This window comes from Saccoglossus kowalevskii, chromosome 16, assembly GCF_978046115.1.
Source record: "Saccoglossus kowalevskii chromosome 16, keSacKowa6.1, whole genome shotgun sequence".
In the NCBI taxonomy this organism is placed as follows: domain Eukaryota; kingdom Metazoa; phylum Hemichordata; class Enteropneusta; family Harrimaniidae; genus Saccoglossus; species Saccoglossus kowalevskii.
This window is the reverse complement of record NC_140656.1, coordinates 33,492,132-33,636,310: the sequence shown is the minus strand read 5'-3', so window position 1 is coordinate 33,636,310 and position 144,179 is coordinate 33,492,132. Positions and strand designations below refer to the sequence as shown.

The following is a 144,179-nucleotide window of genomic DNA, read 5'->3' as shown; positions in this document are numbered from 1 at the left end:
GTATGACACATCACCAGGTGTGTGATCCCTGATTTTGAACCCAGCGTGTATGACACATCGCCAGGTGTGTGATTTCTGATTTCGAATCCAGTGTGTATGCCACATCGCCAGTTGTGTGATCTCTGATGTCAAACACAGCGTGTATGACACATCGCTCGTTGTGTGATCCCTGATTTCGAATCCAGCGTGTTTGTCACATCGCCCGTTATGTGATCCCTGATTTTGAATCCAGCGTGCATGTTACATCGCCCGTTGTGTGATCCCTGATTTCGAACCCAGAGGGTATGTCACATCGCTCTTTGTGTGATCCCTGATTTCGAATCCAGCGTGTATGTCACATCGCCAGTTGTGTAATCCCTGATTTTGAATCCAGCATGTATGTCACATCGCCCGTTGTGTGATCCCTGTTTTCGAACACAGCGTGTATGACACATCGTCAGTTGTGTGATCTCTGATTTAGAACCTAGCGTGCATGTCACGTCGCCAGTTGTATGATCTCTGATTTCGAAACCAGCGTGTATGTCACATCGCCCGTTGTGAGATCTCTGATTTCGAACCTAGCGTGTATATCACATCGCCCATTGTGTGATCTCTGATTTCGAAATCCAGCGTGTATGTCACATCGCTCGATGTGTGATCTCTGATTTCAAACCCAGTGTGTATGTCACATCGCCCGTTGTGTGATCTCTGATTTCGAACCCAGCGTGTATGACACATCACCAGGTGTGTGATCCCTGATTTTGAACCCAGCGTGTATGACACATCGCCAGGTGTGTGATTTCTGATTTCGAATCCAGTGTGTATGCCACATCGCCAGTTATGTGATCTCTGATGTCAAACACAGCGTGTATGACACATCGCACGTTGTGTGATCCCTGATTTTGAATCCTGCATGCATGTTACATCGCCTGTTGTGTGATCCCTGATTTCGAACCTAGCGTGTATGTCACATCGCCCGTTGTGTGATCCCTGATTTTGAATCCAGCATGCATGTTACATCGCCTGTTGTGTGATCCCTGATTTCGAACCTAGCGTGTATGTCACATCGCCCGTTGTGTGTTCTCTGATTTTGAACCCAGCGTGTATGTCACATCGCCTGTTGTGAGATCTCAGATTTCTAACCCAACGTGTCCCGTTGTGTGATCTCTGATTTCGAACCCAGTGTGTATGTCACATCGCCGGTTGTGTGATGTCTGATTTTGAACCCAGCGTGTATGACACATCGCCAGGTGTGTGATCCCTGATTTCCAACCCAGCGTGTATGTCACATCACCAGTTGTGCGACCACTGATTTCGAATCCAGCGTGTATATCACATCGCCCGTTGTGTGATTTCTGATTTCGAATATAGTATGTATGCCACATCGCCTGTTGTGTGATCGCTGATTTGAAACACAGCGTGTATGACACATCGCATGTTGTGTGATCCCTGTTTTCGAACACAGCGTGTATGACACATCGTCAGTTGTGTGATCTCTGATTTAGAATCTAGCGTGCATGTCACGTCGCCAGTTGTGTGATCTCTGATTTCGAAACCAGCGTGTATGTCACATCGCCCGTTGTGAGATCTCTGATTTCGAACCTAGCGTGTATATCACATCGCCCATTGTGTGATCTCTGATTTCGAAATCCAGCGTGTATGTCACATCGCTCGATGTGTGATCTCTGATTTCAAACCCAGTGTGTATGTCACATCGCCCGTTGTGTGATCTCTGATTTCGAATCCAGCGTGTATGACACATCACCAGGTGTGTGATCCCTGATTTTGAACCCAGCGTGTATGACACATCGCCAGGTGTGTGATTTCTGATTTCGAATCCAGTGTGTATGCCACATCGCCAGTTGTGTGATCTCTGATGTCAAACACAGCGTGTATGAAACATCGCACGTTGTGTGATCCCTGATTTCGAATCCAGCGTGTTTGTCACATCGCCCGTTATGTGATCCCTGATTTTGAATCCAGCGTGCATGTTACATCGCCTGTTGTGTGATCTCTGATTTCGAACCCAGTGTGTATGTCACATCGCCGGTTGTGTGATGTCTGATTTTGAACCCAGCGTGTATGACACATCGCCAGGTGTGTGATCCCTGATTTCCAACCCAGCGTGTATGTCACATCACCAGTTGTGCGACCACTGATTTCGAATCCAGCGTGTATGTCACATCGCCCGTTGTGTGATTTCTGATTTCGAATATAGTATGTATGCCACATCGCCTGTTGTGTGATCGCTGATTTGAAACACAGCGTGTATGACACATCGCACGTTGTTTGATCCCTGATTTCGAATCCTGCGTGTATGACACATCGCCCGTTGTGTGATCCCTGATTTCGGACCCAGCGTGTATGTCACATCGCCCGTTGTGTGATTTCTGATTTCGAATATAGTATGTATGCCACATCGCCTGTTGTGTGATCGCTGATTTGAAACACAGCGTGTATGACACATCGCATGTTGTTTGATCCCTGATTTTGAACCCAGTGTGTATGTCTGATCGCCCGTTGTGTTATCCCTGATATCGAATCCAGCATGTATGTCACATCGCCAGTTGTGTGATCCCTGATATCGAATCCAGCATGTGTGTCACATCGCCCGTTGTGTGATCCCTGATTTCGAACCCAGAGGGTATGTCACATCGCTCTTTGTGTGATCCCTGATTTCGAATCCAGCGTGTATGTCACATCGCCAGTTGTGTAATCCCTGATTTTGAATCCAGCATGTATGTCACATCGCCCGTTGTGTGATCCCTGTTTTCGAACACAGCGTGTATGACACATCGTCAGTTGTGTGATCTCTGATTTAGAACCTAGCGTGCATGTCACGTCGCCAGTTGTATGATCTCTGATTTCGAAACCAGCGTGTATGTCACATCGCCCGTTGTGAGATCTCTGATTTCGAACCTAGCGTGTATATCACATCGCCCATTGTGTGATCTCTGATTACGAAATCCAGCGTGTATGTCACATCGCTCGATGTGTGATCTCTGATTTCAAACCCAGTGTGTATGTCACATCGCCCATTGTGTGATCTCTGATTTCGAACCCAGCGTGTATGACACATCACCAGGTGTGTGATCCCTGATTTTGAACCCAGCGTTTATGAGACATCGCCAGGTGTGTGATTTCTGATTTCGAATCCAGAATGTATGCCACATCGCCAGTTGTGTGATCTCTGATGTCAAACACAGCGTGTATGACACATCGCACGTTGTGTGATCCCTGATTTCGAATCCAGCGTGTTTGTCACATCGCCCGTTATGTGATCCCTGATATTGAATCCAGCGTGCATGTCACATCGCCTGTTGTGTGATCCCTGATTTTGAACCCAGTGTGTATGTCACATCGCCCGTTGTGTTATCCCTGATATCGAATCCAGCATGTATGTCACATCGCCAGTTGTGTGATCCCTGATATCGAATCCAGCATGTGTGTCACATCGCCCGTTGTGTGATCCCTGATTTCGAACCCAGAGGGTATGTCACATCGCTCGTTGTGTGATCCCTGATTTCGAATCCAGCGTGTATGTCACATCGCCAGTTGTGTAATCCCTGATTTTGAATCCAGCATGTATGTCACATCGCCCGTTGTGTGATCCCTGTTTTCGAACACAGCGTGTATGACACATCGTCAGTTGTGTGATCTCTGATTTAGAACCTAGCGTGCATGTCACGTCGCCAGTTGTGTGATCTCTGATTTCGAAACCAGCGTGTATGTCACATCGCCCGTTGTGAGATCTCTGATTTCGAACCTAGCGTGTATATCACATCGCCCATTGTGTGATCTCTGATTTCGAAATCCAGCGTGTATGTCACATCGCTCGATGTGTGATCTCTGATTTCAAACCCAGTGTGTATGTCACATCGCCCATTGTGTGATCTCTGATTTCGAACCCAGCGTGTATGACACATCACCAGGTGTGTGATCCCTGATTTTGAACCCAGCGTGTATGACACATCGCCAGGTGTGTGATTTCTGATTTCGAATCCAGTGTGTATGCCACATCGCCAGTTGTGTGATCTCTGATGTCAAACACAGCGTGTATGACACATCGCTCGTTGTGTGATCCCTGATTTCGAATCCAGCGTGTTTGTCACATCGCCCGTTATGTGATCCCTGATTTTGAATCCAGCGTGCATGTTACATCGCCTGTTGTGTGATCTCTGATTTCGAACCCAGTGTGTATGTCACATCGCCGGTTGTGTGATGTCTGATTTTGAACCCAGCGTGTATGACACATCGCCAGGTGTGTGATCCCTGATTTCCAACCCAGCGTGTATGTCACATCACCAGTTGTGCGACCACTGATTTCGAATCCAGCGTGTATGTCACATCGCCCGTTGTGTGATTTCTGATTTCGAATATAGTATGTATGCCACATCGCCTGTTGTGTGATCGCTGATTTGAAACACAGCGTGTATGACACATCGCACGTTGTTTGATCCCTGATTTCGAATCCTGCGTGTATGACACATCGCCCGTTGTGTGATCCCTGATTTCGAACCCAGCGTGTATGTCACATCGCCAGTTGTGTGATTCCTGATTTCGAACCCAGCGTGTATGTCACATCGCCCGTTGTGTGATTTCTGATTTCGAATATAGTATGTATGCCACATCGCCTGTTGTGTGATCGCTGATTTGAAACACAGTGTGTATGACACATCGCATGTTGTGTGATCCCTGATTTTGAACCCAGTGTGTATGTCACATCGCCCGTTGTGTTATCCCTGATATCGAATCCAGCATGTATGTCACATCGCCAGTTGTGTGATCCCTGATATCGAATCCAGCATGTGTGTCACATCGCCCGTTGTGTGATCCCTGATTTCGAACCCAGAGGGTATGTCACATCGCTCTTTGTGTGATCCCTGATTTCGAATCCAGCGTGTATGTCACATCGCCAGTTGTGTAATCCCTGATTTTGAATCCAGCATGTATGTCACATCGCCCGTTGTGTGATCCCTGTTTTCGAACACAGCGTGTATGACACATCGTCAGTTGTGTGATCTCTGATTTAGAACCTAGCGTGCATGTCACGTCGCCAGTTGTATGATCTCTGATTTCGAAACCAGCGTGTATGTCACATCGCCCGTTGTGAGATCTCTGATTTCGAACCTAGCGTGTATATCACATCGCCCATTGTGTGATCTCTGATTTCGAAATCCAGCGTGTATGTCACATCGCTCGATGTGTGATCTCTGATTTCAAACCCAGTGTGTATGTCACATCGCCCGTTGTGTGATCTCTGATTTCGAACCCAGCGTGTATGACACATCACCAGGTGTGTGATCCCTGATTTTGAACCCAGCGTGTATGACACATCGCCAGGTGTGTGATTTCTGATTTCGAATCCAGTGTGTATGCCACATCGCCAGTTGTGTGATCTCTGATGTCAAACACAGCGTGTATGACACATCGCACGTTGTGTGATCCCTGATTTTGAATCCTGCATGCATGTTACATCGCCTGTTGTGTGATCCCTGATTTCGAACCTAGCGTGTATGTCACATCGCCCGTTGTGTGATCCCTGATTTTGAATCCAGCATGCATGTTACATCGCCTGTTGTGTGATCCCTGATTTCGAACCTAGCGTGTATGTCACATCGCCCGTTGTGTGTTCTCTGATTTTGAACCCAGCGTGTATGTCACATCGCCTGTTGTGAGATCTCAGATTTCTAACCCAACGTGTCCCGTTGTGTGATCTCTGATTTCGAACCCAGTGTGTATGTCACATCGCCGGTTGTGTGATGTCTGATTTTGAACCCAGCGTGTATGACACATCGCCAGGTGTGTGATCCCTGATTTCCAACCCAGCGTGTATGTCACATCACCAGTTGTGCGACCACTGATTTCGAATCCAGCGTGTATATCACATCGCCCGTTGTGTGATTTCTGATTTCGAATATAGTATGTATGCCACATCGCCTGTTGTGTGATCGCTGATTTGAAACACAGCGTGTATGACACATCGCATGTTGTGTGATCCCTGTTTTCGAACACAGCGTGTATGACACATCGTCAGTTGTGTGATCTCTGATTTAGAATCTAGCGTGCATGTCACGTCGCCAGTTGTGTGATCTCTGATTTCGAAACCAGCGTGTATGTCACATCGCCCGTTGTGAGATCTCTGATTTCGAACCTAGCGTGTATATCACATCGCCCATTGTGTGATCTCTGATTTCGAAATCCAGCGTGTATGTCACATCGCTCGATGTGTGATCTCTGATTTCAAACCCAGTGTGTATGTCACATCGCCCGTTGTGTGATCTCTGATTTCGAATCCAGCGTGTATGACACATCACCAGGTGTGTGATCCCTGATTTTGAACCCAGCGTGTATGACACATCGCCAGGTGTGTGATTTCTGATTTCGAATCCAGTGTGTATGCCACATCGCCAGTTGTGTGATCTCTGATGTCAAACACAGCGTGTATGACACATCGCACGTTGTGTGATCCCTGATTTCGAATCCAGTGTGTTTGTCACATTGCCCGTTATGTGATCCCTGATTTTGAATCCAGCGTGCATGTTACATCGCCTGTTGTGTGATCCCTGATTTCGAACCTAGCGTGTATGTCACATCGCCCGTTGTGTGTTCTCTGATTTTGAACCCAGTGTGTATGTCACATCGCCTGTTGTGAGATCTCAGATTTCTAACCCAACGTGTCCCGTTGTGTGATCTCTGATTTCGAACCCAGTGTGTATGTCACATCGCCGGTTGTGTGATGTCTGATTTTGAACCCAGCGTGTATGGCACATCGCCAGGTGTGTGATCCCTGATTTCCAACCCAGCGTGTATGTCACATCACCAGTTGTGCGACCACTGATTTCGAATCCAGCGTGTATATCACATCGCCCGTTGTGTGATTTCTGATTTCGAATAAAGTATGTATGCCACATCGCCTGTTGTGTGATCGCTGATTTGAAACACAGCGTGTATGACACATCGCACGTTGTTTGATCCCTGATTTCGAATCCTGCGTGTATGACACATCGCCCATTGTGTGATCCCTGATTTCGAACCCAGCGTGTATGTCACATCGCCAGTTGTGTGATTCCTGATTTCGAACCCAGCGTGTATGTCACATCGCCCGTTGTGTGATTTCTGATTTCGAATATAGTATGTATGCCACATCGCCTGTTGTGTGATCGCTGATTTGAAACACAGCGTGTATGACACATCGCATGTTGTTTGATCCCTGATTTCGAATCCAGCGTGTTTGTCACATCGCCCGTTGTGTGATCCCTGATTTCAAACCCAGCGTGTATGTCACATCGCCAGTTGTGTGATTCCTGATTTCGAACCCAGCGTGTATGTCACATCGCCCGTTGTGTGATCGCTGATTTTGAACCCAGTGTGTATGTCACATCGCACGTTGTGTGATCCCTGATTTCGAACCCAGCGTGTATGTCACATCGCTCATTGTGTGATCCCTGATTTCGAATCCAGCGTGTATGTCACATTGCCTGTTGTGTGATCCCTGATTTCGAATCTAGCGTGTGTGTAACATCGCCAGTTGTGTGATCCCTGATTTTGAACTCAGCGTGTTGTCACATCGCCAATTGTGTGATCCCTGATTTAAAACCCAGCGTGTATGTCACATCGCCCGTTGTGTTATCTCTGATTTCGAACCCTGCGTGTATGTCACATCATAGTAACGCACAAATACAACAATAATAAAATAAAAATTAAAAAAAAAATGTTTATCAATTAGCATAAATTTCTAAGATTTTAAGGTTGTGTGATCCCTGATTTCGAACCCAGAGGGTATGTCACATCGCTCTTTGTGTGATCCCTGATTTCGAATCCAGCGTGTATGTCACATCGCCAGTTGTGTAATCCCTGATTTTGAATCCAGCATGTATGTCACATCGCCCGTTGTGTGATCCCTGTTTTCGAACACAGCGTGTATGACACATCGTCAGTTGTGTGATCTCTGATTTAGAACCTAGCGTGCATGTCACGTCGCCAGTTGTATGATCTCTGATTTCGAAACCAGCGTGTATGTCACATCGCCCGTTGTGAGATCTCTGATTTCGAACCTAGCGTGTATATCACATCGCCCATTGTGTGATCTCTGATTTCGAAATCCAGCGTGTATGTCACATCGCTCGATGTGTGATCTCTGATTTCAAACCCAGTGTGTATGTCACATCGCCCGTTGTGTGATCTCTGATTTCGAACCCAGCGTGTATGACACATCACCAGGTGTGTGATCCCTGATTTTGAACCCAGCGTGTATGACACATCGCCAGGTGTGTGATTTCTGATTTCGAATCCAGTGTGTATGCCACATCGCCAGTTGTGTGATCTCTGATGTCAAACACAGCGTGTATGACACATCGCACGTTGTGTGATCCCTGATTTTGAATCCTGCATGCATGTTACATCGCCTGTTGTGTGATCCCTGATTTCGAACCTAGCGTGTATGTCACATCGCCCGTTGTGTGATCCCTGATTTTGAATCCAGCATGCATGTTACATCGCCTGTTGTGTGATCCCTGATTTCGAACCTAGCGTGTATGTCACATCGCCCGTTGTGTGTTCTCTGATTTTGAACCCAGCGTGTATGTCACATCGCCTGTTGTGAGATCTCAGATTTCTAACCCAACGTGTCCCGTTGTGTGATCTCTGATTTCGAACCCAGTGTGTATGTCACATCGCCGGTTGTGTGATGTCTGATTTTGAACCCAGCGTGTATGACACATCGCCAGGTGTGTGATCCCTGATTTCCAACCCAGCGTGTATGTCACATCACCAGTTGTGCGACCACTGATTTTGAATCCAGCGTGTATATCACATCGCCCGTTGTGTGATTTCTGATTTCGAATATAGTATGTATGCCACATCGCCTGTTGTGTGATCGCTGATTTGAAACACAGCGTGTATGACACATCGCATGTTGTGTGATCCCTGTTTTCGAACACAGCGTGTATGACACATCGTCAGTTGTGTGATCTCTGATTTAGAATCTAGCGTGCATGTCACGTCGCCAGTTGTGTGATCTCTGATTTCGAAACCAGCGTGTATGTCACATCGCCCGTTGTGAGATCTCTGATTTCGAACCTAGCGTGTATATCACATCGCCCATTGTGTGATCTCTGATTTCGAAATCCAGCGTGTATGTCACATCGCTCGATGTGTGATCTCTGATTTCAAACCCAGTGTGTATGTCACATCGCCCGTTGTGTGATCTCTGATTTCGAATCCAGCGTGTATGACACATCACCAGGTGTGTGATCCCTGATTTTGAACCCAGCGTGTATGACACATCGCCAGGTGTGTGATTTCTGATTTCGAATCCAGTGTGTATGCCACATCGCCAGTTGTGTGATCTCTGATGTCAAACACAGCGTGTATGACACATCGCACGTTGTGTGATCCCTGATTTCGAATCCAGTGTGTTTGTCACATTGCCCGTTATGTGATCCCTGATTTTGAATCCAGCGTGCATGTTACATCGCCTGTTGTGTGATCCCTGATTTCGAACCTAGCGTGTATGTCACATCGCCCGTTGTGTGTTCTCTGATTTTGAACCCAGTGTGTATGTCACATCGCCTGTTGTGAGATCTCAGATTTCTAACCCAACGTGTCCCGTTGTGTGATCTCTGATTTCGAACCCAGTGTGTATGTCACATCGCCGGTTGTGTGATGTCTGATTTTGAACCCAGCGTGTATGGCACATCGCCAGGTGTGTGATCCCTGATTTCCAACCCAGCGTGTATGTCACATCACCAGTTGTGCGACCACTGATTTCGAATCCAGCGTGTATATCACATCGCCCGTTGTGTGATTTCTGATTTCGAATATAGTATGTATGCCACATCGCCTGTTGTGTGATCGCTGATTTGAAACACAGCGTGTATGACACATCGCACGTTGTTTGATCCCTGATTTTGAATCCTGCGTGTATGACACATCGCCCATTGTGTGATCCCTGATTTCGAACCCAGCGTGTATGTCACATCGCCAGTTGTGTGATTCCTGATTTCGAACCCAGCGTGTATGTCACATCGCCCGTTGTGTGATTTCTGATTTCGAATATAGTATGTATGCCACATCGCCTGTTGTGTGATCGCTGATTTGAAACACAGCGTGTATGACACATCGCATGTTGTTTGATCCCTGATTTCGAATCCAGCGTGTTTGTCACATCGCCCGTTGTGTGATCCCTGATTTCAAACCCAGCGTGTATGTCACATCGCCAGTTGTGTGATTCCTGATTTCGAACCCAGCGTGTATGTCACATCGCCCGTTGTGTGATCGCTGATTTTGAACCCAGTGTGTATGTCACATCGCACGTTGTGTGATCCCTGATTTCGAACCCAGCGTGTATGTCACATCGCTCATTGTGTGATCCCTGATTTCGAATCCAGCGTGTATGTCACATTGCCTGTTGTGTGATCCCTGATTTCGAATCTAGCGTGTGTGTAACATCGCCAGTTGTGTGATCCCTGATTTTGAACTCAGCGTGTTGTCACATCGCCAATTGTGTGATCCCTGATTTAAAACCCAGCGTGTATGTCACATCGCCCGTTGTGTTATCTCTGATTTCGAACCCTGCGTGTATGTCACATCATAGTAACGCACAAATACAACAATAATAAAATAAAAATTAAAAAAAAAATGTTTATCAATTAGCATAAATTTCTAAGATTTTATGTAAATAGACTCCTAGACTGCTGGCAATGAAACTATCTTTTAAACTCATCAGTTTCTTAAACATGATCTACTTAGGCAAACTTTGAAATTCTTTGTGCATTGAGAATTGTTCTCATAAATTTGCACCTAGCAGATTCAATCTCTGGGTTCCTGCAATCTAAGAAAGCATGCATCTCATTGCCAACAGCTAGATCATCACATAGCATGCATAACCTTTCCTCTGTTGGTACTTGTAAATACCTTAATTTCTCTATTGGTAGTTTATGTGCAGAAATTCTGAATTTAGTGATGGCAACTCTGTGTTTGACATTATTTACATATTTCAAATATGGTTCCAAAGAGTATTAAGATTTGAAATTGTTATATGTACGTAGCTTGTTATTTTCTTTTTTATGTAAGGTTGGAGACCACAAATCTTTTATAAATTTGTGCTTTAATTTATTTTCAAAACTGTCAACATCATGGCCAATCTCATTGGTTTTAGTATTTTCTTGTAGTTTAGTACACAATTTGTCCATGTGTTGCCTGTACTTTTGCTTTCATTGTTGTAGGCAGAATGCACTAACACATGCTGTCACGTGATCTAAAGTTTTCGGATAATCTATGAGAAAATAGAGGTAAATAACAACTGTAGGACATTTTTTCAGAGCGCCTGAGATGAGATGATGAGATGAATTGCATTGGAAATTCAATAACCACACTACACAAGGGTTTCATTCTGAAAATGAATATGATTTTTATATATATTGAGAAGAAGCAATGTGGTATAAATTGGAAAAAAGGTCACTACGTTCTTTTGTCCTAAAATTGTTTCAATTGTTTTATTATCTTTCTTACAGAGAATAGATGTCGTTATGTTGCTGGCTGGTTGCTGCATTCTTCCCCGAGGGTCGATAGCTCGGCAAGGTGTGGGATTTTCATTTTTAATATAAATTGTTATTACCTTACACGCAGGCATGCTCTGCTCGTATGAGGTCTCTACATAACTTTGTAACTTCTCACGATATGACGATATATTGTATCGACACAACCACACACTTGCAATGTATACTATTCTTATTGCAGACCCTCTCGAAGTCAGGATTAAAAGTGGTGTAGTTCGTGGCAAGACTGTGAGTTTGCCTGATGACCGAGGCGATACGCTTGCTTTCCTAGGAATACCTTTTGCCGAGCCCCCAGTCGGAGACCTCCGTTTTCGTGAGCCTGTTCCCATATCAAAGTGGGATGGTGTTTATGATGCTACTAATTTTGGAAATTCCTGCATGCAGCAACTGGAAAAGTTGTATCCTGATTTTCCAGGCGCACAGATGTGGGATCCTAATACACCAGTTAGTGAAGACTGCTTGTACTTGAATGTGTGGACTCCATCACCAAAACCAAATAATGCGGCGGTCATGGTAGGTGTTATTCTTCAAAGCAGGGGACATCCACTACCGGTACATTAAACATACAGTAAAAACATTGGACCGAGTTTTATCAACAAATAATGCCAGTGTTTACCTGCACTGTTTTAGTGATTAGTTTTGAGCTGATTTAGATTAGAGTAGACATGCCTACACAATTATTTATTACGTAACTATTACTAATTAAGATAATGAAACCCGATATTATATCTTGACTTCGACGAGAATTCACTTCCACACCAATTGTTTTTCAACGAATTGGCGCTGAATAGTTGTGTTCACGTTACACGAAGTACGGGCTAAGATTTAAGCTGATTTAGGCTTATCGAGCATATTTGCATTTCGGCTAGACCAAATTGAGTCCACGCACAGGGAGAGCCAGTCGTTAGCACAGGCTAAGGGGCGCCATCAGTCGGTGAACTTTGACAAGCCGCTATTTGCGAACGAAAAATGTATGACACGCGCGAAGTTCTATTTCTGCTGCTGAAATGTTTCGTTTTGAAGCGACGTGCACAGGAACGCGAGAGAAGACGGACCCAACTTATTTGGATGCACAGAAACAGTATACAACGGCGTAACAGAATACAGAGTTTTATTAATGCATGTCGTAGACAGCGAACCAAATTTATTTTGTCTACGATTGGAGCTGCTGTACGCTCTACTACAGCGACCCGATCAGTGCGGAAGCGTGTACACTGAGCTCGGTTGCCATTTTGGGAATGAGAAAGTTAGATATATTTGATCACGTGCATAATGTTCACACCCAAAGGTCGCTGCAGAGGGTGCTTAGCCCTGGGCTAAGCGTTCGCGCACACTTCGTTAGCCCGTGCTAAGGGTCAAGACCGCGTCTTAAATTCGGATCAGATTTAACCCGTACTTAGCATTCCTTAGCCCGTGCTAAGCGTTCACGCACGTTTGCTTAGCACGGGCTATTTGACCTCTTAGCCCGTGCTAAGGAGCTGTGCGTGAACGCAACTAATATCGGACATATTAACTTTATTTGCATGATTACATTTTCACGATTCCCGTTCTCATCATCGGAATCGGTATATTGCATTTATATCTCTGTCTTTTCCAATGTTCATAGTCATGCTTACCATTCCTTGTATGTGCTGATCCGAGGGTTTTTTAGTCCGGGGACTTATAATTCGGTCTCCGTCCGTCCGTGCGTCTGTGCATCCGCGCGTCTGTGCGTCCGTGCGTCTGTCCAGAGTCATATCTCAGAATCCCTTGGACCGATCCCGTTCATTCTTTGCATGTGCTTAGTACTTTATGTGGGACATATGCACATGCATTGGTTTAGCCATTCGATTCAAAATGGCCGACTGGCAGCCATCTTGTTTTTTGAAAATGTTATATTTTGGACATGCTTTGTCAGTTTTCATTCAAACTTGGTACATAGATTATACATGTTAGGATACATGTCCGTGACGATTTATTTCACAATTGGATCAAAGATGGTCGACTGGCAGCCATCTTGTTTTTTGAAAATGTCGTATTTTGGACATGCTTTGTCAGTTTTCATTCAAATTTAGTACATAGATCATACATGTTAGGATACATGTTCCCGACCGTCCGTGAGTTCCCGCGTCTGTCTGTCCGTGTGTCCGTCCGTCCGTGCGTCAGTCTGTCCAGAGTTGTATTTCAGAATCCTGTGGACCGATTCCGTTCATCTTTGCATGTGCCTAGTACCTTTTGTGGGACATATGCACATGCAGTGGTTTAGCGATTCGATTTAAAATGGCAGACTGGCAGCCATCTTGTTTTTTATGCGGTATCTTGGACGTGCTCTGTCAGTTTTCATTCAAATTTGGCACATACATGTACTTTATACATGTTAGGATGCATGTTCATGACAATTTGTTTCAAAATCTGGTCAAGGATGGCCGATTGACAGTCATCTGACTTTTTGGCCTTACTACTATATTTCCACAACTTATGTACCATTTTCATTCGTATTTGGCACATACATCATACATATCAGTGTTCTTCATAATCAGATCAAAGATGGCCGAATAACAGCTGTTTTTATTTTTGGCCATATTACTACTACATGGAACACGTGTTTTGATGTAAATAATGTTTATGTTGATATTATACTATGAGGTTATTACAAGGATGCAAAGTATGCACGAAAACAGTACAACAGGAGTATCGATCGTCGCGCAGCTGAGGTGGATGCGATCACGTACTGTCTGAGTGCATACTTTGCAGTATCCTTGTAATAACTTTATTATTATACATCTTTTCCTCCTAGGAGCACATCACGGGAATGCCGAAATCCAAAACGTTTAGAACAGATTTAGCAAACTTCTTTGTGTGGGGTCCGGTCAAACCTTGGGGGCAGCCATGTTTGTTTTTATTACGCGTGTAATCATTCAACGTTTGGAATTCGCGTTTCCTAATATGGTAGGAAGAACATTACTAGTGCAATACCGCAATATTATGGCACGCTGTAGCTTATGGCATTACGGTGACAGATGTATAATAATGTAGAGTACTTCGATTTATTGGATTGTAGATTCTAAACATTGATGAGATACAGTAGTTTACATTAGAAACTTACGTTATAGCCATTGACTGATTTGTGAATTACCCACATTAAATCTCTATTCATTTCCCAGTGCTGACACCATAATGAACACATATAACCTTCAAAAAGTACACTATCATAGGATGTATGTTTTTATACAACCTACACTACTTGAGAACAGTATGTCATGAACTGAATTTACCATTCAGGTTTGGATATATGGTGGTGCATTTATTGGTGGCACAGCTTCTCTTGATGTCTACGATGGGAAATACCTTGCAGGAACTCAGAATATTATCATGGTATCAATGAACTATCGTGTTGGTTCATTTGGTTTCTTAGCAACTGGAGACCAAAGAGCTACAGGTAAGGATGGTTCACGACTTTCTCCAATACGGATCTCATCACGCCAAATAATCATTTACATCACTTTTACAATAGCATTTAAGGTATATGTGAATCTAAAAACAATCATAATCAGTCATTGGACCGGGATGAACAGATGAAGTTCTATGGTCGTCATTCACTTTAACATCATTGCAGAGAGTCATCTGCACATAACTGTCTAGGATTAATAATGATGCATCTGAGGCATGTAAGGCAACTTCATTCACTCACTGTATTCGAGTGTCTTAACAAACCCGCAGTTTTATTTGGGAGCCAATCATCATTAATTGGCAGTCACCCTCACACAGTCAGTGCACCATCTAAGCATCTAGGAACCTGTCACCATTAATTGCCATTCACCCTCACAGAGTCAGTCCACCATCTAAGCATCTAGGACCCTGTCACCATTAATTTACATTCACCCTCACAGAGTCAGTCCACCATCTAAGCATCTAGGAACCTGTCATCATTAATTGACAGTCACCCTCACAGAGTCAGTCCACCATCTAAGCATCTAGGAACCTGTCACCATTAATTGACAGTCACCCTCACAGAGTCAGTCCACCATCTAAGCATCTAGGAACCTGTCACCATTAATTGACAGTCATCCTCACAGAGTCAGTCCACCATCTAAGCATCTAGGAGCCTGTCACCATTAATTGACATTCACCCTCACAGAGTCAGTCCACTATCTAAGCATCTAGGAACCTGTCACCATTAATTGACAGTCACCCTCACAGAGTCAGTCCACCATCTAAGCATCTACGAACCTGTCACCATTAATTGACAGTCATCCTCACAGAGTCAGTCCACCATCTAAGCATCTAGGAACCTGTCACCATTAATTGACAGTCACCCTCACAGAGTCAGTCCACCATCTAAGTATCTAGGAACCTGTCACCATTAATTGACAGTCACCCTCACAGAGTCTGTCCACCATCTAAGCATCTAGGAGCCTGTCACCATTAATTGACAGTCACCCTCACAGAGTCAGTCCACCATCTAAGCATCTAGGAACCTGTCACCATTAATTGACAGTCACCCTCACAGAGTCAGTCCACCATCTAAGCATCTAGGAACCTGTCACCATTAATTGACAGTCACCCTCACAGAGTCAGTCCACCATCTAAGCATCTAGGAACCTGTCACCATTAATTGACAGTCACCCTCACAGAGTCAGTCCACCATCTAAGCATCTAGGAACCTGTCACCATTAATTGACAGTCACCCTCACAGAAACAGTCCACCATTCAAGCATCTAGGAACCTGTCACCATTAATTGCCATTCACCCTCACAGAGTCAGTCCACCATATAAGCATCTAGGAACCTGTCACCATTAATTGCCATTCACCCTCACAGAGTCAGTCCACCATTCAAGCATCTAGGAACCTGTCACCATTAATTGCCATTCACCCTCACAGAGTCAGTCCACCATATAAGCATCTAGGAACCAGTGACTAGTAATTGCAAATAAACCTTACACAGTCAGTCCATATTATACTGCAGAGTACTTCGATTTATTGGATTGTAGATTCTAAACATTTCTATTGGAGAGATACAGTAGTTTACATAAGAAACTTACATTCTAGCCATTGACTGGTTTATGAATTACCCACATTAAGTCTGTATTCATTTCCCAGTGCTCACACACCAATGAACATGTGTATCCTTCAAAATCATACGATACATATTTCTATACAACCTACTCTGTTTCTGTCCAATATTTTAATAGGAAACTATGGAATGTATGACCAAGTTCTTGCCTTGAAATGGGTGAAATCTAACATTGGTGCTTTTGGAGGAAATCCTAATAGGATTACTATTTTTGGAGAAAGCGCTGGAGCAGCAAGTGTAGGCCTACATTTACTGTCACCATTGAGTGAGCCATTATTCAATCGCGCCATATTGCAGAGTGGTACACCTGATGCCGAGTGGGCTGTGATGACCCATGATGAGGCCGAGACGAGATCCCAAATTCTTGGTTCATTTCATGGGTGCAATTTCGCTCAAAGTGACTTTGTGGATTGCCTTCGCAATGTTAATGCTAGTGACCTGAGTGCACTCGAATGGGTAACTTCACAGTTTTCAAAAATGCCATGGACCCCCATTGTTGATGGAAAGTTTTTACTGAACGATCCTAAAAGTTTGGTTAGCAATGGTCAATTTAAAAATGCGGACGTACTATTAGGATCTGTCAAGGATGAAGGAACATATTTTATTTTGTATGGATTTGTACCAGGATATGAAAAAGACTCCACTAACTTACAGACATATGAAAACTATTTAGCCAATGTAGATTATACCAACTCTGATTTGAATACTTGTTCCAGGGCAGCTATTAAAGACCACTACACACACTGGGAATCGCCCCATGATGGTGTTGCTAACCGTGATAACTTAGATGATGTGATTGGCGACCGACAACTCATATGTCCAACAGTCAATTTTGCTCATAAATATGTACAAACAAATATGAACGTGTATTCGTACCAGTATAATATCAGAGACAGTCAGAATCCATGGCCAGAATGGATGGGAGTCATTCATGGTGATGAAATTCAGGTAAGACTAGCTCATACTTTTTGCAAAATGTTGTAATAATTTAGATTTATTGATTTATGAAACATAATCTTGTCCATTAAACAAGCTACTAGAGACAGTTAATGCAGATTAGAACAATTCTGGGTAATGATTAGGTGACGCTAAATAGCTTGTTTATCTAACTTTAATCAATGAACTAATTAATGACACCCTCTTCTCATGACAGAATTTGCAAGACACATTCTCTGTTATATTATTGGTCACAAAATTGATCACCTAATTTGCTTATTCATGTTGTTCAACCCTTTCATTTGATCCATCACTTAATGAATTTAACAATTTATACTTGAATATCAAACAAATGCAATTAATGCGAATTACGTCATTTATTTGCAAAATATGCAAATTAGGTAATTGTGACCTAATTTCAATTCACCAAAAAAGTCGTGGAAGGAGGTCTTCTATTACTGGTTCAAAGGTTAATTGTTCAGTGTTACCTTTTTAGTTTGTGTTTGGTATGCCCTTAAATCCCGCAAATGGTTATACTGAGGAAGAGGTTGGGTATTCAGAAAAAATAATGGCTTATTGGACGAACTTCGCTAAATCAGGGTAAGAGTTACGTGATCACAATTGTACAGCTTTGATACAAAAATGGCAGCCCATGTAGGATGAAAGCCAATATTTGTTTTGTTCCAGAGTACATTTTTCTAATTGTATTAAGATTTATTGAAATATATTTATAAATAGACATATATTTACGGCTTGCTGTTAATAGAAACCCAAACAATGGACAGTCATTACCATATTGGCCAAAGCAGACAGCCCAAGGGGGTGAATATTTAAAGTTTCCGAGCTTTGAGTCAGATTCAGGAATGCGGAATGAACATTGTCAACTATGGAGTGTATTAATACCAATATTGGAGGGTGACGAGATGTGGTAAGTATTGTCATTGACAAGATGTTCGTTTTGTTGTTGTTACAATAAATATTCGAGAAAAACATGTTTTTTATTGACAATTTGAAGACAATTTTCATAATTGAAGTCACGTGAACTACGATACTAATTGATATATATTATGCTTGTTTGCAGCAATTAATGACTAATGACTTATCTCGCCTGTATACCTGATTACCCAATCATAGTTTATATTTTAAATTTATACTCATAATTCACATAAATCACAATTATGCTAATTATATTCATAAATATCTAGTAAACATTGTATGTATAGTTCATTAATAGTCGCATTTATAATAATATTATATTATGCAAAATATCGATGACAGTATAGGTATCGTGAATATTCTTTGTCGTCACTCTTTTTAATCCGCTCTAAGAAAACTACTATAATGAATGCGTATAGTGCAATAGTTTATTTCACTCTTAACAATAACGGTGTACTTTTTTAGTCATGTGACAATTCTGTCATTATATGTATTTGTCTTTTTAATGTAGTGTATATGTAATTTAAGACTAAATAAAGAACTATTTTACCCCTTAAGCACGGTATTCATGTTTCGCAAAGCAATATGAATATATACTCATTGTTTTACTTCGGACATAATACTCTTGATTGTATGCGTCGCGGTCGATGTAATCTTTACCTGATTCCGCCTTGGGTTCATAAACAAAACAATCTGTTATGCTTTAGTAATATAAATCCTAGCGTACTGCTGTTTTCATTAGTGAAGAGACGGAACGCCTCGTTTATGTTAAAATAGATGTTAATATTTTTGACAAATCCTTGGTTGAACATATGGTCCAACTCCAGCCTTGTATGGAGTTTGGGCGTCTGGGCGTCTGGGCGTCTGGGCTAGTCATCATTGTCTTCTTTGATAGCTATTTTAGTCATGAATATTTTGCGATTATCAAGAAATTCATTTTTGCCATTTAGGTATGTGTTTGTAAGTAAAATTATTATTACCAGTAAGCCTAGTAAGTTCTTCATAACCAATTAGACACTCTTGATAATATGATTCACAAACAGACACTTTATTATTAGAATCGTTGTCTACGGACACAACATACAGATTAGACAATTCATTGAGTGTTCAGCTATATGTTTTACTACACGTAGTCAGTAATCTAAACACCCTTAACTAACTCTGACAATGTATCCCCATCTACCACCTTTAGTTTGGCCCATTGTCTGGCAACCCGATTGACAGAGTTAAGACAGTAAAATAGAATGGGAACACATTTGTTATTAAAATAAGAAAGAATATTTAGACGTTATCTTCTTATTATGAAGTATATTGCTGATATTGGTAGCAAAATACAGATACATTGAGTAACGATGTTCACTTGTCAAAGATTATCATCAAAATACCTTACCGTTCTCTGTATAACGTTGTTAAGAAGTGTCTAATCGCATTAACAGACTTGACAGTTATTTTGTCATTGCACAAACGTAAGGCATAGCATTACAAAATTGTCGAATCCAGTAATTTTCTTTCATTCTATGGAAAGGTGAACTGAGTATGAAACTGTTCGTGGGATAATTGATCTTGTCTAGAATGTGGTTAAAAGGGTTATAATTTTTTTTAAATCATAGGAATTATTAATTCCATGTTGACGTCCATTCATTCTAGATCGAAGACTTATTGCGAGTCTCACATAAATAAGTCCACACAAAAAACACTCAATCATGTTTGATATGATTTACCTGTCAAGTTGCTACTAAAATCTTGTGATGTCATTTGTACAACAATAGGATATTTAAGCCACAGAGTCACTGGCTGGGGTATATTATTTCAAAAGCGGTGTGTTAACTTTAGGGGCGAGATTTTACAATGCATTCAGCTTGAAACAATTTGTTTCGATCAACAGCGCCAACACGAGGAATACCAAGTAATTGCACCAGAGGACACTTGGACAAAACCATTATTAACAGAGATAATGCTAGGTTCACACCTATGATGATAAAGAGAAGATATTACATAGGAACAATTGCAAGATGAAGTTAAAGGAGAAATTCAAACTTCTAAAGACGTTGCTATAATGGGGTGATATAGTCCTCAAACCATACAAAAGCAGCTGGTGATATTAGGCGAGCCAATTGTCATGACTGACCAATGACGTTGGTAAAGTACTTGAAATCTAAAAAAACATGCCATTTTTCTTGAAATGTAGTACTGCAATACACATCATGACTGGCAGCATTGAAACAACAATAGATTGATTAGAAATGTAACCGTCGGGTAATTGCGTCAGATGGTAATAATATTTTCAGGTCAGGTCAGGTCACCAAATGACTGACAATGACAACACAAACACCGATTGGTAATTTTATTGATTCATTCGATAAAATGAATGTACAATCCCCACTTTCAACAAATTTACACCAAAACCACCCCCTCTATATACTAGACTGTCACTACCGATTCTGGTGACGCCGACAGTGACCGGGATATGAAGACGGGCAATGTGGTGACATATAGATCGAGTCCATTCCCTCGAAACAGAAATCTCGAATTTTATAAAATACTCATCAAGCTACTGAACCACTTCAAATGTCACAACTTAAAAACATAAACAACAATGTACCGCACATCCTTTTTGTTATATTTTCTTACGCCTCTCTTCTCTACTTCATTGAATATCAATTAAGGTCGTCATTCATTTGGACGTCACGATATTTATAACTTCAATTTACACTCTCCAAATACAACTCACTCAACTGTTATTAATAAAACCAGATGACAACAATTACTTCACATGGTCGTACTGTATTTGGCAATATTGTGTCAAGTGTCACCAATCTGATGTGGTACCCGCATACACGTATGACATGACAATTGCATTCAATTGTCTATGTCAATACGTGTTAACTTTCCCATGCTTATTACTTTAATGTTCACATTCCTACACCTATATGTAATATCTAATGTATTGTTTAAAGCCTAAACCATATTAACACTTTTATACACGCCGTGTCAAACGTCACCATGACTGTCTAGCACTCCTTATTTGGCATGTTAGTAAGTTCTAACCAATCACGTTGACTTGTGCTAGGCGTCGTAGTGACGTCACGATATCACGTGGTTTCACTTATAAATAGGGGGACTGATGAGAAAGAGGGAGCTGAGGTTATACGGGAGGTCTGTCTCTAGGCGTGGCTGTAAAGCCATCGCCTGGAAACCAAGTTTACACTTCACTGTATTATCACTGTATCTGATGTCTCCACGAATAAATATCCTGATTGTATCACCACTACCCTCAACAGTTCAAAATATAAGTCTGTTACATGGTGTTAGAATCAAACGGTCCGAAATCAGCTGAAATCGGTGCGGCTGACGGTGCCTTCACAGAAGCTAGCGAGTTATTCCTTACAAGACAAGACGCGCAATGCAGTTGGTGGAAAGCTACTTTGTACTTCGCGTGATCAAAGACGGTAACAGCGAAGCAACGACATAAATGACATCGCTAAACTTGAGGTGGAACGACAAGACAGGAAAACAGACATCATCGAACTACCCACGACCAGAGCGACACAACTTCAGCAAAGCCAACCCGTAAAATACTGCAACCAAAGCTGCCATATGTGACTGCACGGGAGGCAACCAACCAACCAAATAACTTGATGACAACGATCCTGCCGATGTCACAAGAAAAGCTCAACCACTGAGAAGTACAGAAACGCGCAGATGTGAGTTCAACTGAAGACTTTGACAACGCATTCAATGACTCATATGAACTTTTGTATATAAACTCTTTTTAGACGCAACTTTCCTATTCTAGCACAACTACACTTTTCAGATCATTTGCACAAGGTATGGTTTTGGGTATCTATTTTTTTCTTCTACTCGCATTGACTGTCTTTTATATCACTGACTCATTCTGCTATATAGGTCAGCCATAAAACATTAATTATTGTGAATGCTCCAAGATTTTGCGAATTGTTCTTGTTGAGCACAGTGATTTCTGTATAATTATGCACCCGATTGTAACAAAATTTAATTTGACATGCTCCGTTTTGTTTTGCGGTGAACATCTCGTTGAGCACATTTCATTATGTTCATTGTGTGTGTAAATAATGTTGGCACCAACTTATTCAGGATTTCGATTCACGCAATATTATACTGAGCACAAGTCTGATCTCGTTAGTCCACGTATTATGCCCACAATTGTGACACACTTAATTTGACATGCTCCGTCTTGTTTTTTTTTTCGGAGAGGAATAACACGTTGAGCACATTATATGATGTTCATTGTGTGTGTATTTATGTTTGGCACCGACACATCCATTTTCTGGTTATTTTATTGTCAATAAGTCGAGTTTTTATGTTTTTATATTACTTTACTATTTTATTTGTGATTTTTTTCTTTACGTAATTGTTAGCCACATATGTACTTTAAGGATTCTTGTTTTGAACATGCAAAAACCAGTTGCCATGGTATTTTACAACCAATAGAAAACACGAACCGAATGAAGTGAATTTTAAATCCTAGGCTAAATTTGTTTGAAATTTGAGAAATATCGTTATTTTAAATTTTATTTTATGGCAACAAATACTGAATAATACAAATGCCACGTCGAATTCAGACTAGGCCATCGCTGCTCAGAGGCATATCTCAGAGATTTGTAACTACTGTTTGTTTGCTACGGAAGTGAGTCACATTCGGTTACCTGGATAACCTAACTCGCTTTTTTTTTCTTTTTTTTAAGTTCTATTAAATATTGTACCACTGAGGCATGTTTTTTTAATTTTCTCTAAGATAACACAAACTAAGCATACGGAGCAGAAAGAAATATAGTTAAGACATGATTAACGATGTAAGAATTAATCTGCCTGAACAAAGGGAATTAGCAAAATAAGAATTAGAAAAAAAGACACCTTCTATTGTACTGACCATGATTTGATTGTTCTATTGTTGTGCGTATACTGCCATGGCTTCTTCGTTTCTACATTGTATTTGAATAAGGTTCGATTTGTTTATTTGTATTTGTAAATATTTTTCTATCAATATTTCTGTTATTTTTTTCCTAGCGTATGATTTGATATTACGAAAATGGGGACATTTTCATTTTTCGTTGGAAGGGACAGTGTCACCAATCTGATGTGGTACCCGCATACACGTATGACATGACAATTGCATTCAATTGTCTATGTCAATACGTGTTAACTTTCCCATGCTTATTACTTTAATGTTCACATTCCTACACCTATATGTAATATCTAATGTATTGTTTAAAGCCTAAACCATATTAACACTTTTATACACGCCGTGTCAAACGTCAAGCGTGGCTGTAAAGCCATCGCCTGGAAACCAAGTTTACACTTCACTGTATTATCACTGTATCTGATGTCTCCACGAATAAATATCCTGATTGTATCACCACTACCCTCAACAGTTCAAAATATAAGTCTGTTACACAAGTGTCAATAAGTGTTTAATGCTGTTTACTTAATTTCAATGTCACTGTCAATGTTGAAACCTAATAAACAACTACGTAATGTGCCGAGACGCATTCTATACCCATCATGAAGCCAGGCGGTTCGACGTGGGACAATGTTTGTAATACCATGTCTGGTGGTTTCACAATCTTCATACATACAGGTAAATGAATGTATCGAAACGTCTAGCTATTTTTAATAGTTATTTAGGACTACGATTACCAAATATTATCTTCTATATATCATATTTATCAGTCCTAGCAGCGTTTATTTATTTATAAACTACTATTACGATTTTTCTATTTGCTGCTATCTTACTAATGTCATCGGGTAAGAATTTCCATCAACGCCGTGCACATCGTTTGTTTATGCTATCGATAAAGAGCCATTGCTCGAAACGTCTAACTATTTTTAATAGTTATTTAGGACTACGATTACCAAATATTATCTTCTATATATCATATTTATCAGTCCGAGCAGCGTTTATTTATTTATAAACTACTATAACAGGTAAATGAATAGATGTGCACTCGGTTTTCATTGTTGTTATTAGGCGTCTAGTTCACTTACCATACCACATACTTAATGTCTACGCCCCAACAAACTGAAGATCACCAAGCTTTCTTTTATACCCTCAAGAAAAAAGAAAAAAATGTAAATAAATCATTATGTAAATAAATCGTTCGATTGCCATTAACCGATTCAAAACAATACACGCTAGACATATCAAATCACAAACCCAATGAAACAATTACTACTACGCGAGCTTGATAATTCTGAAACACGCCTCACATTGAATCCGAATTTAACTGCGGAATATGCATAAAGGAGTCACTCTGATGAACATTCCATTTTCTCATCCTACTTAATTAGTTTATTTATTGACACAACTCTGACTTTGGAAAGTACAACAGCAAGGTCACTAAAACTACAAGACAATAACGTGATTAACAGTAAAGATAATGCATACAAAATTACATTTACAAATTACCATTACATACGAATATACGTTACAATACATCCATGATTATACTATGGGGTGCCGCGGTCTTGTTTTCATAATCACGATTTTTTTTTTATAAATTTGGCCACTGAAATATTCATTGCAATGTTTTTATTTAACATTATCATTATAAATTTGTTATCTTCTATAAAGTTTATTTTCTTTCCAGTTTCCTCATATATATTTTTTTATTGTTGCAAATAGGGCAAGTAGTTATAAAATGGTATTCGTCTTCTACTTCGTTATTTGAGCAAAGACTAGAGATTCTTTTTTCTATTGGTAATTTCGGTTTTGCATGGCCTCTGTTTCGAGGTCGTGGTTACTTAAACGGAACCGAGAGATTGACGCTCGTAGATCAATATTTGTTAAGATTAAGTAATTGTTCAGTGCCAGACACGGTCAAAGGCGTTTTTCAGATCCACAAAGCATGCATATAGTTTTTTTATTTTTATTTTTATAGTTTGTGTTAAATGTTTGTTCTTTCGGAGCCTCACTGTGATACAGATACTTATTAATTATTGTTTTCAAGAATAACCTTTTCTAAACCCAAACTGTGTTTTCAAAATAATATTATTATCATCTAGGAAAGTTGTTATTCTTTGATTCAATATACTATTAAGCAGTTTTTCCAGGCAGATGGATAAGGCCATACCTCTGTAATTTGAGGGGTTTGATTTGAACCTGATTTAAAAATTGGCGCTATTAAACCCGAACTCAATCATTCTATGAAATCGTTAGATTTGTAGATAAAGTTTATGTATTGCTTCTAAACAGTGGAGTTGACCAGCAGTTGCTTTTTTATTTTCGCTCTTTAGAATTGGTCCAATAATATCGGCGTTATTGATCGCGTTGTGTTCCAACTCTTTTAGTTCATGAGTGATATTATTATTAGGGACATTCTTATCTGTTTTAATATCGCACGATGGATTTAATAGTTTATTGAAATAGGTTAACCACTCATTAGGTGTTCTTTGTTAAATTATTTGTTTGTTTATGTGGTGTATCGTTGTTCATTCCAGAATGATCAGCTCTCTACATTATACAGTTGTGAAGCTTTGAATTTTTCCCTTTTCCTTTTTGTGACATTTTTAGAATTAACTACTGACGATGAAGAGTGTACCCCGAATAAGAGGGTCCCTCGGATATGCTTTTAGAAGTTTTGAGATAGTTTTGAACTCGTTTTTAAGGAGTCTACAGTACCATTTCTTTTCATTTGTTGTACGCTTGTTATTTTGTTTTTGTTTTTGTGGTTTGATTTTCTTCAGACTTTTGTCCGCCAAAGAAGATACAAGTGATACAAAATGCCTGTTTCAATTAGGATATGAAATTTGTTCTTCCTTCGATGTCTCATATGTATTTAGGGGTTAGGGATTCAAGTTTGTGTTTACGCTCCATATTTGAGTAAGCACCGGCTTCGTTTACTTTTAATGAGATTGTGATTATGTAGTGGTCTGAAATATGGGTTATATCTGGTGTTTTAAAGAACTGCAGAAGCTCGTGTAAACGCTTTAACGATATTGCGTAGTCTGTTGTACTACTACCACTTAGAGTGTGGCAGGTGAACTTTCCCATTGAATCTTCGACGGTACAGCTGTTAAAGTTACAGTCAAAACAAAGTTTGGTTAATTTTCGGCCAAATTTGTTGATACAAGATTTTGAATCAACATCGAAACTGTTTCTTATACGGAAATTATCATCAATATAGTTATCTGGAGTAGGTAAGTGTTTATTATTTTCGTCATCGATTGTGTCGTTAATATCGCCAATACGTGAGTTAAAGTCACCATTAATAGTTTATCACCCTGTGTAGAATATTTAGATTAGATTAGATGCATGTCATTACCATAACACTGTTAAGCCTAACATGGAATTATTTGGAGATGAAGAATTCCAAATAATTGGAGGAACATACCATCAGCAAATATAAACAATCTGTGACGACGGATTAGCTCATATGCACAACCACAGACCATGGACACTTAGACCGTAAACACCATGGTCGTGCTGTGAGTAATGATGTTTGTCAAAAGTACATGTAGAGAATATACTGTACTTTACTGGCTGACCAATTTCAGTACAAATCACAAACGTACATCCACCGAAAATGAAAGTATACGTTCAGCAGGCGCCTTCAGTGTAGTAATAGTCGATTGTTGATGTGTAAATGTAAAATAAATATGACGATCCATAAGGAAATTGATTTACTTTGAGAATGTATTTTACTGTGCCTCACATGATTGGGAACGTAGTCAGAAACGTAAGCAGAGAAAGTAGTACTGAATTAGTGACCATGACAACACCCTTACAGAATATCTGAAATATGTCAACTAATTCAGCAGTTCTACTGCGACTTGTTTTCGCCTTCTCCCATTTCAGGCTCAAAATAAACTTCTGTACATGTGTGGTTTGACTCAGTTTGATATTGACATCGTACAAGCTTTCTCAAATGGAAGAACACCTGGTATTGACGGACTAGAATGTTCTGATTTACACGAGGTGTTTTTTCAGTCATGTTGGGTGAGGGCGTTCTACCACGTCCAGCCATAGAGTTATAGCTCTCTTACCAAAAAAGGAGACAGCACGTTTTTGAAAATCTGGCGACCAGTTATCCTTCTTTGCTACGCCTAAAGGAAGCCCGCGGGTGGATTATCCATCCTGGTCAAAGCTACACAATTACGGGCAGGCAGATTTATGACAACATCCGTTTAGTACATGACACAGCCACTTAATGAATCAAACTCCATGCTTGGAATTTTGACATTTGGCCAAGAAAAAGCTTTTGATGAGTACACCATGATCGCCTATTTAGGACCTTGAGTGCACTTGGATTTGGTGACAATTCATAAAACTAATGTGTAATATATACTAGTAATCTATCTCATAGATCATGTGAACAGCGCCCTCGCTACTACGGTTCCGTGTATTTGGGAGGTAAGAAAAAGTAATAACAACATTCATCATAAATGGAATTCACAAAGCCAAAATGTACACTTAAAAAGTTATAAGCATATCATTTTTATTATATTTAAGTTGTTTACTATGCAGTACTACAATGAGATATGACGTCACTGTCGCCGCCATCTTGTTTTGGACAACATTTTCAGCAATGAGTTGCTGGTTGGTTTGCTATGCGCGAGATTGTTACGCGATTGGAACAAATTGGATCAAATCGACCTCAATAGAAAACATCAATATCAATATTACCTTTCAATTTGTTTCATCCAATCGTATGAATTGCTGTATGATAAATGACGAAGTTACTCAAAATGTATTTGAATTATTTGGCTAAACTAGAAATGGTTGCACCAACAAGATTGTACAGTGACAACCAGTACCCGCAACTCTCTGTTACCAGAAAATTGTTGACACATGACAATTCCATAACTGGATTTGACTCTTTGAAGCGTCTGCTCTTTGTTTGATTTGTCGAATGCGTTGACGTGTTGTTTTTCTCACAATACAGGGCGAAAATATGTCACTTCGATTTTAACAAAGCAATGACTATTTTTGCTTGTTTTTACGGTATACTTTAAACGTTATTTTTTTCATGTTTCCTCGTTGCTATTGGATGTACATTTCAATGAAATAATCACAGATTGTCATTTGCACACGTCACATAAACTTGTTTAATATGATAATGTACCAGAAAAGTTACACGAGTTTACGTTCAACGAATGTAGGTCCAGGGCCGATGGAAGGAAGCAGAGTAATAATGTACGATAATATATAGCAATGCCGTAGTACACATAACCCTAACATTTGGTTGTATAGATTTACTCATTCTTTATTACATGATACACGATATTAAGATAACCTCATTGGCTGGGATCGAGATAACCTCATTGGCTGGGATCGAGATAACCTCATTGGCTGGGATCGAGATAACCTCATTGGCTGGGATCGAGGTAACCTCATTGGCTGGGATCGAGATAACCTCATTGGCTGGGATCGAGATAACCTCATTGGCTGGGATCGAGTTGCAATTGTTTACATATTTGCAGCGTCCTCTGAGCACGCTCATTTAATTTAATAAATCTATGATCTCCTGACGATATCACTGGGCTCAATATGCCTTATTGTAGCTGGGCAATTCCACGCAAACCTAGAATATCTATGCTCGTACCAATCATGTACTTCAAAAAGCACCTGTCCTAGCCAGTCTTTTTGATATGGTGAAGTTGGTATAGATTATGGAGAGATTTCCGGATTTTTTTTTTTGTGTATTAAATATGTTGAAAAGATATTGTATTGGAGTCAATTGTCTTTACTTTACACATATTAGAAATACGCCGTTGTAGGGCCAGTGAGAATTCCAGTGGTTGCATTGGCTCTATGATGAATTTGTTTTTGGGTATCTGTTGATCGACTTAATTAGTTGATTACTGACAAATGGCTGTGTTATGTCTGTCATCGTTTCGGCTCATTTGAGGTTCTGGACGGAACTCGACTCAGTGATTTGGAACTAATTACGAGATAACTGTCGCTATTCGGACTACTATTTCTGACAGTTGGTATTCGCAGTTATTAATGTAGTGAACGATTAATCAAAAGATATGACGTGTTCAGTACTTAGTGTGATTGGCTTTATGATTGAAGGTTACGCCCTAGAGTCTTTTTACTGCTTTGTAATTGGTTAGAGTTTTGAAAATGAATAAAGAGAGTTTGAGTTGGTCTTGGCGAGTACACCACCATAGACGCAGTCCAGTCCTGGAGAGTCGTGGGGCGAGTCTTGATGCAGTCTAAGGCAGTCTTGAGGCAGTCCAGCCTTGCGATAGTCTTGGGGACTTTTCCCCAGGGCGCTGTGTCTTATAGAGTGCTCGACTGACCGACTAAGACGAGAGTTGAAACGTATTTCGTTGTGTGTGTCTTATTTGACTGTAAAGTTTAAGTGACTTTCCCGATCCCGTACCTCAAGGGGACGCGACAGCGAGACGAGACGACATTCCCCCCTGACACGTGTGGAGAACCTCAGAGGAGAAGAACTTCCCCCGTGATAGCTCTACAACTGTGTATTATGTTTGCGATCACACAGCATTAAAAACGCCGGCGTTATTTTATATTAGGCCTGTGTAGCCCCCCCTCTGTAGTTACATCCGTGTTTGAAAATATTCGTACCCTATCACAACGGTTATTATTTTGCTCCCTTGAATCTCGACTTCAAAGGTTTTACTTTTTGATGGCACAGTTCTGCGGGTTATCTCACCCCAATTCCTTGTCTTTTTGTGCAATAATCCTGTAAACCTGGCTATCATGGGAGGTTCCGTGAATCAATCTAAAAATACTTTCCTCTTGCCAAATAGAAATCAGTAGCAAGACTTTTATCAATTATTTCCGCGACTACTCGTTCCACTGACCAGAGCGGCACGTTTATCACCAGTTTACATCAGTGTAAAATCGGCCATTTTTACACCAGCGTAAACTGGTCACACGGTAAAAATAACACGGCAGTGCTACAACGGCGTAAATGTTACGTGTAAACCAGGTAAAAGATAATCTTCTGAAAACCATTGCACACATGAGTCACATATAGTTTCTCTTATATGCATGGTATAATGGATAAACCATTTATCATACTACTGTGCATGGTATAGTGGATAAACCATTTATCATACTACTGTGGCGAGTTTGGAATCCACACAAAAAATTCCTCACCCAAGTCTGCATAAAATGGACTCCATCTTATCATATAGCGCTACTAGTATGTAATGATGTGACTGACATATCAATGTTTGCATTTCATAGTTGATTCTTTACATCTCAAGAGTGTAACCAGTTGATCCTCGGGTTACTGCCAATAATGATGTTTTTTTTCCATCCACAAAATTATATACCTCACATTAAACACAATGTAACATGGACTAAAACAAACATTTCGCAATGAACGAGGAGAAGGTTATGTTGACCTTGACAATTCGATTACAAATATCTATGCAGTGATATCAATGCAATGAACACACTATACTAGGGTTTCATACTGAACAAGAATATGATTTATATATATATATTGAGAAGAAGCAATGTGATATCAATTTGTAAATACGTCACCACGATCTTTTGTCTTTGTTTTAATCTTTCTTACAGAGACTAGATGTCCTTATGTTGATGGCTGGTTGCTGCATTCTTTCCCAAGGTTCACTAGCTCGGCAAGGTACAATAAATTCATCATTCTGATTTACATTTTTTTATTACCTTACATGCAGACACGCTCTGCTGGTATGAGGTCTGTAAATAACATTGTAATTTGTCTAAAGTCAGTTCGGGGTGTCTTTCATTTTTAGGTCATAGGAAATAGTTGTTCTCATATAGATTATATACGAAAGATGTTTGCTTTAATTTGTTCTCAGAGGAATTTACACTTTTGTCATAGTTGGCACAAAATTTAATTTTAGCAGCTTCTATCGATACAACCACATACTTACAATGTATGTTATTTTTATTGCAGACCCTCTCGAGCTCAGGATTAAAAGTGGTGTAGTTCGTGGCAAGATTGTGAGTTTGCCTGATAACCGAGGCGAAGCGTTTGCTTTCCTAGGAATACCTTTTGCCGAGCCTCCAGTTGAAAATCTTCGTTTTCGTGAGCCTGTACCAATATCAAAGTGGAGCGGTGTTTATGATGCTACTAATTTTGGAAATTCTTGCATGCAGAAACTAGACATGTTGTATCCTGATTTTCCAGGCGCTGAAATGTGGAACCCCAATACACAAGTTAGTGAAGACTGCTTGTACTTGAATGTGTGGACTCCATCACCAAAACCTCATAAAGCGGCCGTCATGGTAGGTGTTATTCTTTAAAGCAGCACGTTTTATGGAAGTAAACATAACAGTGAATAGTGTATAGGTGGTACTCTTAACGCAATATGTACAATGCCCATACCACCCTTGTAATGAATTGGTTGTCATAGAAACTAAATAGTCAAATCGAGTTTTATCAACAACAGGGACAGTGTCACAATACGACACTGCACTGTTTTATTGATTATTATCGAGTTGGTTTGAGGACAAACAATCATGGCCTGACAAAAATCACGTCTGCTTATAGTGGCAAGACGCATCACATTTATATGATCGTATATGTGCCTGTAATTTAGAGGAGACTGGGGGGGGAACTAAGTGAACCTCTATATCGGATTGCACAGGTTGTTGGTTTATGAATGTGTCATTTTACATGCACTGATGAAACTTCAGTAATCTTAACTTTTGTAGCAATCGTCAGGTTATTCCAATTAATATATTTTTGTCTTTGGTGTGCCTTTTTTGAATTTTCAAAAAACCCTGCTCGCTAGTGATTCGTAATGACAGACTTTTACTCATTACATGTACTAGTATGTGCTGACCAAAGCATCTAACTGTAAAACCGTCAATTAACTGTCGGTCGTCGCTGATTGGCTGCTGAGCTGAAATGACAATTTTTGGTTTTAAATAGCCCAGGATAGTTTTTTATATTCTTCGTGTAAATAGATAGGTGTTCGTATTTAGGGGATTTTTCCACACAAAAACGACGAATTCAGCCGAATTTTTTTATCGGTTGGCTTAATGTTACCCCAACGGATCGTATTTCTGTGAAAGATTAGGATTCTTTTCCTGATTTGTAGAAATTTGAAAAACGCGTTTCACAACTTGTCTTTTATTTAGTTTTATGCCGCATTCAAGATGGCGGCCCCGTATAGTAAATATCGCATTTATTTTATTATCACGTGTTCGACTGTGCATGTAACCTTCAAAAAGCGTACATCTGTACGAAGTATGCATTTATACAACATATCCTAGTTGACGACATATTTCACAAACTGAATTTACCATTATGTGTTATTAATATACAGGTTTGGATATATGGTGGTGGATTTTTCCGTGGCACATCTTCTCTTGATGTCTTCGATGGAAAATACCTTACAGGAACTCAGAATATTATCATGGTGTCAATGAACTATCGTGTTGGTTCATTTGGTTTCTTAGCAACTGGAGACCAAAGAGCTACAGGTAAGGATTTTTCATGGCGGTCTTTTTTTAAATAAATGCTGCTTACTGCTTTTATACGAGATTACCGAGGCAAACTAATAAACCCTATTGGGGAGCCACACGGGAACCAGTGAGTTGACGAGTACAGTATCAGAAATGGTGTCAGTAATGGGTACATTTTAGCGTACCACTGGCGTGGATAAACAAACGAGTAACAAGTATTATGGAAAGACTCTTCAAATAAATATTATTATGTGACTAGTCATTGCGGAGCTAGGCTTGGACTTCTTTCGCAATTTCTTTCGTTTCCAATCAGAAAAACGCTACAGTGTCGATTCCCACATTTCACAACACATCATAAACACAGCCACTGGGATTCTATTATATATCCAACGTTTTCACAGGCAGATTGAAATACGTTGACCTTCGTTTTAAATGTGATGATAAATTATTGCCACCCAAAGCCATATGATATTTATATTTTATATTAATAAAATGTAGGTTTGCCTCGCCAGTTCTTTGAGCTGACATATGTCATCAATGTGTATTGCTATTTTAGATATATTATAAACTTATTTACAAATAAAGCTCACGCTGTATAGTCTTGATACAGAACAGACCTAGACATTCCACAGTGAGGCGAAACATCAGACATAAGCATAACACATACGAAACCCTGAATACTAATGAGAACTTTTGTACATTATGTAGATATACAGTTATCTGTTATGTAACATGCTAATTTCAAAAGATGCAATCAACTGAATACTGTTATAAGAGTATATTATAACAAATTAGAAATCAAAATATACCATTGTTTGAATTCAGACAATGAATTACGTCACTGTTGCAAATTATCAGGCAATACTATTTTATTATTGTATTTTATAATTCAAACTGAAATGAAGTTTGTATTAGACTCGATACCGTCTATGATCGTAAGATGTTGAGAAAATTACGAATAATTGACTAGTTAATTGGTCTGGATTGTTGTGAGCTTGCCTTACGCACGGGACGGTACTGAAATTATGGAGGCAACCAATCAGTGATGACAAAGTATTGACATAGCGTTATCACATCATTTTTTATTTTACTCGGAATGTCTGAATTCAAGTCTAGGTTGTTATTGAAGATGAAATAGCATTTTCAAAAAAGTAATTTATTTATTTATTTATTTATTTATTTATTTATTTATTTATTTATTTATTTATTTATTTATTTATTTATTTATTTATTTATTTATTTATTTATTTATTTATTTATTTATTTATTTATTTATTTATTTATTTATTTATTTATTTATTTATTTATTTATTTATTTATTTATTTATTTATTTACATTTCATGCCAACAATTTAAAAATAAGGAAATTGGACAATACTCACCAAATTTGTAACTGTATACATGCTAAACTTCTACAATAATATATCATTAGATTCTGGTTATTGAAACAACTACAGAACTGGACATTATTCGTTACAACACAGAATTCAAAAGAAAATGGTGAAATCAATTATTTTTGGGTGTCACACAAATCGAATTTGTCTTTTTATAATTTAATATCAATGACAGAGTTCTTTGTCTACTTGTTATCAATGGATTAGATTTCGGTGAAGATGTTGATCTGGTTGCCATAAATACAAATATTTCTTTAATTTATGCCTCAAAAGGTGATGGATGGACCTAACAATGTTGCACTGAAAACAATTACCATTTAGTAGGAAAATGAAATGAAATTCGGGTCTCATCCCATTAGAAACGATGATGTTTTAAATGACAAATAACCAACAATTTAACGACGAATTTTCTTTATTCTTTCAAACATGAAACAATAGTAATAAGTATTAGCATCTGTGGCAGATGTTCACGTCGCGGTGTGCATTCCAATTTAGACTATAAAAAGCTGAGGTGTACAAAATGAAATGAAATCTTTTCAATTTTTTTAAAAGGAAACTATGGAATGTATGACCAAGTTCTTGCCTTAAAATGGATGAAATCTAACATTGGTACTTTTGGAGGAGACCCAAACAGGGTCACTATCTTTGGAGAAAGCACTGGAGCAGCAAGTGTAGGTCTACATCTACTATCACCATTGAGTGAACCATTATTCAATCGCGCCATATTGCAGAGTGGTACACCTGATGCCGAGTGGGCTGTGATGACCCATGGCGGGGCCGAGACGAAATCTCAAATTCTTGGTTCATTTCACGGGTGCAATTTCTCTCAAAGTGACTTTGTGGATTGCCTTCGCAATGTTAGTGCCGATGAATTGAGTGCACGCGAAAGGCAGTTTTCCGAAATGCCATGGACCCCCATCGCTGATGGGAAGTATTTACTGTACGATCCTAAACACTCGGTTAGCAATGTTCAATTGAAAAATGCGGACGTACTATTGGGAGCTGTCAAGGATGAAGGAAGGTATTTTATTTTGTATGGATTTGTACCAGGATATGAAAAAGACTCCACCAACTTACAGACATATGAAAACTATTTAGCCAATGTAGATTATACCAACTCTGATTTGAATACTTGTTCCAGGGCAGCTATTAAAGACCACTACACACACTGGGAATCGCCCCATGATGCTGTTGTTAACCGCGATAACTTAGGTGATGTGATTGATGACCGACTACTCATATGTCCAACAGTAAATTTTGCTCATAAATATGCACAGACAAATGTAAACGTGTATTCGTACCAGTATAATATCAGAGACAGTCAGAATCCATGGCCAGAATGGATGGCAGTCATTCATGGTGATGAAATTCAGGTAAGGCTGGCACATACATTTTGGAAAATGGTGTAATATTTTAGATTCTAGTTAAATCGAATTGTAAAACACGAGCTCATCCACTAAAATGCTATTAGGGACGGATTAATGAATAGTTAGAAGCATTCTTTGTAATGCAACCATATCAAAACTCAGAAAAGGTGGCATAACTATTTAAATATTAAAGTAATAATAATAATTTATTTACTTGCGCTGTTTACAGTAATAACTGACAAATAAAAGATTATATGCTTTCTTAAATAAATAATATATTGTTTCATTTTTATATGTTTAGTTAGGGCATTTCAAAATGTGGTTCTCATACAGAAAATGTCTTATCACCACACGTTACTAACCGTAAACAAGTAAGTTTTAAGATTTTGAAGATGACCTTGGGGTGTACAATAGTGACACATGTGAATGAAACATATATTTGAGGGATTGACATTAGAGAGATTTGTATACTGAAAACAATGTTTTATATATAATCCGATATTTTACTGGAAGTCAGTGAAGAGAAATCAAAGCAGATGTAATATGGTCATATTTTTATCATGATTTATATTTCAGTCAGTTTGACAGTGGTTGTCATGACATATACTGATAAAGGTTAATGACAAGACCAGATGGCGAGCTGGTCGAAATCAACCAAAAACATCTTATGACTCTGCAGTTTTTAAGATACAAGACAGTAGCTGTAATTCTAAACCAATGTTGTTTGCGAGTTTAAAAAAGGTAGTATCTTGGTGGAATGTTAGTGCGAGATTATTACCCCATCAATATTAGTTAGTGTTGACAATGTATAGAATTGTTTTCTCTAGACAGCTTGACGAGTAATTAATTGATTATGATGTGTAAAACTTTCATGTGATTGGTTGTTTGTTTGAAGGCAAGGCCTTGGAGTCTCTTATACTGATTGTAATTGGTTAAGGGGTGACAAGAAATAAAGATGGATTTAATGCTGTCTCGGGTGAAAAACCAGGGACTTGGCAGAGAATCGTTTTGGGAACATGAACGAAGCTTGTGTGTGTCTTTTGTCTTGTAATCATACAGTGTTCCCAGGATGATTTTTGTGTTGAACACAATGCCCAAGGGTTATCCACCACGTGTGATAGGTATATTTGATGGTTAAAACCTTTCACTTAGGTAACCGGGATTCGGTCGTTTCCACGCTAGGCTGACAAAAGACACACACAAGCTTCGTTCATGTTCCCAAAACGATTCTCTGCCAAGTCCCTGGTTTTTCACCCGAGACAGCATTAAATCCATCTTTATTTCTTGTCACCCCTTAACCAATTACAATCAGTATAAGAGACTCCAAGGCCTTGCCTTCAAACAAACAACCAATCACATGAAAGTTTTACACATCATAATCAATTAATTACTCGTCAAGCTGTCTAGAGAAAACAATTCTATACATTGTCAACACTAACTAATATTGATGGGGTAATAATCTCGCACTAACATTCCACCAAGATACTACCTTTTTTAAACTCGCAAACAACATTGGTTTAGAATTACAGCTACTGTCTTGTATCTTAAAAACTGCAGAGTCATAAGATGTTTTTGGTTGATTTCGACCAGCTCGCCATCTGGTCTTGTCATTAACCTTTATCAGTATATGTCATGACAACCACTGTCAAACTGACTGAAATATAAATCATGATATTTTCCTAGCTGTTGCATTATGTACCTTTTGCATATTAGATAATTGGACATTCGTTATACCATACAATGAACTATCATAGTAATCCGGCCTCGAACCCGCAAAAAATTGCTCAAAGACATTTTTTGATTCGGGAAATTCTTACCAAATATTAGAATACCTGTTTTCTCAGGATTTAGTTTTAGTTTATTGCTGTACATCCAATCTTTCAATTCACTGACACAATCCTTAAGATTAGACAGAGCTAAGTTATGATCGTCTACTAAGTTGATTGAAATGATATGTTTAATAGGGTATCATTGCTATAGAGAGGATATGATGAACCTTCACGTTCTATAATACTAATACTAAGTGGGTTTGTATACATTCAAAACAAAAGTGGCCCCTAGCACCGTCCGATGAGGAAAACAGTATTTTAACATTTGACCTTTTATTGAAACACACTGGTATCTACTCGTTAAATATGCTTTAAACAAAGCCAATACCCTCTCTGAAATACAAAAACATTGTTCAAGTCGTTCTAATAAAATCTCACTATCAACAGTGTTAAATACTGCATTCTAAAAGTACTAAAACAAAATCATATCATATTTCATATAAGGTATATGATAAAATCTTTATGGACTGGATACGGCGTTTGCTGCCCTCGGCCATACGACTTGCGCTTCCGCCGCACGACCTCGGGCCGCAAAAGCTGTATCCAGTCCTTAAAGAATAATTTGATATAGCCTCCAATTACATCCATGCACTACTTAACCACTCTTGTGGGAAGGGGGTCCAGGTCACATGATTTGCTGGGTGATGCCTTAAATAATTTTAAGCATCATCTTCAGAAAGTAATACGAATTCCTTGGTCAACGTGACGAATCGAATTGATTGAAACATCGGTGTTACTATAAAACTGGACCCCGGCTTATTTATTACATTAATCTTAATCGATGTGCCAATTCCAAGTGAAAAAGATTCAGGATACAGTGTTCCTTTTATTGTGAGCAATAACTTGTCAATAATGTGAACAAATTGTTTCCACATGAAACAATTCATGTCCGACCTCTTAGCTTGCAATTATCATTATCCAACTGCACTCCTGTGTGGGGACATTTTCTATCTAACATACGTTGAACAGTTCTATTTTGATATTATTGGGTTTACTATATTTTATTCCAATCTGTATTGAAAGTGTTTTTTCAACTTTAAGTACTAAATCACTGCCACATGGTCCGAGATGAATGACCCTATAACTGTCTTGCCAGTATATTGTCAGAAACACTAGTATCCAAATCAAGTGTAATCAACCTATGTGTTGCAAGTTACATATGTTGTTTTAAGTGCATGTCATTTAAGGTACAGATGCATGTTCGTGGGCACTTGGGAGTGAATTTTTTTTAGCTTTTTATCATCCAAGCAGTCTTGGCTATAGACTGTTAAAATTTTGTAGAATTTTGAATAGTGGAACATACTCAAAAGACGATTTTAAAATATAACAGGTGCAAACATTCTCTCTGTTGAATGCTTAGCAAGATTTAGCAAGGCTATACATAAATAATAAAGAAGAAACATGGTGAAAAAAAGTAATGACGGGATCTCCATACTATGCACTATATTTAACTTTTTACAAAACGATAATACATTTAAATTTGGAACTGTTACAGCCATTTTAATTATGAGCACTAGCAAACTTCTTAATGAGTAAATTTTTATGCAAATTAGCAATTATCTCAGCTTCTTTTTAGTGCACATCCCAGAACTTTAAAAAATGGCTCCTAGAGGCTTTGACCTTTTGTTTTGAAATTTTCACAAATGATTGACAATGTGTTTATCTTCAAAACGCCGTCGGGGCATTGTTTTTGGTTGAACAGTGTTACAACAATCGTACAGACAACTAGTCTGGGTGTTAATTTATGCATAAACTTGAATTAGTGAAATTTGAGCTGCTGCCCAGCGAAAATGACATTGATATCATCAGTAATTAACAAGATGACCAGAAGACAAGCAGCTAAATGAAGGGAATTCAGTTAAAAACGTACAAGATTTTATTTTGTCCACAATGAAATATGGGTTTCTATGCACTACTAATATTCTAACAAAACGGGATTAATTGGGAACAAATACTTCCATGAAATCAAAAAATGATTTAGTACAATACTCAATATATTCTTCAGCTTTATAAAGTCCCCTTTATCATTAAAGGGCGGTGGTCGTCGCGCTGCGCATGTGCGATTTGTGTTGATAAACATTGATTTTCCCACAATATAATGCGCTCTTCCAATGGAAATCCCAAGTATGAGGTTTGATCTGGGTGCGACATGCATTAATTACCACTGGTGACTCCTTCGATACTTCCAATCACCTAAAAATACCTAATTAAAGCTTGGTATCGTCTCAGTTTGTACTCGCCATGTGGATAATGAAATTCTTGTTCTATAGGTGTAATGTTACCTCGATGAAATGCTCACGATGAATAGGTTCCCTATAACCGGCTGATACTTTCTACCAAATCCCTAGCAATTCTCATAAGACAGTCTTCTGTTTGTGTTCACCCCACAAGACCGACATGTTAGCCGCATTGAATGCCTGCATGCCAGTGGCCTTTCAATTTCTCTGCACTGAAAACACTTCACTTTGTCATTACTATTGTCACGATAATTTGTGTTTTGTGCAACTTCTGCGCAACCAGGTTGATAACAACCGTTTCCTGATGAGGTAATACATTACCATAATTGCACCTAATTGCACATAATTGCATAATTGCTGAATTGACTAACGTAACTTGAACTGTTATACCTATATTGTTGTTGATATACGTATACATCATTTCATCAGCTTTCTCGCTCAACCCATCATTCATCATAGGAATACCTATATGCTTACTATCCAATCGGTGCCTGACACATATACATTAACATTCTCATTCGTTAGCTATGGTGTCATTACACAAGTTATTAATAATCTCATTTGTGCACAAATACATTAAGTGCTTTCATGACGTAATCCTGCATGTTGTTCAGTGCAACTACAATGTCCGGAATCATTTCCATTTCACATACCTTGTCATACAATGATTTCTCTTTTTAGTTTGTGTTTGGTATACCCTTAAATCCCGCAAATGAATTTACTGAGAAAGAGGTTCGATATTCGGAAAAAATAATGGCTTATTGGACGAACTTCGCTAAATCAGGAGTCACGTGATTACAATTGTAAAGGATTGATACGCCAATGACACCCCGTGTATGATAACAAACAACGAGAGGGCAAATTTGTTCTGTTCTAGAGACATTGTTTTTACTTGAGATTAAAATTGAATGAAATATATTAATATATGTATATATATTGGCCAAAGCAGACAGCCCAGGGGGGTGAATATTTAAAGTTTCCGAGCTTTGAGTCAGATTCAGGAATGCGAAATGAACATTGTCAACTATGGAGTGTTTTAATACCAATATTGGAGAGTGACGAGATGTGGTAAGTATTGTCATTGACAAGATGTTCGTGTTGTTGTTGTTGTTGCCATAAATATTCGATAAAAACATGTTTTTTATTGAAAATTTGAAGACAATTTTCATAATTGAAGTGACGTGAACTACGATCCTAATTGATATATATAATGCTTGTTTGCAGCAATTAATGACTAATGACTTATCTCGCCTGTATACCTGATTACCCAATCATAGTTTATATTTTAAATGTATACTCATAATTCACATCAATCACAATTATGCTAATTATATTCATAAATATCTAGTAAACATTGTAGGTATAGACCATTATTCTTTGTCTTCACTCTTTTTATTCCGCACTAAGAAAACTAAATGCGTATAGTACAATAGTTTGAATCCTTTACTACTAAACGCAAAGATGTACTTTTTCATGTGACAATTCACGTGTTAGTATTATTGCATAACACCAAATAAAGGTCCATTTTACCCGTTAAACATGGTATTCGTGTTTTGTAAAGCAATATAAATATACACTCATTGTTTTATCAAACCTTGACATAATTTCTTGGTTGTATACCTCTCGGTCGATGTAATTTTTACCTGATTCCACCTACCCCAGACCATTCGTCCCGGTGTTATCGCTATCGCCACACGAGACTCCAGCTTGTCTCCTATACAATTTTCCTTCCGCCCACTTAATTCATATGACCTTTGCACTGACATCGATAGCCAATCGCATTCGACCGCGGACGTCACTCTAAATAAACAACTGAATAAATTAATATACCATATTTGGAAGATAGCGGGTAAATTCAACGTTGTTGGTGTGTTCCTTCGGGTTCCGAAGTCGCACGAAACGAGTTCATGTTCCGTTATCTTTCGCAAGTAAAACAGGTCGATATGTATTAAACATGGCATTTGTTTTCTTGTTTTAACCCCCTTATTACGCAAGCTTCCGTCGAAGTGGTGTTTTTTTCGACGATTTGTGGCATGTTGCAAAACGAACGAAACATTGCGGCATTCTTAGCGGTGGATAAGGGATCGACTATGTCGTCACATTTATGTCTCGTTTGAAAGAGAATAAACAACCGCTCAGAAAAATATGTTGCTAATATTTAAGTGCGGTGCCTTGAAATCGCCTGCCCGACGTCCAAATTTCAAAAGGATGTTCGATTTGCAATGACGACCGTTCATATGTACTAGGCGACGTTACTAATTACTACTAGGGTCGGTGTTTGCATTAAGAATTATAGAACAAAAGATCAGCAAAGCGGTGCTTTTGTCGGCGATTTTGTCAAAGGGAATATTGATAAAATGTTGCAAAACAGAATCGCGAGTTGGGTGAAAAATTGCGCCGGCGGCATTCTCAGCGATGTCAGTGTACTGAAACTAACTCCAAGTTTCGTTGCCGCATTCACCTGATCCTTAATTAGCGCAACTAGCGGTGAAATTACCAGTATTATTGGGTTTGGATCTAACCCTAGTTCTTTGATGACAAGTGGAAGAATTTGGAAAATAAGCGATTTTCAGAAACCAGTCGGCAAAAAAGCGACAGTATCTTTCCTGTTACATATAGCTTCAATTGCGGACAATTGTTCTTCTTTGATAGAGATGATGCCATCGATGTGTTTTAAGACACTGTCCACTGCTGACGCGACAATTTCCTTAGAAATCATTTTGATTTGATTTATGGATGGCGAGCACCGACACTCCGATCCGATGAACTAATCAAAACTAAAATGGCGCGTGTCACGTGACTTTGTTTACTAAAGATAGCGTGGGCGTTTGATTGACACTCAACTCATTAGTATTCCACCAATCACAGCTACATCTACTTTCTGGATGTGTGCAGTCAAATTGTATAGGAGACAAGCTGGAGTCTCGTGTGGCGATAGCGATAACACCGGGACGAATGGTCTGGGGTAGATTCCACCGTGTGTTGTAGTGCATAATCAAAATAACCTTTCATTCTTGGTTGCATAAACAAAATAACCTTTCATTCTTGGGTGCATAAACAAAATAACCTTTCATTCTTGGGTGCATAAACAAAATAACCTTTCATTCTTAGGTGCATAAACAAAATAACCTTTCATTCTTGGGTGCATAAACAAAATAACCTTTCATTCTTAGGTGCATAAACAAATTAACCTTTCATTCTTAGGTGCATAAACAAAATAACCTTTCATTCTTGGGTGCATAAACAAATTAACCTTTCATTCTTAGGTGCATAAACAAAATAACCTTTCATTCTTAGGTGCATAAACAAAATAACCTTTCATTCTTAGGTGCATAAACAAAATAACCTTTCATTCTTGGGTGCATAAACAAAATAACCTTTCATTCTTGGGTGCATAAACAAAATAACCTTTCATTCTTAGGTGCATAAACAAAATAACCTTTCATTCTTAGGTGCATAAACAAAATAACCTTTCATTCTTAGGTGCATAAACAAAATAACCTTTCATTCTTAGGTGCATAAACAAAATAACCTTTCATTCTTAGGTGCATAAACAAAATAACCTTTCATTCTTAGGTGCATAAACAAAATAACCTTTCATTCTTGGGTGCATAAACAAAATAACCTTTCATTCTTAGGTGCATAAACAAAATAACCTTTCATTCTTAGGTGCATAAACAAAATAACCTTTCATTCTTAGGTGCATAAACAAAATAACCTTTCATTCTTAGGTGCATAAACAAAATAACCTTTCATTCTTAGGTGCATAAACAAAATAACCTTTCATTCTTGGGTGCATAAACAAAATAACCTTTCATTCTTAGGTGCATAAACAAAATAACCTTTCATTCTTGGGTGCATAAACAAAATAACCTTTCATTCTTAGGTGCATAAACAAAATAACCTTCCATTCTTAGGTGCATAAACAAAATAACCTTTCATTCTTGGGTGCATAAACAAAATAACCTTTCATTTGTAGGTGCATAAACAAAATAAACTTTTATTTGAGTTTTGTACATGAATTCAAATGACGTCAGTTTCGATCAACAGCGCCATCACGAGGAATACCAAGTAAATGCACCAGAGGTAGATCCCGTACCATTTGGTGACGCGAAACCTAGACAAAACCATTATTAACAGGGATGACGCTAGGCTTACACCTAGGGTGACGAAGAGCAAATATTGCATTGGACCACTGCCAAGCTGAAAATAAAGAAAACAATATTAACTTCAGTTTAAAATAAAAATAAAACCTCCTATGACGTTGGTATAATGGGTTATTTGGTAACTATAGTCTTACAGTGACTCGTGGTGATAACTAGGTGAGTCAAATCAAATGGGCAACTTTCTAAGTAATATAGTTAATTTAGTTGTTCAAATCACTTTGGGGGGCAAAATACTTGATAAGAACCGCCTCATATGCATTTTTTGCATACTGTGGAATACTTTATTTTCGCTGGAATTAATTTTCGCTGAAAATGCTTTTTGGGCGTTTTGCTTGGAATTTATTTTCACTGATTTTTCATGAGTTTAATGTGAAATATAGGAAAAAAAGTATATTCGCTGGATTTTATTTTCACGGAAACATCCCTTCAGCGAAAATAGCGAAAATAAATTCAAAGCGAAAATAAAGTATTCTACAGTATGATGTAACTCACAGAAAGTAGGCTAAAACAGATTTGTTAGAATTATAATCTTTTGGAGATAGTGCAGTTTATACGACTCTGTTGTTGAATAGTAAATTCTTGTAACGCTTACTGGATATACTCACCAGTAATTTGTCGCCCTTTCGTAAAGTACCAATAGTACATGATATGCCAAATCCTAGCATCAAATCTTAATACATTAATCAAGGGTGAAATCTACACAGTGCTATATTGGGAAGGTGATACACTACGATAAAGTCTTTCCATTTTCGACATTGTAAAATTCTTTTTGTGTTGGGGAGAAAAAACCCCTGAGAAATCTGATTTTGACAAGAAAATTCAGAAATTTATATGTCAGTTATTTCATACTACTAAATGAAGCTAATTTCGTATTTGGCATATTCTGATTGTTATACCATCGTCTGAATAGATCAGTATCCATGGCTCCCAGTTTCCATGGACATTTTAATAGTCTATACTATTGTATATGCAATCAATTGAGCTCTGTCCAGTTTATCCCAATTTAATTTTTAGTGTGTATTACCTGATTGTGTCGATAAATGGACTGCATATGTTATGTTATCACTACATGTACAGCATATGACCCTTTATGTAATGATACACACTTGCAATGTCGTATATGGTTTCATGTTTTATTATCTGGGATCGCTGTGCTATCTCCAGAACAATATTTTGGTCATTAAATTGTATTGTCAAGTTTCACATTTCTATTGCAATATCAGTAGCGTTTAGTGTTCAATCTCTGGGTAAATAGCAGTTTTTTTAAATAGTAAATTTCATTTCGTTTCGATATGTGTCTAAATTAACTGCATACAGGGCATATGTAATTTGTGCTGTTGTGCCATTACGAGAACGGCGTGACAGCAAATTTGTTGTATGTCTCTATGCGCATATATGAGAACGAAATATTTGTAATCATACTAACATGTGACTGTATCCAGAATTGATGTAAACTAGTCCGTCGTTCTGTCCAATGTGTCTATGTCTGCCACTCCCCTGTGTTGAATTCACTATTCAATTCAATTGTGTTGCATGGAAACACACAGTTAAATGTGCAATATACATAAGGACTGTCAGTATTTGAATTGCGTGTCAGAGATAAATATATCACTACCATTTTCTTGGGATTAATCTTACTATTGAAATATATGGAATAATTCTTGGTTGGATGTTAATTATGTCTAGATGTCTGAACACACATTATGTCCTCGAAGTATAATCTGAATCTCGCCACTGAAGAATACAAATTGTGAAATGAACTTTCTTTTGCTGCATCAATGCCAATTATGAATTGTTCTGAGTATTGCTGAATGAATGAATTGTATGTCAACTATCAAGAACAATAAACTTAAAACGACAAAAAAATAGCTTATTTATATTATTCTCCAACTTTCTGAACAATTTTGTTAATAAATATTGGCCTCATGTCTAATCAACTTTTTAAAAGTTTTGTGTTGACAATAATTTTTAGTTCAGTAATTTTAGTTATAAGAACATTTGTCACCTGATTTATTAATACCTGACGGTTGGGTCAACCGAATCTCTATTTGCGTTATAACTATATTATTTTTGCGTTGATGGCCTTGGACAATATTTGATTCTGAAACTCAAGTTGGACGGTTCGTGTTCGCAAATTGATTGACGTTCACGTACACTATCGAAACGTATACACATATTTTGTCATTGATTAAAAGGGCTTTTCTACCATACACAGAAAGTATGCACGAGAAATTGTCCCGATAAAGATAAATCTGAATTTTCTTGATAAATTTTCTTGATTAAGCAATAGTTATTTTTCATCCTTATTTAGAAATTCAATAGAACGCCATTTGATTTCCAATAATTCATTAAAGGGTACGCTAATACAAGCATGATGTTATCGTATTAGTGTGTTAGTGTATGTTTATCAATACATAAATTCAGCGAATATTCTTGCAAAGGATACTGAGTAGAGGACCTCCAACACAAGCTGATATTGACATGACTGGACGACCGGTTTTAGCATTTGCTATGTTAGTGAATAAATCTGATGATAATAAGAACAACAAGAAATAGTTTAGTTCCTTGCGTTATCGTCGACTTAAAATATCAAGGATGAAGTAACACTGTTTAAAACAGCATTTAAAACGAAATTGGTCAAGTATAATTACGTCAACTATATATCACAGTAAGAGATACTTACCGGCTATACTGTTATCTACTGACAGTTTTAATAATACAAGTATAATTACGTCATCTATATATCACAGTAAGAGATACTTACCGGCTATACTGTTATCTACTGACAGTTTTAATAATACAAGTATAATTACGTCATCTATATATCACAGTAAGAGACACTTACCGGCTATACTGTTATCTACTGACAGTTTTAATAATACAAATATAATTACGTCATCTATATATCACAGTAAGAGATACTTACCGGCTATACTGTTATCTACTGACAGTTTTAATAATACAAGTATAATTACGTCATCTATATATCACAGTAAGAGACACTTACCGGCAATACTGTTATCTACTGACAGTTTTAATAATACACGTATAATTACGTCATAAATATATATCACAGTAAGAAATACTTACCGGCTATACTGTTCCCCACGGTTAATAATAATATACCAATAACGTCGTCACTCAGACTAAATATTATACCTATTGTCTTAAAATATAGAAAATATAAATATGAATCTATAATTGGCGTGATATAATTGTAAATAAATACATATATAATATGTATTGTCAGTCATTTCTTAGGTATGGTATGTGCATCCGTCAGACGTAAAAAAGTTGTGAATTGGTTCTTACCATTAGTATGTTTATAAGTTCGTTAGCAATAACATAGATCCAAATGACGCCCACAAAGAATCCTATGTAAGCAAATACCTAGCAAATAATTAAAAATAATGAAGTCCTGATCAACCATGAGTTATTTTGAGGTTCATGGACTGGACAGAAATTATAAGAGTGTAGACTCGTGTTTTTTGAAAGTCGTGTACATAAAGATATATGACCTTTCACAAACATTTGCATTCAATTTGCACCTTGAATGGTGCATGACAAAATGTGACCCTCCCTCCTTCTAAGTGTAAGGATAGTACATTTATTAAAACTATATATACATATTAAATAATATTCTACTACACAGCTCAGAACTTACCTACTTCAATCAGTTAGCCCAGCTCTCATTGAGAAGAGCACAATGTACCACATTATGGTGATACATACACAATTTTACTGTCACCTTTATGAGTGTTGTGTGTTGAATACGAGATACACATGTTAAATACCACCATTAATTTTAATACTATATAGTCAACACTACGATTCAGCCAAATTGTATTGGTCTAACGAATTCTAGTAATAATTGCAAAAATATCGAGAAGCCTTTTTATCCAAAGCTTGTTGTCACACAGTATGAGAAAAAGAATCATATTCACCAAATCATCTTGAATCAGTGTGATGTTGAATGAAATAAGATATATGATTCAAAACTAACTTAAACAATAACCCTACCTATAAAAATTGCAACCCTCCCTTATATGCCTGCACAGATTAACCCTCCCCTCAACACCTACCTCTTGTCCGGTCCCTTGAAAGAACTTGTTTTACAGTCAAATTATCCATTACTTGGCAAGATAGATGTGATTGGTTGGCTAATTACTAGTGAATGACAGAGTGAATGACGTATTTGGTCCAAAATATCACATAACACTGAAACCAGCAAATTATTTAACGTTTTGTTTAGTAATATGTCTAGAATACAGATTAAAATATCGTACCCATTTGTCAAACAGTAACTTCAATATTACTAGGCTTAATATATATACGTACCCATTGGTAACAAGGAGGCACGTGGTTTGTTGACGTCACGAATACTATGAGAGCTAACAATGTCCCAACACATATCGTTATAAGCCACACTAAGACGTTATCACTGACAGAGCTGAGAACAACTAAAATGAAATAGAATTTTAGTTTCTTTATATTTCACTGGACAATGTAACAATTTTCTCTCTCAAAGAAAAGACAGTTTTTTTCTCTCCATCGTTTATTTTCTTCTCATTCTATCCCCACTAAAAGAAATATTGGTTCATGCTTTAGATTTATTTGGTAATGGGAACGTACCATAACTACGACTACGTCATGATGACATCATATGTATCAGCGAGTTGCAATAATTACCTTTCACAACGAAAACAAAAAACAATGATCCTGTGATACAATGCAAACTGTTGAGTAAGCGGTTCCAGTTATGTTTCTCTTTGCTGTAGTCAACGACCGGGGTTGTCAAGGTTACCACGAAGTTAATTGGAACCTGTAGTGTGAATAATGTGATGAGCACATACGTTTTAATATGTCTATTTCGTCGTGGTATTAAACAGTCAGTCAGAGCGCCACCACTTTACTCGTTCGAAAGCGCCTTTACGCGATCATAGTAATTTTCTATTACAAAAAAAACGTTCTCACCTTCATAATTGCGCATAATTTTGATAACAGGGATGTCTGCTTCCAGTGAATAATATCCACTGGACAAATAGTCAACAGAAACGATTTTATTAAACCTGTTTGAGATGTTGTCTCTCTGTGCAGATCGCCAGCTGTATACGAAAACAATGAATGGTATGAATATAACGCATTACAATTCCACCTGCAGAAGGTCAAAGTTGAGACCTCTTTATGAATATGGAAAGCTTGTATTATAGTTTACCGTGTTTACGGGAACCGATATAACAATATAATGAAATTTTATTAGAAGTCATCATTGTAACGCGTACTGTAATGTTTTCGACTGCAAACATCAAAATAACATTTTAAAATCGACATTCAAAATAAGTTGTAAAATATTCAGATTTTTGAAAGTTGTGATTATTATTATAATTAATACTGAGATCCTTACCCCCAAACTCTGGCGACATTATGTCTGCATCGAGGTTATTGTTGTCAATGCTGCTGTAATTTGCATATCCTTCAGATAAAAGTGACCCGCCTTCGAGGTCATGTGACTCTGAGCTCGTTCTCTGATTCTTAACTACGGTTGAAGCAATATGTCATCAATGAGTCAATTGAGATGAAAACAAATGTAAAGCTCATTTTGTGTTCATTTATGGGTTATGCTTACATGTTTATAGAATCGAGTTCTTATTAATGATTTGTTATACTTTCGAACGTACCAATCGATTTAGCAATGTGGCCTCGTTGTTGTGAATCCCGCAGCCTTTCAATCCATTCCATTAACCTCGGAGTCATGACGACAATAATGACGTAAACAGCATACAAACAAATAAATCCTAATTATTTGGTAAAAATTTGGCTATTTTAGATTAATCTCGGGAGTGTGTAATAGCAAAATTAAATTGGTAGCTTTTTAGGAGAACATGTCCCATATATGGTATATTTAAAATTTTCCTATTTTAGAAATATTAATAATATATTTATTATTTATATTGTAGTAATTTTGAGCATGGTAATAATAATAATTCTATAAGTGGGGAATTGATCAAAATATCATTATCCGTGGCACATCGACACGGATTATTGATAATAATGTTATCCCACATTTTGTAAAATGTATCTCGATTTATTTATTTTAGCATCTTCGTATTATCTGAAAACATCCGCTAATCTATGACCCAATAAAAGAGATCACACAACCAAATACAATTACTCTACTAATCTAAATGCAGTATCCCTAAAATGCAAGATTTACCATATATGTACTTTGAGCGATATCAGGAAAAAACTATGCAGTTGATTTTGCTATATTCATAAAAAATGGTATTCTACACAAAAAATCAATAGTAGCATTTCCCTGACAAGCCATTTCTCCAGCCTTGGCTCATTTCCTGAGTAATGGAAATACACTAACAGATAATAATAATGGGATATCACGATCAATTCATTGCACTCATGGTAAATTATTAGCGAATATTGTTGTATACCTATAGCTTCCTGTAGACTGATACCGCCGTCCCACACAACGTAATACATCCAGAAACATGCTCCCATGTATACAATAATATCACGTAGATACGCGATTTCAGTTTTGATACGAAAATTTGTTACCATAGCAATAGATCCAACAACTACAGTCGTAATAAATATTCCTGAACCTGAAACAAAAACAAATAGTGTTTGCATGGATAGATAAATCGTCTGTTTTCTTATAAATGCAAATACATTAAATGGTCCATCTGTAATGATAATCACTGTCATTTTCAATGCATCACTGAATCACTTCACTCCGTCTGTTATTCGTATTTAATAATCCGATTTTTATAATAATAAGTTCATAAATTAGAAATATAAGTTTCTTACCCAAAAGACCACCGACCGCGAGACGAATGCCACTAGTACCATTGCTCTTCACGGCAACAATTGCACAAAACACGTCAGGTGCTCCATTACCCAATGCAAGTAAAGTTACGCCTTAAAGTCATGGTTAAGTAACGAAACTCACGACAGTGGCGTTGTATTAATCTGCGTTAAATTAAACTGGGTTGTTTTATATTGCGTTGCGTTGTACTAAATTGCGCTGTGTGGCGTCTAGTATACATCGCAGGATATTTAATTATGCCGAGTATTGTTTGATTAGATATCACTTATAATATCACTTATAATATCACTTATAATATCACTTATAATATCACTTATAATATCACTTATAATATCGCTTATAATATCACTTATAATATCACTTATAATATCACTTATAATATCGCTTATAATATCGCTTATAATATCACTTATAATATCACTTATGATATCACTTATAATATCACTTATAATATCACTTATGATATCGCTTATAATATCACTTATATCACTTATAATATCACTTATAATATCACTTATCATATCACTTATAATATCACTTATAATATCACTTATGATAGTAGGTATGATATCACTTATAATATCACTTATAGTATCACTTATAATATCACTTATAATATCACTTATGATATCACTTATGATATCACTTATAATATCACTTATGATAGTGGGTATGATATCACTTATAATATCACTTATAATATCACTTATAATATCACTTATAATATCACTTATAATATCACTTATGATAGTGGGTATGATAGTGGGTAAAAATGTGAAAACCAATATTTGATCATTGCTGTGCGCTGATAAAGGATATTGCTACGTTGTCGTTCATTCGAAGAGTCTTTGCAATTACTTCCAGTGATGGACAGAAACTGTAAAAAAGGAAGAAATACCGTCTATGTCATTTATATATGTTTTTATTTAAATAAATTTGAATGTGCAAAATTTAATTTCAATATAGTATGTTGAAATATATAATAAATCGCACAATGGAATGCACAAACTGAGTGAATGTACTTAATCTATGTATTATATTATAATTACAGCGTATACAGATTTGAATGCACTTTTAATAAATTCAATGTTAGATTTCAATAATGTATGCGTGCATATAGAAAGTACAAAATTGACTTCAGGGCAACCTGAACGCAGTCACAACCGAATTCAAAAATATTACAAATGTCGATTTTCGAAACAGAAGGAAGATTGGTAAGTGGTTTAAATAAATCATGTAAACCCACATGCCATTTTACTAGTCTTGGATGTCGAAGTGAGTGCGATAATTGGAATAACTGAATTTCTACTTACAAGTTATCTACAACAAATGCAAGAGAAAGGAACATATATACCAACCATATAACCTAAAACGAAATAAATACAAAATATATTCACACGTGTGTATTGAATAAATGATATAATTTACTTTATTCTACGATGACTTTTCAAACCCAGAAAAGAAAACATGCGCGTCATAGAATTTTTCGGACTATTTGGACTATTTGTAGTTACAGTTACAGTCACAGCTGTCGGTGGTTTTCGGCAGAGTTATCCTTCTTTTGCGATATGTTTACAAAATTGTCAATATAGAATTATTTGAATTTATTGTCATATAGTCTGTTGTCATACAGTCTGCAATTAACATATCGTTGAAAACATCAGCTAGTGACATTTCAGATGGTCTGGGACCCCGGTCAATGTAACTTTGTGTTATACTTCAGTGTCCAACAAATATTATATTTACTTCGATACGTTGATTCATGATCATGGTCTTCGCAGGACGGCTATTCGTCGTATTCAAAATGAGATTCGGTACATTTGACAAGATTGTCCCAAAACATCTTAATATTCTATTATTGTTATTTATTGGTACATGTTTAAGCCAATACAATATATAACAGTGTGAATATCACTGATCTCTGTGACCGCATACACACTTGACTACACTGTGCTATACAACTTTCGCTATCTTCCACTACATGGACCGGTTAGGAAAACTCTAATGCTATAACACGAATATTTCATTTGGCAAATAATTGAATACAGGTTCCGACAACTGTTATTAATAAGCTCAAATAGTTTTAGATTGGTCATATAATTTTCAAATAAGCGTCATTTGCGCCTAGTAACAATGTTGCATACTAACAAGACTTTTTAGTGCGTACCTGAAAGTATTTAATTTGCAACACATGATATCAGCTGGTGATGCACAGGTTACGTATTCATACAGAAGCAATATGTTACAAATATTTTAATTTTTAGATTTGCCGGTTGTTATTGCACATTTATTGGTGTACCAGCGTACAAAGTTTAACTCACCAAGACTATGAGTCAGCGTACAAAGTTTAACTCACCAAGACTATGAGACCAGCGTACAAAGTTTAACTCACCAAGACTATGAGACCAGAGTACAAAGTTTAACTCACCAAGACTATGAGTCAGTGTACAAAGTTTAACTCATCAAGACTATGAGGCCAGCGTACAAAGTTTAACTCACCTAGACTATGCTGCCAGCGTACAAAGTTGAACTCAACAAGACTATGAGTCAGCGTACAAAGTTTAACTCACCAAGACTATGAGTCAGTGTACAAAGTTTAACTCATCAAGACTATGAGGCCAGCGTACAAAGTTTAACTCACCTAGACTATGCTGCCAGCGTACAAAGTTGAACTCAACAAGACTATGCTGCCAGCGTACACAGTTTAACTCACCAAGACTATGAGTCAGTGTAAAAAGTTTAACTCACCAAGACTATGAGTCAGTGTAAAAAGTTTAACTCACCAAGACTATGAGACCAGCGTACAAAGTTTAACTCACCAAGACTACGAGTCAGCGTACACAGTTTAACTCACCAAGACTATGAGGCCAATGTACACAGTTAACTCACCAAGACTATGAGACCAGCGTACAAAGTTTAACTCACCAAGACTATGAGTCAGCGTACAAAGTTTAACTCACCAAGACTATGAGGCCAGCGTACAAAGTTTAACTCACCAAGACTATGAGACCAGCGTACAAAGTTTAACTCACCAAGACTACGAGTCAGTGTACAAGGTTTAACTCACCAAGACTATGAGTCAGCGTACAAAGTTTAACTCACCAAGACTATGAGACCAGTGTACAAAGTTTAACTCACCAAGACTATGAGTCAGCGTACAAAGTTTAACTCACCAAGACTATGAGACCAGCGTACAAAGTTTAACTCACCAAGACTATGAGTCAGTGTACAAAGTTTAACTCACCAAGACTATGAGACCAGAGTACAAATTTTAACTCAACAAGACTATGAGTCAGCGTACAAAGTTTAACTCACCAAGACTATGAGACCAGTGTACAAAGTTTAACTCACCAAGACTATGAGTCAGCGTACAAAGTTTAACTCACCAAGACTATGAGACCAGAGTACAAAGTTTAACTCAACAAGACTATGAGACCAGCGTACAAAGTTTAACTCATCAAGACAATGAGTCAGCAAACAAAGTATAACTCACCAAGACTATGAGACCAGCGTACAAAGTTTAACTCACCAAGTCTATGAGTCAGCGTACAAAGTTTAACTCACCAATACTATGCTGCCAGCGTACAAAGTTGAACTCACCAAGACTATGCTGCCAGCGTACACAGTTTAACTCACCGAGACTATGAGACCAGAGTACAAAGTTTAACTCAACAAGACTATGAGACCAGCGTACAAAGTTTAACTCATCAAGACAATGAGTCAGCAAACAAAGTATAACTCACCAAGACTATGAGACCAGCGTACAAAGTTTAACTCACCAAGACTATGAGTCAGCATACAAAGTTTAACTCACCAATACTATGAGACCAGCGTACAAAGTTGAACTCACCAAGACTATGAGTCAGCGTACAAAGTTTAACTCACCAAGACTATGAGTCAGTGTAAAAAGTTTAACTCACCAAGACTATGCTGCCAGCGTACAAAGTTTAACTCACCAAGACTATGAGTCAGCGTACAAAGTTTAACTCACCACGACTATGAGACCAGCGTACAAAGTTTAACTCACCAAGACTATGAGACCAGCGTACAAAGTTTAACTCACCAAGACTACGAGTCAGCGTACACAGTTTAACTCACCAAGACTATGAGGCCAATGTACACAGTTAACTCACCAAGACTATGAGACCAGCGTACAAAGTTTAACTCACCAAGACTATGAGTCAGCGTACAAAGTTTAACTCACCAAGACTATGAGGCCAGCGTACAAAGTTTAACTCACCAAGACTATGAGACCAGCGTACAAAGTTTAACTCACCAAGACTACGAGTCAGTGTACAAGGTTTAACTCACCAAGACTATGAGTCAGCGTACAAAGTTTAACTCACCAAGACTATGAGACCAGTGTACAAAGTTTAACTCACCAAGACTATGAGTCAGCGTACAAAGTTTAACTCACCAAGACTATGAGACCAGCGTACAAAGTTTAACTCACCAAGACTATGAGTCAGTGTACAAAGTTTAACTCACCAAGACTATGAGACCAGAGTACAAATTTTAACTCAACAAGACTATGAGTCAGCGTACAAAGTTTAACTCACCAAGACTATGAGACCAGTGTACAAAGTTTAACTCACCAAGACTATGAGTCAGCGTACAAAGTTTAACTCACCAAGACTATGAGACCAGAGTACAAAGTTTAACTCAACAAGACTATGAGACCAGCGTACAAAGTTTAACTCATCAAGACAATGAGTCAGCAAACAAAGTATAACTCACCAAGACTATGAGACCAGCGTACAAAGTTTAACTCACCAAGTCTATGAGTCAGCGTACAAAGTTTAACTCACCAATACTATGCTGCCAGCGTACAAAGTTGAACTCACCAAGACTATGCTGCCAGCGTACACAGTTTAACTCACCGAGACTATGAGACCAGAGTACAAAGTTTAACTCAACAAGACTATGAGACCAGCGTACAAAGTTTAACTCATCAAGACAATGAGTCAGCAAACAAAGTATAACTCACCAAGACTATGAGACCAGCGTACAAAGTTTAACTCACCAAGACTATGAGTCAGCATACAAAGTTTAACTCACCAATACTATGAGACCAGCGTACAAAGTTTAACTCACCAAGACTATGCTGCCAGCGTACAAAGTTGAACTCAACAAGACTATGCTGCCAGCGTACACAGTTTAACTCATCAAGACTATGAGTCAGCGTACAAAGTTTAACTCACCAAGACTATGAGTCAGTGTAAAAAGTTTAACTCACCAAGACTATGAGTCAGCGTACAAAGTTTAACTCACCATGATTATGAGACCAGCGTACAAAGTTTAACTCACCAAGACTATGAGACCAGCATACAAAGTTTAACTCACCAAGACTACAAGTCAGCGTACACAGTTTAACTCACCAAGACTATGAGGCCAATGTACACAGTTAACTCACCAAGACTATGAGACCAGCGTACAAAGTTTAACTCACCAAGACTATGAGTCAGTGTACAAAGTTTAACTCACCAAGACTATGAGGCCAGCGTACAAAGTTTAACTCACCAAGACTATGAGACCAGCGTACAAAGTTTAACTCACCAAGACTACGAGTCAGTGTACAAGGTTTAACTCACCAAGACTATAAGTCAGCGTACAAAGTTTAACTCACCAAGACTATGAGACCAGTGTACAAAGTTTAACTCATCAAGACTATGAGTCAGCGTACAAAGTTTATCTCACCAAGACTATGAGACCAGCGTACAAAGTTTAACTCACCAAGACTATGAGACCAGAGTACAAAGTTTAACTCAACAATACTATGAGTCAGCGTACAAAGTTTAACTCACCAAGACTATGAGACCAGCGTACAAAGTTTAACTCACCAAGACTATGAGTCAGCGTACAAAGTTTAACTCACTAAGACTTTGAGACCAGAGTACAAAGTTTAACTCACCAAGACTATGAGACCAGCGTACAAAGTTTACCTCACCAAGACTATGAGACCAGAGTACAAAGTTTAACTCGCCAAGACTATGAGACCAGCGTACACAGTTTAACTCACCAAGACTATGAGACCAGCGTACAAAGTTTAACTCATCAAGACAATGAGTCAGCAAACAAAGTTTAACTCATCAAGACTATGAGTCAGCGTACAAAGTTTATCTCACCAAGACTATGAGACCAGCGTACAAAGTTTAACTCACCAAGACTATGAGTCAGTGTACAAAGTTTAACTCACCAAGACTATGAGACCAGAGTACAAAGTTTAACTCAACAAGACTATGAGTCAGCGTACAAAGTTTAACTCACCAAGACTATGAGACCAGCGTACAAAGTTTAACTCACCAAGACTATGAGTCAGCGTACAAAGTTTAACTCACTAAGACTATGAGACCAGAGTACAAAGTTTAACTCACCAAGACTATGAGACCAGAGTACAAAGTTTAACTCAACAATACTATGAGACCAGTGTACAAAGTTTAACTCGCCAAGACTATGAGACCAGCGTACACAGTTTAACTCACCAAGACTATGAGTCAGCGTACAAAGTTTAACTCACCAATACTATGAGACTAGCGTACAAAGTTTAACTCACCAAGACTATGAGTCAGCATACAAAGTTTAACTCACCAATACTATGAGACCAGCGTACAAAGTTTAACTCACCAAGACTATGCTGCCAGCGTACAAAGTTGAACTCAACAAGACTATGCTGCCAGCGTACACAGTTTAACTCATCAAGACTATGAGTCAGCGTACAAAGTTTAACTCACCAAGACTATGAGTCAGTGTAAAAAGTTTAACTCACCAAGACTATGAGTCAGCGTACAAAGTTTAACTCACCATGATTATGAGACCAGCGTACAAAGTTTAACTCACCAAGACTATGAGACCAGCATACAAAGTTTAACTCACCAAGACTACAAGTCAGCGTACACAGTTTAACTCACCAAGACTATGAGGCCAATGTACACAGTTAACTCACCAAGACTATGAGACCAGCGTACAAAGTTTAACTCACCAAGACTATGAGTCAGTGTACAAAGTTTAACTCACCAAGACTATGAGGCCAGCGTACAAAGTTTAACTCACCAAGACTATGAGACCAGCGTACAAAGTTTAACTCACCAAGACTACGAGTCAGTGTACAAGGTTTAACTCACCAAGACTATAAGTCAGCGTACAAAGTTTAACTCACCAAGACTATGAGACCAGTGTACAAAGTTTAACTCATCAAGACTATGAGTCAGCGTACAAAGTTTATCTCACCAAGACTATGAGACCAGCGTACAAAGTTTAACTCACCAAGACTATGAGACCAGAGTACAAAGTTTAACTCAACAATACTATGAGTCAGCGTACAAAGTTTAACTCACCAAGACTATGAGACCAGCGTACAAAGTTTAACTCACCAAGACTATGAGTCAGCGTACAAAGTTTAACTCACTAAGACTTTGAGACCAGAGTACAAAGTTTAACTCACCAAGACTATGAGACCAGCGTACAAAGTTTACCTCACCAAGACTATGAGACCAGAGTACAAAGTTTAACTCGCCAAGACTATGAGACCAGCGTACACAGTTTAACTCACCAAGACTATGAGACCAGCGTACAAAGTTTAACTCATCAAGACAATGAGTCAGCAAACAAAGTTTAACTCATCAAGACTATGAGTCAGCGTACAAAGTTTATCTCACCAAGACTATGAGACCAGCGTACAAAGTTTAACTCACCAAGACTATGAGTCAGTGTACAAAGTTTAACTCACCAAGACTATGAGACCAGAGTACAAAGTTTAACTCAACAAGACTATGAGTCAGCGTACAAAGTTTAACTCACCAAGACTATGAGACCAGCGTACAAAGTTTAACTCACCAAGACTATGAGTCAGCGTACAAAGTTTAACTCACTAAGACTATGAGACCAGAGTACAAAGTTTAACTCACCAAGACTATGAGACCAGAGTACAAAGTTTAACTCAACAATACTATGAGACCAGTGTACAAAGTTTAACTCGCCAAGACTATGAGACCAGCGTACACAGTTTAACTCACCAAGACTATGAGTCAGCGTACAAAGTTTAACTCACCAATACTATGAGACTAGCGTACAAAGTTTAACTCACCAAGACTATGAGTCAGCATACAAAGTTTAACTCACCAAGACTAAGAGTCAGCGTACAAAGTTTAACTCACCAAGACTATGAGACTAGCGTACAAAGTTTAACTCACCAAGACTATGAGTCAGCGTACAAAGTTTAACTCACCAATACTATGCTGCCAGCGTACAAAGTTGAACTCACCAAGACTACGAGTCAGCGTACACAGTTTAACTCACCAAGACTATGAGGCCAATGTACACAGTTAACTCACCAAGACTATGAGACCAGCGTACAAAGTTTAACTCACCAAGACTATGAGTCAGAGTACAAAGTTTAACTCACTAAGACTATGAGACCAGCGTACAAAGTTTAACTCACCAAGACTATGAGTCAGCGTACAAAGTTTAACTCACCAAGACGATGAGGCCAGCGTACAAAGTTTAACTCACCAAGACTATGAGACCAGCGTACAAAGTTTAACTCACCAAGACTATGAGTCAGCGTACAAAGTTTAACTCACCAAGACTATGAGGCCAATGTACACAGTTAACTCACCAAGACTATGAGACCAGCGTACAAAGTTTAACTCACCTAGACTATGAGTCAGCGTACACAGTTTAACTCATCAAGACTATGAGTCAGCGTACAAAGTTTAACTCACCAAGACTATAAGACCAGCGTACAAAGTTTAACTCACCAAGACTATGAGTCAGCGTACAAAGTTTAACTCACCAAGACTATGAGACCAGAGTACAAAGTTTAACTCAACAAGACTATGAGTCAGCGTACAAAGTTTAACTCACCAAGACTATGAGACCAGCGTACAAAGTTTAACTCATCAAGACAATGAGTCAGCAAACAAAGTATAACTCACCAAGACTACGAGACCAGCATACAAAGTTTAACTCACCAAGACTATGAAGTCAGCATACAAAGTTTAACTCACCAATACTATGAGACCAGCGTACAAAGTTTAACTCACCAAGACTATGCTGCCAGCGTACACAGTTTAACTCATCAAGACTATATGTCAGCGTACAAAGTTTAACTCACCAAGACTATGAGTCAGTGTAAAAAGTTTAACTCACCAAGACTATGAGTTAGCGTACATAGTTTAACTCACCAAGACTATGAGGCCAATGTACACAGTTAACTCACCAAGACTATGAGACCAGCGTACAAAGTTTAACTCACCAAGACTATGAGACCAGCGTACAAAGTTTAACTCACCAAGACTATGAGGCCAGCGTACAAAGTTTAACTCACCAAGACTATGAGACCAGCGTACAAAGTTTAACTCACCAAGACTACGAGTCAGCGTACAAAGTTTAACTCACCAAGAATATGAGGCCAGCGTACAAAGTTTAACTCACCAAGACTATGAGACCAGCGTACAAAGTTTAACTCACCAAGACTACGAGTCAGTGCACAAAGTTTAACTCACCAAGACTATGAATCAGCGTACAAAATTTAACTCACCACGACTATGAGACCAGCGTACAAAGTTTAACTCACCAAGACTACGAGACCAGCGTACACAGTTTAACTCACCAAGACTATAAGTCAGCGTACAAAGTTTAACTCACCAAGACTATGAGTCAGCGTACAAAGTTTAACTCACCAAGACTTTGAGTCAGCATACAAAGTTTAACTCACCAAGACTATGAGTCAGCGTACAAAGTTTAACTCACCAAGACTATGAGGCCAGCGTACAAAGTTTAACTCACCAAGACTACGAGTCAGTGTACAAGGTTTAACTCACCAAGACTATGAGTCAGCGTACAAAGTTTAACTCGCCAAGACTATGAGACCAGCATACAAAGTTTAACTCACCAAGACTATGAGACCAGCATACACAGTTTAACTCACCAAGACTATGAGTCATCGTACAAAGTTTAACTCACCAAGACTATGAGACCAGCGTACACAGTTTAACTCACCAAGACTATGAGACCAGCGTACAAAGTTTAACTCACCAAGACTATGAGTCAGCGTACAAAGTTTAACTCACCAAGACTATGCTGCCAGCGTACACAGTTTAACTCATCAAGACTATATGTCAGCGTACAAAGTTTAACTCACCAAGACTATGAGTCAGTGTAAAAAGTTTAACTCACCAAGACTATGAGTTAGCGTACATAGTTTAACTCACCAAGACTATGAGGCCAATGTACACAGTTAACTCACCAAGACTATGAGACCAGCGTACAAAGTTTAACTCACCAAGACTATGAGACCAGCGTACAAAGTTTAACTCACCAAGACTATGAGGCCAGCGTACAAAGTTTAACTCACCAAGACTATGAGACCAGCGTACAAAGTTTAACTCACCAAGACTACGAGTCAGCGTACAAAGTTTAACTCACCAAGAATATGAGGCCAGCGTACAAAGTTTAACTCACCAAGACTATGAGACCAGCGTACAAAGTTTAACTCACCAAGACTACGAGTCAGTGCACAAAGTTTAACTCACCAAGACTATGAATCAGCGTACAAAATTTAACTCACCAAGACTATGAGACCAGCGTACAAAGTTTAACTCACCAAGACTATGAGACCAGCGTACACAGTTTAACTCACCAAGACTATGAGTCAGCGTACAAAGTTTAACTCACCAAGACTATGAGACCAGCGTACAAAGTTTAACTCACCAAGACTATGAGTCAGCGTACAAAGTTTAACTCACTAAGACTTTGAGACCAGAGTACAAAGTTTAACTCACCAAGACTATGAGACCAGCGTACAAAGTTTACATCACCAAGACTATGAGACCAGAGTACAAAGTTTAACTCAACAATACTATGAGACCAGTGTACAAAGTTTAACTCGCCAAGACTATGAGACCAGCGTACACAGTTTAACTCACCAAGACTATGAGTCAGCATACAAAGTTTAACTCACCAAGACTAAGAGTCAGCGTACAAAGTTTAACTCACCACGACTATGAGACCAGCGTACAAAGTTTAACTCACCAAGACTATGAGACCAGCGTACAAAGTTTAACTCACCAAGACTATGAGTCAGCGTACAAAGTTTAACTCACCAAGACTATGAGACCAGCATACAAAGTTTAACTCACCAAGACTATGAGACCAGCGTACAAAGTTTAACTCACCAAGACTATGAGACTAGCGTACAAAGTTTAAATCACCAAGACTATGAGTCAGCGTACAAAGTTTAACTCACCAAGACTACGAGTCAGTGCACAAAGTTTAACTCAACAAGACTATGAATCAGCGTACAAAGTTTAACTCATCAAGACAATGAGTCAGCAAACAAAGTTTAACTCATCAAGACTATGAGACCAGCGTACACAGTTTAACTCACCAAGACTATGAGTCAGCGTACAAAGTTTAACTCACCAAGACTATGAGACCAGCGTACAAAGTTTAACTCACCAAGACTATGAGTCAGCGTACAAAGTTTAACTCACTAAGACTTTGAGACCAGAGTACAAAGTTTAACTCACCAAGACTATGAGACCAGCGTACAAAGTTTACCTCACCAAGACTATGAGACCAGAGTACAAAGTTTAACTCAACAATACTATGAGACCAGTGTACAAAGTTTAACTCGCCAAGACTATGAGACCAGCGTACACAGTTTAACTCACCAAGACTATGAGTCAGCATACAAAGTTTAACTCACCAAGACTAAGAGTCAGCGTACAAAGTTTAACTCACCAAGACTATGAGACTAGCGTACAAAGTTTAACTCACCAAGACTATGAGTCAGCGTACAAAGTTTAACTCACCAAGACTATGAGACCAGAGTACAAAGTTTAACTCAACAAGACTATGAGACCAGCGTACAAAGTTTAACTCATCAAGACAATGAGTCAGCAAACAAAGTTTAACTCATCAAGACTATGAGTCAGCGTACAAAGTTTATCTCACCAAGACTATGAGACCAGCGTACAAAGTTTAACTCACCAAGACTATGAGTCAGTGTACAAAGTTTAACTCACCAAGACTATGAGACCAGAGTACAAAGTTTAACTCAACAAGACTATGAGTCAGCGTACAAAGTTTAACTCACCAAGACTATGAGACCAGCGTACAAAGTTTAACTCACCAAGACTATGAGTCAGCGTACAAAGTTTAACTCACTAAGACTATGAGACCAGAGTACAAAGTTTAACTCACCAAGACTATGAGACCAGAGTACAAAGTTTAACTCAACAATACTATGAGACCAGTGTACAAAGTTTAACTCGCCAAGACTATGAGACCAGCGTACACAGTTTAACTCACCAAGACTATGAGTCAGCGTACAAAGTTTAACTCACCAATACTATGAGACTAGCGTACAAAGTTTAACTCACCAAGACTATGAGTCAGCATACAAAGTTTAACTCACCAAGACTAAGAGTCAGCGTACAAAGTTTAACTCACCAAGACTATGAGACTAGCGTACAAAGTTTAACTCACCAAGACTATGAGTCAGCGTACAAAGTTTAACTCACCAATACTATGCTGCCAGCGTACAAAGTTGAACTCACCAAGACTACGAGTCAGCGTACACAGTTTAACTCACCAAGACTATGAGGCCAATGTACACAGTTAACTCACCAAGACTATGAGACAAGCGTACAAAGTTTAACTCACCAAGACTATGAGTCAGAGTACAAAGTTTAACTCACTAAGACTATGAGACCAGCGTACAAAGTTTAACTCACCAAGACTATGAGTCAGCGTACAAAGTTTAACTCACCAAGACTATGAGGCCAGCGTACAAAGTTTAACTCACCAAGACTATGAGACCAGCGTACAAAGTTTAACTCACCAAGACTATGAGTCAGCGTACAAAGTTTAACTCACCAAGACTATGAGGCCAATGTACACAGTTAACTCACCAAGACTATGAGACCAGCGTACAAAGTTTAACTCACCAAGACTATGAGTCAGCGTACACAGTTTAACTCATCAAGACTATGAGTCAGCGTACAAAGTTTAACTCACCAAGACTATAAGACCAGCGTACAAAGTTTAACTCACCAAGACTATGAGACCAGCGTACAAAGTTTAACTCATCAAGACAATGAGTCAGCAAACAAAGTATAACTCACCAAGACTACGAGACCAGCGTACAAAGTTTAACTCACCAAGACTATGAAGTCAGCATACAAAGTTTAACTCACCAATACTATGAGACCAGCGTACAAAGTTTAACTCACCAAGACTATGAGACCAGAGTACAAAGTTTAACTCAACAAGACTATGAGACCAGCGTACAAAGTTTAACTCATCAAGACAATGAGTCAGCAAACAAAGTTTAACTCATCAAGACTATGAGTCAGCGTACAAAGTTTATCTCACCAAGACTATGAGACCAGCGTACAAAGTTTAACTCACCAAGACTATGAGTCAGTGTACAAAGTTTAACTCACCAAGACTATGAGACCAGAGTACAAAGTTTAACTCAACAAGACTATGAGTCAGCGTACAAAGTTTAACTCACCAAGACTATGAGACCAGCGTACAAAGTTTAACTCACCAAGACTATGAGTCAGTGTACAAAGTTTAACTCACTAAGACTATGAGACCAGAGTACAAAGTTTAACTCACCAAGACTATGAGACCAGAGTACAAAGTTTAACTCAACAATACTATGAGACCAGTGTACAAAGTTTAACTCGCCAAGACTATGAGACCAGCGTACACAGTTTAACTCACCAAGACTATGAGTCAGCGTACAAAGTTTAACTCACCAATACTATGAGACTAGCGTACAAAGTTTAACTCACCAAGACTATGAGTCAGCATACAAAGTTTAACTCACCAAGACTAAGAGTCAGCGTACAAAGTTTAACTCACCAAGACTATGAGACTAGCGTACAAAGTTTAACTCACCAAGACTATGAGTCAGCGTACAAAGTTTAACTCACCAATACTATGCTGCCAGCGTACAAAGTTGAACTCACCAAGACTACGAGTCAGCGTACACAGTTTAACTCACCAAGACTATGAGGCCAATGTACACAGTTAACTCACCAAGACTATGAGACCAGCGTACAAAGTTTAACTCACCAAGACTATGAGTCAGAGTACAAAGTTTAACTCACTAAGACTATGAGACCAGCGTACAAAGTTTAACTCACCAAGACTATGAGTCAGCGTACAAAGTTTAACTCACCAAGACTATGAGGCCAGCGTACAAAGTTTAACTCACCAAGACTATGAGACCAGCGTACAAAGTTTAACTCACCAAGACTATGAGTCAGCGTACAAAGTTTAACTCACCAAGACTATGAGGCCAATGTACACAGTTAACTCACCAAGACTATGAGACCAGCGTACAAAGTTTAACTCACCAAGACTATGAGTCAGCGTACACAGTTTAACTCATCAAGACTATGAGTCAGCGTACAAAGTTTAACTCACCAAGACTATAAGACCAGCGTACAAAGTTTAACTCACCAAGACTATGAGTCAGCGTACAAAGTTTAACTCACCAAGACTATGAGACCAGAGTACAAAGTTTAACTCAACAAGACTATGAGTCAGCGTACAAAGTTTAACTCACCAAGACTATGAGACCAGCGTACAAAGTTTAACTCATCAAGACAATGAGTCAGCAAACAAAGTATAACTCACCAAGACTACGAGACCAGCGTACAAAGTTTAACTCACCAAGACTATGAAGTCAGCATACAAAGTTTAACTCACCAATACTATGAGACCAGCGTACAAAGTTTAACTCACCAAGACTATGCTGCCAGCGTACACAGTTTAACTCATCAAGACTATATGTCAGCGTACAAAGTTTAACTCACCAAGACTATGAGTCAGTGTAAAAAGTTTAACTCACCAAGACTATGAGTTAGCGTACATAGTTTAACTCACCAAGACTATGAGGCCAATGTACACAGTTAACTCACCAAGACTATGAGACCAGCGTACAAAGTTTAACTCACCAAGACTATGAGACCAGCGTACAAAGTTTAACTCACCAAGACTATGAGGCCAGCGTACAAAGTTTAACTCACCAAGACTATGAGACCAGCGTACAAAGTTTAACTCACCAAGACTACAAGTCAGCGTACAAAGTTTAACTCACCAAGAATATGAGGCCAGCGTACAAAGTTTAACTCACCAAGACTATGAGACCAGCGTACAAAGTTTAACTCACCAAGACTACGAGTCAGTGCACAAAGTTTAACTCACCAAGACTATGAATCAGCGTACAAAATTTAACTCACCAAGACTATGAGACCAGCGTACAAAGTTTAACTCACCAAGACTATGAGACCAGCGTACACAGTTTAACTCACCAAGACTATGAGTCAGCGTACAAAGTTTAACTCACCAAGACTATGAGTCAGCGTACAAAGTTTAACTCACCAAGACTTTGAGTCAGCATACAAAGTTTAACTCACCAAGACTATGAGTCAGCGTACAAAGTTTAACTCACCAAGACTATGAGGCCAGCGTACAAAGTTTAACTCACCAAGACTACGAGTCAGTGTACAAGGTTTAACTCACCAAGACTATGAGTCAGCGTACAAAGTTTAACTCGCCAAGACTGTGAGACCAGCATACAAAGTTTAACTCACCAAGACTATGAGACCAGCATACACAGTTTAACTCACCAAGACTATGAGTCATCGTACAAAGTTTAACTCACCAAGACTATGAGACCAGCGTACACAGTTTAACTCACCAAGACTATGAGACCAGCGTACAAAGTTTAACTCACCAAGACTATGAGTCAGCGTACAAAGTTTAACTCACTAAGACTATGAGTCAGCATACAAAGTTTAACTCACCAAGACTATGAGTCAGCGTACAAAGTTGAACTCACCAAGACTATGAGTCAGCGTACAAAGTTTAACTCACCAAGACTATGAGGCCAATGTACACAGTTTAACTCACCAAGACTATGAGACCAGCGTACAAAGTTTAACTCACCAAGACTATGAGACCAGCATACAAAGTTTAACTCACCAAGACTATGAGACCAGCGTACACAGTTTAACTCACCAAGACTATGAGACCAGCGTACAAAGTTTAACTCACCAAGACTATGAGTCAGCGTACAAAGTTAACTCACCAAGACTATGAGTCAGCGTACAAAGATTAACTCACTAAGACTATGAGTCAGCATACAAAGTTTAACTCACCAAGACTATGAGTCAGCGTACAAAGTTGAACTCACCAAGACTATGAGTCAGCGTACAAAGTTTAACTCACCAAGACTATGAGTCAGCGTACAAAGTTTAACTCACCAAGACTATGAGGCCAATGTACACAGTTTAACTCACCAAGACTATGAGACCAGCGTACAAAGTTTAACTCACCAAGACTATGAATCAGCGTACAAAGTTTAACTCACCAAGACTATGAGGCCAGCGTACAAAGTTTAACTCACCAAGACTATGAGACCAGCGTACAAAGTTTAACTCACCAAGACTACGAGTCAGCGTACAAAGTTTAACTCACCAAGACTATGAGGCCAGCGTACAAAGTTTAACTCACCAAGACTATGAGACCAGCGTACAAAGTTTAACTCACCAAGACTATGAGGCCAGCGTACAAAGTTTAACTCACCAAGACTATGAGACCAGCGTACACAGTTTAACTCACCAAGACTATGAGACCAGCGTACAAAGTTTAACTCACCAAGACTATGAGACCAGCGTACAAAGTTTAACTCACCAAGACTATGAGTCAGCGTACAAAGTTAACTCACCAAGACTATGAGACCAGCGTACAAAGTTTAACTCACCAAGACTATGAGGCCAATGTACACAGTTAACTCACCAAGACTATGAGACCAGCGTACAAAGTTTAACTCACCAAGACTATGAGTCAGCGTACACAGTTTAACTCATCAAGACTATGAGTCAGCGTACAAAGTTTAACTCACCAAGACTATAAGAGCAGCGTACAAAGTTTAACTCACCAAGACTATGAGTCAGCGTACAAAGTTTAACTCACCAAGACTATGAGACCAGAGTACAAAGTTTAACTCAACAAGACTATGAGTCAGCGTACAAAGTTTAACTCACCAAGACTATGAGACCAGCGTACAAAATTTAACTCATCAAGACAATGAGTCAGCAAACAAAGTATAACTCACCAAGACTACGAGACCAGCGTACAAAGTTTAACTCACCAAGACTATGAAGTCAGCATACAAAGTTTAACTCACCAATACTATGAGACCAGCGTACAAAGTTTAACTCACCAAGACTATGCTGCCAGCGTACACAGTTTAACTCATCAAGACTATATGTCAGCGTACAAAGTTTAACTCACCAAGACTATGAGTCAGTGTAAAAAGTTTAACTCACCAAGACTATGAGTTAGCGTACATAGTTTAACTCACCAAGACTATGAGGCCAATGTACACAGTTAACTCACCAAGACTATGAGACCAGCGTACAAAGTTTAACTCACCAAGACTATGAGACCAGCGTACAAAGTTTAACTCACCAAGACTATGAGGCCAGTGTACAAAGTTTAACTCACCAAGACTATGAGACCAGCGTACAAAGTTTAACTCACCAAGACTACGAGTCAGCGTACAAAGTTTAACTCACCAAGAATATGAGGCCAGCGTACAAAGTTTAACTCACCAAGACTATGAGACCAGCGTACAAAGTTTAACTCACCAAGACTACGAGTCAGTGCACAAAGTTTAACTCACCAAGACTATGAATCAGCGTACAAAATTTAACTCACCAAGACTATGAGACCAGCGTACAAAGTTTAACTCACCAAGACTATGAGACCAGCGTACACAGTTTAACTCACCAAGACTATGAGTCAGCGTACAAAGTTTAACTCACCAAGACTATGAGTCAGCGTACAAAGTTTAACTCACCAAGACTTTGAGTCAGCATACAAAGTTTAACTCACCAAGACTATGAGTCAGCGTACAAAGTTTAACTCACCAAGACTATGAGGCCAGCGTACAAAGTTTAACTCACCAAGACTATGAGTCAGTGTACAAGGTTTAACTCACCAAGACTATGAGTCAGCATACAAAGTTTAACTCGCCAAGACTATGAGACCAGCATACAAAGTTTAACTCACCAAGACTATGAGACCAGCATACACAGTTTAACTCACCAAGACTATGAGTCATCGTACAAAGTTTAACTCACCAAGACTATGAGACCAGCGTACACAGTTTAACTCACCAAGACTATGAGACCAGCGTACAAAGTTTAACTCACCAAGACTATGAGGCCAGCGTACAAAGTTTAACTCACCAAGACTATGAGACCAGCGTACAAAGTTTAACTCACCAAGACTACGAGTCAGTGCACAAAGTTTAACTCACCAAGACTATGAATCAGCGTACAAAATTTAACTCACCACGACTATGAGACCAGCGTACAAAGTTTAACTCACCAAGACTATGAGACCAGCGTACACAGTTTAACTCACCAAGACTATAAGTCAGCGTACAAAGTTTAACTCACCAAGACTATGAGTCAGCGTACAAAGTTTAACTCACCAAGACTTTGAGTCAGCATACAAAGTTTAACTCACCAAGACTATGAGTCAGCGTACAAAGTTTAACTCACCAAGACTATGAGGCCAGCGTACAAAGTTTAACTCACCAAGACTACGAGTCAGTGTACAAGGTTTAACTCACCAAGACTATGAGTCAGCGTACAAAGTTTAACTCGCCAAGACTATGAGACCAGCATACAAAGTTTAACTCACCAAGACTATGAGACCAGCATACACAGTTTAACTCACCAAGACTATGAGTCATCGTACAAAGTTTAACTCACCAAGACTATGAGACCAGCGTACACAGTTTAACTCACCAAGACTATGAGACCAGCGTACAAAGTTTAACTCACCAAGACTATGAGTCAGCGTACAAAGTTTAACTCACCAAGACTATGCTGCCAGCGTACACAGTTTAACTCATCAAGACTATATGTCAGCGTACAAAGTTTAACTCACCAAGACTATGAGTCAGTGTAAAAAGTTTAACTCACCAAGACTATGAGTTAGCGTACATAGTTTAACTCACCAAGACTATGAGGCCAATGTACACAGTTAACTCACCAAGACTATGAGACCAGCGTACAAAGTTTAACTCACCAAGACTATGAGACCAGCGTACAAAGTTTAACTCACCAAGACTATGAGGCCAGCGTACAAAGTTTAACTCACCAAGACTATGAGACCAGCGTACAAAGTTTAACTCACCAAGACTACGAGTCAGCGTACAAAGTTTAACTCACCAAGAATATGAGGCCAGCGTACAAAGTTTAACTCACCAAGACTATGAGACCAGCGTACAAAGTTTAACTCACCAAGACTACGAGTCAGTGCACAAAGTTTAACTCACCAAGACTATGAATCAGCGTACAAAATTTAACTCACCAAGACTATGAGACCAGCGTACAAAGTTTAACTCACCAAGACTATGAGACCAGCGTACACAGTTTAACTCACCAAGACTATGAGTCAGCGTACAAAGTTTAACTCACCAAGACTATGAGACCAGCGTACAAAGTTTAACTCACCAAGACTATGAGTCAGCGTACAAAGTTTAACTCACTAAGACTTTGAGACCAGAGTACAAAGTTTAACTCACCAAGACTATGAGACCAGCGTACAAAGTTTACCTCACCAAGACTATGAGACCAGAGTACAAAGTTTAACTCAACAATACTATGAGACCAGTGTACAAAGTTTAACTCGCCAAGACTATGAGACCAGCGTACACAGTTTAACTCACCAAGACTATGAGTCAGCATACAAAGTTTAACTCACCAAGACTAAGAGTCAGCGTACAAAGTTTAACTCACCAAGACTATGAGACTAGCGTACAAAGTTTAACTCACCAAGACTATGAGTCAGCGTACAAAGTTTAACTCACCAAGACTACGAGTCAGTGCACAAAGTTTAACTCAACAAGACTATGAATCAGCGTACAAAGTTTAACTCATCAAGACAATGAGTCAGCAAACAAAGTTTAACTCATCAAGACTATGAGACCAGCGTACACAGTTTAACTCACCAAGACTATGAGTCAGCGTACAAAGTTTAACTCACCAAGACTATGAGACCAGCGTACAAAGTTTAACTCACCAAGACTATGAGTCAGCGTACAAAGTTTAACTCACTAAGACTTTGAGACCAGAGTACAAAGTTTAACTCACCAAGACTATGAGACCAGCGTACAAAGTTTACCTCACCAAGACTATGAGACCAGAGTACAAAGTTTAACTCAACAATACTATGAGACCAGTGTACAAAGTTTAACTCGCCAAGACTATGAGACCAGCGTACACAGTTTAACTCACCAAGACTATGAGTCAGCATACAAAGTTTAACTCACCAAGACTAAGAGTCAGCGTACAAAGTTTAACTCACCAAGACTATGAGACTAGCGTACAAAGTTTAACTCACCAAGACTATGAGTCAGCGTACAAAGTTTAACTCACCAAGACTATGAGACCAGAGTACAAAGTTTAACTCAACAAGACTATGAGACCAGCGTACAAAGTTTAACTCATCAAGACAATGAGTCAGCAAACAAAGTTTAACTCATCAAGACTATGAGTCAGCGTACAAAGTTTATCTCACCAAGACTATGAGACCAGCGTACAAAGTTTAACTCACCAAGACTATGAGTCAGTGTACAAAGTTTAACTCACCAAGACTATGAGACCAGAGTACAAAGTTTAACTCAACAAGACTATGAGTCAGCGTACAAAGTTTAACTCACCAAGACTATGAGACCAGCGTACAAAGTTTAACTCACCAAGACTATGAGTCAGCGTACAAAGTTTAACTCACTAAGACTATGAGACCAGAGTACAAAGTTTAACTCACCAAGACTATGAGACCAGAGTACAAAGTTTAACTCAACAATACTATGAGACCAGTGTACAAAGTTTAACTCGCCAAGACTATGAGACCAGCGTACACAGTTTAACTCACCAAGACTATGAGTCAGCGTACAAAGTTTAACTCACCAATACTATGAGACTAGCGTACAAAGTTTAACTCACCAAGACTATGAGTCAGCATACAAAGTTTAACTCACCAAGACTAAGAGTCAGCGTACAAAGTTTAACTCACCAAGACTATGAGACTAGCGTACAAAGTTTAACTCACCAAGACTATGAGTCAGCGTACAAAGTTTAACTCACCAATACTATGCTGCCAGCGTACAAAGTTGAACTCACCAAGACTACGAGTCAGCGTACACAGTTTAACTCACCAAGACTATGAGGCCAATGTACACAGTTAACTCACCAAGACTATGAGACCAGCGTACAAAGTTTAACTCACCAAGACTATGAGTCAGAGTACAAAGTTTAACTCACTAAGACTATGAGACCAGCGTACAAAGTTTAACTCACCAAGACTATGAGTCAGCGTACAAAGTTTAACTCACCAAGACTATGAGGCCAGCGTACAAAGTTTAACTCACCAAGACTATGAGACCAGCGTACAAAGTTTAACTCACCAAGACTATGAGTCAGCGTACAAAGTTTAACTCACCAAGACTATGAGGCCAATGTACACAGTTAACTCACCAAGACTATGAGACCAGCGTACAAAGTTTAACTCACCAAGACTATGAGTCAGCGTACACAGTTTAACTCATCAAGACTATGAGTCAGCGTACAAAGTTTAACTCACCAAGACTATAAGACCAGCGTACAAAGTTTAACTCACCAAGACTATGAGTCAGCGTACAAAGTTTAACTCACCAAGACTATGAGACCAGAGTACAAAGTTTAACTCAACAAGACTATGAGTCAGCGTACAAAGTTTAACTCACCAAGACTATGAGACCAGCGTACAAAGTTTAACTCATCAAGACAATGAGTCAGCAAACAAAGTATAACTCACCAAGACTACGAGACCAGCGTACAAAGTTTAACTCACCAAGACTATGAAGTCAGCATACAAAGTTTAACTCACCAATACTATGAGACCAGCGTACAAAGTTTAACTCACCAAGACTATGAGACCAGAGTACAAAGTTTAACTCAACAAGACTATGAGACCAGCGTACAAAGTTTAACTCATCAAGACAATGAGTCAGCAAACAAAGTTTAACTCATCAAGACTATGAGTCAGCGTACAAAGTTTATCTCACCAAGACTATGAGACCAGCGTACAAAGTTTAACTCACCAAGACTATGAGTCAGTGTACAAAGTTTAACTCACCAAGACTATGAGACCAGAGTACAAAGTTTAACTCAACAAGACTATGAGTCAGCGTACAAAGTTTAACTCACCAAGACTATGAGACCAGCGTACAAAGTTTAACTCACCAAGACTATGAGTCAGTGTACAAAGTTTAACTCACTAAGACTATGAGACCAGAGTACAAAGTTTAACTCACCAAGACTATGAGACCAGAGTACAAAGTTTAACTCAACAATACTATGAGACCAGTGTACAAAGTTTAACTCGCCAAGACTATGAGACCAGCGTACACAGTTTAACTCACCAAGACTATGAGTCAGCGTACAAAGTTTAACTCACCAATACTATGAGACTAGCGTACAAAGTTTAACTGACCAAGACTATGAGTCAGCATACAAAGTTTAACTCACCAAGACTAAGAGTCAGCGTACAAAGTTTAACTCACCAAGACTATGAGACTAGCGTACAAAGTTTAACTCACCAAGACTATGAGTCAGCGTACAAAGTTTAACTCACCAATACTATGCTGCCAGCGTACAAAGTTGAACTCACCAAGACTACGAGTCAGCGTACACAGTTTAACTCACCAAGACTATGAGGCCAATGTACACAGTTAACTCACCAAGACTATGAGACCAGCGTACAAAGTTTAACTCACCAAGACTATGAGTCAGAGTACAAAGTTTAACTCACTAAGACTATGAGACCAGCGTACAAAGTTTAACTCACCAAGACTATGAGTCAGCGTACAAAGTTTAACTCACCAAGACTATGAGGCCAGCGTACAAAGTTTAACTCACCAAGACTATGAGACCAGCGTACAAAGTTTAACTCACCAAGACTATGAGTCAGCGTACAAAGTTTAACTCACCAAGACTATGAGGCCAATGTACACAGTTAACTCACCAAGACTATGAGACCAGCGTACAAAGTTTAACTCACCAAGACTATGAGTCAGCGTACACAGTTTAACTCATCAAGACTATGAGTCAGCGTACAAAGTTTAACTCACCAAGACTATAAGACCAGCGTACAAAGTTTAACTCACCAAGACTATGAGTCAGCGTACAAAGTTTAACTCACCAAGACTATGAGACCAGAGTACAAAGTTTAACTCAACAAGACTATGAGTCAGCGTACAAAGTTTAACTCACCAAGACTATGAGACCAGCGTACAAAGTTTAACTCATCAAGACAATGAGTCAGCAAACAAAGTATAACTCACCAAGACTACGAGACCAGCGTACAAAGTTTAACTCACCAAGACTATGAAGTCAGCATACAAAGTTTAACTCACCAATACTATGAGACCAGCGTACAAAGTTTAACTCACCAAGACTATGCTGCCAGCGTACACAGTTTAACTCATCAAGACTATATGTCAGCGTACAAAGTTTAACTCACCAAGACTATGAGTCAGTGTAAAAAGTTTAACTCACCAAGACTATGAGTTAGCGTACATAGTTTAACTCACCAAGACTATGAGGCCAATGTACACAGTTAACTCACCAAGACTATGAGACCAGCGTACAAAGTTTAACTCACCAAGACTATGAGACCAGCGTACAAAGTTTAACTCACCAAGACTATGAGGCCAGCGTACAAAGTTTAACTCACCAAGACTATGAGACCAGCGTACAAAGTTTAACTCACCAAGACTACGAGTCAGCGTACAAAGTTTAACTCACCAAGAATATGAGGCCAGCGTACAAAGTTTAACTCACCAAGACTATGAGACCAGCGTACAAAGTTTAACTCACCAAGACTACGAGTCAGTGCACAAAGTTTAACTCACCAAGACTATGAATCAGCGTACAAAATTTAACTCACCAAGACTATGAGACCAGCGTACAAAGTTTAACTCACCAAGACTATGAGACCAGCGTACACAGTTTAACTCACCAAGACTATGAGTCAGCGTACAAAGTTTAACTCACCAAGACTATGAGTCAGCGTACAAAGTTTAACTCACCAAGACTTTGAGTCAGCATACAAAGTTTAACTCACCAAGACTATGAGTCAGCGTACAAAGTTTAACTCACCAAGACTATGAGGCCAGCGTACAAAGTTTAACTCACCAAGACTACGAGTCAGTGTACAAGGTTTAACTCACCAAGACTATGAGTCAGCGTACAAAGTTTAACTCGCCAAGACTGTGAGACCAGCATACAAAGTTTAACTCACCAAGACTATGAGACCAGCATACACAGTTTAACTCACCAAGACTATGAGTCATCGTACAAAGTTTAACTCACCAAGACTATGAGACCAGCGTACACAGTTTAACTCACCAAGACTATGAGACCAGCGTACAAAGTTTAACTCACCAAGACTATGAGTCAGCGTACAAAGTTTAACTCACTAAGACTATGAGTCAGCATACAAAGTTTAACTCACCAAGACTATGAGTCAGCGTACAAAGTTGAACTCACCAAGACTATGAGTCAGCGTACAAAGTTTAACTCACCAAGACTATGAGGCCAATGTACACAGTTTAACTCACCAAGACTATGAGACCAGCGTACAAAGTTTAACTCACCAAGACTATGAGACCAGCATACAAAGTTTAACTCACCAAGACTATGAGACCAGCGTACACAGTTTAACTCACCAAGACTATGAGACCAGCGTACAAAGTTTAACTCACCAAGACTATGAGTCAGCGTACAAAGTTAACTCACCAAGACTATGAGTCAGCGTACAAAGATTAACTCACTAAGACTATGAGTCAGCATACAAAGTTTAACTCACCAAGACTATGAGTCAGCGTACAAAGTTGAACTCACCAAGACTATGAGTCAGCGTACAAAGTTTAACTCACCAAGACTATGAGTCAGCGTACAAAGTTTAACTCACCAAGACTATGAGGCCAATGTACACAGTTTAACTCACCAAGACTATGAGACCAGCGTACAAAGTTTAACTCACCAAGACTATGAATCAGCGTACAAAGTTTAACTCACCAAGACTATGAGGCCAGCGTACAAAGTTTAACTCACCAAGACTATGAGACCAGCGTACAAAGTTTAACTCACCAAGACTACGAGTCAGCGTACAAAGTTTAACTCACCAAGACTATGAGGCCAGCGTACAAAGTTTAACTCACCAAGACTATGAGACCAGCGTACAAAGTTTAACTCACCAAGACTATGAGGCCAGCGTACAAAGTTTAACTCACCAAGACTATGAGACCAGCGTACACAGTTTAACTCACCAAGACTATGAGACCAGCGTACAAAGTTTAACTCACCAAGACTATGAGACCAGCGTACAAAGTTTAACTCACCAAGACTATGAGTCAGCGTACAAAGTTAACTCACCAAGACTATGAGACCAGCGTACAAAGTTTAACTCACCAAGACTATGAGACCAGCATACAAAGTTTAACTCACCAAGACTATGAGACCAGCGTACAAAGTTTAACTCACCAAGACTATGAGTCAGCGTACAAAGTTAACTCACCAAGACTATGAATCAGCGTACAAAGTTTAACTCACCAAGACTATGAGACCAGCATACAAAGTTTAACTCACCAAGACTATGAGACCAGCGTACACAGTTTAACTCACCAAGACTATGAGACCAGCGTACAAAGTTTAACTCATCAAGACAATGAGTCAGCAAACAAAGTATAACTCACCAAGACTATGAGACCAGCGTACAAAGTTTAACTCACCAAGTCTATGAGTCAGCCAGCGTACAAAGTTTAACTCACCAAGACTATGAGTCAGCGTACAAAGTTTAACTCACCAAGACTATGAGACCAGAGTACAAAGTTTAACTCAACAAGACTATGAGACCAGCGTACAAAGTTTAACTCATCAAGACAATGAGTCAGCAAACAAAGTATAACTCACCAAGACTATGAGACCAGCGTACAAAGTTTAACTCACCAAGTCTATGAGTCAGCCAGCGTACAAAGTTTAACTCACCAATACTATGCTGCCAGCGTACAAAGTTTAACTCACCAAGACTATGCTGCCAGCGTACACAGTTTAACTCACCAAGACTATGAGGCCAAAGTACACAGTTAACTCACCAAGACTATGAGACCAGCGTACAAAGTTTAACTCACCAAGACTATGAGTCAGAGTACAAAGTTTAACTCACCAATACTATGCTGCCAGCGTACAAAGTTGAACTCACCAAGACTACGAGTCAGCGTACACAGTTTAACTCACCAAGACTATGAGGCCAATGTACACAGTTAACTCACCAAGACTATGAGACCAGCGTACAAAGTTTAACTCACCAAGACTATGAGTCAGAGTACAAAGTTTAACTCACTAAGACTATGAGACCAGCGTACAAAGTTTAACTCACCAAGACTATGAGTCAGCGTACAAAGTTTAACTCACCAAGACTATGAGACCAGCGTACAAAGTTTAACTCACCAAGACTATGAGACCAGCGTACAAAGTTTAACTCACCAAGACTATGAGTCAGCGTACAAAGTTTAACTCACCAAGACTATGAGGCCAATGTACACAGTTAACTCACCAAGACTATGAGACCAGCGTACAAAGTTTAACTCACCAAGACTATGAGTCAGCGTACACAGTTTAACTCATCAAGACTATGAGTCAGCGTACAAAGTTTAACTCACCAAGACTATAAGAGCAGCGTACAAAGTTTAACTCACCAAGACTATGAGTCAGCGTACAAAGTTTAACTCACCAAGACTATGAGACCAGAGTACAAAGTTTAACTCAACAAGACTATGAGTCAGCGTACAAAGTTTAACTCACCAAGACTATGAGACCAGCGTACAAAATTTAACTCATCAAGACAATGAGTCAGCAAACAAAGTATAACTCACCAAGACTACGAGACCAGCGTACAAAGTTTAACTCACCAAGACTATGAAGTCAGCATACAAAGTTTAACTCACCAATACTATGAGACCAGCGTACAAAGTTTAACTCACCAAGACTATGCTGCCAGCGTACACAGTTTAACTCATCAAGACTATATGTCAGCGTACAAAGTTTAACTCACCAAGACTATGAGTCAGTGTAAAAAGTTTAACTCACCAAGACTATGAGTTAGCGTACATAGTTTAACTCACCAAGACTATGAGGCCAATGTACACAGTTAACTCACCAAGACTATGAGACCAGCGTACAAAGTTTAACTCACCAAGACTATGAGACCAGCGTACAAAGTTTAACTCACCAAGACTATGAGGCCAGTGTACAAAGTTTAACTCACCAAGACTATGAGACCAGCGTACAAAGTTTAACTCACCAAGACTACGAGTCAGCGTACAAAGTTTAACTCACCAAGAATATGAGGCCAGCGTACAAAGTTTAACTCACCAAGACTATGAGACCAGCGTACAAAGTTTAACTCACCAAGACTACGAGTCAGTGCACAAAGTTTAACTCACCAAGACTATGAATCAGCGTACAAAATTTAACTCACCAAGACTATGAGACCAGCGTACAAAGTTTAACTCACCAAGACTATGAGACCAGCGTACACAGTTTAACTCACCAAGACTATGAGTCAGCGTACAAAGTTTAACTCACCAAGACTATGAGTCAGCGTACAAAGTTTAACTCACCAAGACTTTGAGTCAGCATACAAAGTTTAACTCACCAAGACTATGAGTCAGCGTACAAAGTTTAACTCACCAAGACTATGAGGCCAGCGTACAAAGTTTAACTCACCAAGACTATGAGTCAGTGTACAAGGTTTAACTCACCAAGACTATGAGTCAGCATACAAAGTTTAACTCGCCAAGACTATGAGACCAGCATACAAAGTTTAACTCACCAAGACTATGAGACCAGCATACACAGTTTAACTCACCAAGACTATGAGTCATCGTACAAAGTTTAACTCACCAAGACTATGAGACCAGCGTACACAGTTTAACTCACCAAGACTATGAGACCAGCGTACAAAGTTTAACTCACCAAGACTATGAGTCAGCGTACAAAGTTTAACTCACTAAGACTATGAGTCAGCATACAAAGTTTAACTCACCAAGACTATGAGTCAGCGTACAAAGTTGAACTCACCAAGACTATGAGTCAGCGTACAAAGTTTAACTCACCAAGACTATGAGGCCAATGTACACAGTTTAACTCACCAAGACTATGAGACCAGCGTACAAAGTTTAACTCACCAAGACTATGAGACCAGCATACAAAGTTTAACTCACCAAGACTATGAGACCAGCGTACACAGTTTAACTCACCAAGACTATGAGACCAGCGTACAAAGTTTAACTCACCAAGACTATGAGTCAGCGTACAAAGTTAACTCACCAAGACTATGAGTCAGCGTACAAAGATTAACTCACTAAGACTATGAGTCAGCATACAAAGTTTAACTCACCAAGACTATGAGTCAGCGTACAAAGTTGAACTCACCAAGACTATGAGTCAGCGTACAAAGTTTAACTCACCAAGACTATGAGTCAGCGTACAAAGTTTAACTCACCAAGACTATGAGGCCAATGTACACAGTTTAACTCACCAAGACTATGAGACCAGCGTACAAAGTTTAACTCACCAAGACTATGAATCAGCGTACAAAGTTTAACTCACCAAGACTATGAGGCCAGCGTACAAAGTTTAACTCACCAAGACTATGAGACCAGCGTACAAAGTTTAACTCACCAAGACTACGAGTCAGCGTACAAAGTTTAACTCACCAAGACTATGAGGCCAGCGTACAAAGTTTAACTCACCAAGACTATGAGACCAGCGTACAAAGTTTAACTCACCAAGACTATGAGGCCAGCGTACAAAGTTTAACTCACCAAGACTATGAGACCAGCGTACACAGTTTAACTCACCAAGACTATGAGACCAGCGTACAAAGTTTAACTCACCAAGACTATGAGACCAGCGTGCAAAGTTTAACTCACCAAGACTATGAGTCAGCGTACAAAGTTAACTCACCAAGACTATGAGACCAGCGTACAAAGTTTAACTCACCAAGACTATGAGACCAGCATACAAAGTTTAACTCACCAAGACTATGAGACCAGCGTACAAAGTTTAACTCACCAAGACTATGAGTCAGCGTACAAAGTTAACTCACCAAGACTATGAATCAGCGTACAAAGTTTAACTCACCAAGACTATGAGACCAGCATACAAAGTTTAACTCACCAAGACTATGAGACCAGCGTACACAGTTTAACTCACCAAGACTATGAGACCAGCGTACAAAGTTTAACTCACCAAGACTATGAGACCAGCGTACAAAGTTTAACTCACCAAGACTATGAGTCAGCGTACAAAGTTAACTCACCAAGACTATGAGACCAGCGTACAAAGTTTAACTCACCAAGACTATGAGACCAGCGTACAAAGTTTAACTCACCAAGACTATGAGTCAGTGTACAAAGTTTAACTCAACAAGACTATGAGACCAGCGTACAAAGTTTAACTCACCAAGACTATGAGGCCAGCGTACAAAGTCGTCTGTGATTGAGACGTACAATACAGTAACTGTGGATAATTAATAAAACCATCTTCGTTCTTACATTCTGACCTCTCTTCGATTATGTGACAAATGTCACTGTAAATAGACTGCTTTATCAGATCACTACACTGTAAAATAAAAACGGAAATGAACTGATAGATTTACAAGAGATATTGTTTCGATCTCTAGTATCAAAACAGTTCCCCACTTGTGTTGGCACGAAAGCACGTGTTTAAATACGGTAGTGTACAAACTAATTTGTTATCGGTGTATGCAAATAGTGACTGAAATAGGGAACACAGAAAACAAAAATGTATGTGCTAAGGGGTGTCGGTGACGTCACTGCACCAGCAATGAAAGTAAAAGTTGATCGCGCTATGAGAGGTCACATGTTCTTATAAAAGTGTACAACAGGCTAGCATAAAACACGCCAAGCTACGGAGTTGGCGTAACAACTGACACAGCCGAATTAGAATCCCGGTTCCACCAGAACCGCCGCTTGGATTTCCAACGCACTTGTCACTTGAATATAGATTATAATTTGCATTTATAGATATGTTAACACGAATTGAAATCAAATTGCTTAACAAATAATAGTGTACGCCATGAGACGATGCGGTGTGTGAGAATATCTTAGTACCCATAAATTAATCGAAGTTGATTTAGTCACCTCTAGTTAAAATTGATTTCTAAAAAGCAAAATATTGCATAATCTTTCTATGGTTGACTACACCGGTGGCTGTCACTATTTGTCAGTGAATGAATCTCGTCCAGTGGAATTTGCCTACCCATTGAGTAGGGGGTCCACCCCTAAGTTACGATTTGAACTTGGGTCCACCGATCATAATTCTGATACAACAACCACTACGCCAGTCTACAATAGTCCGTATCAGTCACATGATTTTGAATTACAGATGACGTCATTTTATATTTTACAAAGAGAAAATGAAACTTTAAATGAGTTTGAAATATACAAATTAAGTTTGAGTAGTAGTTTCCCTTATTACTTTATCTTCGATTACGTGACTATTTAGTATTCGTTATCTTGTTAGGAAATGTATATGTATATTTATTTACCCAAATTTTTTAATTATACCCCCCCCCAAAAAAAAACCCTATATTATCATACGGGTGAACAGTTAGCCATGCATTTGGAGAAAACATACCTTTACTCATTGGCGGCGAGTGAACGAGTCTACTAGTATTATTTACCTGTATATCCTCAATGTATTCGTTTTCAGGGTAAGGTGACATGAGTGATATCTGCGAGAACACACTCGTTAAATATTGTAACTTCGTGCTTGTCTCATTGGTATCCATTGTTGCAGATAACCCGTATATCGTGAAGATGTTGTATGTATAAATCTGTACGCGTTATTCATAAAGATGTCTCACACAGAACATCGTCACAGCCTTCAGTGCGTTTGGTTCCACGCTTAGTTCGAACATAAATACAAATAGCCAAGTGCCAATATATCATATAAGAACACGGGATGCGCATGCGCATTCAACAGTGCTACATTCTATAACGACTGTATTATAAACGGAAGGCCCCTGCGTGATATTCATCGAAACTAGTAAGTTGTCAGCAGTGTGTACGTGTTAATACGAAAATAATATATCGTCGGTCTAGGGCGCCACTCATCTCCTAAGTGGCTGAAACAGTGGGTGTACGTTACAGAAAACACGTGGAAGGGGTGTTTCATTCCAGCTAAGGTCGAATAAACTTGCTTTACGTTTTTACAACCATTTTCAGAAAAGAAGTATATCAATTAAATATAATGAAATTGCAATGTTTTTTGCAATGAGTGGTTCTGTGACAGTGCTTCTTTGAAGAGCTGTGTGTATGTAATACTTTGGTTATCTTCCCAATTTACACTAAATAGTTGGGTTTTGCAACAATAACATCTACACGAATGTGATCTCAGAAAGAGTATGAAAAGTAATAACTATGTGCTTAGCTACTATTTCCAAAATTCAATAATACACATGCCATGTCACGTGTTTGCTGAGTGGACCCTGGGATCGTCGATTAGAACGGTTTGCGTACATTCATCATACGATCTAAACGTGCGTGTACAACGAGTGTAAACATCCTATTTGTTTGCGCAGAATGATTCAAGCTGTAAGTATACCACAATCTGATCATAACACCTTGTTCAAGTACCCGTGCCCGGTACGCTTTTATTGATTAGCATGGCATGGCTAGCAGATTCCACATAGTTCCACTTATCATTCAGTAAAGGAGTGTTTATAAAATATAATATAATAGGCGAATATTGAGTGTTATTTATTTTATAATATAATGAAATGTTACTATTATAATCATCATTGATATTCTCGTGCCATCCTACACTTTGCGGGATTCAACGTGACATGTTGGGTCGTATTTATATCTCTGTGGAAGCTTAATTTTTATGTATGTTGTTGCTTAATTGTTTTGTAGGTTCAACAATGTTTAAATTGTTAATTTAAGCTTCCAACAGGAGACGGTTAGGCAGCGTAAACTTTTAGAGTTAGTCTTAGTCATAATGTTTATTCTCCAAGCATATACTTGGGATCAATCATGACTCCTGGTTCGCTGGCACGCCACCAACGGCAAACTCATTCGATGTTTGGTGAATTGCAAGTAGGCAGGTAAACAATTGAGCTTAGTCGCAGTCTGGAAGTTTTCTACAATTTCCAGTCTGTTTAAGTTTTTAAAGTAGATGCATAATAATAACACGTGTGAACACTGGGATAGTACGCGGTCCAAAGTATAATGCGAAATAGTCACATGGTCGTAAAACGGTGTGGAACTCATGAAATGACGGAGTAACTGTGAAGTAGTCGCTCGGTCGCAAAAAAACACACACAATTATAACTCTATTCCACAATTTTTGCTATCCTTTTTTTTTTTTTTTTTTTGAAAAAGTCAAGCCTCATTTTAACCAACATCTTTTGCGCTGTACTCCACGAAGTAGGCTCCGTTTTGTTAATTTGTGAATATAACAGTTTTTTGTTGTTGTTATCTAAAGACAATCGTGTAAGTGAAGGTTTTGGCCGTTGTTTACTCGAAAATAAATATATCTACGATGACAAATCCATAATGCAAATAGAAAAAGAAAACATTTCCCGCCGAACTTTGGCGTTTGATGAATAGAGCTTGAATTATGAATATTTATGTGTGTAAATATGACGTTTTTTATGCTTTTCACGTCTTGAACGTTCCATATACATTACATATATTTGTATTGAATTAAAACGATTTGATAACATTGACAAACGCATTAATTTGTAAACCTGGACAAAGGATATATAGTTAGTACGATCGACAGGTTCGCCAGTATGAATGGCGCCCTCTATGCCGAAATATATAAAAACAACAGATTGTTTGTATTGTCATATGTGTAAACTTTTTAAAAGGGTTCTTTAGAGTGATGTATTCATTGGTTTTCGTTAGTGATGTGATGAGTTGATGATTTGATGTTTCGACTTTTGTTTCAGACCCCTTTGAAAGTAGTTTCAAGTTGTTCTTCTAGTGTCACAAATTTACAATTAACTCTTCAAACCGAACGCTTCTTCTTGAATCTCAACCGATTCATAGTTACTATGACGTTTTCAAGCCAGTAATTATTGTACGTTAATTAAGTCCGTTGAAGCTCAGACAAGATTAATACAATTTCTCAATATCAAATATGCAATATTATGGAATTTTATGATTTTGGTTAAAGTCAGTGGTCATCACGCCGCGCCATATACTAGGATATTGGTCCCACACGACTTATTGGTTTGTGCATAGTCACGCATCTTGGAATCATTTCACGCATCATTTCAGTTGATGACGTATCGGGTGTAGTGGTAATATCCCCAAATTTATATGAATAATAGTATAAAAAGTGACACATGGCGGAAAATGACAGCGATCGGTTTACTTCAATGTTGTCAGCACCTTTGTAATGTCAAACGGGAACATTCCGACGCACAGGTTGGGTAACAACTGTCACTTTCTTTTCTAAAATTAAATATCCGGTGTGATCATGAGTATGCATCTTGTCCGTACCAACTTCCCGTAAATTACCCTGAACGCTTTGAAAGTAACAAAGCGTGTTAACCAAACGCGTGTGGTTTCTGGAACATGTCCATAATTTGATCAACAACATAGTTGAGAGAGATTTGACCTACTTACTTTCTTTGTTTCTATGCCACGGTAGCCGGCCAGGCAGTGCTGATAACGGCGAAACAACAGAAAACCTAACCGTACCGTAGAGTATTTCAGCAGACTAATGACGTTTTATGATTTTGTAAAGTGTAAAGCCTGGCATATGGTGGATTCGAATCATTTGTTAAATTAATCTACAATGTTGCCAGCCAATATTCGTAATATTAAACTATGGGAACCTTTTTACGATATATTTAGTACTTAACATAGTAATCGTCACTGTACTGTAAGTACTGTTAAAGTAATTATATATTTTCTTTCTATATTGCGTATTTCTATAAGGAAATAAATATACAAATAAGATTTTTTTTACGTTTACTACACTTCCACTTGAATGACCAAATCAGCAACTTGAAACAAACTATTACATGCCTATTATTAGCCCCTTCAAAATGGACAGTGACCTTTTTTTATTTACTAGAACTTTGTCTGTTCAAATCACGGAGATAAAAAGAAAGCAAACACGTTTACCCGAAGCTTTCCGAGTAATCTTAATTTTGACTCAGATCTCAAAAACCAGTGTTGTCCGCTCTCACATACTGACGTCAAATTGTTTTACTTTCTCTGTGTAAGTGAACGCTGCTAAGCATAAACTTGCGCAGTAACAGTAACTACGGTGGTGTTCAGTGACGTCATGTGGGTCACGACTGGTGGTGAAAGCTATTGTGTTCGTTGCTGTTAAACAACCGTGACTGAACAAATGGGAGATATTTCAATGACATAGTCTTATTATAATAACAACGCACAGTGACTCAGCATTCACTACACTGGCAACCAAAGGAGTTCGTAGAACAGTAAATCTCTATACCAAACAACGCGTGAAGATGATGGATTTTACAGTTTATAACTAACAGTTGAATTGTTGAACGAAGGTGCAATAATTAAATTTAAATATATGTTTTTGGATTTTTACACAATCAACTATAATCTATAATATGTCAGTTTGAGCTGAGATTTTTATACTTAAAGACAAATCTCGAGTAAACAAAAAAAAAACGAATCGTCAAAATGTTAAGACAGAAAAGGCCACTATTTCGAACCACGATCGCCGCAACATATTCCCGTATTGAAAAAAAAAATAAAAGCTAAACAAAAAACACACATTTAATTTCATAACGCATGTTTTTTTTTCACCATTTACACTCACCCACTGTGCCTGGTAAATAATTCAAATAATAAAGTAACCAAATTACTATTGCCTGCTTCTTTGTAAAGCAGTTCGTTTTTATTATTTGTGTACATGTACATGTGATATGTAGATTTGGCAATGGTATGTGCGTATGTACAATATAATGTTTTGTATGTGGTTCAGCTTCAGGGGGTTACGATATCCGGGGAGAGCGTCGTGATACAGGAGAACAAAACAAAAATTGAAGAATGTTCTAATTTTAGCGTCAATCTATTTTTGAACAATGACGTCGTCACTTGACCAGCGTCGGATAAATCAGCTTTGAGTTTTGAGTTAATAATGTGCAAATAAACAAATATGAATCCAACAAGTGTCAGTTTGAAAACAATCATATACTTTGTAGTTTGATCTGACGAACTGTAAATAGATAAAAGAAAGAAATTCAATAGTTATAAATTGTATGGGAAAGATGTATGCATCGTGATAAAGGACTATTTCAATGACGTCACCAAAGTGTGCAGTGATTGGTCGCTGTAACCTCAAGGACCGTGACAACCGGCGTCAATTACTATCTGAAGACGATCGATTGTACGACAAGGTCGATACACAAAGAGATAAAACAAAGTAGCATTAGTCATCAAGGGAGTGGTTCCAATCGGATTACCTGCAAACCTGGTTTCTGTTTTAACCTCGATTTTCAGAAGGCCGGATGGGTGTCGAGTGAGAGTCACGTGATCAGCCGGATAACTTATAAAACGAGCCGAAGTAGCTCAGAAAGGCATACAATCTCAAGCTGGACTTGAGGAAACACGACAAGATCAAAGATATTTGAAGCTTTATCTACTTTTAGAAGAATCTAAAGATGGAAACACCGTGCTGGTCATGGTCGGTTATACTTGCAATATTATTTACCGTTTTTATTAGTGGTTTTGGATTCCCAACTGAAATCCCACCAGCTCCGATGCAATCGATCAGCGATATACGGGACATAGGAAGTGCAATGGTGAGATTCTTTCACATTTACATCCTGAATTTCATGTACAACTTTCAATCCACGTTCGTACTTATATTTTAAAGTCTTTTTATTTATATGGTGTCATTTTAATTTTGTTGAATAGGAATTTTTAGATCACTATGGTTATCTGAATACGCATTTAAATGGACTTATGGGAGAAGATACGATACGAGCAAGTATACGCGAATTCCAGAGATTTTCTCATTTAACTGAAACTGGTAGGTAGAACACTTTAAAAACCAGTGTGTTTAAATTTGACTGTTTTGAGTATTGGTATTCGGCATGTTGATAGACACAATAAAGTGTGATTTATGGTAAAATTAAAACAATTGTTCATGGTTGACGCACAACATAGTGAGCAAACTGCGCACACACGTGTATTATTGGTACATACAATTAATATAAAGTACGTAAGTCTTCCTAATTTTTTATGACCATGCAAAATCAAGAAATCCTTGTTATGGCAACATTTTGAATGTTTTGACAGGTGCAATGGACGAAGCTACTGTTGAAATGATGAACTCCCCACGCTGCGGACTGCCAGACGTGGACAGCACTACCAGCGGTGGGAGACAAAAACGTTACTATGCTCATTCTCAGTGGGATAAAACTGACCTGACATACGATATCATCCAATACACACCGGACCTACCTCAAAGTAAAGTGGACAGCGAAATTGCCAAAGCTTTCAAGGTACACATCATTCTTGTCACTATTCAAATCGTGACATATTATGGCGTTCTACAACCATAAAAAGTGTAAGAGTAGTTGTATATTACCTTGTATTACGTCACAAAACGCAAATATCTCTCTTTCCGCCATTTTGAAATGAACGACCATTGAAAAGGAGGCGCCATTACATTCATACTGCGGCATACGGGTCACTGATTTTTTTTCAGAATACCAGTCATGAAGAATTCAGTCTTCCAATTATATTCGTAATCTTGAATTTAATTAAAATATTTGTACATACTTTCTATATATATATATACATATTTAGCTTTGGTCAGACGTGACGGCACTGACATTCTCTCGTGTCCATGGTGACGATACCGCCGATATCAAGATTTCATTTCCCGCCCCGTTTATTCCACACGAAGATGGCTATTGGAAAACCACATTTGATGGACCCGGCAAAGTCTTGGCGCATGCGTTCTTTCCATCAAATTACGGAGACATAAAAGGTGATGCACATTTTGATGATGGCGAAAATTGGACAGCTGACACATATGAAGGTAAAACGTCAACATTTAAGTATATTAAGTACAGTATTTAAAAATTAGTTTTACAATTATTTCAAATATTGCCCAGAAATCATTCTAAATGTTGGTTCGAAAACAAAATTTAAATAAATGCTAATTTATTTGCAGGTACTAATTTGTGGTTGGTTGCTGCTCACGAGTTCGGTCACAGCCTCGGCCTCGCGCACTCAGATGTGATTGGCTCCCTCATGTATCCTTATTATTCTGGATATAAACCCAATTTTCAGCTGACCTCCGATGACATCGCCGGCATGCAGTCTTTATATGGTAAATATTGCCTTATTACATTTCATTTATAATTGTTGTGTTCAATGAGTATGACATAACAGTACACTTATCCGCTGATCACGTGCTTGTCCGAAATTCAAATAAACTCCAAAATGTGTCTGAGTGATACGGGACACGATAATTTCACTCATTCACCATTGAATATGTTTGTCTTCCAAGGTGCGAAAGTTCCCGAACCCGACATCACCACAACAGCACCAAAACCCGATCCAAATCTGAACCCAGGTCCCAGATTGTGTCCTGATAATGTCGATGCCATCACAGCAACAAAAGACGGACACACATATGCGTTTCAAGGTATGTCACCATCATTTAATATCGGCCGAGTTAAACCTTTCAAAATCACCGACCAGATTGTACCTCGTTTTCAGTAATTCTTCCTAAATTCAATATATTGCTGATAATTTTTGATGAATAGTATCATCATTTGATCACAAACCTTTGACAAATGGTAGCGAATTTTGAAAAATCAACTGTTCAATTGAAAGCGTTGAACTGTGCAGTATTGTCACGTAGCATAACAAAATGGGTGTAGAGTGTCACGAGACTTGACTTTTGCAATAATGATATTTTGTAAATCTATAATCGTTATTTACATTTCCACAGGTGACTATTTTTGGCGTCTTCAGGACAAAAACGTAGAACAAGGATACCCTAAGCGGATCAGTGATTACTGGTCAGGTCTTGATGGAGATTTCGACGCCGTATTTACCTCGTCTAACCCGTGGTTTTGGGGAAGCAAAGGACTCACTGGAAAAACGTGGTTCTTTAAAGTGAGCTAACACGACAATCTCTTTTTGTGCAAATTATTATTTCCCGTTCAGTAACGTCTCTAAAGTTATTGTCGATCGGTTATAGTCACTATGGTAACGTTTCAACACGTACATAATATACTTTCTATGTTCTATGTCGCCGCGCTGACTGAATCAAACCGATTTTCTTAACAGGATAGCCGTGTATGGCGCTTTCAGAATATGGTCATGGACCCGGGTTACCCAAGGCTAATCAACGACGAATTCAGGGGCTTGCCTACACACATTGATGCAGTATTCGAATACTATGGCAACGGACAGACATATTTCTTCAAAGGTAGGTTTCAAGTTAAATATGCAGGTTTAGCCTTTACTATACGGATAAGTACTAGGTCTAGTAACGGTCTCCATACAAACGTGACCAACTTAACATGAAGGGAAAGCTTCTATGACTTCAGTCATTTGTCGCATGTTCGCTATATTTATGTTTTTATGGTCTTATTTTCAGATGGGTATTTCTATATGTTAAACTGGAGAATGGAAGTAGTGGGTCCATTTTACATGACAACATGGCGAGGAATTCCCGATAATATCGACGCCGTTTATCAAGAAAGCGACCAATACGTGTATTTCTTCAAGGACAACCTGTATTACAAGTTCGAACACGACATCTTCCAGACACTTGCCGGTTATCCCCGCTCCTCGTCTGCCGATTGGTTTCTCTGTAACGTCTAGAAAAAATTGGACCAAATTGATGGGCAGATTGAGAAATATCTTTGTTCTCAGCCACATCTTAACTACTGCCGAAATTAAAAAGTTTTCTAAAGTGCGCTGGTCGTACTTGTGGTATACCCAAGAGTTATTATTATTTTCTTTGAATTAGATTCGCAAATTATCACAAACTAAAATTATGATCGTTGGAAATTGAAACCTTGAATTACAACACTCCGTGAGTAATCATACGTAGTATTGTCTATGACAGTATTATAAGTTTATTTTCGTTGTGTTACATATCATTTTAACCATGTAAGGGTTGTATAAACAGCATTATTTGTAATATTTCTCAGATAAATTCACACATCCCAAGGGCAGGCCCTTTGGCGCCAAAAACCCACCCTGTTCGTGGTGAGGCAGTTATGTATGAATATATTTGCTTAATTTATTAAAATAATTTATTGTATACTCAGTATTTTGCGATATAAAACAATTTTATATAATAGCGCCGCCTCGTGGTTTTTATTATATTAGTTTTAAAAACTACTCTCATGTAATCCCATGATTCATTTCGCCCTCCCATGCAAGTAGTCACTTTATCTGGTTGCACCGAAAAAGTTTGGGACGTCGTGTTGTTCAAAACACCGTGGAATTACCATGTACACCAAATACAAAGCAATCCACATTTTACAAATCAGTTTAAAATCTTTGCGGCGTTCCATTCGTTATTTGCCAATACATAGACGCTTAATTACAGCGTATGTAATATCTTATCACACATTCAAATTTAGGAAATATTTGCTCTGTGTTTATTGGCCAGTTGCACGATGGGAAATTCCCGATAAGCGTGCCATCTTTATCAATATGACGTCAACCAAGCAATTCTACGACAACGTTGTTGACGACGGTATGCACATATACCGTCATTTTTTGCATTTGCACATACAAAACGTCACCTGGAAAACAACACCGCTGATTTACAGTGTCAGGACAGGTTGCCTGACACAAACATATAATTGTGTCTGTATTTTTTTAATTATGTATTTTCCACGTATCAACGTTGCCGCTAACAGGTGCGAATTTTCACCCGCTCTCGTCCGTGTATAATCGTTGTAAGCTAGTTCCAGGGCCCATTTCATTTCACAACGGTTGTAAGTAGAACATTTCAGATACTGTGTCACATTTGAATATGTTTTATGCTTTAAATTTTATTTCTGCATCGCCTCGGTCATTGACAATGGGCTCTGAGGGTCTCTAAAACTGTATGTCAGCCGCTGTTGGGGGGAACATTTGTATCATTATTATACATCTGTTACTGTAACGCCAGCGTGTCGTAATTTTGAGGTATTTTACATGGTATTTTCATCCTGCCATATAAGGAAATATGGAAGCGTAAATGTCCTCTAATCATATAAACAAACATGGCTGCCACCAGTGTTTGACCGGACTCCACACAAAGAAGTTCGCTGGTTCTGTTCTAAACTTTTTTTTATTTTGGCATTCCCATAATGTACCCTTGAAAGGAAAAGATGTATAATAATAAGGTTATTACGAGGATACTTCAAAGTATGCACTCAGACAGTATGCCGTCGCACCGACCTCCGCAATACTCCCGCTGTACTGTCTTCGTGCATACTTTGCGGTATCCCCGTAATAACCTCATATTCTTATCAGATCGTCTTTTCATGTTTGGGAGGATATCTTGAGGTGTTGTACTGACAAACTGTTTTCATTTTCTGCAAATGGTAACCCACTGAATTCAAGATTATTCTCTCTTGAATGTCTCTATTTGCGATATTATGTTCTTGCACGAGAGTAGCATTATAACGTAAGCGTCTTAAACGAAACCATTCAAGTGTTACTTAATATTGTACCTAATGTAAATATCATATGTTTCCAAAACAATAACGGCACACATACTAGTAACATTTACGTCATAATTTCATCAAAAACAAGGATAAAATAGTTGTACTCTTTTTATTCAATAACAGTTCCAATACAAGTAAATCGGATAATAAATTACACTAAGATAGTTGTGCATTTTCAGCTCTATCAAATCACGTCATTTTCAGAACAAAAGGACCCGCCTTTTGATTGGATGTAAGAATGTACCAGTAAATAATTTTGGTTACAAAAAGACTTCATTAATATAACAAGTTAAATTATTAAGATATTAAGTACGCCCAGCGTAATAAAAGAATATTATTATATTGATACAATGCGAAGAGATCGATATTCTTTGTCGTTTCTGGCTCGTTCACAAATAAAATATATAATTATTTGATATACTGCACCAGAATGGTTAGAATAATTGTAAACAAGCAGGGGAAAGTGACGTAGCCATCACTTTGTATCACATCAATGATGTCATCGACTTGCTTTATGTCGTCACTCTGATCAGCCTCGTTCAAGGCGTTGCATTGAAACCAGTCAGCAGAAGTCGAACGAGGATATCCTGCTAAGGTAGAGAATGTGTCGTGCTCAAATTTGTAGTACAGGTTATCTTTGAAAAAATAAACGTACTGATCGTTGTCTTGGAATGCGGAATTAATGTCGGAGGGAATCCCCTGCCAATTATCCATGTAGAATGGACCAACCACTTCCATTCTCCAGTTAATCATATAAAAGAACCCACCTGGAAAATAAAATAAATTTGAGCATTACGCAGACATTCTATGGTATCCGAGCAGACGGTTTCTCACGGTTTCGAAACCGGCAGCGAGGTTTTAAATGATCAGTATCTTGAAAAAGCACGTGGCATTTAAACTTCAGACAAGCGAAGGGACAGACAGACAGATGGAAAAACAGAAAGACATACGGCCAATATGACTCCAACCAAGGGACTGCAGTGGTAGCAAATTTATAAATACGAATCAAATGAACTCACCTTTGAAAAAGTACGTTTGCCCGTTGCCATAGTATTCGAAGGCTGCATCAATATTACTTGGTAAATTAGTGAACTCTTGTGATATATATTTAGGGTAGCCATTGTCCATTATCATGTTCTCAAAACGCCACACAAGATTACCCTTAAATAAACAGAAAAAAACATTGAATATGTAGCTAGAGGAAAATTTGTTTATTTGTGGCGATAAGTCAGGGTTTGGTCGTTCATATAATGTCATTCGCAAAGAAATTGCGATGAACAAATCCTATGTTAGCAAAATACTTTACATATACTTTATATATTATCCTTTAAAACTTTCGTTGAGCCAAATTATTATCTATAGCCTAGTACTTACACAACAAGTGAGACCACTAACAGTAAACTTTTAACAGTAAACCAGTTCAAAGCATCATGAATACTGGTACACGGTACTGCTTTCATTCAACCTCAAAGATGACTAACGTCAAATTATACAGATAGATAACATATCAAACCGTCTGACGATATTTTAAAAATACAAATCAAAACAAATTAATCTGATTCGAATCATAGGAAGAAAATAGGAAAATTCAAAGAAACAAACGTGTTCGTTCTACCAAAATTAATCTGACGTGTAACGAAACAAGAAATTGGATCATGGTCTTGTTCCAAATGGGCAGATTTAATAATCGGTGGCAGTTATTCGGTTAGATAAACTACGGACATTCATGAGAAATGATTAAATGATTTGTGCGCTTTAAATAAATACATTGCAGTGAATACCTTAAAGAACCAAGTCTTTCCTGCTAACTGTCTCCCATTGGAATTCCAAACCCACCAACTGGATGCCGTGAATATTGCGTCAAAGTCACCAACTAAACCAGACCAGTAATCGCTTGTACGCTTTGGGTAACCAGAAACCACTCTATGCTCTTCAATTTGCCAAAAATAATTACCTGTTTAGAAACATAATAAAAGTGAAATCAACAACAGTGCAGTTACTATACCATGTTTTAGTATGTACAATATTTGCCTGATACACGGGCTCTATCAAGTTTCCAACTTGTTTTTGTTCATTTGTGATATTATTTAAAAACCAATCATGATGACACTAGTGTCTTTGCTAAAACAAAGCAAAATATATGTAAATAGTTTTAATTAAATTACACAGTTTTTGTAAGTGCATATTTTTGACATATTTTAAAAGTACATGCACTCTTTTGAGAATGTCATAGTTTTATCAATTTCCTCGCACTATTGTGAGAACGTTTCACATTTTATTCAGAGTCTGAACATTCGGCATTGTCAACAATCAACACAGTTTTAGAAAAACTCGGAGTATGTCCAATATTGGAACCGTTCAAAATAAATAAATTGTGTCTCGACATGGAAGTAAATCCACGACGTTTAACATTCTAATGTTAAATATTCAAGTTCAAAGATATCATAACTGACCTTATATGATTTACTTGTCATAATATTTGAATTATCTTTGATTTATAGGCTGATAAAGTTTCTAACTTAGGATTTATCTGTATCCATGACAACCGGGGCAAGGATGTGTGTACAGCAACCTGTTGGTGGGGAAAGGTGACTATGGGGTCAGAGTTTATTGTTTGTTTGTTTGTTTGTTCATACATGATTAGTATGTGGATACTCTGTTTCAAACCATTTATTATGTTTTATTATGGTTATTTTGTGCAATTTTGTTTTCTGTTGTTAATAGTCCATTTTAATTATGTCTTTGTTTTTGGTGTATTTTGTTGTGAAGTTCTATTTTTGTTTAAACTACCATTTTTATTTTTTTTATAGCCGTTCATTGATATTAACGTAGTCTTTATTATATTTTAATTTATCTTTCTCATATTTTGCTTTCTGTTACTTTCCATCGAGTTTCTACTCTATACAAAGCTTCTATGATGTTTAGTTACCTTGAAATGCATATGTGTTTCCATCTTTTGTTTGGGTAATGGCGTCAACAGTAGTCGGACACTCTGGATTGGGATTGGGATTCGGGTTCGGATTAGGCTTCACTATTGGCTCCAGTGTTGTTGCTTCCGGTATTTGAGCACCTGGAAGTAGTGAAAATGAATGTGTTGTTTTTAGTCATAGTATTCATTCATTGTATATGATCATAGTTGACAGCGATCAAACAAATAATGACGTTCACTAATTCAGGTTTGAAAAAGTGATCTCACCGTACAAGAACTGGATGCCAGCAACGTCATCATCGTGAAGTTGAAAGTTTGGATTATAACCCTGGTGGTAAGGAAACATGAGGGCGCCATTTACGTTGGTATGACCCAGACCGAGACTGTGACCGAATTCATGAGCAGCCACCAACCATAGATTAATACCTATGAACATAACATAAAACAACGTTCAATTATTCAGCAAATGACACTTGGTTTTAATACGCCAAATGTCATTTTAGCGTTATTTTAGTTACAACTTTTGGAATTAACATAATATCATGAGAACACATTTCCAAAACAATTGTTAGAAAACATCTGTGAAGTTTGAAAAAAATACCTGTGTAGGAATTCGCTGTCCATTGTTCACCGTCGTCAAAATGGGCATCCCCCTTCACGTCACCGTACGTATAAGGATAGAATGCGTGTGCAAGTGTCTTCCCAGGACCGTCAAATATGGAATACCGAAAACCGTCGGCATGAGGGATATACGGCTCTGGAAATGATATGTCGATGTCCGCGGCCATATAGGCTGGTACTTGTTCAAATCTCAGGGGTGTGACGTCAGACCATAACTAAAATGAAATTAGGATACATTCTAGAGGTAATACTTTTAGAGGGTCGGCAAGGGGTATTTTCGTAAGCTATAGTCAATTGTTTGTATTTTTGTAATAATGTAATTTAAATAAATAAAAACCCAAATGTGTATAATGTAATCAGCTATTTTATTTTTAATTTGTACAAAGATTTAAGCGTATAAAACATTTTCCAAATTAAATGTCGTAATTTCCAATTTTGATTGTTAAACTCAAATTATCAAAAATATTATAAAAACGTAAAATGTAATTAGGAATTTGCTTTATCTGTAAAGTGTAAAAACCTATTTTATTTCCTGTAAAAACGTAAAATGACGTTTTAATTTCCTGTATTCTGTACCAGCTACCCCCCTTGCCCCTCCTTTTAGTATGTTATGTTAACGTATTGGGATGCTACGTCATGTCGTGTTATGTTGTATTGTTTTGTGTTGTTAACAATACCTTAAATGCTTTTTCAATTTCCCTGTCGACATCTGATTGGGATAAGAAAGGACTTCCAGTGTATTTAGTTATTTTGTAGGTTAACTTATTCTTTTGCCATTTGGCAACCGCCATGTATCTTTTCTTGCGACCATCACTTGAGTCGATATCGGCCACATCACACCGTGGAGCATTCATCATAGCAAGGGTAGCCTCGTCCGCTTTCCCTGTATGAAAGAAACTTTAACTCAATAAAAGTGTTCAATGTCACAATGTGCTACTAGCACAAGTGACCTCAAATTCGAAAACTTTAATTGGAATTAATAAGAATGCTAATAAAATGGTTTGGCATTGAAATTGTTTTCAAAAGTTCCAACACTCTTCAACAACACGATTTAGGTATAAATTACTACAATCACGAGACAAACCTGTAATTTCTAATCCAACGAATGCTTGAAATCGTGAGACGGCGTCTGTAAATGTGTCCTCTGTTACTATAGCATTATGGTGTATATCCATGTAACCATAGTGATACAAGAATTCCTGTCAAGAAAAAAAGCGGCATCAGATCAACAGAATGGATAAAGTTGTGGTGACGTCACGACTCGCTCGAGTCCGTCTTGGGTTATAGAATCACCCACCCATACTTACTTATTTTGATAGTAGCAAAGTAGCATGTGCAAGGTACGAGTTTATATAATAGAAAATAAACATGATTGGTATATTGTGCATGCTAAACAGTTGCATTTACGGAGTTACGGACATCTACCACGCTCTGACTTTTGCAAAACCGCGCCCAATAACTCAAACTGTAATTAACAGTTATCAGTTAAATGTAAATGAACTTTTTGTTGCTAGAAATTCGAGTTACGTGTAATATTCTTTATTCTAATTGCGTGATTACGGTCCGTGATTCACTGCAAATACTTGATTGTGATTGGTCAACAGGTCTGGTCATGTGATAAATACCTCCAGGGTTCAGTTAAGGGGTGTTCTCAAATTGGCAAAGTTCACCAAAAAAAGGTTTTCCATCTAGGATTATACATCCCCCGGTACACGAAAGTAGAATATATTTGAAAGAATTAAAAAAACGACCTTTGGCACTCCCACAAAAAAATAAAAATATTTTATGCTTTTTCGGCGAACTTCGACAATTTGAAAACACTCCTTAAAATCTACAAAATACGTACTATGGGGAAGTTCACGTTTGTGTTCTTCTGGAAGAATTCGCGAAAACAAGAATGATCCTATCGTATAAACAATATACCTCCCGCTCCAGATACTAGTAGTACCAACAGATTATTTTGAATTTCGAAAATCATAAAGTATGAGCACTAACCATTGCTCCTGTTACGTCTCTTAACGGCTGGGGTGTCGGCGACAAGGTTCTTGAGACATTATTACTTGGTACAGACGCAGTCCATCTATCATAGAGGGACTGTGGTGCAGATGAAACATTGTGGGTGAAGCAAATTACGAAGAATGCTACAAATAACTGCAACCAACACAACGTTAGTATATAAGTGCGTGGTGATGATGACATCTTAATGTAGATACAGATCAAACAGTTGATAAGTGTTTCCGTCAGTGCAGCTCTGGGTGATGTGACGCTCAGACCACAAGCTACCCCCTTTGTAAATTACCGTAGTTCCGCCATTCATTGAAAAAAGGTTATGCATTGTTGATTTTCCGTAAAGATGAGTCACTACTCTCTTTTGTTCACTTTCACAGGGTCGTTTTTGGCACAGTTTTGTTTCGTATTCCCTGCAATCTGATTGGTCACTGATTATGTCACCAGGAATATAAACAATCCGCCACTTTCAATTGGAGTTCGTGCTTCGCTCGTGGTGGTACACAACACCAAATAAATGATGACGTATTCAATCGAATTAGACGACGATTCACAGCCTTACGTGTTTTTGAAGGAAGATATAAATCATGATTTGAGACAGCACTTACACCGTGACAGGAGGCAGCTGTTTACTAGAACATGAAGAGTGGGGACCTGTCGCCCGAACTCAAAACATCAACTCAGTTTCAGTGATTTTAGGGATTGTTTTCCCGACAAAAGTTAACCAATATCTAGGGAATGTTCGGGAAAAGTAACCCATTTCAGCGGCAACCCACGTATACGTCCCCGTGATGCTACAGAAGCTAGTCCGTCGAGCTATTCCCGTACCCGATATACTCGCACTGGAAAATACAATATGCTATTTCATTGTAGAACTATATGTAAGTCGTGCGTAGTACGTTACTAAAAATAACATACTATTCACAATGATCGGCAAACATGACGTCATCACAATGTTCAGGTTTGTAATTTATTTGTTTGGGAACAGTAACATTAATACCCCTGAACAAACAACCAAAAATATCCAGTGCCAAATTAAGTCAGCTATCTACACACATAAAGCTCCCTCTACACCCCCAAAATAACCTACTGAACAAATCAACACCGTTCTACACATATAAAGCTCCTTCTACAACCCCCAATAACCAATCAATACCGTTCTACACACATGAAGCTCCCTGCTACAACCCCCCAATAACTTACTGAACCAATCAACACCGTTCTACACACATAAAGCACTTTCTACAACCCCCCAAATAACTTACTGAACCAATCAACACCGTTCTACACACATAAAGCTCCTTCTACAACCCCCAAATAACTTACTAAACCAATCAACACCGTTCTACACACATAAAGCACCTTCTACACCCCCCCCACCAAATAACTTACTGAACCAATCAACACCGTTCTACACACATAAAGCACCTTCTACAACCCCCCCCCAAATAACTTACTGAACCAATCAACACCGTTCTACACACATAAAGCTCCTTCTACAACCCCCCTCCAATAACCAATCAACACCGTTCTACACACATGCAGTAGCGGGGAATATGTTCACATATATTTTACATTAAAACAATCAAAATATATATCAAAATGTAAAATGAATAATAGCATCATGGGTATTTTCTAGTTAATAGCTCACAAACTCCGAAATGTTGAGTGGCATGATCACTTTGAAATCACCTTTCAATCAGCCTTCAACTTGAACATAAACTTCTAAAATGTATAACACACATAACAAACTTGCTAAATTTGTTGATGAATTTTTACAAAACTTATATTTTATCTGTCAGTGTATTGTAGTATGTCACTTTTATGGAATCTACCTTAGATGAAAGCATTGCAAATTTTGTTTTGTGCTGTTACATATCCATAGCCATTCATAATTTAGTTGAAATTATATACAAAAGGTGTTTTCTTTAATGGAAAGTCAGTGTATGGGCATTTTATTTTTGGGGGTGTACACTGGTTCATTAGTGAATGACTTATTTTTCTGTTCATGGTATTATCATGCTGAAGATTGCCTTTAGCAGGGTGAATCCAGAGACCAGTTGATTGTTGTCATGGAAACCATTTGCGAAGGTTGTTGTTCAAATTCACATTGTGTGGGTGGTACGCAACTCCTTTTGTACAGAAAGAACAATTGGTCAATGACGGGCGGGGACAATGATCTGTAGTGTATCGCACTTGATATATATTAGTATCATAGAAAACTACAGGTTGCATTCAGTCATGGCAATGGCGCATACAGGCACATTTTAGTTTAGTTTAGTTAATTTTTTATCTGTCTTCAATGCAAATTTAGAAGAAACACAAACTCTACAAATATTCCCTGAAAAGACCCAATAAAAGAAGCATTTATACATCATACAAAAATTCACCAATAAATATTTTACGTTTTGCTAAACGGAAATACTATACCAACATTTATCGAAGTCAAATCTCAATAAGACATGAAAACTAATTATTGATGTATTACACGGTTTTCAAATAATCAAACGTTCAAACCTGCTATTGGACAAGAAATAGTGGACATCATTAAAAAGGTAAACATGTGATGGCATAGAAAGAATTACTACTAAAATAATAAAACTAATTTATTCGATTAAACCTCTTAAACACATTTTCAATCGGACAAGTCCCTGATTCAATGATCAATATTCAGGTTAATGGAATGGCATATTCTGAACAAATATCGTCCAATATTATGTATTTTGACAATATTAGACCGTGGAATTTATAAAAGCACTTCATATTCATTACTAAACATGAAGTTCTTCCCCAAACCATCACATGTTTTGTCCAAACCAATCAACCTACATGGCCTTGGTATATCTCATTGAATTCATAAGAAATGAATGTAGAACGTTGTCAACGATTCATATTTATGTGCTGTTGCAGCCGGTTTCTTTTTGCCACATCGACGTGAAAATTATCTGTTCTTGGGATGAAATTACTGTTTTTCGAATCCTTCTTTGCCGTTCATGTGCACGATGACTCATAATGAGTAACATAACAACAAATGAATATGATCTTAATAAACTAATTATTATTGTCATCATATGCGCATCGGCTGCCATCATGTTTGGATCAAACAACAGCACGACGAATGAGGGCGTGATTTCGACACGAGTCGAGTGGGTCCCAATGGGTTCCCGACTAACGTGAATGCAATTCCTGTAATACTTCCCTAAACTTGAAAGATCACAAATTTCGGCACATACCGAGACACTGGGTTTGCCGTGACAATTTTTTGGATCCAGTTTTACCAGCGATTAAACTTGAAGATCGTGGCATAGTGATGCTAAACATTTTATTGTATTAACACTAAAATAACTGACCAGTAATATGAAAAAGACATGCATTAAAATTGTTGAAACATACAATTTTTCAGATAAGCAATTTCAAACAAAGTAAATACTAGGACTACAATGCATCTGTTTAAAATGATGTTAAAATCGACGCCTTCTGTGGTTAAAATATCAGTAGTCGCTCTGCGTTTTTATTTGTTATCTTTGTTTGAACCTGAAACTGCTCTTTCCTGAAGAAGAGAGACTCAAAGAAACTAATACGATAATCTCTGAGCAGTTTACACCTAATGTGAGGGAAATGAGAAAAAGAAGATGGTAAACGAGCCTTTAATAACTATTACTAGTTAAATATTGACAGTACTATGTACGTGTATGGCTAAGCATTAAATGATACTAGGCCAATTTGTTTTGACAACATCGAGAAACATAGCCATGGCCTTTAGAACCGTAATAACAATGACCACAGCCTTTACCGAGTACATAAGACTACAATAATAATATACTACATTTATCTGCTGGGACGTTAAAGCACTAACTAACACATTGCATCATCCAGACTTACACGCCATGGCATCACAGAATCATGAACTAGTAATTCTATACAATTCGATTTACCAAATTACTATGTTTCCATTAATGTCGCTAGAAAGAAAACAATTCACTTAGGTACACCTTCTGGTGGAATTTCCAAGCTCGTAAATAATACCATAAGTAACGTCATCCATCTGCCAAGTGTCAGCGAGGATATTCTGTAGATACAAATTAGTTTGAATTCTAGTTACGTAATCAGGAAATGATGTTATATTTCAGGTGCTTGAAGTTGAATTGACTCACTATACTACTGGATGTAATAACTGTCCAGCCATGGTAGGTGAGATGTCAATGCTCGTATTTATGGAACAGTTGGTAATTATCAGAGGCAACATATTAATAACCTCATATTATTGGCAAGATTGTTTGCTTTATTATACTTAAACGATTATCATGATCACATTCTACTGATGCATATCATCCCATTGCAGAGACACGATCTGGATTCAATAAGAAGCGTAGTACAATTGATAACATTTGAATACTGTAACAACGCGATGTTTGATATAAATAGCAAAGTATAAGTTATAAAATCAATGTATAGCAATGTAAAGTCGTGTATTAAGAAACCTGTCGGTATATAAATTGTACTTATGGTGTACAGCAAGACTCTACATTGTCCTCTCTTTTATACTGGTTTAGTGAATTATACAACGGGATATAAAGTCAATACAAACAAGTCTAAAATTATAGTGTTTAGAAACGGAGGTAGACTTAAATCAAATGAACATTGGTATATTGATTGGTAAAGGTAGTCTGTGTAATTGGGTATAACACTTCACCATCAGTTTTATGGACACACGCTCAGCATGTTCTGGCAAGTCATGTCAGTAAAGCCGTGCATGGTGTAAAAAAAGATATTAAGCCAATTATTTAAAATTAATATTGATCGGTAGATTTTTGCGTCAAAATCACACCAATAATGAATTATGGTTGTGAAACTTGGGGATTTCATGTTTGAGCAAACGCCATCATACGACCGAAATATTATAGTGTTCTCCTTCACATGGAGTAGAGATTATTTATTTAAGTGTTAGTAAATGTAACCTTGGTTATATGTATCGATTCGACATTACCGATACATTATAACGAATAATTACTTGCCGATTTTGATTTACTCACATTTTTTTTCAAATGATTAAGCATTGATCTACGATCCAAACATCGTTTTTGTTCATTCAGCTAGTGCCAACGTAAAATGTCGCTCTCTGTTGGTATCTAACACATAACGATGTGTAATTACCCACGGAGACGTTTTGTAGACCGTATTAGTGGATTTAAAATTTTACATTTTTGTCATAACCCACATTGTAAATCTAGCACACGCACGTTTTAGTTAAGGACCTGGACAGCCAGCAGGGACGGCGCCATAATGTATTGTTCTTCACCTAGGATGGCAATAACAATCCAAACAACAAAAATATGTATTCAAATTACTACAGTTATGAACAAACTGAACATTTTTTTATTCAAATTAGCCTCAAATCAAAAACCGGAACACTACTAAGAAGAATAAATTAAAAAATATAAAAGTACATGCCGACCGAACTGCATCAGACCTCACTCACTAAATTCCTGCAGTTTGATTGGTATCGACAAGAAATCCTTGGGGGAAGTAAAAAACTACACTAATCTGAGGGGGCAAGGGTTATTTTCGTTCAACGTAATTGCATTATATATAATATATATAATTGCAATAACGTAAATTGAAAAAATAAATTATGTAATCACAGGCTAGACGCACAACGCACAATCAATCAAATATTGTTTTCGTACACTGTAAAAATGTGTAATTTTTTTTCGGTACGTACAAGAATGTTCTAGGTTTTCTTTTTTAGTTTTCCGTAAAATGTAAAATAACCTTTATTTTCTCTGTAAACTGTAAAGATTCAATTTTCACTGTGACTGTAAATTTTTTTTCTTGTAAATTGTAAAAAGCCCTTTTTATTTCCCGTAAAACTGTACCAGCTACCCCCCTTATTCTGTCAGGTGTGTGTTGGGTTTGAAGCACCGCAGAGGGCGCAACTCATGCGACTCGTCAGGCTTGCACTTGTCCAATCAAGGAGTTTAGAACAAATTAGCTCTATAGTCAAATCCAATAGGTTTACAATGCATTATTTCCAAGTGCAATCCCCATAGACACGACTTTCTTTTTTTATAATGTCGTTACTATAGCGACCGTCGTAAATAAAGATCTTGAGTAAATATGGCATGTTGGGATTGGCTTCATACTATAAATTAGGAAATCAATACCTCTTCGATCACTTTCGTTATTTACTCGATTGAAACGCTCAGAACGTACTCTGTATAGAAATGCTATTGTTAGGATGTTGTCACTTTCAACGCGCTTACTAACCTTGCTTGAAAATTCAATTTAAACTTAGTTTTTTACAACATGGACACCATTGACTTCAACAGTTATCGCGGACGGCAGATGCCACGCTGCCATTATGAGAACTGCGACTCGGCGGACATAGTAGAGAACGAGTCTAAACTGCCGGGTGACGGAAGACGAACAGTCGGAATCGGTGATCAAAGACTGGATTCGGAATGCGGGATGCGAGTAAACAACAACAACAACGTGTTACCTCGTGGTGGTCGCGGTTATCTGGAGTCCATGGCGACGACACCGCCATCATACGAAGACGCTATAGAAGTCACAAACCAACCCGACAACAACGGTAGTCCCGAGAGAGTTGTTAAAATTAGAAAACCGGAATCGAATCCAATGTATTATTGCCTACCTACCTTAGCCATGCCCATGGCTATTTTTTGCTGCGTTGTCAATTTTGTTCTACCCGGCATAGGTACAGTACTGTTATATTAGTCGACGCCAAACAATATATGTGACATTTTTATAATTATATATTGTTTTGGTCTTGGACAAAGACATATCTTATATCTTTGATTTTCTATTCAGCAACCAACTTTTTTTAAGTAAATCACTGTTTTAGCACATTATGTTTAAAGCAAATACGTCAGATGCTCAGGAAAAAAGGAGTATTTTTCCAAAGAATATGTTCTGACTCGTTCTGTAATGCACGTACGTTTAACATTACATTTTCTTTGTAATTAGGAACAATCGTAGCCTCGTTCTCGGTGTTGACATGCTGCGCACGTCACGAATCTCTACCTGCCAGAATTGGTATTTTCATCTTGAATGCCGTATGTGGCGTCCTTCAGTTAGGACTGTCGCCATTCCTCATAGGATGGGTATGGAGTATCGTATGGGGGTGTGCATTTATCGGAATGGCAAGTAAGTATAGGGGTGTGCATTTATCGGAATGGCAAGTAAGTATAGGGGTGTGCATTCGTCGAAATGACACTAAATATTCACGTGCGGAGTGTTGTACTTAGAAAGGTAATTAGTACAGAAAGCAGATATAGGCAATAATAATTATGTTTTTAAACTGAATGATCATGTTAAATATATTAAATGGATGTATGAATGATTTCTGAATGGCTGAAGCAAATATGAGTGGGCGTGAACAATAGATATATTGTCACGTGACATATGAGGAATGACATCCACTTGTCATGATTGGTTAATTTTTTTTTTTAAATAAGGATTCCCGAATATCGTAAATGTTAGATGCCATATTTATATTGACTAATCTGTCTTGAATTTATTTTCAGCGGAATATGTACCCCCAACATCCACATTGCAAGAACCAGTCAGTCATCAAGTTGTGCCCCCTCCTCCATCTTATAATCCACAGCAAAATGTGCCGTTTTATCCACAAGACCCACCACCGCCATATTACGGAGCAACACATGGACTCAGTCTGGAAGTTCACTCTCAAGACACGGAGTCGGAAGAAGTCCTAGAGTCGAGTGTTCCCCCGGTCGATATGACATAGTTTTTACAATGTTTAAGTAGCAACTTGTTCAGCCCCGGCACCTATACGCTGAAAGATTATGCATTTACATCAAACTTAATTGGTAACAGACTTCAATATGACAGAAGTTATATTTTAAAAACAATTCTCTCTGAATAGATTAACTTTATTGTGTCGTAAGTTTATTTCCGGTTTTCCACAGTCTCCTCTGTCACCAGGAACTATCTACGGTGGGGGGACTGTGGGTTTGTGTTATGCTCTGTTGTCAAACAAACGGAGTGATACGATATACCAAAAAATGGACACGTGGGCCTGACGCTCATCGGTTGCTTATAAAATTAGCAGCGGATTAGAAGTATAATATACAATACTTGCTCAAGTGTGTCAAGGCCAAGATGAATCTGTACGTGTTAAATTTTGTAACTGAAATTTCACAACAAATTGGTATTGTTTTAAGCATGCAATGTATAAGGAAGCAATGCCGTATGTGAGTGGTCACTGTATGAATTGTCTACTCCTTGGCACGATACATTGCCAAGTGCTGCCTATTGAAAATCAAAAAGAGAAATTGTCCAGTTTAAAAAAAAGGTTCATGAGAGGGCATTGCATATGCATAGGGATTGACTATAATAGTAATTGTTGAAAAAAAAAATGAGATGTTTTGTCATTTCTGACCCAATTTGCAGATTTATTAGTCAATCTACACCTCTTGGACAGAATACAATATTCAACAAATAATGAAATAAAAATTAGCAGTTTGAAAACAATTCTTGAAAATAGCATTTCTGCCAAAAAAATTCAACATAATGGCATCTAAAAATACACAATTACAAATAACTCCACCATATGACAAAATTACAAATAACTCCACCATATGACAAAATTACAAATAACTCCACCATATGACAAAATTACAAATAACTCTACCATATGACAAAATTACAAATAACTCTACCATATGACAAAATTACAAATAACTCCACCATATGACAAAATTACAAATAACTCCACCATATGACAAAATTACAAATAACTCTACCATATGACAAAATTACAAATAACTCTACCATATGACAAAATTACAAATAACTCTACCATATGACAAAATTACAAATAACTCTACCATATGACAAAATTACAAATAACTCCACCATATGACAAAATTACAAATAACTCCACCATATGACAAAATTACAAATAACTCTACCATATGACAAAATTACAAATAACTCTACCATATGACAAAATTACAAATAACTCCACCATATGACAAAATTACAAATAACTCTACCATATGACAAAATTACAAATAACTCTACCATATGACAAAATTACAAATAACTCCACCATATGACAAAATTACAAATAACTCTACCATATGACAAAATTACAAATAACTCTACCATATGACAAAATTACAAATAACTCTACCATATGACAAAATTACAAATAACTCTACCATATGACAAAATTACAAATAACTCTACCATATGACAAAATTACAAATAACTCCACCATATGACAAAATTACAAATAACTCTACCATATGACAAAATTACAAAGAGGGTTACATCAAGTAAATTTATGGTTGAAATGAAAGTGACAGTTGGAGAGAAATTTCTCAAAAATTATGATTTGAAAAAAAAATAAAAAAAATCACTGAACAAAATTGAAGATAATGCTACCACTTCAACAGGCTAAACAGAGGACCGAACTGCGTACTTATATGCTAAATATGAAGTCAATCAGACTGATGTTTTTTTGAGAAATTGACAAAAATTCAATGTTTACCTTTTTCGACCCAATTCGCAGAATTATAGGCTGATTTATGGACAAATTCCGATGTCAACCCTATGGGGTACCTTCACAACAAAATTCTGTATTGAATTCTGTAAGTCCTATGTATTACTACCTATGGAGAGTGAAAAACTAAAAACAAAATAATAAAAAAAAATCATAAATTGCACAAAATTGAAGATATTAATACGAAAGAACAACCTTGAGAGAGGTCGCCCCAGATCCCTACATACTAAATATGAAAGCAATTTAACTGACGGTTTTGGAGAAGTCGAAAATAACAATTTTGGCTAAAAATAATAATAAACAATTTCACTCAAAATACAAATTTGAAAATAATACTACTACACCAACAGGCCACACAGAGAATCAATCAATCAGACTGACATTTTTTGAGAAATTGGTGAAAATATAATTTTTTTGATTTTTTCACCCAATTTCCAGATTTGTTGATGGATCCACTTCTCTTGAACAAGTTACCATATTCAACCAATCAGGAATCGTCATACCATACCATGGTTTTGGATAAAAAAGAGTCACGCGACCGAACAACGCTAAAATCCAAAAACAATGTGACGATTTTAAACACAAATTGGTGACATGTGTAAAACTTTAACTGCAGTGAAAATTGGTTTCTCAAACATATTATGGTGATATCTTGTCAAATTTAATACAAATCTAATAAAACATAGAATAGGCAATGTTACACCTGTAGTGATCATATGTGTATTAGTGGTATCTGAGGTATATATTAGTAGTATCTGAGGTGTATATTAGTAGTATCTGAGGTGTATATTAGTAGTATCTGAGGTATATATTAGTAGTATCTGAGGTGTATATTAGTAGTATCTGAGGTATATATTAGTAGTATCTGAGGTATATATTAGTAGTATCTGAGGTATTTATTAGAAGTACCCGAGGTATATATTAGTAGTATTTAATAGAGATAGTAATAGAGATATGTTAGTATTTATTGCTTCTTGTGTATTATAGATGAGTCTCTTTAAAGAATAAAATTAAAGTAAACACCGATTGGTATAATCAATCCCGAAGACTCACGTGACGGACCTCCATTGATAATAGAGATCACGTGATATGGGCATGTCGTCATATGCCATGTCCTAGTCACAGGTCAAATTGTATCGCTTCACAGAAATCAAAATCTGAGATATATACTTGATAACAACTGAAGCCAGTTCCGAGGTAGGTGGTAGTATTTTACAGTACAGTAAGTAGAGTTACCACTATTTACGATTGCTGCACTGAGACATGATATTATACGAGAAACAACAAATAGAAAAACTATATCTCATTTATGATAAATCTGATACCATGGTAATGCCACCCAATGTGTGAATCGTTATTTAATATATATACATTTACACACACACACACATACATATACACATGTGACAGAACGATTTTCAGTGAAATTTCAAAGTACTACCAGAACCAGATTCCCGGGACAACAGTCGCTCATCATCATGTTCACAACAATGTCATCCCAATGATAGTTACAAATTCATGTTGACTGTTTTATTTGGGAAAGAGTGTAAAAAAATACCGACCTTCCACATCCATTTTTGAATAACAACACTCGATATGAAAACGCCTGTTTTAAACCCAAATAGCCTGAGCACATCGCAACTCACGATAATGCGTTCAATACCCGGTAAATTTGCACTTTTGTGTATTTATATACGGTAGAATTTAGAAAATCCTTTTGCTCTTTCTGTGAACTAAACACGTCATTTCATCATTCAGGCCAGTGTAGCACAGTAAGATAGATATGTATTTCCTTCCAAGTAACGTCGGTACTATTTAGTGAATATATTTCACAATGCCGCTAAACCATAAAGCCCATATTTTGACGAAATTAAAATACGCGGCCATCATTTCAATACGGGTTTTCTATTTATTTTACTCATACTCAGCTCACTATAAATAATTAAATGTCGTACGCGTGCATCGTACACAATATACAAACGTTATCGCTGATGCTAATTCATGGTTCAAGTGTATTAGCCTGAGGTACACCATTGCATGCCGTATTGCCACGAACAGTTTGGATAAACAAGTGATTGGCACTCATTTCGGAAACAGTTGTAGCCGCTTAAAACATGCCTTCTCGTCAACTTTTAGGGCAGAATTACACCTACGTGTTGTTAGTAAACTATCGTCAAAAAAATAATCTACATACATGTATATTCATGGTTGTATACAATAAAATACGTCATTCATTCTTGCTGTCGTAACGAGCGATTTCGCTTAGTACTCCGGTCAGATGCATCCCCATGGATTGCGATTCGCATAAAGATCCGGTCACCACCCTACCCCGTTATACACCCAGAGCTACGGATAAAATGGAAATGACCGCCAAGATATCGTTGGCTCGAAAGATGGCTCATGGGACTCACATGCGTCCCCACAAATATCTCTTGCATGGATCTAAGCTCATACATGTTAGTTACTCTTGATTTTTATGTCAACTTGAGCAGACGCATTGAACTACCAATGACGGATACGATTGCGTAAAATTGATTTTGTTATTTGAGTTATATTTTTTGAAGATTCAAGTCGCTAGTATGCCAACGCGTTTAATGAAGGGTGCCACCACGCGGCCAGGCAATTACAGTCACTTCAATCATGGAAAGTTCCACACTCGTTACAGACCCAAAACCACATTTTGAATTGATTGGGAGTGGTTTCTACAATAAGGGCGAGGTCATTCTTGTAACTCGAAGTTTTCGTAACTGGATGCTTGTAACTCGATGTGCGTCACGGTAACTCGAACAATTCAGCATCTCTTCAGAACTCGATTGAACGTTATTTTTCTAATTTGATATTGATTGTATTTGAGATACCAACAGGTTTCCCCAATTACAGGCACTCATAAAATACAAATACAAAAATATTTACAAAAATAATATAAAACAAAAAGAAAGACTCAAAGCTCAACTTATGGCATTAAAAACAGATGTCTTAAAAGAAGACAGACTCGTAAAAATGTCTACTGAACCAGCAATATAAATACAATTTAAAAAGTCGAGGGATAAAAGAATATTTTCTGAGATTACTATGACAAAGAGGTAGTTTGAAGGGATATACGGAGCGGAGATTTCTGTAGGGAGCATGAAAAGGAATGTTGTAAATAGTGTAGGGAGAATCAAAAATATTATTAAGACATTTATACAAAAAGACGGAGTCAAGGAAATTTCTACGAATCTCAAGCGACAATAAATTAAAACAATGGCATAATTCATAATACTGTGATGATCCAAATAGGCGAATCCAAATTTACCAGGGAATGTTTTTATCTATTACCAGTAGTAGCACTCAAAATGAGTACTTTGCTTAGTTTTGTCTGCTAGCGTGGATTCAACTGAACAAAAATTATTACAAAATGCCGCGAATGCAACTCAAGCACGAAACTCGAAGCTTTATTAACAATATCCCATCAACTTGATTTGAAGAGAATTTAAAGTGCGATGTTTTTATATTGTGACTTTTAAATTGTGAATGTTTATAATGTTAATGTGATTTATTTATACGTTTTATTCATCTCACTTTTCGTTACAGGATGTATCCCAGACAACATGGTGGTCCATTGACAGTATCATCACGTCCACCATCCCCACCTCCATTGTCCGGTCGCTTCGCAACACGAACAATTGGGTCACTAGGGATAGAGACGAGCGTGCAAGATAAAAAATACGCGAAATATGCCAAATTTGTTGATGTGTTACCAGTAATGCACCAGTGTTGGGCCTGGACATGTTTCATCCTAAACACAATCGTACCCGGCATAGGTAAGAATACACAAATTTATCCGATTCTATGTTGAAATGTACTAAGCGTTAACAGGTGTTTTTTTTTTTCTTTCACCGCGAAGTTCGTGAATTGCGTGAATGGCTCGGAACGAACGACTGCTGAACAAATCAAATTTGTTTGTTTCGCTGTAACCCGGCTTTTGCCATTTTTACATTTATATAATATTTTATTTTATTGAAAAAAACACCAAAAAACAAAACAAAAAAGAAACGGTATGCAGGTTCAAACTCAAAATGCCAATCTTTCATTGTTGAATCCCATGCAATGTTTTTTTGGAAACTAACCAGCTTGATAACAATTTAGGATTCTGACTAAGAATTAGCCAGCCAATGAGATTGATTTAATTTCAACCAATTGGTAAGCTTGACATAATGACCAATCAATTGTCATGCGATTTATGACCAACTTTCTCAAACAGTACGAGTAGGCTTCTACCTTAACGCAGGATCTCACAGTGAACGGAAAATGGTACATTACAGTGGTACAACAATGTTTTTGTTTTTTTTGTTTGTCCATGTACCAGGATCAATATTGGCAGCTTTTATCGTGCTAACATGCTGTGCAAAACACGACGGCATTGGCGATAGATGTCGTGTTAGTTGTATACAGTTCTGGTCTGCTATTGGTATGCTTGTTACATCCCCACTCATTATTGGATTTATATGGTCTGCTTGGTGGGGCTGGATGTATATACCTATTTCATTATGTAAGTATTATTGATTGATTTTCTTTCGATATCGAATTCATACTACCCTCTGTGTTCATATCGAAATTCTCTTGTTTGTTTTTCATTAGTGTGTTCTGTACTTATGAGGCTTGTTTACTATTTCGAGCTACATTATGTTGAAATAAGTAGTTGCTACTTTGTATTATAACTCGGCAACATATTTTGTCTATCGGCCTGTATATATCTAAATCTCTGGACATATAATTATTAATTGAGTGAACAATTTGCACCACTTATTATTGGCACGGGCGAATTGGTTTTGGAAACCACGGCTATAGTAAACAACAAACGGTTTACTTGGCAACATACGAACGCATGATTTAATCAATGGATGTGTTCCTGGTAAGAGTTGACATTATTGCTAATGTTTGAAATTGGCAGCATTTCAACAGTTATATATTTATTTTCCCCGCCTGAAATTCTCTGAGTATGACCAGGTTTGTTTGGAAATGGGATACAAATGACTACGTTTTGAGCGAATCTGCCGTTAAAAGCATCTTTTTACTAGTAAAAAATGGATTGAAATAATTATCTGTTTCCCTGTTCAATCACAGTGTTTTTGTTTTTTGTTTTTTCTGTAACCCCCCCCCCCCACCCATTACCATTATCCATTTAAGGATAAATGTACACGCGTTATCACAATGATACAACTCCATACAATAGTCCTGGGTTACACACACACTTGGTGGTTTAGTCCACGCAAAGAATGATAGGTAACCGAGGCTATATATTAATCAGATCGGAACAACTTCGCCATGATCTTTTCCTCATTTTCAACGTACACTGAAATCAATCGTTTTCATTTTCAGTGAAGTATCATGGAAAATTGAAAGATGAACCCGTTGAAGGAGACACACGCGTAACTGTAGTTGTGACGGAGGTGATATAGTGATGAACCCGGCCATTTTAATTATTCTTTTTTACGGGATCACTACTTCATGCTGTTATCAAGCTAGAGATCCCAAATTCACGTAGTTATGTATATGTCTATAATAATATTCCTCCTCTTGGTCAGCACACATTGGTATTGCCCTAATCACTCTTATTTAAATCATGTTATCATATCAAAATAGTGTTTTTAGTGTAATAGTTTGTCTTACTCAGGCTGAGAAATACATCCAAGAAGAGACTATGATACCGTGTGAAAGATGTTTACATCAGGAGATTACATCGTGCTCACACGTGTCACACGACACTATAAACCACTGATTTGTCATCGAACAGGTAAAATACTTTGCGGTACTTTGAAATCGCGAGTAGAAGTTTTGACCTGCGCGCCCCTTGCACTAATTTCCAATCATCAAAAAATATCTTATTGAAGCTTGGTATAACATTTTACTTTTTACTCGTTGATCTGCGGAACAGCCGAAGTCACGGTCAAAGTCGCCATCTTTGTTTATAAGAGAGTAGAGACCCATACTTCGTGCATACGTGGCGCGACTACTCCGAACATGGAATTTGAGATCTATGAATGAATATTCTGATGACAATAACTTGTATATGCTGCAGTTATGTTGTCCATTTTACCATTCAGTTCTTTGCCCATTTTGCGAAGTTCTGCCATTATTTCAGTATTGCCGTCAGCCTTAGCTGTGTCCTTTGGGCCTGGGTTGGATTCCACATTGCCAATACACAGCAGCATAAGAATAAGTCGTACACTTATCACCAGACTGATTCCATTGTCATGTAAATGTATAGGTGTCACTGATGGACACCTCACCTTGGCGGCAGTTGGCTGTGTAAAACAACCAATTCTTGCTCTGTACGCAGCGATGGTTATTCCCATACTGCTGGTATTTTCACTGCAAATCAAGTATGTATTCACAGTACTTACAGTTAATCTTCACGTGAGATTGTATCTAGTGGAGCAGCAAAAATTTGGGAGACGATTTACACTTACGTGCGTTCGTAAACGCCCTCAACGATCCATAATTTAAATATTTTGTATTTACTGTTTTGGGCCGATGACCAGATCCTACTGTATATGCTGCGAAATGCCCTAAATATCTGGTATAAAAACGGGCTGTGAAGTAGCTTTGCTTGGCGTCATTTCGCCTCTAGAAGGCTAGTCGATTACGTCCTCATTGAACATTGATAATTGAACTCATTCATTCTCATACTAGTAAAAGTGCTACAAACAGCGTCCGGATTACTTTCGGAAATTCCGTCGCGTTTCGGAAAGTTTTAATTTTCAAAACTTTTGAATATTTATTTGTGCTTTTAGGTTAGTGAGAAGGTTATAATAATTCTTCATTTCACTTTAACACTGTTTTTACACCCCTCAGACCCCTTTAAAAAGTGACTTCTGGCCATTATAATGGCCACTATTTTCTTAATGGCCAGAGTATTGACCAGAATTTTTTAAGTGGCCAAAATATTTACCAGTGTTTTTAAAATGGTGGTTTTAATGACCCATGTTTTTTATACTGGTCAGAATAATTACAATTGCTTTTTGAATGATGGAGTTGATGAACATTTTTTTTTATGGGCAGTATAATGGTCATTTTATTTTTCATTACATACATAAAATGACCAGTATTTTTGTTCATGTCTCTAAATATAATGGCCCAGAAAACAGCCTGCTACCTCGTGCGAGCTCAATATACGTGTGGGAATTTATTTTTCCTAAGTTTCACTGGCGCTTCCAAGTACACTTAAATGAAATTTCGCGAATATTGCCTCGATCCCCAGTGAAATTTCATAGTAATGCTGATGCCAGTGACTGCTGGTGGACTACATAACCTGCGGAGTATTTAGATGGTGTTGAATCATAGGACGATTGCAGTACTGCAACTGGCACATCAAGGTATGAATTTGTAATTATTTTACCATTTTACAATGACTTCAATACAATATTAGATACTTTTGTTGTTGTTTATGTAGCAGGATAGTCTTTTGGGGCTTTTGTTTTTGTTCAGTCATGGCACACTGTGTAAGTAATGCTTCATTATTATTCATAATTGTCAAACAACAAGCTCAAGTAGGTGTTAATGAGGATTAGCTCCTATGTTTGTTAATACAAGAAAAGTATAAACAAAGGTTATTTCCAACTCCTGAAATCTGCAAAAAAACATATTATATATTGTTTTTTTTTTCTCTTCAGACAATACCAGCAATAGTGTACTGTACACTGGGAAATCTAATTTAGTAATCATGTATTAACTATACATGTACATATTATGCCCATAACATCAAATACCATACAGAATCCCTTTTTCCTGTAAACTAGTATAGATGATATATGCCTACAGTGTGCAACAGTTCATTTTTCTTTGCGCACAAAAGAAAAAAGTAAAACTCATACTCAAAATAACTTTTAATTTAGCATGGATTTAAACTAAATTTCAATTGAATCTAATATTATTTGCTCATCTTTGAGCCCAATTTGATTTGAATGAGTTGTAGAGATCAATATAAAGGGGAAGTGAACCTTAATGTATGCACCTAAAGTAGGAATAAACAGAAGACACTTATTCGTAGCATTCACGTAGAGCTCTTTAGCAAAGGCTAAGAGGTCCAATACGTTACCCTGCGCTAAAAAAATGTGCATGAATACAGGCTAAGAAATACTAGGTACAGAGTAAATCTGGTCAGTCCAAAGCCTTAGCACAGGCAAAACAAAACATGCATGAACGCTTAGCTCGGCTAAAAAAACCATTGTATTTAATGTTCATTTAGGAGATTTACTACTATATTCATAACTTTTTATTTTGGTGTGCCATTTCCTGCATGACAATCAACGCTAACAAATATAGAGAGATTGACTTAAGAAAAAATGTACCGATGATGAGACTCTGTGCTACTTCCTGTTATTCTGCAATTTGCACTTTCTGAATTTGCTTTGGTATTGTTTTATAGCTGTAGAACTAACCTTCCTAGTTACTCTTACTGAGCACTCATAGTTAAAATTTCTGCAGATTTTGCCTATTCTTAATAAGTTTGGGCGTTCCTTACCCCGTGCTAACCATTGTTTCCTTCTGTGCATGAACTCAAACATATGAGATTAGCTTAAATCTTAGCCCGTACTTTGTGTAGCATGAACACTACTATTGAAGATACAGGGGGCAAATGGGCGAGACTTAAACAAAATATAATGAAGGTGTAATATGCAGTCAGTAAAAGTCCTGGGTGTTTCTGGGTCAGCCAAATTGATCATGGGTACTCTGGCTCAACTTGGACAAAAAAATATTTAGTCTATACATGTATAACATTACTTAAATCATAGACCTTAGAGAACAGGGACATACTACTGTGGCTACCCCTTTCATGTAACCTTAGTTATAATCCTCTACCCAAATTAACACCTTAGAGAAACTGACAATAAAGCTATGTCAACACCACTGTTACATCTTTTTCTATTTCATAAGCCAAACATGGCTGCCAGGGTGTAGCTACACAAAATGAGACAATTTTGTGGTTGGAATATAATCAGAAAAATTAAATTTGATCAAAACTTGAATAGCCAAGTCCATTCTATTGATGCGAGTGAAACTAAAAATTAATAATTTTTATTCCACTATGAAATCAGGAAAGGGAAACAAAAATGGTAAGTTTTCTCTGCAAGGAAACAAAACTGCCTAAAAGCAGGGAGCTGTAATGAAACAAAACTGCCTAAAAGCAGGGAGCTGTAATGAGATTACAGCTCCCTGCTAAAAGTAAACAATGACCTGTGAAAATTTGTGTCATTATAACAAGTGGATTTTTCATCATATTTAGAACAGATATAGCATAGTGCACTTGTTATACACTGACTAATGGGAATACTAGTAAAAACTGTTTCAGATGTATAAATCTTCTAGGTACATGTATATGTATTAATGAGATTATACAGGAGGTTATAACCCACATTGCACATTGTCTCAAGACAGAAGTTGCATGACCCTGTTTTCTAAGGTCATGCTTAAATCATAACCATCTGAATACCATTATTTCACTTTTCAAACTAAACTGTTTTTATATTTTTAATATCATTTTTTTGATTTTGAAAAAAAAATATAGAAACAATATTACACTTAACATAATTACTCTATTAGCAGCACATGCGCTTAGGTAAATTACAGGGATCTTCAATGGTCGAAATAAGTAATATTTTCATGATTTAGTATCCACAAATGTAATTTTAGAGCAAATATGGTATTGTATAGGATCATAATTATAATACAATTATTTATTTTGTGAAAGTACCTGGGGATCGATGAAGTTGTACATTCATGGTGGCATTCCCATTGTGGAGGGACTCTATAATTTTGTATGAACATAACTTCCTATTTTGAGAGACAAAATCATGCAGCTGCATTGTTACATAACATTCTTTTGTCTCTTGTAGGAAGGTAAATCCCCCTATTGTTCTCAGAAATTAGGTTCCCAAGTACAGCAATGTACTGTCCACAGAGGGACTGTGTACTGTCCTAGTCTCTCAAGAGATGAACTGTGTGTATATATGGCACAACCCCTTAATATATTCGGTTAGGAAACAATTTGATGTTATTCTGTTTTATTTGATATTTATATTTTTTCAATCAGAATGTACCGGGTATCATCTTTTTGGAAGTATATCTGAGTTGCATAGGGGAAAAATTGACATATCACAAGATGTCATTTTATCCACATTGTTATTTGTGAGGACAGAAATATGCCAGAATACACAGACACCACAAATTTTTGTTTACAAAATTGATTACAAAGTGTGTTAATTAAAAACTGGTAATTGTAAGCTAATAGCAATCTGAATTATTTTTTGCAGATAATGACAATTTAAAAAAAGGAAATACTATATAAATGGAACGTAAGAAGTTGAAGAACCAGAATTTATGGACGTGACGTTAAGGGGAAAAAAAGTTTAACCAGTATTGATGGATGCAATGGTTTAGCATTTGCATGTTTATCAGTTTTACATTTGCACACAGATTTTGAAAGTTCCAAGTGTGTAGAGTTACTGTACATTCCTTTTTTTATGTTTTCCCTCAAATAAAAGTGACATCATCTTTCAACTGGTATTTCATGATTTTCAGCTATCTTATATAGTTCTTCTTGCTGACCCTTTTGTACACACCCACACTCACTCCACAATCTTTCATCTTCTTAATAATAATTAACAGGAAAATATTATTGAAAAAATCCTGTAGAGATCAAAAACATGAACAAATTTGACATGCCTACATCTTTGAGAAAAAATATTTTACACTAGAAAAAGAATAGCACAAAAACAAAGAGGAGAAAAAACATTTTGCACAGCCCCCTCCTTAAGCTAATCGCCTCTCAAGAAAACTTGATGAATATCTGGAGGAGTATGACATTGCAAACCTAAAATATTATTATCCACTAAAACAGTCTGTATGGCTGTGCACTACATCATGATTTTTCAAAAACAAAACAAAACATGCATACTTTTAATATTGCTTACATATTCTTGTTTTGTCTAATGTTTTCATTAATTATCCAATTTCTGTACTTTATGTGTTTGTACACTGAGCTGAATAATTAAGATGATGTTTTGAAGCACAGTGATAGAGGGACTGTGTTTGAAGCAATGTTTTAACCCCCCCCCCCTCCCCCCATATGACTTTTTTACTTTGCAAAGCTGTACCTCCCAGATCTTTAGTTGTTTATGCATAGATGGTCTTTGGTTATAAATTATTTACTTTCCAGTCATTTTTGAAGTGTAAACCTTTGTCATACTTTCTGCTGTGTTGACTTCCTGTCACTATGCTTTTGTTTCCCTTTGGTTAGCTAAACATATGAACGCTTGTTGAAAATCGAACTTGGAAGTAAGAGTTTCTAATGGAATAGCAAGCAATCTAATCTATTCCTGAAATTGTTAAATTATATATAGTGTTATTTGGAAATGTCAAAATAAACTTCTAGGAATCTGTTATTCAGTTCAAAAAATAAACTGGTTGCATGCAGAATCTCAGAGAAACAATTGCATGTACATGCAAGAATGGACGGATGTTGCAGCAGCAGAAGTTTGGGCCTGGACATTCCAGTCGCATTTTTAAAATGATTTTAAATAATGTACGTATTCTTAACAAACTGTTACATGAGAGGGGGCAGAGCATGAAATAATATTTTTATAGTTTTGGAAACTATGCAAAGATGTGTGTTCAGTAATTTAATATCAATGGCTAGATTCAGGACAAGTAGTCACAATCTAGCCATTGAAAAAGGCAGACATACCAATCCAAAAACCCCATTAGAAAATAGAATTTGTAAACAATGCCCATTACAGGAGATCGAAGACGAATTACACTTTCTTTTAGTTTGCCCACGATATCAAACAGATAGAAATGATTTTATTTCCAATATTTTATTCCCCAAAGAAATCATTACCAACCTGCAAAAATTCACATATTTAATGAAAAGTAATGACAGAAATATAATAAAACTTTTAGGGGAATTTTTACATAAATCATTTATTTTAAGAAATGAGCTTTTTTTGGATATAATACCTTGACTCTTTTTTTCTATTTTTATGTTATCATACTTTGATATTTTTAATCACTTATATATTTATTGCTGTAAACCAATAGAACATTTGTAATTCTAAGGATGCAATAAAGTTATTATTATTATTATTATTATTATTATACCTTTGATGAGCCATTATTAAATTAGCACACTAAGGGTTAGATTTGAATAGATTCCTAGTAAGATTGGTGCATTCTTAATTCAAAAAAACTTAAAAAGTTTTAATACTACTAAATTATACATATGTTTGATATAATTTATTGTAAAACATTAATGTTGTTGTGAAAATAGTTTCATACAAAACGGTGAAAATTTGCCAAAATCCTTGTATGTGTTGCCAGTGATATGCTAGTTTCCATTGATATTCAAATGTACTCATCAGGGAGGTAATCCATTACAAAACATCACTAATCCACAGTAGTCTGGTTTCAGGCTACACCAAGTCATAGTCATAAGAGGGACTTTGACCAAGTGCAGGCTAAGATATAAGCTAATCCCAAATGTTTGCATATCAGCTATACCCAATTGTGTTCACTCACAGGAGGGTCCAACAGTTATAGCACAGGCCACAGTGTTGAGGGTCTGTGCACTGGCTAAGAACACCCAAACTTGTTTCCCAAGGGAGGCAGCAATTATGAACAAACAATTAAACAGCAATGGTACAGTGCCATAACTACACTGTTAACCGAAATAAACCAACCACAAATTATCGAAACAACCACCATATATTTCTCTCCCTTAATATTTTTTTTTTCATTCCTTTTCCAGGTTTTTATTGTGGTGCTTCCAATACTAGTTTGCTGATAGTTAGAAGGGAATTTTTGTGATGTTGATTGGTACACTCAAAAGCAATATCACATGTGCAATTTACGTTACACCCCAAAACGGCATGCGTGCGCATGCGAAACACCATATCTTCGACTTCTGGAGAAGTCGTCTACTAGTATCCCACCAGTCATTAATTACTCCGTACACGCTTCCACACTGGTTGGGTCGCTGTAGTAGAGCATACAACAACGCCAATTTGGTTCGCTGTCTACGACATGCACTAATAAAACTCTGCATTCTGTAACGCTGTTATATACTGTTCCTGTGCATCCAAATAAGTCGGTCTGTCTACGCTCGTGTTCCAGTGCACTTCGCTTCATAAATTAAAATGAAACATGTCAGCAGCAGAAATTTTGCGTTCGTAAACAGCGCCCCTTAGCCCGTGCTAAGGACTGGCCCTCCCAATGCATGGATGCAATTGGGTCTAGTCAAAACATCAGCTAAAATCTTAGCCAGTACTTCATGTAGCATGAACATTACTATTGTCCAGCATTATAATACGTGAGCAAACAAACATGCCATTCACTGCTAAGTCAGCTAGCTACACACATGGAGCTCTATGCTAGACCCCCTCCCCCATATAACTTACTGAACCACCCAACCCAGTTTTGTACACATGCAGTAGTCGTGGAATATTTTCACAGATAATTTTCATATCACATTAAACCATTCATAATAGAGAAAATAGCAAAATATAAAAATAAAGCAGAGCATCATGGGTATTTTTTAGTTGACTGTGTCTTAGCCACTTTAAAATCACCTTCCATCAACCCTTCAACATAAACTTCTACAGTTTATAACACATGTTATGAAAAGTTACTGGTTAAGTATTTCAATTTAAAATGTTATAGTTTGGGTGTATTTGAAGACTAAACTTTAGTTTTTTGGCATTATTAAAATGGGAATTTTGTTTATGTTTGAGCTTAACCCCACTCATAAAGACAGGCTCTTTTTTCGGATTAATAACTCGCTGTTTATGCGACTTTTTGGAGTAACTCCCTGTGACTTTTTGGAGTAACCAGCTGTTTATGTGACTTTTTTTGGTGGAAAGTCAGTTGCTGAGTATTTTGGGGGTTGCACACTTTTCAAAGGTTCAGTAGTGAATGTCTTGTTTGTTTGTTCAAGGTATTAAAATGCTGGATATTGCCTTTATAAGAACAGGATGTAGTACAGAGTCTCATTGTCAGTCCATTTTTATCTCAAGAATAATGTCACATAATGTGCTTGTATTGATTGTCAAGTTTAGTATAGTTATGAATAAGAATAGTTATGAATATAATAGTTAAATTTTCAAATGGACATCAAGTACAATGGTATTTTGGGTGATTAGCCTGGGCTCAATGTTTGCACACACTTCGTTAGCGCCCGTGATAAGGGTGTAGGCCGAATTTTGAAAACGGGTCATCTTCTATGTTTAATAACCTATTGCATTATACTATATATTATTAAGTCAACAGTATCAAGTGCATGATTTGTTGTGATTTTAAAAACAAATTAACCCAAAACGTCATATTTTTTCAAGATAAATAATTCCATATTTCAAATTTTTCAAAATCTTTTTACGTTTACCTACAATTGTACTGGCTTAAAATTGAAGCAAACTGAAGCGAGTGAGGAAAAAGAGGAGAGCTGTCAATCCCCATGTGCCATTACCGGGTATATCTGTGACATGAAAAAAAAATCACCATTTTATTCATGTAATGAAAAATAAAATGATCATTATAATACCCATTAAAAAAATAGATTGTCACCCACTCCATCCTTAAATAAAAAATTACTATTATTCTGACCAGTGTAAAAATAGTGGTCATTATAACTACCAGTTTGAAAATACTGGCCAATATTTTGACCATTAAAAAATTTCTGGTTGGTATTCTGGCCATTAAAAAAATAGTGGGCATTACAATGGCCAGAAGTGACTTTTCAAAGGGGTCTGAGGGGTGAAAAAAACAGAGTTAAAGTGAAATGAAAAATTATTATAACCTCCTCACTAGCCTAAAAGTATGAATAAATATTCAAAAGTTGTGAAAATTAAATCTTTCCGAAACGCGACGGAATTTCCGAAAGTTATCCGGACGCTGTTTACAATAAAAGACCTTGTTTACTGTCGATTTTAAAAGTTAAACATGATGAGCTTTGTGCGTATGGATGCCATAACGATTCGTGCTAATTTTAGAATAAAATAAAGCTAGCGATTGGTAAGAATGATTATTAATATACTAGTATTACCCGATTCTCTTCGTTTTTTTTTTATTTTCATTTCAAGGTAAAAAAAGGGATAGTTGAAATTGAATGTTTCACCGGTAAAAAAATATATAATAAATAGTATTTGTTTAATTATTTGGGTTTTCATCCCTCAAATTACTGAACATGATCCTCATGAATTTCGGTCGTGTCTCGGCTGGTTGCCACGGTCACGGTGTGGAATGACGGACGTCAGCACTGACGCCGTCCTAAACCACGGTTACTAGTAACTGTGCCTAAATTCATAATGAAGAAACAATGATCGACATTTCAAACAAACTATTACCGGGACACGGTCGATAGGCATTTTAAACAATCGAAATTATTATCGAAAGACGAGATATTTACAAATATACTGCAATTTTATATAGGCTTTGGAATATTTTCCGTCTTTCACCCAGTTCATTGAGCTCTTTATTCAATATCACGACTTTCCATGTTTTCTTCTTCGGGAAAACCACAATAATTATACAAATCGTGAACACGTCGCGAATCAGACAATCATACCGTACTTGTGTTGGTACATTTCCGTGGCAGTAAGTCACGTTAGAATTTTATATAATTATAGATAGTTAAAAACTAAAAAAATATTTGGATTTTAGAAGGCTATTCAACGTCTATGGAAACCAGAATAGAACGGGTACGTGTATACAATTGCGATATGGCAGGAGACATCAAGTTCATTAGTGACGTCATTAACGAACGCCCCCTGTAGGCGAAATGACACCATGCAAAGTAGTTTATATCGCCATTCATAGGTCTCAAGTTTCTTGTACGGAGCACAGTCCCTCTACAGAGGGACTGTGTACGGAGTAACAAAATCCAGACCTCTGCTCCCGATTTGCTGTTTTTTAATGCCTTGAGAAATGCGGAAAAATGTAATGTAAATATTTGGAGAAACAAATGGTACCCAAAGAAAATATCCGCCACACTTGGGGACTTTTAAATGGACAGTCCCTAATTGTACCGACTTGGCAACAAACAAATGCCACCAGGTAAAAGGGAACCCGAAAACCCACGTGATCATCACGTGATATTGAGTATCAAGGGTCAAATGCAGGTCGTCAGGGTGCAGTGTACTATTTGTAGGAAAGTCAATAGCGAATGAATCGCGACACGGGCAGGCTGCTCGGATTGAGAGGTAAGTTGTAACACAGTCACAGGTTGTATCACGGGCAGTCTTTACGTTGCTTCGTTCGTGGTTTTGACATAAATCGCCACTAGGAGTGTATAACTTAGGACGATTTTGGTTCTAAGGGCGATTTTGAATGTCAAAGCCACGAACCAAACTAGCCTAGCGTAGCGTGTGAGCGATCGTGTTCGTTGAGTGTATACATCTTTGTTTGTAGCTCCCTGATCTGATCGTAGATATTCATTGGTTGGTCGCCTGTGTCTTCTGCGTGGTGTTGTTTTTATGGATGCAGCTCTGTAGCTTTCTTGGTTTCACTGTAGTTCGCTGGTTTGTTGTATTGGGTGTTGTCTTCAATAGGGTTATTTCGTACAAACGAGTATGGCTGATTTCAAAATAATCACTTTTAACTGAATATTAGTCATATAAAATTCACACATTATATACTTTGCCCATGCAGTGTGTATCTGACTTTTATGACGGGAATACGATTATTCTAGTAAGGACGTACGTTCCGAGTTTCTAGATAGAACATCACCCAACTCAACGTAAATACTAGTAGAAACGTCATTCAAATAACTTATTCGCTATTGTTTTCTTGCTTTCCGTACACTCTGCTTTATGTTACAATAGTCAATATTAGCTGTAACCATGACGATAACAGTACACATATAGCAATATATAACATGGTGGTGTTGACATTCTAGTTTGAACTCCATGTGATCTATGTATATTTTATTTGACACTAAATAATATATTTTGTTACATTATCTGTGGTCAAAAGACATTAAATATAATAAAACACAAGTACACACACGAGACAAAAGAAAATACATAAATAACTAAAGTCTAAGTAAAATTACTTATAGTAAAATAATATGCTGTCAATAAATTTGCGAGCACTATTGGCAATGAACCCATCTCTCGAACTTAAAATTTCTGTAAACATTTGTTGTTTTGATAGTTTAAGGATACTTTCATTATAAATGCTAACTACATTCATGTATGTGTATGTAAAGTATATAAAGTAAACAACATCAAGAAACAGAACCTCACAAATCAATACATCATCTGAATCATATGTTTTATTCAGCAACTTGAATGGCACACTGAGTGCTGTATTCAAAGTTACACCATTATTCAGTAAAGGGTAGAGAAATATATTTTTTATCTTTTTAATAGTAGATTTACCATTCATTATGTATTTGAAATTGGAAAACTTTCAAATAAATAGTTTTGAAAAATTTGCAGAATACAAAATTGCGTTGAAATTTCAAACTGGTTGAATAAAAAATCAGTGGTCACCAAAACAAATGGCATGAATGGTACATTATAAATGTATTTGTTGTCAGAAAGCAAAATTTCCATCGAAACACAATCATGTGTTTCTTGTCCAAAAAAACAATTTATATGGCCGAGCTACATAGAAAAGACATTTATTGCACAACTAGGTGAAATATATTTCATTTGTCATGAAACATGAAAGCTGTTAAAACTCTTTCAGTACTTGTTATACTTTTTCAAAAGTGTTACATGTAATTGTCTTTTTCAAAAACATCATGCAGCATTTCAACACCAATGGATCATACTTCAACATCGATAATAACAACATTTACTTCTTGAATGTGTTTTTTGTCATTGTTGACTTATGTCAGTAGTACCATGTGGTATTCTGATTGGTTAATAGCATTCTTGACCTGTAAGGTCAAATTACATCATACTAGGTCAACATGTGTTCTAAAAAAACATGGCTAATTTCAGCATTTGTACGTAGTGTTTTAAAACATGCTTTCACAACAACATAAAACTCAAAGATTACACATATTTCATAACAAACCATAGTTATAATGTATTTTTGTATTAAACTATTACTGAATCATAAGCAAATGCTGCTAAAACTTCGGAAAAGTTATTTTTGTGTATACTGTAAAATGACTAATTTTCACTGGGTTTAAATTTCGCTGATTTACCATTTCATGCATATTCAGTGGGTTTTAAATTCACGGTTATATCATTTAGATAATGTGTTCTATGCTAAATTTACATATTCACTGGGTTTTAATTTAGCACATTTTCCAGTCAGCGAAATAAGCAAAATTAAAACCCAGTGAATAATTAACCCTTTTACAGTGTCTACGTTAGAGGGTGATCGTTTAGGTGGTGTTTATATCTTTCTGGAGTCTCTAACTCCATGTAATGGTTGGTCCAAAAAAACAAAATCTGAGGTAAACAAAAAAAAAACCTGAAAACAGCACAATTTTGTGATCGGTCAAAATTTTAGTATACTTAGGTGGTTGATATTTCATAGTTAAATTTTTACATTAATTAAGCAACTTTTCTCAAAAGAGCTCCTCTCCCCTCTAGTAAGTAAATATTGCTCTGGTCCATAGTTTGTCCATTATACATATGTAACATTTTACTTCAGGTAATCCGTATCCCACTGTTTGGTAGAGTTATCTGTATTCCACTGTTTGGTAGAGTTATCTGTATCCCACTGTTTGGTAGAGTTATCTGTATCCCACTGTTTGGTAGAGTTATCTGTATCCCACTGTTTGGTAGAGTTATCTGTATCCCACTGTTTGGTAGAGTTATCTGTATCCCACTGTTTGGTAGAGTTATCTGTATCCCACTGTTTGGTAGAGTTATCTGTATCCCACTGTTTGGTAGAGTTATCTGTATCCCACTGTTTGGTAGAGTTATCTGTATCCCACTGTTTGGTAGAGTTATCTGTATCCCACTGTTTTATAGAGTGATCCATATCCCACTGTTTGGTAGAGTTATCTGTATCCCACTGTTTGGTAGAGTTATCTGTATCCCACGGTTTGGTAGAGTTATCTGTATCCCACTGTTTGGTAGAGTTATCTGTATCCCACTGTTTGGTAGAATTATCCGTATCCCATTGTTTGGTAAAGTTATCTGTATCCTACTGTTTGGTTAAGCTATCTGTATCCCACTGTTTGGTAGAGTTATCTGTATCCCACTGTTTGGTAGAGTTATCTGTATCCCACTGTTTGGTGGAGTTATCTGTATCCCACTGTTTGGTAGAGTTATCTGTATCCCACTGTTTGGTAGAGTTATCTGTATCCCACTGTTTGGTAGAATTATCCGTATCCCATTGTTTGGTAAAGTTATCTGTATCCTACTGTTTGGTTAAGCTATCTGTATCCCACTGTTTGGTAGAGTTATCTGTATCCCACTGTTTGGTAGAGTTATCTGTATCCCACTGTTTGGTGGAGTTATCTGTATCCCACTGTTTGGTAGAGTTATCTGTATCCCACTGTTTGGTAGAGTTATCTGTATCCCACTGTTTGGTAGAATTATCCGTATCCCATTGTTTGGTAAAGTTATCTGTATCCTACTGTTTGGTTAAGCTATCTGTATCCCACTGTTTGGTAGAGTTATCTGTATCGCACTCTTTGGTAGAGTTATCTGTATCGCACTGTTTGGTAGAGTTATCTGTATCGCACTGTTTGGTAGAGTTATCTGTATCGCACTGTTTAGTAGAGTTATCTGTATCCCACTGTTTGGTAGAGTTATCTGTATCCCACTGTTTGGTAGAGTTATCTGTATCCCACTGTTTGGTAGAGTTATCTGTATCCCACTGTTTGGTAGAGTTATCTGTATCCCACTGTTTGGTAGAGTTATCTGTATCCCACTGTTTGGTAGAGTTATCTGTATCCCACTGTTTGGTAGAGTTATCTGTATCCCACTGTTTGGTAGAGTTATCTGTATCCCACTGTTTGGTAGAATTATCCGTATCCCATTGTTTGGTAAAGTTATCTGTATCCTACTGTTTGGTTAAGCTATCTGTATCCCACTGTTTGGTAGAGTTATCTGTATCGCACTCTTTGGTAGAGTTATCTGTATCGCACTGTTTGGTAGAGTTATCTGTATCGCACTGTTTGGTAGAGTTATCTGTATCGCACTGTTTAGTAGAGTTATCTGTATCCCACTGTTTGGTAGAGTTATCTGTATCCCACTGTTTGGTAGAGTTATCTGTATCCCACTGTTTGGTAGAGTTATCTGTATCCCACTGTTTGGTAGAGTTATCTGTATCCCACTGTTTGGTAGAGTTATCTGTATCCCACTGTTTGGTAGAGTTATCTGTATCCCACTGTTTGGTAGAGTTATCTGTATCCCACTGTTTGGTAGAGTTATCTGTATCCCACTGTTTGGTAGAGTTATCTGTATCCCACTGTTTGGTAGAGTTATCTGTATCCCACTGTTTGGTAGAGTTATCTGTATCCCACTGTTTGGTAGAGTTATCTGTATCCCACTGTTTGGTAGAGTTATTTGTATCGCACTGTTTGGTAGAGTTATCTGTATCGCACTGTTTAGTAGAGTTATCTGTATCCCACTGTTTGGTAGAGTTATCTGTATCCCACTGTTTGGTAGAGTTATCTGTATCCCACTGTTTGGTAGAGTTATCTGTATCGCACTGTTTAGTAGAGTTATCTGTATCCCACTGTTTGGTAGAGTTATCTGTATCCCACTGTTTGGTAGAGTTATCTGTATCCCACTGTTTGGTAGAGTTATCTGTATCCCACTGTTTGGTAGAGTTATCTGTATCCCACTGTTTGGTAGAGTTATCTGTATCCCACTGTTTGGTAGAGTTATCTGTATCCCACTGTTTGGTAGAGTTATCTGTATCCCACTGTTTGGTAGAGTTATCTGTATCCCACTGTTTGGTAGAGTTATCTGTATCCCACTGTTTGGTAGAGTTATCTGTATCCCACTGTTTGGTAGAGTTATCTGTATCCCACTGTTTGGTAGAGTTATTTGTATCGCACTGTTTGGTAGAGTTATCTGTATCGCACTGTTTAGTAGAGTTATCTGTATCCCACTGTTTGGTAGAGTTATCTGTATCCCACTGTTTGGTAGAGTTATCTGTATCGCACTGTTTGGTAGAGTTATCTGTATCGCACTGTTTAGTAGAGTTATCTGTATCCCACTGTTTGGTAGAGTTATCTGTATCCCACTGTTTGGTAGAGTTATCTGTATCCCACTGTTTGGTAGAGTTATCTGTATCCCACTGTTTGGTAGAGTTATCTGTATCCCACTGTTTGGTAGAGTTATCTGTATCCCACTGTTTGGTAGAGTTATCTGTATCCCACTGTTTGGTAGAGTTATCTGTATCCCACTGTTTGGTAGAGTTATCTGTATCCCACTGTTTGGTAGACTTATCTGTATCCCACTGTTTGGTAGAGTTATCTGTATCCCACTGTTTGGTAGAGTTATCTGTATCCCACTGTTTGGTAGAGTTATCTGTATCCCACTGTTTGGTAGAGTTATCTGTATCCCACTGTTTGGTAGAGTTATCTGTATCCCACTGTTTGGTAGAGTTATCTGTATCCCACTGTTTGGTAGAGTTATCTGTATCCCACTGTTTGGTAGAGTTATCCATTCCGTTTGTTAGAGTTAAAGTTCGCTAATTATGTTGTTTTTTGAACATTGCCAATATGAATAAAATCCATGGGTATAGGATCCAATTTCTTTTTTAGTTTCCATATTTTATTCTTTGTTATTTTTTATTCATTGATGAAAACACTTTTGTTTTTTTATATGTCACATCAGGATTGTTCTGAAAGGCAATTGGCTAAAGCGCTTGTTCTAATTTGGAACACATGAACAAGATATTTTACATGAAACCCATAATCAAGTCATCCAACAACCACAGCGTTTTAGCTTTTACTATATTTAAAAAAAAATTAATAACAAATAAAACAAACTAAATAGGTACATGTATAAATAAACAAAAGTAACAATATATAAAATATGAAAATTGAAAGGACACTTTAATTAGATTGTAACTTGATGACTTCTTGTGCATAATATTTTGTATTCACCTTATACTTTCATTTGCTTGCATCACAGATTACGATAAAAAAATAACAACATAATTCCAGAATGTCGTATCCAAAGCAACAAGGTGGTCCAGTGGCAGTACCTTCTCAACCACCGCCGCCACCAGAACTGACTGGACCATTTGCACCAAAAGAAGGAGCAGCAGCTGGTAACTCGGCGACAACTGAAGAAAAAAAGTACAAAAAAATTGCTAAATTTATGAATGCGTTACCAGTAATGCACCAAGGATGGGCCTGGACATGTTTTATTTTAAACTGTACTATACCCGGCATAGGTAAGTCCACATTAAATAGGGAGAGTCATGTTACACTGCATAGAACTACTTTCTAAAACTATGCATGTTTATTCTTTTACCAGGAACACTATTGGCAGCTTTGATTGTACTAACATGCTGTGCGAAACATGACGGCATTGGCGATAGATGTCGTGTTAGTTGTATACAGTTCTGGTCTGGTATTGGCATGCTTGTTACAGCCCCAATCCTTATTGGATATATGTGGGCTATTTTTTGGAGCTGGATGTATATACCCATTTCATTATGTAAGTATTATTTTATTTTAAAGAATTGTATTGCAATATAGACAAAAATATGTATTTTTACCTTGTCTGTATCATCATAAATAAAGATCAAGTTATATGAAGGGAAAATGTGTGTCCTCGTTGTTATAAGTATCATTGTCCTAAAACAAGGAGTGGGGGGGTAGTAGTATTCCAGGGAAGGTGGATGAAGGGCCAGACTGATTCACAATGAGTGTCCTTGTATTTCAGTGATTTTACACAACACAGAGACATTATTTTAATATCACCATCACCGTGCTCTGTGCATGCATTTATATATGACATATATGGAGCAATACATGCTTTCAATTACTATACCTGATTCAAGGGATTGGCCAAAGCTGAACACACATACCGGTAATTCTAGCTTGCACTATGATGGTGAAGAGAAGCAAGTTGTGTAACATACCTTTGAGTCATACCATTACATAAAACTAGAATTTTACAATATTTGATGTTTTTCCTTTCAGTGAGGTACCATGGATCTTTCAAAAATCCCCAAGACCAAGCTCCACAAGATTCTTTTGTTGTTGTGACTGACGAGAAAAAGTGATGTGTTCAATCAGTGATTATAGCTCTTTGTAATCATTGTAAGCACCATTTTTATATGCAAATGACTGTACCAAGAAGAAACACTGTTAATATCACTAGTATTTATCTCAGATAAAGCTCAAGTACACTACTGTATGCCAGCTTTCTGACATGCAAAATTCAGGGTAATATTAAACACAAGTTCCTTCTATAGGAGAATAGGACCAAGGGTACAATAGAAACTGGGGGTGCAATGGGACTTAGGTACTAGTGCTCATGGGGCCAATATGACCAGGGGGCAATAGAAACTGGGGGTGCAATGGGACTTAGGTACTAGTGCTCATGGGGCCAATATGACCAGGGGGCAATATAAACTGCTACACTATGCATTGTTACTTGACCATGTTTAGTTTAAAGTAAATAATTTTATTTAAGTTTATTTTTAATATACAAAAACACTTGGCCCGAATGGTTGACACATATTTAGTAGACATAGTATTTATATACTCTTATTTATATATATTGTTGTCTTTATTGTCTTATATTTTACTTTCTATATTTTATTACTTTAACTTAAGATGAACTGTCATAATTCATTACGTGTAATAAAAATATTATTATTATTATTATTTATGTGCTGCTGCAACTGGTTTATTCTGGCAATGCAAGATCAACATGGAAAAACTTTTCAAATCCATCTTTAACGTTCATGTGCACGATGACTCGTGTTATATACCATAACAGCAAATGAATATGATCTTAATAAATTAATTGTTATTATCATCATATGCGTATCGTTTGGGTCAAATAGCAGATTGACAATAGGGGCGTGATTTTGTCATGGGCCAAGTGCGTCCAAGAGTTACAAATTTTGGCACATTGCAAGATTGTGTAACGTGGATGTAATCGCTATTCCAAACGTTATTATTAATCGCATTAGATATTTACTATTATATTTCCAAACACAGTATGCGTCTACAATGTTTGTACACATTGCCAAACCACTACAGGGAGCAAGAAAAATATATTATTCATTTTTTTGTTGGGGTGTCTCCCCCTCCAAAAATCGAGCTGAAAACCCTTTGTGTGTTTGTGTCGATGCGGCACAGTTGAAGAGAAATGCCTGTCTTGCCCCTCAAAATACAGGAAAAGTGTTTCAGAGGGTCTGGATTCCACTTTTTTTCCCGGACCACCATAGTAAGGGATGGTGAGCATATACGGGGGGGGGGGTGTATGTAAGTGTGTAACAACCTTTATTGATATCGTATTCCTTCTGGGATCTAGATTAGAATACAATAAGGATATAGGGAACAATAAAATACATAAGTAATAATAATAATAAAAAAGAAATAAATAGTAATACTGTGAAAATATTATTATATAAATATTTTTTGGTGTTATTTTGTTACTTCAATCTGAAGTATGTGGGCACTTATCCTCAGTTTAGTCATAGATGATCTGAGGATGGGGTTTTTAATAATTTCAAGGTATTTTTCAAGTGCAAAATCAGTTTTCAGCTGTCTGTAGGTATGAAGTTTATTTTTGTGATTAGTGCCTTTATTGTCATTATGCATTGTTTCTGTGCAGTGTTTCTCAAACATATTTTTTAGTTTTTTTGTAGCTAATGGGATAATACAGTTTTTTTTCGCAAACATCACTAATTTCTAAAAGGTTCAGTAATTTTTTTATGCCTGTGGTCCAATTACTGACGTTTTCTTTGTCCAAATTGGTGCCAAGTTTGTAGGCCTCAGAGATCAGAGTGTTTTCATCCATATGTTTTATTTTCAGCCAGTAATTAATCATACGTTTGATGCTTGAGATGATAAGTGGATATCTTCCCAGTTCAAGTAAACATGCCAAGTTTGTGGCTTTACAGTTTACTTGTAGTAGGTACTTGCACATTTTGTGATGTAATTTTTCCATAGGCAAGGATTGTTTAAACAAGTCTGTTGAGTGCATATTAATAATATCGCTTGCCCAGATTTCACTACAGTAGAGTAAAATTGGTTTAACCATAGCATCAAACAATTTCAGATGTGTTTTGATTGGGATATTTGGGTCTGCATAGAGTAATTGTTTTAGTTTAAAAAGTGCCTTCATTGCTCTGTGACTAAGGTCTTCTTGAGCTCTGTTCAGTTTACCAGTAGCATTGATTTTAACACCAAGGTAGGAGTATGATGAGGCGTTTTCCAATTTTTGGCTATTGATTTGAAATCTGAACTTACTTAGTATTTTACCTTGCTTGTTAAAAATGATAATTTTTGATTTTGACACATTGATATCTAGTTTCCATTGTTTGCAGTATGTTTCCACTGTGCGTATTGCATTTTGCAGACCATTTTTAGATTGTGATAGAAGGAGGAGGTCATCCGCATACATCAAACATGACAAATGATTGTTTAAAAGTAAAGGAGGTTCATTATTGGATGATTCTATCTGGCATTTGATATCATTAATGAAAAGATTGAAAAGGAGTGGGCTTAAACCATCTCCCTGTTTGATATCCCTTTGAACTGGAAAGCTAGCAGTTAAACCACCTTTTAGTTTAACACAGCCAGTGGCATTCTGATAAATAGATTTAAATATGTTGTGAAATTTTCCTGAGATTTTGTTTTTGTGAAGTTTATTTAAAAGACCAAGGTGCCAAATGGAATCAAACGCCTTCTTAAAGTCGATGAAACATGCAAATAAATAGTTTCCTTTATTAAGATATTTTGTTATTAACTGTTTGAGAACAAAGATATGGTCCGCTGTGCTGAATTTTGGAAGAAAAAAAATTTGCTCTTTAATTATGATATTATTGCTTTTTACATGTTTGGTCAACCTTTGTTTCAATACGGCTGTGAAGAGCTTGCTAAGACTGTTTAAGAGAGTTATCCCTCTGTAGTTGCCTGGATCAGATTTTTCCCCTTTTTTAAATATTGGAATGATAATGCCCAAATTCCAAGAGCTAGGGAAGTGGCCACTCGTTAGGATGAGATTGAACATTTTTTGTAGAGGTTTGATGAGCACATTTCTCCCTGTTTTAATCATCTCATTTCTAATATTATCAATGCCTGGAGATTTTTTATTTTTCAAGTTGCTAATTGCAGTTTGTATTTCTAACTGTGAAATATTTTGTTCTAGTTCAGTAGTATGTTTAATTTCATTTTCAAGCTTAGCAATCTCTTCGTTTAAAGTGCTTTCATCAGTATTATTTATTGCATTTAATTGTCTGAAATGTTCATACCATTTTTGGTCTTCAATGTTTTCACTGTCATTATTAATTTGACCATTTCTAAGCTCCTTGATCAAATTCCAATATTCCTTTGGAGAAGAATTACCCATCTCTTCAAGTTTATTTAGTATATTTTTTTTATAGTTTCTTTTCGTTTTCTTAACCATTTGCTTGTATTTCCTTTTCAGACTATAGCAGTTGTTTCTCAAATCATTATTGTATGAGTCAGAACTTAATTTCCTGGATATTTTCTGGACATCTTTTTTAAGATTGCCAAGATCATTGGAGTACCATTTTGGTTTAATTTTTTGATGTTTTTTGTTTTTTCTAATAAAGTTTTTTTAAGACTTTTACCAGCTGCCTCATGGTAAATATTTGAGAGTAAATGTTCTGCTTCATCAACTGCCTGTTGTGTGTCATCAAAGTTTGCATTGGAGAAATTATTGATTAGCTTATAAATCTCTTTGCTGTGTAAAGCATCATTATAAAGAAGTTTGGAATTATCATGCCAAGAATAAAAGTATTTCGGGCCATGAATTGTAGTATAATTATTTTGATTAGTTTTAGCAGTTTCACAATTTGTTACAGCATTTGTTTGAAGGAGAAAATACATTTGACAGTGATCTGAAAGTGTCAAATTAAGTGGATGTATTTGAAAAAAGGAAATGTGTTTAAATAAGTTGCTACTAACAATACTATAATCTACAATACTACGTCTTTTGCTTTGATAGCAGGTAAATTTGCCAGTGAGGTCGCCTATGCACCTTCCATTTAGTATAATTAGGTCTGCACCAATACACAGTTCTATCAGTTGGTTACCATACTGGTTTTTAACTGTTAGATCTTGTGTTTTTCTTTCTCTGTATGGGTTTTTAGTATTTCCAGACTGCTGGTAAATAGGGTTGTCGAAAGATGCCACATCTTTTTCATTTTTATACGTGCATTAAAGTCTCTCGTAAACATTACTGAGCCAAATTGAGAATATCTTGTGATATCATTTTCCAGTAGTTCAAATAGGTTAGAATTTTTCCAACGAAAAATGCTGGATGACTGAGGACTCAAGTATAATGCACACAGAAATATATCTTCATCTAGTTGAAAGAATTCTTTATCTAGGCGAGCCCATATAAAGTCATCATGCAAATGAAAAATTTCGTGCCGCCGCCTCTGGTATAATTTCGATGCGGAAATTGTAGATTACGAAAATATGTTCATCGGAAGCGATTGCCTCAAAAGGTCTGCTGCATTCTTCTTTGTCTTTTCCGAGCGTACCTGTTAATTAAAGCGCGGTGGTCGTCGCGCAGCGGGTGTTCGAATTTCATGTAAATAAACAATGTATTTTACACGCGTTGTATACGTCGCTATGAGTCACATATCGAACAGGACGCGGCACGACGACTGCTGCCCTTTAAGCAAGTAATGTAGGTCGTGCCTGCCATGACAGAAAAAAAAAAAACAGAATAAAAATGGTCTTACGGTGACATCAATATCTATGTAGTGTTAACGTCTGGATTTAAAATGGATGAATATATGTTTTTCTAGTGGTTAATGGAGCTGCTCCGCTCGGTGGAAGGAACAATAGCCCCGACAAAATGTTGTGTAAAACTGTTGTGTACGGGGTATTATTTCAGTATTTTGAAACCATATGCTGTCATAAGGTTGCTGAGTATCGCGGGGGTAGAACAGCCATGAAACAAGATACTCGTACACTCCGTTGAAAGAAGGGCGCCCTCACGTGCGAATCCTCTTTTGGACAATAGTATTGTTAACACTACACGGATTTAGCTAATCTCAAATCCCAAATGCGGTCATGCAGTGGTTACCACGGGCTAAGGAACGCCCGATCTTGTTAAGAATATATAACAATCTTCAGTCAAAGTTTCTAAGTTTCTATCGTGTTTCGAATTTCGTGGACGACTTGGGGTCGCTCAGAATACGAAAATGAATTGACCTCTGCGGGGTACTTTGCATATATTCATGCACAGACAACGTTACACATTTCAAAGATGAGAACGTTCATACCATGGAACTATAAACCCCGTTCATACGTTGTCATCGCTGGGTAATCATTTTCTCATCAGACACAGACGTACATTACAACTCTGACCAATCTTTTGTGACGTTCATCTAGTATGTCAAGCTGGATAGCTATTTACCGTTGATTTGATTGGTTGAATCACAGAGGGACTGTGGTTGAATGAAAATGAATGAATATCCGCTACATTTATTTGTACAAAAACAAATGATCAAATACTACGACCGCGCAATAAACTCGTCTAACGTACTAATTAAAGAAGCAGCAATACTAAACAAGCAAATGAACAGTAAATGGTATATCGCAATAACGACACAATTAAACAAAATCAATGAAAGTGACACAATTAATTTGGACAGAATAACAACAACTGCTGAAAACAAAAATTTACAAATACAATTGGAAAAACAATTTAAACAGTACTGGAAAGAAGAATTGAATAATGATCGAGAGGGCAATAAATTGAGAACATACAGAAAATTTAAAAATAAATTTGAATTAGAAAACTATTTGATATCACTGAAAAATGTTGAACTAAGACAAACATTATGTAAATTTCGACTAAGCAACCACAATTTAAAAATAGAAACAGGACGACATACCAAACCAAAAAAACCTGTAAAAAATGAGTATGTGAACTTTGCACAAAAAAACAAATAGAAGACGAACAACATTTCATCATGACTTATCCAATTTACAATGACCAAAGAAAATTAATATTTGAGAAATGTAAGAAACAAAGTAATAATTTTGATAATTTTACAATTAATGAACAATTTGCACTGACAATGAGTTATAATTTTACCTCATTTCATATCACACTCGGACAAATCTTTAAAACTGCCCTCGACTTAAGACAGCAACACCTCCAAAATGTTTAACCCTTAATGCATTAACACATTATTATTGTTATTACTTTTTTAACAATGGTTTCTTCTACCTTTATTATTGCTGTTAGTGGGATTTATTACTATTCATGTTTTTTATTTGTTTTTATTTCGATTATTATTATTATTATTTATTAATCATTACTTTAGTCTTAATGTTTTGTATTATTAGTCTAGTTTTGTTTAGTGTAAATGTAACCATTTTAATTCCTCCTGGGGAATTTTACGTGTTTAATAAAATATAAGTATAAGAAAATGACGTCAATGGAATTACTGCACACATGGAACTGCATGCTATACATACCCCCCCCCCGAACCTACCAACACCGTTCTGTACACATACAATAGTCAGAGAATATGTTCAAAATATTCGCATTGTAGCGTTCATAATAGAGAAAATAGTAAAATATAAAATGAAGCTGAGCATCTATGGTATTCTCTAGTTAACAGTGCACAAACTCCAATAGGATGAGTGGCTAAGCCACTTTAAACTATCCTTCAATCGACCATTTAGTTATAATAAACTTGTACAATTTATTATAGCACACATACATGTATGTGCATGCCCTAATTCACAGTACTATCAGGGGTAAATTCTTCTCCCTCTGGGTTCTCCACACGTGTCAGGGGGAAAACTCGTCTCGTCTCTCTATCGCGTCCCCTTGAGGTACGGGATCGGGAAAGTCACTTATACTTTACAGTCAAATAAGACACCCACAACGAAATACGTTTCAGTTCTCGTCTTAGTCGATCAGTCGAGCACTCTATAAGACACAGCGCCCTGAGGAAAAGTCCAATTACGGTAATATTACGTTGCGTGTGACAACTGGGGGCACGTCCGGGAACAGTGAAGACATAGAAGACAACATGGCCAGCGGGATAATGGATATGTCGAAACAAGAGTTGATGGAGTGGGCGGATGAACTGGGAATGACTGGAGAAGACAAAAAGAAATTTATTTTGGAGCAACTGAGTTCTCAGCGAGCTGAGAGACAAGCGGCGAGGGAAGAGAGAAAGGCAAAAATGGAAATAGAAGCAGAGGTGAAGAAAATGGAGATTGAAGAAAGAAAGGAAAAGTTACGGCTGGAAGCGGAAGCAGGCGAAAGAGAGAAATTGCGAATGGAAGCAGAACAGCGAGAAAAAAAAAGGGAGATGGAGGAAAGAATGGAAAAGTTACGATTGGAAGCGGAAGAAAAGGAAAGAGAATTTGAGTTGAGGAAATTAGAGCTGCAAGCAGCTATGCCGGGGTTCCAACAGGCTGATTTTGGCGGTCAACGAAATGTGGTCAGTGATGCACAGCCACCAAAGTTGCCTGCATTTGTGGATGGTAAGGACGAACTTGATAGTTATTTATTGCGGTTTGAGAGGTTTGCAACGAATGCGAGTTGGCATAGAGATGGATGGGCCACAAAATTGAGTGCGCCGTTGACTGGTAGAGCACTGGAAGTATATTCCAGGATGTCCGACACTGATGCAGTTGACTATGATCGTGTGAAGGTGGCGCTGTTGACAAGATACGATTTCACAGAGGATGGGTACAGGAAGCGATTCCGTGAAATTAAACCTGAAAGTTCTGAGAGTCCTGACCAGTTAATTGTGCAGCTTAAGAATTATTTTGCTAAATGGGTTGAGTTGTCAGGCACTGCAGCAACATATGATGGTGTTACCGACTTGATGGTGAAGGAGCAGTTTATTGGTACCTGTACAAAAGATCTTGCAGTTTATCTTAAAGAAAGAGCACCCAAAGATTTAGATGAGTTGGCAGTGATAGCAAAGCAGTACCTAGTGGCACATGATCGACAGTTATCCACGAAGAACCAGGTGAGGCGTAATGATAATGACACTGCCATGGGTAATACTGATGTGGGACAGGGCAGTAGTATCCAGTGTTTTGTATGTCAGGGTGTTGGTCATCGAGCAGCACAATGTCCATCCCGCGTTACTGATGTTGACCATGGATAAAGCCAAGTTTGCAAATGACCGAGTGATGAGATGGGCGATGTCTCTGCAAGGATATAATCATCGTGTTGAGGATATTCCTGGATTGAGGAACTTTTGAACAGTATAGTAGAATGTTATTAGTTTATGACTGTATTTCATATTTTATTATATTCTACTGTATGTGATTTTCGAATTTATGTACTCAGTTCGATTTGATATATTGTATTGTTGTTTTATTTGAAATTGTTACCGTATTCGTATTATTGACGTCGTTGCTAGTCATGTAATATTATATGTTATAATATTCTTGAGAAGGGAGGCATGTCGCATACGACTTGTTTACCACTTCCGTGTCACTGAGAATGTTCTAGAACCGTACTGTGTCTGGGTGGAATTTTTAGAAACTGGTTGAATAGGTAATGGAACATTCTAGAAATTTGTAGTAAGTTCCAGACTCATTATATATGCTGATGTAATGGTCTATTTATAGACAGTGTGGGTATATATAGGGGAGTTGTTCAGCACTGAGATCAGATCGGAGATCTCGTTGAATTGTGTTGGAGTAACTAGTTATTGGAGGTTTGGAGTTCTACCGAGTCATTGTACTTGATGTTTGCAGAGTATAATAATACCAGTACCAGTTGAAACCTCATCTGTTGACTCCGTGTTCGTATGTTATCATCGCCGCCAGGGAAGTCTTTATGTTACTGTTGCCATTTTGGTATTTGAACCATCACACCTGTACTATACCAATTACGGTAATATTACGGTGCGTGTGACACAGTCCTATACGATACTGGTCCTTCCGAAGGGGCTTCGAAGTCTTCATTTCTTCAGCGTCGTTCATCGGTGCCATACTGTTAACGGTGTTAGTCGTCGAGCGCGGTTTCGTCTCTGCCATGGAGCTGGTTAGTTCGGTTCACTAGAAAGACACCTCTTCGCCATTTCACTTTTCTTCACAGGATGTCAATGTGCGTATGACACAATGCCCGGATTCTCCACCACGTATCAGGGGTAAATTCTTCTCCCTCTGGGTTCTCCACATGTGTCAGGGGGAAACTCGTCTCATTTCTCTATCGCGTCCCCTTGAGGTACGGGATCGGGAAAGTCACTTATACTTTACAGTCAAATAAGACACCCACAACGAAATACGTTTCAGCTCTCGTCTTAGTCGATCAGTCGAGCACTCTATAAGACACAGCGCCCTGAGGAAAAGTCCCCAAGACGATCGCAAGGCTGACCCAAGACTCTTTTAGACTGAGTCAAGGCTCGCTCCAAGTCTCTCCAGGACTGCACTCGACTGCGTCTATCGTGCTGTGCTCCCAAAGACCAACTCAAAACTTTCTTTATTCATTTTCAAAACTCTAACCAATTACAAAACAGTAAAAAGACTCTAGGGCGTAACCTTCAATCATAAAGCCAATCACACTAAGTACTGAATACGTCATATCTTTTGATTAATCGTTCACTACATTAATAACTATGAATATAAACTGTCAGAATGAGTAGTCCAAATAGCGGCGGTTATCTGGTAATTAGTTCCAAATCACTGAGCCATGTTCCGTCCAAAACTTCAAATAGGCCTAAACGATGACAGACATAACACAGCAATTCGCTAATAATCAGTTAATTAAGTCGGTCAACAGATACACAAAAACAAATTCATGACAGTACTGATTACATGTATGTATTTCAATGCAAAATGCTATGGGTGTATTTTAAGCCTGAATTTGAAGCTGATATGCAAACATAAATCTTAGCCTGTACTTGGTGCAGCGTGAACACCGTGGCGAATTAAAGTTACGTTCAGCACGGTAGAAAACAGCGGTTAGTACAGGCTAAGGCAAGTCCAAACTTCTTAAAAATATATACGAATGGTCAGTCATTTGATTATTCAGTGCAGTAACCAGAAAGATGTACGTCACAGTTCCATAACATAAAACCAAAGCAAATTCAGAAAGCGTAGATTGCAGAAAAACCTCACAACTAATTCCGTGTAACTAAACAACGCTGGAATCATGCTCGTAATTGACTAACACGTTTTCAAATGAGATACCTGTACCTCTTTCTTGCTCTATAAGTATTCACGTTGCGCCTCATAATTGAAATGGTGCTACCAAGACAACAATTACGAAATATCACCTTCTATAATTGTATCATATTTTCGGACGAGCTATATTAATTTCGCTTTTGATTGTGCTAAAAATGCGTATAATTATTATTATAGAAAGTGTTATATATTGTCCGTCATGGTCACCGTGACGGGACTCGTTATTTTTTGTGGATTCCAATCTTATTGAAATCTTAAGTAGGTCGAGGCTCTTGTCGCTTTCAATTTCTGTCTGCCACTGACATCATCTCTAAATATATTTCAACTAAGTCTGTTAGGATTTGTCAAAATCCGAGCCCATGTCTGACCTGAAAGCGGTGAGATCTGAACGCTATTATGTCACCAGCGAGTGAAATTAAAAGTGACTGCAACCTCAACCTAGATTGTAGTTTAATTGTCATGTGTCAATCCATGATGAAGACACTGGGTCGTAATTTTGGAAATTAAGAGGAGGAGGTTTCACCTGTAAAATATGAGAGGTGTGTCGTTATTGGAATTGAATGTGTTCAAGTTTCTGAGGAGTTTTGGAGAAAATCTACCACGATACTCTGAATACAATGATAAACATTGCAGATTATGATATCGCAGGGATATTATTGACACAATATTTATGAAATTTATAAATATTTATAAAAATATGAAGGAAACATGTGAAAGATACATTCTGACATTATATTCATTTGTTTTCACTAGCTTTCACGGACATTTGCTTTCATATAAAATATTTATAAATTTCAAATTGGGATTGAAAACAACCTGTGGTCAGTAAAACTTTCACGTCTCCTTCGACAGTTGCTCGAACTCGCTTTCCCAATTCAAAGTTCTGTGCGAAGCAATAATTATGCTACTAGTACTTGCATTCTTTTAAATTTATTTCAACAAACAAATCGTTGTAATTTCAAGGCTTCTAAACAAATTTGATAGGATCTACCTGTTGCGATTGTAGCATTTAATCACGTTACTAGAAGAACCGCAAAGATTCATGGGTAATGGGCGTTACCGATGAAAGCACTTCTTTGTATTTGAATGAAGGGCGAGAATCTTTCTGGCTAAATGTTTTATAAGTATTTATAAATGTCCATTAAGTAAATTCACACCGGTGTATCAACGTCTTCTAAACTTGTCATTTTCTGAAACCGCTATTTTACGAAAATATTTATATACTAGCAATTACAATTATTGAGAACAATGCGGTACACATGTGTGTTCGATATTACAGAATATGCATTGTCCAGATACTTGAATGTAACCTGTTGTGATCATGGTCCGATCGCATCATTTGGAACCCATTTCCCTGTGGAATTAAATCACGTTTTATCAGAAAAATAAGCGAATAAAAAAAACGGCTTAATACTCCCCATACATACAAGGCGTAACAAAATGTCCTTAAATAGAACTGTACCCGGTATTACAATCTTGAAATGCACAACTAACTAGACAAGAACAAGTAATTCGGTTGATGTGTTTAAAGAAAAATCACAAAATCGAGGACACAATTTGTCCACACTGGGATTGTGGTTCAAACGATGGTGTTGAATTCACTTACTGTAGTCGTTTTCAGTGGGTCTATTGTTAAAATATATCCTCATTCAGCGCATGGGTTAAACTGATTGTATATATTGTTCTTTTCACGATATCAATACCAACTACTGCGTAGTGAAATATTGCGCTGGTTCCACATGCCAAATGTACATCATAATAATTACTATTCACTCAAAATTGACAATGTTGATAGGAATGTGGGTAAGTGGGTATCGAGGTTGGGATCAAGGATGATCGGCTCTAACCAAGGATGAACACTTTGTTAACACAAATCCAGTCGTAGACTATTGTACACTACTAAATAATGCATTGTTTGACGGGGCGCAAAAACTGAACAACATTCTCTCTGGTCACGTGGTCTACACACACAAGGACAAAAACACTGTCGATTTGGAACCCTTTGCACATGACACATGTCGTACTGTCTTTATGCAATCAGAATATGCGTTCATTTGGTCCAATGTTAAACAAAAATTATAGAAAAAATACACACAATTTTGAGTCAATTTGACATTCAAAATACATGGGTTGAATGTCATTTGTCATTGTTCATTAACATATACCTCCGTGGTTGTAGCAATTACAATCAATCTCATTAAACTTTTCGTTTGAACTGGTGACCCTAGAATGTTGTTACGTTTGTTTCAAAACGAGGGCCAATGAACGTTAATATAAGTGTGTTGTTTATCTCTAACTTGTAAAACATAAACAGAACAACACCTTGGAAATTTATGGCCCAGAATGAATCAGGGTTACTCTAACAATAAACATTCTGTGTGTTTTTGGCCCTATCGTCTACCGTTTACAATCAGTAACCCTTGAACCCTTTGTTATGCAAATATCCATTCATTATTAGAATGGTGAAAGTAGCGACAGGCTGCTACGTCACCGGCACATACGGTAATAGCTATACTAGACTGGGATTTGCTTTTATTTGAGGACAGGCATATATAGATGACTACTCTTCTCATTGTCGAGGGTGAAAACGCGTGTATATGTGTAGTGAATTTACCATATTACTATTCTCCACAGCCGAAAAAGGCGTCACTGTGTGTTTCGATGCCTGACATACGGAGAAAGTCACGACAGTAATGGTTGGTTATATTTGGCGTTGTTAAATTGATATCCGTCGGCTGGGTATTACTGGCGATATAGGGCCGAATATACAGGCCCATTAGTACGACAACGCCTGGACACCGCGTCAAAACAACAACTATGGCAGAGATCGTACACTATAACAGTCACTTACAAGAAATAGAGTTGACAACGCCGAGGCAAGGCGGTCTATCGACGACGACCACAAACACAGACGGGACGGACATGATCAACTCACACAACGGTGAAGGAGAGCGAGCTCTGAAAATGTGTTTACCAATGTTTCCGATGTGTTTCGCTGCGACATGCCTCATATTCAACATCGTCATACCAGGATCAGGTATGTACATGTTTATTTGTCTGTCATCACACCCCAAAGTAATTAAATACACATTGTTCATATTTAACGCACTTTTTCTGGGAGAGTATGTTATGATATGGTAGCCATTTTGGGTGGACGCCGGTCATTTGCTAGCAGTGCGACTACTGATCGTAAACATCGACGCGATTCAGTGTAAATGCCCCTCAATAACACCTGCTTGCGCCGCGCATGGCTAGTATTCGTAAAAAACACGTTTTGTCATTACCGAAATATTATTTGTATTTGTAATAGTCGTATAGCGGGTTACTCTCTGATAAAATCTGTGTTGCTATTAAATGTAAATCGACTACAACATTAAGAATAGATAGATCGCCCATCGTTCTATGATAAAACACTATCTGTTTCGTCAAATCTCGACAATATATACTAAAACCTTACGCTCGCCCCACTGTACATGTAATTATGTTTTTGGCATATGCACTCAGAACTCTCAATAGGTCTAATTTATATGTCTTTAAAATATAGAAGCATTGTCCATTTGTTCACTTGAAATACACGTTTAAATATACATTGAAATAAATTACGGAAATTTTGAATAAATTCTTACTAGCGTTTATTATATTCAATACAGTCAGCAACACATTGCATTCGATTCAATTTCATTTTTTTATACTTTTTCGTCAACTGATTATTGATCATTAGGTAATATGAAATAATGTATTTAAAAAAAAATATTTGGCTCGCCTCATGAGATTTTTTATGCACAAACATTGTCAAGTGAGAACTGGAATTTCTAGAAATGCGCTTACATAATCTGGTTGTATAACGTAAAACGTAATTTATTCACTTGGTCTCCAGCACGGTTAAATTAAAACAAGCCGTGCAATATCGAGAGAATATCAACCACTTCTTACGTCACACTGTGTTGATTTCAATGTGTTTCAATTTGACAGGAAACAATAATACAAACCCTATATGACGTTTCTATCAAGATACAATATCCAAAAATTAATAAAAAAATACCCAATTATCCAGACTGTCCATTCAATTGTTGGGGGAGATGTGAATCAAGATACAAAAAAAAAATGGTTGGGCTTACGCAGTTACTATGGCCAGTATGCCTATGGAGAGAAATAGAAAAATGATTTCATCGCC

At 37.5% G+C, this 144,179-nt stretch overlaps 8 protein-coding genes, 1 long non-coding RNA gene and 1 pseudogene across 10 annotated transcripts in view; 8 read left to right on the top strand and 2 right to left on the bottom strand.

Annotated features, from left to right (window-relative positions):
• Window positions 1–11,699: 11,699 nt before the first annotated feature.
• On the top strand, window positions 11,700–18,727 carry LOC100367263 (acetylcholinesterase-like). Its single transcript, XM_085491002.1, has 6 exons — window positions 11,700–12,053; window positions 14,802–14,958; window positions 16,713–17,542; window positions 18,027–18,130; window positions 18,297–18,458; window positions 18,612–18,727. Exons 1-6 carry the CDS (start codon window positions 11,700–11,702, stop codon window positions 18,616–18,618), a joined length of 1,614 nt encoding a protein of 537 aa, XP_085347128.1. The 3' UTR covers window positions 18,619–18,727.
• Window positions 18,728–24,007: 5,280 nt separating this feature from the next.
• LOC100378042 (acetylcholinesterase-like) lies at window positions 24,008–40,940 on the top strand (annotated as a pseudogene).
• A 2,736-nt stretch (window positions 40,941–43,676) lies between these two features.
• LOC102809243 (mitochondrial sodium/calcium exchanger protein-like) lies at window positions 43,677–81,684 on the bottom strand. The gene is made up of 16 exons (XM_085491000.1): window positions 81,575–81,684; window positions 80,332–80,490; window positions 52,030–52,082; window positions 51,537–51,593; window positions 50,698–50,810; window positions 50,322–50,492; window positions 49,554–49,670; window positions 49,280–49,411; window positions 48,850–48,980; window positions 48,565–48,697; window positions 48,214–48,335; window positions 47,188–47,265; window positions 46,966–47,041; window positions 46,322–46,402; window positions 44,481–44,545; window positions 43,677–43,912 (listed from the first exon to the last, which is right to left on the bottom strand). Exons 1-16 carry the CDS (start codon window positions 81,680–81,682, stop codon window positions 43,733–43,735), a joined length of 1,776 nt encoding a protein of 591 aa, XP_085347126.1. The 5' UTR covers window positions 81,683–81,684; the 3' UTR covers window positions 43,677–43,732.
• Window positions 81,685–86,489: 4,805 nt separating this feature from the next.
• Window positions 86,490–90,226, top strand: LOC100377895 (stromelysin-3-like). Its single transcript, XM_002740999.4, has 9 exons — window positions 86,490–86,695; window positions 86,811–86,925; window positions 87,195–87,400; window positions 87,708–87,942; window positions 88,078–88,236; window positions 88,417–88,554; window positions 88,864–89,030; window positions 89,205–89,346; window positions 89,518–90,226. The coding sequence occupies exons 1-9, from the start codon at window positions 86,555–86,557 to the stop codon at window positions 89,742–89,744; spliced, it is 1,530 nt and encodes a 509-aa protein (XP_002741045.1). The 5' UTR covers window positions 86,490–86,554; the 3' UTR covers window positions 89,745–90,226.
• A 1,460-nt stretch (window positions 90,227–91,686) lies between these two features.
• Window positions 91,687–97,412, bottom strand: LOC100378191 (stromelysin-3-like). The gene is made up of 9 exons (XM_085491687.1): window positions 97,137–97,412; window positions 96,226–96,340; window positions 95,819–96,024; window positions 95,122–95,356; window positions 94,788–94,946; window positions 94,521–94,661; window positions 93,373–93,545; window positions 92,611–92,752; window positions 91,687–92,358 (listed from the first exon to the last, which is right to left on the bottom strand). The coding sequence occupies exons 1-9, from the start codon at window positions 97,338–97,340 to the stop codon at window positions 92,000–92,002; spliced, it is 1,734 nt and encodes a 577-aa protein (XP_085347813.1). The 5' UTR covers window positions 97,341–97,412; the 3' UTR covers window positions 91,687–91,999.
• Window positions 97,413–103,344: 5,932 nt separating this feature from the next.
• LOC144341751 (uncharacterized) lies at window positions 103,345–105,062 on the top strand. The gene is made up of 3 exons (XM_078005377.2): window positions 103,345–103,866; window positions 104,136–104,315; window positions 104,696–105,062. The coding sequence occupies exons 1-3, from the start codon at window positions 103,455–103,457 to the stop codon at window positions 104,917–104,919; spliced, it is 816 nt and encodes a 271-aa protein (XP_077861503.2). The 5' UTR covers window positions 103,345–103,454; the 3' UTR covers window positions 104,920–105,062.
• A 2,743-nt stretch (window positions 105,063–107,805) lies between these two features.
• Window positions 107,806–121,007, top strand: LOC100378342 (protein stum homolog). Of its 2 annotated transcripts, none has more exons than XM_085491685.1 (4): window positions 107,806–107,898; window positions 110,275–110,504; window positions 111,050–111,232; window positions 119,489–121,007. In XM_085491685.1, exons 2-4 carry the CDS (start codon window positions 110,276–110,278, stop codon window positions 119,545–119,547), a joined length of 471 nt encoding a protein of 156 aa, XP_085347811.1. In that variant the 5' UTR covers window positions 107,806–107,898; window position 110,275; the 3' UTR covers window positions 119,548–121,007. The 2 variants fall into 2 exon arrangements, with proteins under 2 accessions (XP_085347811.1, XP_002741047.2); XM_002741001.4 differs by lacking the exon at window positions 119,489–121,007 and adding an exon at window positions 112,063–112,619.
• On the top strand, window positions 114,392–117,448 carry LOC146733839 (uncharacterized). Its single transcript, XR_014926643.1, has 2 exons — window positions 114,392–116,718; window positions 116,997–117,448. It is a non-coding gene; the product is annotated as an uncharacterized LOC146733839 (long non-coding RNA).
• Window positions 121,008–122,818: 1,811 nt separating the features above from the next.
• LOC144356116 (protein stum homolog) lies at window positions 122,819–130,501 on the top strand. Its single transcript, XM_085491684.1, has 4 exons — window positions 122,819–122,933; window positions 128,796–129,060; window positions 129,144–129,326; window positions 129,815–130,501. Exons 2-4 carry the CDS (start codon window positions 128,829–128,831, stop codon window positions 129,895–129,897), a joined length of 498 nt encoding a protein of 165 aa, XP_085347810.1. The 5' UTR covers window positions 122,819–122,933; window positions 128,796–128,828; the 3' UTR covers window positions 129,898–130,501.
• An 11,997-nt stretch (window positions 130,502–142,498) lies between these two features.
• The window catches only part of LOC102809471 (uncharacterized), a 13,246-nt gene continuing 11,565 nt past the window's right edge, over window positions 142,499–144,179 (top strand). The window contains exon 1 of the mRNA XM_006824320.3: window positions 142,499–143,042. Coding sequence (XP_006824383.1) covers window positions 142,823–143,042 — 220 coding nt within the window. The 5' untranslated portion in view covers window positions 142,499–142,822. The remainder of the gene's footprint in view (window positions 143,043–144,179) is intronic.

Coding starts and splice junctions, on each gene's coding strand:
- LOC100367263 (XM_085491002.1), top strand. CDS start 11,700: ATGTATACTATTCTTATTGCAGACCCTCTCGAAGTCAGGATTAAAAGT. Junction 12,054..14,801: donor CAAATAATGCGGCGGTCATG/GTAGGTGTTATT, acceptor TTTACCATTCAG/GTTTGGATATATGGTGGTGC. Junction 14,959..16,712: donor TGGAGACCAAAGAGCTACAG/GTAAGGATGGTT, acceptor ATATTTTAATAG/GAAACTATGGAATGTATGAC.
- LOC102809243 (XM_085491000.1), bottom strand. CDS start 81,682: ATGGATACCAATGAGACAAGCACGAAGTTACAATATTTAACGAGTGTG. Junction 50,493..50,697: donor CGCGGTCGGTGGTCTTTTGG/GTAAGAAACTTA, acceptor TTTTTGTTTCAG/GTTCAGGAATATTTATTACG. Junction 44,546..46,321: donor TGTTGGAGGTCCTCTACTCA/GTATCCTTTGCA, acceptor TAATGTATTAAG/ATTTGATGCTAGGATTTGGC.
- LOC100377895 (XM_002740999.4), top strand. CDS start 86,555: ATGGAAACACCGTGCTGGTCATGGTCGGTTATACTTGCAATATTATTT. Junction 87,943..88,077: donor GACAGCTGACACATATGAAG/GTAAAACGTCAA, acceptor ATTTATTTGCAG/GTACTAATTTGTGGTTGGTT. Junction 89,031..89,204: donor GAAAAACGTGGTTCTTTAAA/GTGAGCTAACAC, acceptor TTTTCTTAACAG/GATAGCCGTGTATGGCGCTT.
- LOC100378191 (XM_085491687.1), bottom strand. CDS start 97,340: ATGTCATCATCACCACGCACTTATATACTAACGTTGTGTTGGTTGCAG. Junction 95,357..95,818: donor AAATTGAAAAAGCATTTAAG/GTATTGTTAACA, acceptor ATTTCATTTTAG/TTATGGTCTGACGTCACACC. Junction 94,947..95,121: donor GACAGCGAATTCCTACACAG/GTATTTTTTTCA, acceptor TTATGTTCATAG/GTATTAATCTATGGTTGGTG.
- LOC144341751 (XM_078005377.2), top strand. CDS start 103,455: ATGGACACCATTGACTTCAACAGTTATCGCGGACGGCAGATGCCACGC. Junction 103,867..104,135: donor TTTTGTTCTACCCGGCATAG/GTACAGTACTGT, acceptor CTTTGTAATTAG/GAACAATCGTAGCCTCGTTC. Junction 104,316..104,695: donor TGCATTTATCGGAATGGCAA/GTAAGTATAGGG, acceptor ATTTATTTTCAG/CGGAATATGTACCCCCAACA.
- LOC100378342 (XM_002741001.4), top strand. CDS start 110,276: ATGTATCCCAGACAACATGGTGGTCCATTGACAGTATCATCACGTCCA. Junction 110,505..111,049: donor CACAATCGTACCCGGCATAG/GTAAGAATACAC, acceptor TCCATGTACCAG/GATCAATATTGGCAGCTTTT. Junction 111,233..112,062: donor GTATATACCTATTTCATTAT/GTAAGTATTATT, acceptor TTTCATTTTCAG/TGAAGTATCATGGAAAATTG.
- LOC144356116 (XM_085491684.1), top strand. CDS start 128,829: ATGTCGTATCCAAAGCAACAAGGTGGTCCAGTGGCAGTACCTTCTCAA. Junction 129,061..129,143: donor CTGTACTATACCCGGCATAG/GTAAGTCCACAT, acceptor TTCTTTTACCAG/GAACACTATTGGCAGCTTTG. Junction 129,327..129,814: donor GTATATACCCATTTCATTAT/GTAAGTATTATT, acceptor TTTTCCTTTCAG/TGAGGTACCATGGATCTTTC.